Here is a 116,003-nt window from a genome sequence, read left to right as displayed (position 1 = left end):
GCCGCCCTGACGTCACGCGGCCTTCGCGAGCCTCCCACGGGCCGCCGTCAGGCGGGTTATCCTGGGTGTCTTTACTATCCACTGCTACGAGTTTTAGACAGGGGTGTGTGTGTGTGTGTGTGTGCGCGCACATGTTTATGCATGCATGTGTGCACACATGTGACTGTATGTGAGTGTGTGTATGTGTGTGTTTGAGCATGTGTGTCTGTATGTCTGTGCATACGTGTGTAGCTGTATGTCTGTGTGTTTGTGCCTATGTGTAAGCATGTGCACCTGTATGTCTGTGTGTACACACACGCGCATGCACGCTCACTCAAATCCTGCGTGCCCGTGTGAGTCTGCCTGGGCCCGCAGGGCGGGGGGCCCCCACACCTGCACCTTCCCCCATTCTCTCAGGGAGACACGTCAGGCATTCTGCTCTCCTCACAGGGAGAGGAACCTGAGCTAGAATTCTCCTCCAGCTCCTTCCTTGTTAATCTAGGGAAAACAGCTTTTAGTTTCAAACTAAGCTCCTGGTTTCCATTTCTTAAAGGTTCATATGCGAGACAACATCCTTTCCCACCAAATACCACTTCTACAACGAAAAAACCACAAATAGTGAAAAATCCCATTTATACAAGGTGACAGAAAAACAGAGATCGGAGAAAGCAAATATGGGAGTAGGTAAGAGAAGCGGACAAAGCACAGTGAAGGGGCTCTCCCAACCGAGAGGGTCTCACATCTCATCTAAGGGGAAATTCCAATGTCTTTAGCTGGAAATAGAGACCTGATCACTCAAATTCTTCCCAGTCTTTTTTTCTTCATGGACCCAAAGAGAGCTTGAAATAATGGACTTCTCTCAAATTCGAGAAAAGTTAGAAAGATAGGGGTGCTAGGTGGTGTAATGGATAGAGCACCAGCCCTGGAGTCAGGAGGACCTGAGTTCAAATCCAGCCTCAGACACTTAATAATGACCGAGCTGTGTGGCCTTGGGCAACTCACTGAACCCCATTGCCTTGCAAAAAACTAAAGATAAAATCTACAGGTCTTGGCAGTAGATCCACTCTGGGATGTGAGAGGGAATGAGTAGCTGAGGGTGACACCAAGGTTGCCAGCACAATGTTGTAGCATAAATGCTCCTTAATTGATATTTAGGCAGAAGAAGGGAAGGCTCAGCGGTCATCTCCCTGGGTTTGAGGAGCAGAAGGGAATTTGAAACAGGATCCATAGGCACTGTGCTGAGCCTCTGTATCATTTCCACAGTCAACCATCTTTCCAGCCACTTCTTTCAAAGTGAATGGTTGAACCTTAAAGGAATCACCACCATCCAGACTTGGCTTTCAACTATTCCAATTTGGAGTTCATTTCACCACTTTAGCCAGGAAAGAGTCAGGTTCTACAGAGCAGGAATTTTTAACCTGGGCTCCATGAACATGTGTGTTTTTCATTAATTTGATGCCTGCACTTTACCATACTTGATTTTTCTTAAGTCTTATATGTTTTCTTTTGCTCCTTTAAAAACATGATTGTGTGAATGGAACCACAATTATCACTGGACTGCAAAAGGGCACATCACACACAAACAAGCTAAGAAACTCTGTTATCAGGATCGCTATGCCAACACCAATCATTACTTTTCATTCCTTTTTTTCTGAAACTAAAACCCAACAAGCAAATTGTGCCCTGAATTTGGCATAACATCTAAGTCCAGTGGCAAGACAAAAATCAAAATAATTGTCAGTAGCCTGAGAAGCAGTGGATGACCTTTTCCATGTCTGACCAGGCTCTAAGCATTCACAGCTCCTGCTGCAGCCACATCCATGGCCATTGGAACAAAATGTTACTCTGCTGAGGAAGTGTTCACATGCTTGGGTTGAACACTCTTCTAGCTCACTAATGGGTTTGAGGCCTGGGCATTACCCTCAATATACTTTAGCCCATCTTCAAGATGGTTTTACCAAGCTATGGCTACTTACTGATCACACTCTAGCTTCTTGGAGCTACAAATAAGAGTTGAGTGTCAAACAGACACCAAAAGTGGATGAGCATACCAGAGGGGCTAGTCGAGCCAGTCAGTCAGTAGTGTTAAATGCAGCAAATAGGTCAAGGAGCATGAGGTCTGAAAAAAAGAATTCGATTTGGCGATTAAAAAATTAACTTTGGAGAGGGCAGTTTCAGTTGAGGGATAAGAAGTCAGATTTCTAAGGGCTTAGGAACAAGTGTAAGTGGTGAGTGCAGAAATGTTTTCCTTTACAAGAGTCCCCTACCTTCTAAAGTATCACATTCTAGATTTGGATAGTTTTTGGTTAATTTTTTCTCTCTTTATACTCCATCTTAGAAACTTTATCAAAAAAGGAAGGAGGGGGGCTAATAAAACTATCTATATGCTTTGATACAACAATATCACTACTATGTTGTATCCCAAAGACATCATTAAAAAAAATGGAAAACCATATGTACAAAACTATTACCTCTTTTTGTAGTGGTAAAGAATTGGAAAATGCCTATCAATTGGGAAATGGCTGAACAGATTCATGAATGTGATGGAATACTATTTTCTATAAGAAATCTGAGCAGGTGGATTTCAGAAAACCCTTGAAAGACTTACATGAACTGAGGCTGAGTGAAGTGAGCAGAACCAAGAGAATATTGTACACAAGAAAAGAGGATCAACTATAATAGACTTAGATCCTCCCAGCATAATAATGAGCAAAGATAATTCTAAAAGACTTGTGATGGAAAATGCCATTCACATCCAATGGAAAAAAACTATGAATTCTGAATGTAGACCAAAGTATACTATTTTCACTTTTTAAAATTTGTTTTGTTTTTTCTTTCTCATGTTTTTTCCCTTGTGTCTGATCCTTCTTTCACAACCTAATATGGAAAATATGTTAAAAATATAACAAAAAATAAGAGAACCAGAAATAATATTAAAATACCTGGGACTCTTCCCTACAAGACAAACTCAGGATATAGGAACACAATTACAAAACACACAAATAGACCTTGTAAAATTATCAATTGCTCATAAGTAGGATTAGCTACTATAATAAAAATGACAATTCTATCTAAATTAAATTATTCAGTGCCATATCAATCAAATTACCAAAACATTATTTTATAGAGTTGAAAAAAACAAATTTCATTCAATATCAAAGGAATTAATGAAAAAAATTCAAATGAAGGTGGCCTAGCATAATAGATATAAAACTATATTATAAAGCCCCAGTCATCAAAATTACTTAGTATTAGCTAAGAAATAGAGTGGTGGATCAGTGGACTAGATTAAGTACAAAAGAAACAGTAATAAAGGAGTCCTGGATTAAGTACAAAAGAATAAGAAATGAGAGCCTATTTGATAAACCCAAAGACTTCAGCTTGTAGGATAAGAATCCACTATTTGACAAAAACAGCTAGAGAAACTAGAAAATAGTATGGCAGAAACTAGGCATAGATTAACATCCCATAGCCATACCAAGATGAGTACATGATTTAGATATAAAGGCTAATATTAAAAGCCAATTAGAACTTAACCCCATTTGCCTTGCAAAAACTAAAAAAAAAAAAAGCCATTTAGAAGAGCATAGAATAATCAGATCTATGATGATGGGAAGGATATATGACCAAATAAGATATAGAGAACGTTATGAAATGCAAAATGAATAATTTTGAGTACATTAAGTTTTTAAAAAATTGTACAAACAAAAAATACAAAAAATATGAAAAAGGAAAGCAAAAAGCTGGGAAATAATTTTTACTGCCAGTGTTTCTGATAAAGTCCTCATTTCTCAAATGTATGAATTTCTGGGTCAAATTTATAAGAATATAAGTCATTTCCCAATTGATAAATGGTCAAAGTACATGAACAAGCAGTTTTCAGATGAAGAAATTAAAGCAATCTATAGTTATATGGAAAAATACTCTAAATCACTGTTGATTAGAGCAAAGCAAATCAAAACAACTACCACCTCGCCTATCAGATTGGCTATTATGACATAGAAGGAAAAAGATAAATGTTGGATGAGATGTGGGAAAACTGGAATTTGTATGCATTGCTGGTATAATTGTACCAATCTTTCTGGAGAGCGATTTGGAACTATTCTTAAAGGGCAACAAAATGTGCATACCCTTTCATCCAGCAATACCACTACTAGATCCTCAAAGAGATCATAAAAAAAGGGAAAAGGACCTTTATGTATAGCATGTATAGCAGTTCTTTTTTGTAGTGGAAAAGAACTGGAAATTGAGGGGACCCATCAATTAGGGAATGGCTGAAGAAGTTGTGACACATGGATGTAATGGAATACTATTGTGCTATAAGAAATGGTGAGCTGGTGGGTTTCAGGAAAACCTGGAAAGACTTACATGAACTGATGTTGAATGAAGTGAACAGAACCTGAAGAACACGGTTTACAGTCACGGCAACATTGAACAATGATCAGCTATGTTAAACATAGCTGTTCTCTGCAATACAATGATCAAAGACAATTCCAAAAGACTCATGATGGAAAATGCTGTCCTCATCCAGAGAAAGAAACATGGGAGTCTGAATGCAGATTTAAGTATACTATTTTCACCTTTTTAATTTTTTCTTTCTCATGTTTTTTCCCTTTTATTCTGATTCTTCTTTTATAATATGACAAATGTAGAAATGTTTAACATGATTGCACATATATAACATGTATCAACTGCTTGCTGTCTTAAGGAGACAAGATAGGAAAGAGGGAGGAAGAAAAATTTGGAACAAAATCTTATAAAATTGAATGTTGAAAAGCATCTTTTCATGTAATTGGAAAAATAAAATAATATTAAGTGAGGAAGAGGGGGTTAGGGAGGGAAGAAAACAAAATTCAATAATATGTTGTTTACGGGCGGCTAGGTGGTGTAGTGGATAAAGCACTGGCCTTGGAGTTAGGAGTACCTGGGTTCAAATCTGGTCTCAGACACTTAATAATTACCTAGCTGTGTGGCCTTGGGCAAGCCACTTAACCCCATTTGCCTTGCAAAAAACTAAAAAAAAAGTATTCAATAATATGTTGTTTACAAGAAATATACTTGAAACAAAGATACACAGAATTAAAATAAAGGGCTGGAGCAAAATCTATTATGCTTCAGCTGAGCCCCTCCCCCCCAAAAAAGCTGGGTAGCAATCATGATCTCAGACAAAGTAGAAGCAAAAATAGATCCAATTAAAAGAGACAATAAGGAAAAATATATTTTACTAAAAGGTACCATAGACTAGGAAGTAATATCCATACTAAACATAAATGTATAAAACGGCATAGCAATGAAATTCTTAAATGAAAAATTAAATGAACAGGAGGAAATAGTAAACCATACTAGTGGGGAGAATCTAATAACAAAAAACAAGTTAAGAAATAAATAGAATTTTAGAAAAATTAGATATGATAGACTTCTGGAGAAAACTGAATGGGAATAGAAAGAAATATAGCTTTTTCTCAGCCTTTTCACTTTCACAAAAACTGACCATGTTTTTGGGCATAAACCCCTCACAAGCAAATGCAGAAAAGCAGAATTATGAATATTTCTTTCTCAGACCATTAAGCAATACAAATTACATTTCATAAAGTGCCTTGATATAATTAAAAATTAATCAGAAACTAAATAATATAATCATAAAGAATGAATAAGTGAAAGAAAAATCAAAGAAACAATAATTTCATTAAAGAGATCAAGAAGACAACATGCTAAAATTTGTTCAATGCAGCCATACCTAACATCAATAAAAAAGAGAAAGGATAGATCAGTGAATTGGACACATAATTAAAACAACCAGAAAAAAGAACAAATTAAAAATCTCCATTAAACACCAAGATGTAAATTCTTAAAAAATCAAAGAAGGAATTAATAAAACTGGAAGTAAAAATACTGAACTAATAAAATTAGAAGTTCGTTTTCTAGGGGGGCGGAATTAACCATTGGTTAACTGATTAAAAGAAAAAGTCAAGTTTTGGTATGAAGAGATGGTATAGTATAGTAGAGAAAGTTCAGGGTATAGTGATGAATATCAGGAAGAGAAATGGTAAACAAGTGTCAAATATTATAAAGAAGGTATTAGAAAAGAATTCAGCAATCAAAAGGTCATTGGTAACTTTAGAGAGAGTAATTTCAGTTGAGTAACGATGCTGGAAGTCAGACAGAAGAGTTGAGAACTATGAATGACTTAGCTATTTGCATCATTATAACAATCCAAGGCATTTCCAAAAGACTTATGATGAAAAATGCTATCCATATCCAGAGAAAGAAATGTTTTGTTTTTCTTTTGGTCTATTTCTTCTTTCGCTAATGTGGAAATATTTTACATGATTATATTTACATGATTTCACATGTATAACCTACATCAAATTGCTTACCATCCAAGGGAGAAGGGGGAGGTAATAAAGGGAGAGAAAAAATTTGGAACTCAAAAAAAAGGTTAAAAATTATTTTTAAATATAATTGGAAAAAATAAAATACTTTAAAAAGATTGTAAAAGGAAAGGAAATAAAGACATTGAGTGTAAATGGTTTTGTCTAAGAGTTTGGTTGAGAACAGGAGAAATTTCAGATGACAGCTTGAGAGGATAGTGAAATACAGAAAGTTTTTTTTTAAAGGATGCAATAGATAAGAACATTCACAGAAGGAAAGTCTGAAGATTAAGGTATGATGGTGGTAATAATCTGCAGCATTATTATATCTACTAAATTTTCCAAGAGTAAAAAGGATATCTTACTTTCAATACATTCAAGAGTTTTTTCACCAATATCAATTATCAGGCAGGGCACGAGGTAGTTTGAATAGAGAGCTGGTCTCAAAGTCAAGAAGGCATGTGTTCAAGTGCTGCCTCTAGCAAACTTGGTATTTGACTCTAATGGGCAAGTAATCTAACCTCTCTGTTCTAGGTCTCTACTTTGTACGTATCTTAGACACACATTTTCTGCAGGAGGTCTTTCTAATGTCCTACTCTTTCTTCCAATTAATACCTTCCATCTTTTCCATCTCTATAAAGGTAAAGGGAATAGATTGTCCTGTGACAATCACAGGGGTATTTCTCTTTTAGTCATTGCTGTTAAGATTCTTTCCAGAGTCCTTCTCAACAGACTGTCCTTCACCTGGGAGTTAGTCACCTTCCTGAAAGCCAGTGTGGCTTCAGAAAGGGTAGAGGAACAGTCGATATGGTGTTTGCTGCCTGACAATTCCAGGAAAAATGGCAGGCATAGAACAGAGGTCTGTATACATTTGTAGATCTGACCAAGGCCTTTGATATCATCAGTCATGAGGGTTTATGGAAAATTATGTCAAAATTTGGCTACTCGGAAAAATTCATCAGTATTGTATATCAGTTTCATGATGGCATGCATACATGGGTTCTGCATTAGTGGACAATAATTTTGAGATTTCTCAGTCACCAATGGAGTAAAACAAGGATGTGTTCTTGTTCCCAAACATTTTTTAGCATGATTTTATCAGCTTTGTTATAAAACACCTTCAATGAGGTTAAACATGGCCCCAGGGTCAGCTGCCGCACTGATGACAAATTCTTTAACTTGAAAAGGCTACAAGCCAAGACCAAAGTGGAGGGAGTATTGATGCATGATCTTCTGTTGGTAGATAATTGTGCCCTCAATGCAGCCTCTGAAGAAAGTAGAGATTCAATCTCTGCTGCTTGTGTTATTTTGGTCCAACAATTAACACCAAGAAAATATATCAGCCAGCACCACACCATCCATATGTGGAACCATTAATTACAACAAATGGAGAAGTTTTGAGTACTATGGACAAGTTCATTTACTGGCAGTGTCCTTTCCTAGGAGGTTCACATTGACAATGAGGTTGACACATTGTCAGAGCTAGCTCAGTATTTGGAGGCTCCGAAAGAAAGTAGGGGAGAGAAGGGTATTAGACTGACTACCAGACTGAAAGTCTACAGAGTTGTGCTGATCTCATTGCTATACGCCTGTGAAATCTGGGCAATCTACCAGCACTATGTCAGGAAACTGAATCACTTCCATTTAAATTGTCTTAGGAAGATTCTTAAGATCACCTAGCAGGAGAAGATACCAGACACTTTCTCGAGCTAAACTGCCTAGCACTCCAACATTATTACAGAGTGCAACTACTATGGGCTAGACACATTGTTAGAATACCAGACATACATGTGCCCCCCAAAACCCTATTTTTATGGAGAACTCACACAGGGCAAGCATTCACAAGGGGTCAGAAGTGATATTGAAACACCCTGATTTTAGAATTGACTGTGCAGCTTGGGAGACACTGGCACAGGACCCAGCATGGTGTGCTCTTATCAGGCAGCTGCACTGTAAGAGGAAGGCAGAATTGCAGCAGCTCAAAGGAAACGTGACATATGTAAGTTTAGAGTACCACCCCCAGGTGTTCACATGGACTATTTGTGCCCAAATTGCGGTAGAGCATTCCAAGTTTGTTTTGGTCTGTTTAGCCGCAGTCAGACAACACTGTAATTTCTGTCAAACACAGTGATGTCATTTTGGTCTTCAATAACGAAGGTTGATAAGAATCAACCACCCTCCATCTTTGATTACTTTCCATTTACACTGTATATATTTTGTACATATTAACTTCCCTATTAGGGTGTGAGCTCCTTAAGGCAGGCACTAATTTTACCTTTCTTTGTATCTCAGCAGTTACCACAGGGATCTGGCATTAATGATATATTTTATCAAGGGCTTAATAAATTCTGGACTAAATATAGTTTTATACAGTCTCCTTTGGAAAAAATGTGTGTTCCTTGGGGGGGAGGTGTTTTTTCATTTCTTTATATTTAGAACAGCACACAGGAAGGACTTAATGTTTGATGAGGATTAGACAATTTGATTATATATTGAAGAGAAAATGCTAAGCTGAATTAATAGAAGTTTCTTTAACTAGGAATTTCCTATACTAACGAAATCACAAATCTAGTCACTATTCCTATGAATAATCTTGTTGTAGTAACATTCCTAACAAAAGGATCCTCTTCCCTTTAAAGTTTTTTTTAAAATATCATCATTCTTCCCAGTGACTTTCCTATCCCCTCACCCCCCCCCCAAAAAAAAACTTAGAGTGTGGTCAAGAAAAACAAAACACTGATTATATCTGAAAACATTACCCCTCTTTCTAGACCTTTCAGTCAAGAGGTAGGAGGGCATCCTTTACCTTTGGTCTTCTTAAGTCATAAATGGTTACTCTATCAAGAGTTCTAAAGTCTTTCAGTAGATTTGTTTTTCTCTCTTTAATTACTGTGATCATTGTGTAAATTATTCTCCTAATTTTGCTTCTTCATTATGCATCAGTTCATATAAATCTTCCCATACTTCTATAAATTCTTCATTTTGGTGATTTCTTACAGTAAAGTAATGTTTCATTAATTCATATTATCCCCCAATCACTTTGTTTTCAGTTCTTTGCGCTTAGATAAAAGTTCTACTAAAACTATTTTGGTAAAAATGGGATCTTTTTGCCTTTAAATTTTTTTATTCATGTATTTTATTTTTACATCACCCACATTTCCCACTGTATCCCCTTTTCCTTCCCTTTCCAAAAGATTGCTAAGTAATAAATAATAACAAAAGATGAGAGTAATAGTTCATTAAAACCAGCCAATACATTAATAAAGTGTATTGTATATGAACTTTTTTCCTTTATTTCTGATCTACTAATGCAATTACCAAATTAAAAAGTACTCACAGTTAGTGATTTTTTAAAAATAGAATTTCAAATTATTTTCCCAGAATGGTTGGACCATTTCACAGCTCTACAAAATATTTGTTAATGTTCTTGTCTTCCTAAAGCCCCTCAAACATCTGCCATCTTTTGTCATCTTTGTCAATCTTTTAGGTATGAGATGAAATATAATTGTTTTCTTTTGTGTTTCTCTTATTATTAGTGATCTGAAATATTCTTTCATAAGTCTGTTATCTAGTTTGAAAATCTTTTGCAAATTCTTTTTTTACATTCTTTAAACACTATAAAAAGGGAATAGAATTTATTTTTATATATCAATTCCCTATACATCTTTAATAGCAGGTCTTTATCAGAGATAATCATTTATAAGATTTTCTTTACATCCAAAAAGTTTCTATCCAGTATGGATCCTTTTATGCCTTGTAAGGGACATAATTCTCCTAAAAATTTTCCCACATTCATTACATTCAAAAAGTTTTTCTCCAGTGTGTATTCTCTTATGTCCATCAAGGTCTTCACAGTGGTGAAAAGACTTCTCACATTCACTACATTTAAATGATTTGTCTTCAGTATGAAATCTCTTATGTTTAGTAAGGTCTCCACACTGACGAAAAGATTTTCCACATTCACTACATTCAAAGGGCTTCTCTCCACTATGAATTCTCTTATGGCTGCTAAGGTTTCCATATTGTTTAAAGCATTTCCCACATTCATTACATTTAAAAGGTTTTTCTCCAGTATGAATTCTCTTATGTGTAGTAAGAGAGTCACTCCTTCTAAAATATTTCCCACAGTCATCACATTTAAAAGGTTTTTCTCCAGTATGAATTCTCTTATGTTTAGTAAGGGATTCACTTCTTCTAAAATATCTCCCACAGTCTTTACATTTAAAAGGTTTTTCTCCAGTATGTATTCTATTATGTTTTGTAAGGTACTCATTTCTTCTAAAGGATTCTCCACATTCATTACATTTAAAGGGTTTTTCTCCAGTATGAATTCTCTTATGATTATTAAGGGACTCACTCCTCCTAAAAGATTCTCCACATTCATCACATTCAAAGGATTTCTCTCCAGTATGAATTACCTTGTGTCTATTAAGATGTCCACGCCCTCTAAAGGATTTTCCACATTCATTACATTTAAAGGGTTTCTCTCCAGTATGAATCCTGTAATGATGAGTAAGCAGTGTCCTGTAGCTAAAGGATTTTCCACATTCACTACATTTAAAGGGTTTCTCTCCAGTATGAATTCTTTTATGTCTATCAAGGTTTCTACAATGACTAAAGTATTTTCCACAATCAATGCATTCAAAGTTTTTTTCTCTAGTATGGATTTTCTTGTGTCTATGAAGGCTTCTGTAATGACTGAAGAATTTCCCACATTCATTACATTTAAAGGGTTTCTCTCTAATATGAATTCTTTTATGTCTGTCAAGGTTTCTACAATGACTTAAGTATTTTCCATGCTCTGTACATTCAAAGGTTTTTCCGCCAGTGTGAATTTTGATATGTTGGTCAAGGTTTCTGTAATGATGGAAGGATTTTCCACATTCACCACATTTAATGTGTTTCTCTTCAGTATGTAATCTTTTAGATTTACTAAAGGATCCACTCCTTCTACAGGATTTCACACAATCATTACATGCAAAGGATTCTTCTCCAGAATGAATTCTTTGATATAAAATATGACTAGATTTGCAGCTGAATGCTTTCCCACATTCAGTACACTGAAAAAATTTCTCTTTGGCATGAATTGTCAGACAATTTTTAAAGGATAAACTATTGCTGAAAACTTTCCCATGTTCGTATGTTTTTTCTTCAGTATATTTTCTATAATGCTGCATAAGATGTGAATGGTAATGGAATGACTTACTACAATTATTATAGTTACAGAGTTTCTTCTTAGAAAAGATTCTCTCTTGTTTACTTTCATCTGAAAAATTTGTGAAGTTCTTTCCATGTTTATCATGTTTATGTAGACTTTTCCTTTTATGAATCCTTTGTTTTGGATGTGAGTTTGATCCCACATGGAATTCTTTCTTTGCTACTTTACTTTCGTTGGCTTTAGACTTAGATGTTTTCCTGTGGGTGGTTGTCACTTGCTGGTACCGCTTGTCATGGCTGCCCTTTTGTTGCTGTAATCTAACAGCACCCTGATAGACTTCTCCTAATTCAACTCTTTCACTGGATGACTCTCCTACAAAACTGACCGGTTTTGGAATTCCCTTTGTTGTTTCACAGCTAATCTCCAGATTAATGGATTCTAAAAGAAAGGGGGAAAAAGTGTTAATATGCATTATTTTCTGTGCTTGAAGAAAATAAATGGAGTCTTATTCAATTCTGTCTTATCTGTCAAAGAGAGTGATAATAAACTAGAATACTTGAAAGGTAGAAGAGGAATGAACTCATAGGGAAAAAAGTAGAGGCAGGAAAGAATAATATAGTAGATAAAAACAGGGGGAAGGAATCAGAGATGAGGGAAAGAGAAACAGTAGGAACAAGGCTACCTTAAAAAAAGAATAAGATGAAGTAATTGAAAGAACATATTACTGTTTACAGAAAAAAGAAAAATCTTAACTTCAAAGATTATACAGGATAGGTTTAAAAAGGGATAGAAGGAGCAGCAGGATAGCATTATATATTTAAAAGATAATCTCATGAGAGAAAACCCAGGAACTAAAGATCTTAACTTAAGTTTTCGATCAATGTACAGAAAAACAGAAGGAACTAACAGACAAGGATAGTGACGTATGGTGGAGTCCTTGACTGGGAAGGCATGAGCAGTATCAGAGACAGGATTTGTACTTGTGAGGGGCGACGTGCTGACTTTTCAGAAACATAGTCCTAAATTAGTCTAAGCCACAGGCCTCCATTTCTGTTTCTCAAGAATAAGGTGAGCGTGAGAACCCAAATCTCCAGCTAGAAAAATCATGTCACCCTAACCTTATAAGATGTAAACAAAAAACAGACCCTCCTGGGAAAGCTTAGGTACACTCCCCTTCTCTTCAGACCATCAAGTTTGACCAATTGTTGTAAGGGTCCGCAGAAAGGAGGAGGGGGAATGGGTTGTGGTTTTTGTGGTTTTTTAACCCTGCTTCAGCTTCTGTAATTGGCCTAGCTCTCTCTCTCATAGAGAGTTAGGAACTGCCCCACTTCTTGCAAGAACTGAATTAAATTTTAACTCTTTGCTTCCACTTTGAGAGGACTCCGAGTAGTTATTTTGGATTAGGATTTCAATTCCCTGCACACACTATATAAACCTAATGGAGGTAGCTTAAAAAATCACCATTATTTCTTTTTAACTGTGTGTGTAAGAGGTAGCAATATACTATATGCTAAATGGCAGGTTGTGCACTCCTGATTTAGCGACCATTTCATATCAATATTCTTTATACACACACAAACACACACACACACACAGGTTAGTCTTTGCCTAATGCAAAACGATAAATATATAGCAGCTTGAGACAGGAGAGAGAAATGAAAATATAGACTACAGTGTATGCATGGTCTTACCTTTATTTGTAAATGAAGTCCATTTGCCTTTCCTTCTGGACAAAAATCTCTGTGACTTTATTGTGAAGTCCTCCTTGTCTCTTTTTAGTTTTTAAGCCTCAGTCACAATGGTGATGATCACAGGGGATGAAAGCTGTGTTTGTTCATTGTGATTCCAACTGTATGTTTTGAATCTTTTCAAAGCAGAAAATGACCTTTGCAAGATGACTGTTGTAGCAGGTATAGTGAGTACCAGCTGTAGTAACTTTGTGGTCTCAGGAACAGTCTCCAGTGGATCATTCTGTGCCAAAAAGTTGAGAAGCTGTCCAGTAGATTTACATTCTTTTCTCACCATTTGGGAACTATAAAAGATCAGCCTTTAGTCTAATAAAGTCAAAGAATCTAGCATATTTTTATAGGTTCTGTAGTTTGGTCATCAAAATGTTGTGACATCTCATTAAATTTTGTGCAATCAACCCAAAGTCAGCTCACCAAAATGATCAAACCCAGCTTTCAGTTGAACACTGATATTGTCCAGAATGTTGTAAAACATTTGTTTCCTCTCATCTTTGATTGTTTACTTTGGACACTGTGAGGCCAAGTGTGGCGCATTTCTGCTCAAGTTACCCATAAAAACTGTCCAACTCTTATCTCTGGCATTCCACAATTTCAACTGTATGACAGATTTGTGCACAGCAAAATCCAATGTCCATTACTTTATCGTGTAGCACTCTAAAGACTGCATCGGTTTCATTAAAAATGCCTATAGGTAGCTAGGTGGTGCAGTGGATAAAGCATCGGCTCTTGAGTCAGGAGTTCACATGTGACCTCAGACATTTGATAATTACCTAGCTGTGTGACCTTGGGCAAGTCACTCGACTCCATTGTCTTGCAAAACAAACAAACAAAAAATGTCTTCATATGCCAATATGAAGAAGTAGGTTGATGCTTTTGACAGTCAGCAATCATAGCCAGTGACTGCATTAGGGTATCATTATCCCAGCTATCTGGATTTTCACTCATAATACAGAATACAGCACACAGATCAAACTGATACATACTTATAATCTGGAATAGCTTAGAATTTGAGCTCCTCGTGGGTACTGCTCTCAGTAATCGCCGCTTCTCAACCATGTCCAATAAGGGAATTTGCTTAGCTGACTTATTGAAAAGTGACCCTAGACCTTCAATAGTCTTAGAAAAAATAAGTCCTAGACTCAGCCATGCATTTTGCTGAATGCAGGAGCATGAGGTTCAATTTATGTGTGTAACAGTGGGTAAACATTACTTCAGGTACCTTCTCTTTAGTCTGCACCCCATTAAGTTCTGATGCTATCCCAGAAACACCATCATAACTCTGAGCTACCAGCTTTTCCACACACTTGTATTTCTCCAACACTCTCAAAACATACTCTGCTATAGCAGGGGCTTGTCTGTCATCACTCATATCATCCAATCCCAAGAATACCTTCTTCACTTCACAAGTCACTGCACTGTTAGCTATGTAATACAAAAAAGACAGTGATCTTGGTTTTGAGACAACCATTGTCCCATCTATTTCTACAGCAACAAATGGGGCTGCATCAATCTCCTTTTTGATATAATTTCTAATCAAATCACCAACTGCTTCAATTAAATCATTCTGTATTGTTTGACAACGTAGAAAGCGTGTCATTGAATGTCTCGCTAACCTTTCAGCTTTCTCAGGAAAAGCACGTAATAGCTCAATTTAGTTGCCATGATTAGAAGAGCTTGTACTCTCATTGTGGCCATGAAAAACTAACTATTGTTTGGCTAGGAAACAAGTTGCATCGTCTTTTAAAATCTCACAATTTTGCTTTACCATAGCATTGTGGGTGCTATTTAACCTCCCCTGTTCTTTTGAAGCGAACTCTATCCTTGAGGTTTCAAAAGCTTTTAAAGTAATTTGGCTTTGAATGTGAACAACTGATATTTCATGGCTGCTGAGGCTTCTTGGTAGATATTTCAAGTCACAAAATCCTGTTTTAATCCATACATTGTCATAGGCTGAGAACAAAAGGCAGGAAAGCAGTAAACGTGGTTTTTCTCAGCACAGTCACATTTTCGTGCGTACTATTCCATTTGAAAACAGTGAATAATCTTCTGTTTGTTAGAAGGAAACCTTTTAGCTCTGGCATCAGTCTTCTATTATTGATCACTTATTTTGAGTAAAAATTCATTTTTGAGAAATTTTTCAGTTTTGACATATTTTCTTCCATTATCATAGGCAGAGAAATAATAAAAATTACTGGGTTGCTTTAGTGCATTTGTTTAGATAAGTTTAGACTTGCCTCTTGTAGTTTTTCATAGAAAAAGAATAAAAGCAGAGCAAACATGCACATCCTCTTCAGGGAGGCAGATGGACTGACTCCCTCATCCTGTGGTTTTTTGAGAGGTTAGAACTGATCAGCAATACTAAATATTTATCCACATATGAAAGGAAACTGAGCAGATTATAATAAAAGGGTCTCTAAATATTTCAATGATGATATACAGAAAAATAGGAATAGGCAGGCACTTAGTGTACTCACTCAACCCAGATTGTGAGGATTTTGTGCATTCTGAGATGAGGCACAGCTTGCCATTACCTCACCTCAAGTCTTGCCTGGTATTTGAGAATAAAATACTTGAATTCAGCATTTTTTGTATACAAAAATGACTGGAAATTTCACATATAATACAGATGAGTAAACAAGTATTATTTTATCATTATTTATTTTTTTTATTTTTCATGATCTCCTTTGCCTGCATGTCCAGACAAGGAATTGAATCCTGGGCCCTTTTTTAATATTTTGTGCACACAAGTCCTTTTCATCTTTCTTTGGTCTCTTTGGGATAGACTTTCAAGTGATATCATTATGTCAAAGAATATGTGCCATTTAGTGACTTTTTGGATATAGTTCAATGGTTAGACCAATGTGCAGTCCCATCAGTACATCATTGTCCCTATCTTTCTGCAGCTCTTCCAACAATTGTCATTTTTCCTTTTTTCTAATCTGATGGATGTGAAGTGAAACCATAGTTATATCAATTTGCATTTCTCTATTAATAATTTGGAGCATTTTTCTTATGTTTATTAATAGCATGAATTTCTTTCTTTGAGAACTGCCTGTTCAAATTCTTTGATCATTTACTTACTGGGGTATAGCTGTCATTATCATATTTGAACAAGTGCCTTGTATATCTTGGATAACAAACCTTTATCAAAGAAACTTGCTGCAAAGATTTCTTTTTCCAGTTAACTACCTTCTCATTTTAACCTCATTTGTGTATTTTTGTGCAAAACCTTTTCAATTTTGTGGAAGCAAAACTGTTCATTTCACTCTGCGATCCTTTCTATCCCTTATTTGGTTATAAATTCTTTCACTATCTATAGCTACAAAAAATATTTTCTTCCTTATTTCCTTGAAGCAGCTAGGTAGTACAGTGGCTGCAATCAATGCCAGTCCTGGAGTTAGGAAGACCTGAATTGAAATCTAACTTCAGACACTTATTACCTGTGGCTCTCATTATCCTCTTAATGAGGATAAGAGTACCACCTACCTCCACAGTTGGTGTGAGAATCAAATGAAATCAGGAAACTTGTAAAGTGCTTAGCCTGGGACCTGGTCCATAATAAGCATTATAGAAAACAGCAACAACAACTTTTATGTGTTTTTTTGTATCCCTAGGCAATCTATACATCTGGAACTCTTTTTGCTATCTAGGAAGAGAGCTTGGTCTAAACTTCATTTCTGCCAGACTGCTTTTCCATTTTCCCAGTACTTTCCGAATGAACTGGGAATACTCATCTTATTATCTTGGGAATGTGGGTTACTGAACATGATCATGTTCTTTTGCTTCTGCATGTTGTTTATCTAATTTGTTCTGCTGATCAGTTCTATCTTTTAACCAGTACCAAAATTGTTTGTCGACTACTGCTTTGCAGAATTCTTTGAGATCTGTCCTATAGCTCCCTCCCCCTTATTTTCTTTGAGGATTTTGACCTTTTTAGCTCCATTTTTTTCAAATTCTCTAAAAGTAATCCTTTAGGTTATCCTGCTAAGATGGCAGTCAAAACAAGACAACTGTAGTCCATCCAAATCCTAATTATCTATCTGAAAAACCCTGATGTTTACCAGACAGGACAATGATCAAGAAATTCAAGTTGAAATCACGACACCTACCATCCCAGAACACAATAAAGATAGACAGTCATCTGATATGATCAGAGATGGGACATGGATAGCCTGAAAAGTTCTGTGTTTAGGGTTGGCAAGAGCAGAAGAGTTCCCTGAGGAAGCCTTTGGGTTGGGACCTTGGGAGTCCAAGGAAGCTGCATTGAGCAGCAACCTCCATGGTCCTGCAGCATTAAAAGAAGTGTGGACATGATCAAGGGTTCTGAGGTTCCTAAACCTCTGTCCTGAAAAGACCTGAAAAGGCTTTGAAGAACTTACATGCTCAAACTCTTAGTGGAGAATCCTTTCCTCATATTTTCCTGAAAAAAGTTGAGGCCATTTGCTGATAATTCCTTGTTCTCTCCTCCTCTTCTTCTTCATCTCACATCCCCTAGATGACTTCTTTGTCTCACAGACAGAGGCTGCCTCTCTTTTTGTTTTTGCAAGGCAACTTGCCCAAGTCACACAGCTGGGTAATTATTAAGGATCTGAGTTCATATTTGAACTCAGGTCCTCCTGACTCCAGGGCCAGTACTCTATCTGCTGAGCCACCTAGCTGGCCCCCTTAAAAAAATTTTTTTTTATATGTGGGGCTTTCCCCTTTCTTTTCTTTTCTTTTTTTTTGCAAGGCTGCCTCTCTTCTTACCATATACCTTCCTTCATGTATATGTGATTCCATTCTATCCCAACTCTCCCAGCAGACTGTCTCCATCATCACCATCCTCTAACTTATCTACAATCTCTCCTTCTTGAATGCTTCTTTCCCTACTCCCTACAAATATGCCCAAGTTTCTTCCATCTTTTCTGCTCATCCCCACTAGTTATCAATCCATATTTTTTCTCCCTTTTGTGGCTAAATTGCTTGTGAAGGCCATCTGTAATTGATGCCTACATGCTCTATCCTCTAAGGGTCTTAACTTTTTACAGTTTGGCTGATGACCTCATCCTTCAACTAAAAATTGCTTTCTCTTCAAAGTTACAAATGTTCTCTTATTTGTCAAATCTAATGGTCATTTTTAAATCCTCATACTTTTTTACTTTTCTGCAGTCTGAAAACATTGATCACCCTCTCCTCTTTGAAACTCTCTTCTCTCTAAGTTTTCATAAGATTATTCTCTCCTGGTTTTATTCCTATCTATCTGACTACTTTTTCTCAATCTCCTTTTGCTGGGTCTTTATTCAGTTCACATTGGCTAAAGGTAGACATCCTCTGGTCTTCTCTTTTCCTTCAATACTACATAAAGTTACAATTAAGAAACTAAAACTAAGACTAGTGCTAGGCACAAAGCACCATATATCTCTCAAAATAAACTGAGTCTTATATTAATTTTTTGCTCCAAAAGACACATTAGGGCTTATTTTGAGGGGGGTGTCTTATTTTTTTCATGTACAATGATTTACATTTATTCATTTATTCATGTACAAAAATCTACATTTATTTAAATTCAGTCATGTCATCTTCTAGAACATCGCCATAACTCTCCAAACCCTGAATTCTGGCTCCGAGACTTCGTTTCCTAGAGAACCACTGGTCCCAATCTCTTATGTCCAGCAATGGAGCTCTCCTTAAAAAAAAGCACTTCTTGTCCATGAAGACTGATCATAGTGCATTGACAACACAGCTATCAGTGAATTTAACCCATTAATTCTTCACCCAAGGCACAACCTCTTGAAGTTTAGCCTTCACAGAATTTCCACATTGATTTCTCTCCATTCTACTTTCAATGTAGTCTTTGATTTATTTCCATACGCAAATAGTCCTTGAATGACTTATTACAATATCAAGAGTCTGGAGATAAGATTCCTGCAGGAATCACTTGATCTACTCTTTTCTGTGCAAGGAAGTTCTTCATGTCTTTAGCGTAGTGAGTGATGGTTGAATCCCAGCCTAGCAGACTTCTTTGGCCACCTTGCAAAACAAGTGGCAGCATTAAATCGATCTACTTCCTTATAACTGCTTGCACCAGCTTTTTCGATTTCAAGAACATAAATGCCTGAAATACATTCAATCTTATTATTCTTGCCCTTAGTTAAGATTAGAGGTGGGGTTTTCTTTCCATTCAGACAAATTGCCAAAATAAAGGTAACACATGAACTCTTCTGATCAATTGTCTTTTGAGATCTTTGGCCCATAAACACTGCAGTTTTCATCCACAGCAATCATGTTGGAGAGTTGGTATTTGGAAAAGTTAATGCCATCAACAAAGGACTTGAATGCAAGTGCATGTTTAATAATTTCGGTATCGTCCAGCTTGAACAGTGTTGTTGATTTTTTTAGAGACAGTTCATATCGCTGAAGGAAGCCATCCAGCCAGTGTTGTGATGCTTTGAATTCTTCTGGGGAGATTTCTAACTGTGGTGCCATTGCAAGGGCAAATGCTTGAATATCGGCCCTGCGTACAACCAAAGCTTTTGCTCTCCTGTCAGCAATCCATTCACAGATGATGTCTTCCAGCTCAGGAAATAATGGTTGCCTACCAGATCCACACTTGCGCTTCTTAGCATTTCCCTCGTCCACCTGCTGACTGAGGTTATTGTACTCTGCTCGCCATTTTCGAACCATTCTGAGATCCAACTTCTTCTCTCTGCAGAAAGCCGTAAGATTCTTGCCCCGGGAGTCCTCCACGATTCCTTTCTTGTACTCGACGGAATAGCTCTTTCTTTTTGCACTCATCTTGTCTGGGGGTCAAAATATTATTCCCTTTAAATCTACCATTAAATCAAGTGTTAATTGAAGACTTACGAGTCAGGAGTGGCAACAAAAATGATGACAGTTAAGAGTGAGGGTCCACACAAAAGCGACGGAAAAATTGCTGGCACCAAAATTCAGAAAACATTTCTTTATTTCACAAGAGTGCATTAAGTACATTCGTCACAACACACTGACATGTTGAATTATTAAGATTCATATTAGACACAACCACGTTCTTTCATTATTAAGTGCACACGGTATTTGTGGGTTGTGTCTGTACACCAACTGGTCATTTGGCAATAAGTTTCCAGTTCATCTGTTCACATAGGCCTCTTGTCCAAAGGCACCCGCTTGGGTATTTACAAATAATTGTAATTTATATTATCATTTAAGTAGTATTATCAATAATATTATGTATTTAAATTTAATTATATATTATTATTGTCATTTTATAATTCATTGTGTTGCAACAGATGTACTAAATGCCCTTTCTGCCTGATGATCATATGTGGGGCTTATTTTAGGAGTAGGACTTAGGAGCATCCTGAAATTTCATCCTAAGGCTTATTTTCCCATTAGGCCCTAGTTTTGGGAAAGTAAGTAGATATACTTAATGCTTGCTGAAAGCTAGAAAGATGATTAAGCCAAAGAAATCATCAACTATTCTAAAAAATTGCTGCACATCTAACTCCATAACAACTGCAAAGGAAAGCATGGATTTTCCACAAGGATTAAATGAATATCTGGAAGAAATGAAACAAGAGATTTTTAAAAAATGGAATGAAATCTCTGGAGAAAAGAATTAGAAGGGGTATACTAGTTTTAAAAAGCAAGTACTTAAAAAACAAAATCTCTGAAAATAGACCAAGTAGAAATAAATGACTCCATGAGACAGCATGAGACTTGATGAGAAATATTAAAACACAGCTGTAAATGATTTGGCTTTTCTCAGCAATACAGAGAGCTAAGCCAATTCTGAAGGACTTATTATGAAGAATGATATCCATCCTAAGAGAAAGAATAGTCTATGAATTGAAGCATACTTTTTAAACTTTATTTTTCTTGAAGTTTCTTTTTTTGGGGGGGTGTGGGGGATCTTTATTTTCTTTTACAACATGATTTATGGAAATGTTTTGCCTGACTACACATTTATAACCTTTATCAAAATGTTTACTTTCTCAGTGGGAATGGGGATGGGAGGAAGGAGGAGAATTTGGAACTCAAAGTATTAAAAATGAATGCTATGACTAATATAGAAATATGTTAAATATGATTGTACATATATAACCTATATCAGATTACTTGCTATTGTGGAGAGGGGAGAGGGGAGGAAGGAAGGTAGAAAAAGATGACTATTGAAAACTATCTTTGCATGTAATTGGAAGAAATAAAATAACTTTAAATTTAAAAGAATGTTTAAGATTGTTTTTACATGTAACTGGGGAAAAACAAAATAGTAAATAAAAAATAGAAAAAAGATCTATCATAATAAATTCAAAAGACTGAAAAAATAGGAAAAAAAGGTATCTTATATCAAAAAAATAACTCACCTGGAAAACAGATTAAGGAGAGATCACTTAAGAATCATTAGGCTCCTGGAAAAACATGATTAGAAAATGAGCTAAATACTAATTCAAGAAATACATGAAATATGCCCAGATCTATTATTAGAACTAGAGGGCAGGCTCCTGGAAAAACATGATTAGAAAATGAGCTAAATACTAATTCAAGAAATACATGAAATATGCCCAGATCTATTATTAGAACTAGAGGGCAAAGCAAAGACAGAATGTATTATGCTGTACTGAAGAGAAGACCAGAAATATAGACAATGTCTAGACCTCCAACTTCAAAGAAAAAACATTGCAGGTATCCAGAAAGAAGCAATTCAAGTACTACAGAACTACAATCTGAGTTGCATAAAACTTGGCAGTATCTACTAAAAATGAGAGTAGATCTCAGAATACAATATTTCAAAAAGAAATAGAGAGATAGGTTTATAAGTGAGAATGACTTACCCTACGCTATGTATAATCCAACTGCAGGTAAAACAAACCTTTAATGGAATAATAGACTTTCAGGCTTTCTGATGGGAAAAAAAAATGTGAACTAAGTAGGAACATAGAAGTACACCACAAGAGTCCAAAGAAATCTATAAAAGCAAATTCATTTTAGTAACTGGAAAGAACTTTATCATGATATAGTGCAACATTTTAATAGGAGAAGAAACAAGTATCCCCTCAGAATCTTAATGTCTTCTAAAAGTATTGAGAGAGTCAATAAGAAAAATAGAAGTCTTGGAGGTGGATTGGTTCTGTCCTATGGATTTAAAAGGGGAAGAGAAGGGAGTATAGAAAGGAAGAAGGGGATGGATCATGTGATTATTTAAAACTTGGCATGCTTGAGAAGAAGCTCTAAACATAGGAGATACAGTGGAGAGAGCAGGCATGTGAATCTTACTCTTACCTGAAATGGACAATGGAGGGTTGATATCGCAGGTACACAGTTTGGTGGAGAAACCCATCAGATCCAACAGGGTAACAATTGGGGATAGGTAGGAGAAGAATAAGAAAGAGTATAATACCAGGGAGGGAATAGTCTCAATGATCCTGAAGGGAAGAGTAAAGAAGGGAAGGGTTAAAAAGGAACTAGAATGTAGGGGAGTGCCTCAGATTGCTTCTTAAGATAATTGAATGGTCTCTGAAAAAATTTTAATAGGTAGGTGCACTTGGTTCCTGCTCTTTTTCTTGTTCTCTCTTTTCTAAACTGATTAAATTGTGGTATATAATGTAATGGTAAAGACAAAAAGAAAGGATTTCAAAGAATCCTGGGGAGTAGGAATTGAGGCAGAGAGAGGTGAGAAAAACCAGGAAAAGATAACGCCATAAAGGAAAAAAACCTTTGAAAGACATAAGAACTCAGATCAAAGCTATGACCAATCATATCTCCAGAGGCCCTATGATGAAACATATTAACCACTTCCTGACAGAAAAGATATAAGGTACAGAGAGCCATTTTTTGGACATGGCCACCTTTGTGGATTTGTTTGGCTGGCTATGTTTGTTTATTTATTATAAAATTTTTGCTTTTTTCCTCTGCTTCCAGTAAAAACATCATAAAGGAAAAAACTTTGAAACCTAAGACTAACCATGATTCATTAGGACCAAGGATATAGCATACTATCCTATCTCCTTACAAACTGTACAATGGATAATTTTAATTACATAAAATTATAAAGTTTTTGCACAAACAAAACCAATGCAATCAAAATGAAAAGAAAAAGCAGAAAATTGATAAGAAATTTTACGGCAATTTACAGTAATTTTACAGCAATTTACAAAAATTTTACAACTTGATAAAAGCTTCACTTCTGAAATACAGAACCAAATCAAAATTTTAAAAAATATTTTATTTATTTATTTTTCCAACTACAGGCAATAATAGTTTTTGAAAATCATTTTTTGCCAGGTTTTGAGTTTAATATTTTTTTTCTCTCTCCCCTTCCTTTCTCTCTCTCCCTCTGTCAGAAAGAAATCTAATATAGGCTCCACATGTATAATCATGCTAAACATAGATCCATATCAATCATGTTGTGAAAGAATTCAAATCCAAACGGAAGAAAAAAATTAGAGAGAAAAAACATGACATAATACATAAGATAACTTTTAAAAAAATTGAAGATAGTGAACTTTGGTCTTCATTTAAGCTCCACAGTTCCTTTTTCCATCACAAGTCTTTTAGAATTGTCTATGATTAATATACCGCTGAACGAATTAAGTTCCCCATAGCTGATCATCACCAATGTTGCTGTTAGTGTGTATAATGTTCTTCTGGTTCTGCTCATTTCCCTCAGTGTCAGTTCATACAATCTTTCCAGGCTATTTTGAAATCCCGTACTTCATGATTTATAGAACAACAGTGTTCCATGACATACTTATTCCACAATTTGTTCAGCCTTTCTCCAATTGATGGACATCCCCTCAATTTCCAATTTTTTACTACTACTATGAAAGAAGCTGTTATGAATATTTTTGTACATGTGGACTTTTTACCCTTTTTCATGATATCTTCAGGATACAGACTCAGTAGTGATATGTCTAGGTCAAAAGGTATGCACATTTTTATTACTCTTTTGACTTAATTCTAAACTGCTCTCCAGAAAGGCTGGATCAGTTCACATTTCCACCAACAATACATTATTGTCCCAGTTTCCAAATCAAATTTCTAAGACTACAAGTCATTTTTCTGATTGATAAATGGTCAAAGGATATGAACTGATAGTTTTTAGACAAAGAAATCAAAGTTACCTATAGTCATATGAAAAAAATGCTCAAAGTCAGTATTGATTAGAGAAATGGGAATTAAAATAACCCTGAGTTACCGCTTCACCTATAAAATTGGCTAAAATGACAAAAAAGTTAAATGATCAGTGTTGGAGGGGATGTGGGAAAACTGGGAAATGAATACACTATTAATGGAGTTGTGAATTGATCCAGCCATTCTAGAGAGCAAATTGGAACCATGCCAAAGGGCTATAAAACTGTACATATTCTTTGATCCAACAATGTCATTATTAGGTATGTAACCCAAAGAGTTTTTTTTTAAAAAGGGGAAAAAATTCCAATATTAAAAAATTTATAATATCTTTAATAAAAATAAATTTAAAAAAATTTATAGTTCTTTTTGTGGTGGCAAAAATTGGAAATTAAGAGCATGTTCATCATTTGGGGGAAAAACTGAACAAGTTGTGGTATATGGGAATATTTTTAGGCTAAAAGAAATGACAAATAGGATGATTTCAGAAAAACCTGGAAAGACTTACATGAACTAATAGGAAGTAAAGTGAGCAGAACCAGGAGAACATTAGACACAGTAACAGCAATGTGTACTATAAAGATGTAATAATTGTAATAACTGTAAATGACGGCTATTTTCAGCAATACAATGATCCATGACAATCCCAATGGACTCATGATGAAACACATTATCCATCTCCAGAGAAAGAACTGATGTTTTTAGACTGAAGCATACTTCTCTCTCTCTCTGTCTCTGTCTCTCTCATTTGAATCTTAATGACTAATATGGAAATGTTTTACATGACTGCACAAATATAACTTATCTCAGATGGCTTATCATCTCAAGGAGGAGGGAAGGGAGGAAAGGGGAGAGAGAGAAAATTTGGAACTAAATTTATTTTTTTAAAAAGACAGATGTTAAAAAATTATTTTTACATGTAATTGGAGAAAAAATAAAGTCTTTACAGGTTGCCCAAGTGATTTTATATATTTCTATATTTAATCATTCATGAAGTGGTAGTAAACAGTAGTTCCTTCCTTCAAGTGGAGCCATGTCAATTATAAATTTCTGACTCCAGCCCCATCACCGAGTCTGGCAAAGAGAAGGTAATTAATAAATGCTTGCTGCTGCACAGGTCTGCCAAAGGCATGTCACGGTGGTGCTAGGGAATGTCAATGATTTAGATGCCCCATGAAGCTCTCTCCTTTGTCCAGTGTAGAGCTACAAACCATTTCTTCAATTGTCATCCTTTAAAAACAATGGGCTAAGGGGAAATGGAATTCTGGATTTGATTCTCAGCAACAAGGAAAAACTGGTTCCTGAAGGGGGAATAATGGAAACTTTGGTGGAAGTGAACATTTCATCTTAGAATTAATATCAGAGAAGCTGAAAAAGCCTGGCAATAATTGGACATACACCTTAGATTTGGTAAGAGAAGATTTCAAATGGATTGGAAAAAGAACAAGCAGGATCTCATTGACTAACATTCTACAGAGGAAGAAGGCTCACTATGGGTGAGAAAGTCTCAAATCAAATTCTGAAGACATAAAGATGAACAATTCAAATGTAGAGGAAAATATATATTTGACTCAAGAAATTGATGATTCATAGGAAACTCACTAAACTTATTTTTAAAAGTTGTACAGAAAATAGGAGGAAGGGTAATAAATAGAGGATAAATAAAAAACAAAGAGAATCCTATTAGAACTGTGGGAGGCATGCTAGAGCATAAAAGAAATTAAGGGGAGGCAGTGAGAAAAAGAAAGTTATGCACAACAAAAAGGACTTTTTAATTCTATATTAGGGAAAGAGATTAACTTTTTTTTTAGAAAAAAAGGATGGTCAGGTAACATGCAAAATTCAGCTTTTCATTCTATTTTTTTGAACAATGATCTTTATACTTTAAAGATCAGAATGTTTTATAAGTTGTTTTTTTAAATTCTTAAATAAAATGAAGATTTTTAATTACACTTTAGAACAGAAGGAAGGAGCTGCATATGAGATACTAATGTATTTTGCACAGTTTGTTTTTTCTGTTTAAGCACATAATAAATTTAACATGTAACTTTCAAAGCTGCCTTAACTTGTTTGTGAGTCCTTCTTTTTAAGGAACTTATGGCCAAGATAAGTAAGATCACAGTTGAACAACCAGCTGTCTTTTATGAGGGCAGACGAACTATACTCTTGATAACTGAGGAGACTGGCAAATGTGACTACTGATCTAAGGCTGATAATGAATGAAAGATGGTGGACATAGGTACAACACTACCTCTCAGTCATCATGCACAAGTCCCTTAGGTTGGCTGAATCTCAGTTTCCTCTTCCTAAAATGGAGATGCTAATTCCTGAGGGTAAGTTCATCCCAATGTGCTGAAGCTCAAAGGGGATAATATACATAATGTATTCCACAGATTTTAAAACATGATATCAAAATTGGCTACTATTACTATCATCCCAGCATTGGAGAAAGGCAAATATCTTAATCCCAAAAAGAGATAAGAATGAAATCTCAAACATATGTGGCCATGATCTGAATATGAAGTCCTGGAAAATCCTAAAACATATTATAAAAGGATGGTTAGTGAAAAGCTGAAACTAAGATTTTTTTTTTAAAGAGTAAACTAGTAAATCAGACAAATGCTGTAGATCTCATTTGCCTAGGTTTAGTAAAGTTTTTGACAAAGTCTCTCATTCTGTTCTTGTAGGAAATGTGAGATGTTAATTAGGTGATATAACTATGTAGATTTGGAACTGGTTGAATAATAATGTTTGTCCTTCATTCTGGAAGAAGACCATGACATCAGGGAGGTGATGCCATGACAAGCATGTGAATTGGGTTTGAATAGGGAGGGCTGTGCTAAGTCACCAGTCTCACTTTCTCCTCCAGCTCATCTGGGTCCAGTGGCCAGATATGAATTGGGACAACTGGAAATAGCACTGGATGTGAGGCAGAAATAAGTGACTTGCCCAAGGTCACCTAGCTAGTAAGTGTCAGAAGCTAGATTTGAACTCTGGTCCTCTTGATTCCGAGGCCAGTGCTCTATCCACTGCACCATCTAGCTGCCCCAATTAGCTGAATAACTGAACCCAAAGTGTAGACATTAATGATTCTATGCCAACTTGGAAGGTCTCTAATGAAGTGGTCCAAGAATCTGTACTTGGTACTGTGCTTTTTTAATCAGTCATTTAAATAAGGCATATGTGGGAATGCTTATTAAATGTGCCAATGACAAATCAAGGATGGATAGCAAATTCAAAAATCTTGAAAAATCAGAGTTACAGATCTAATTAAATGACAGTTGGTTTGGTTTCCTTTGGCATACACAAATTATTTAATGAATAAGGAAAACTCGAGTTTTCTTTCCTGATTGGCTATGTTCAAGGGGGGGACAAACAAAAACTAAAATTAGGGAGAGAGGCCTTAGGTCTTTATCACCTCATGAGAATTTATGGCCCTTTCTCTTTTGTGTTTCACTCTCACCTGCTTTGAGATAAAGGGAATTGGAGACAGTTATGATTTTGTGAGCTTCAAAAGATTAAGGGCATATGCAACCAGCATTCCCAGAGCTGGAGTCTACTGGAGTCGGACAGCACCCTTGGCATTTTTCAAATGAAGGGCTGCTCCAGGTTTTTCTCTCCCAACTTATACAGATTCAGGTGAATTTGACACAGCCCAGAAGTAGTAGAGATGCAATCTCATCCATCCAGGGACATGTAGTCAAGGGGAAGTGGAGCTTCTCTGACATCATGAAGAGTAAAAAAAATAATAATGACAAAATAAAGCAAATATTAATACTTGTTCACTGATCTGTGTTATATATGTAATTTATGTATGATTCTAGTCTTTTCCTAGACAAAAACAGCTGAATGTGAGTATTTTAGTCTCAAAAATGGGGAAAGATGGAAGATGAGGCAATGGGTAAGCTGTACCTCACCTCAGATTTGCTGCTCAATTCCTCACAAACTGGGTTGAGCATGGACAATCAGCTTATGCCTGCTGCTGTCTTTGAATGCCTGCAGTATAATGTCTGTAGAACCCTTTACAATAAATGCTCATTTTCCATAGTCTAGATGATGCATTTCACAAATGTGTAGTATAGATGATATTTAGTATTGCTACTCTTGCTTTGAACTCCCCAAAAAACCATTGGGTGAGGCAGACAGTCCATTTGCCTAGTTGGAGAGGGGGTGCACATGCTCACACCATCTTTATTACACTGTTTCTGCTGTTAATTCTTTTACTACACAAAGGCAATGGCAAGTCCAAAATTAAGAACTGAGTGCATTGCACAACCCTTGTGATCATCATCATCATCATGGAGACCAAGAGACTCTGAAAACTAAAAAGAGACAGGGAGGATATCTGCAACAAAGTCACAGAGATTTTTGTCCACAAGGATAGACTATGGACTTCATTTACAAATGAAGGCAAGACCATGCATATTCACATATTCATTCATTCTCTCTCTCTCTCTCTCTCTCTCTCTCTCTTGCTCCCACTCTCACTCGCTGGCTCATCTCAAGCTGTTATCTAGTTAACATCCTGCATTAGCCAAAGGCTTACCTGTGTGTATATAAAAAATGCTGATATGAGATACAAAACATTCAGCTGCTAAACTGGCAGTGTGCAACCTGGCAGTTATCATAGCACATATGTAACATAAACTGCTACCATTTACACACAATTAATAGAAATAATAGTGAATTTAAGCTATCTCTATTAGGCACACACAGTACAAATCCTATCTCTGATACTGTTTGTACTTTCCCAGTCATGGACTCCACCGCACATCACTGAATCTATCCACTGGTCATGCTGCATTTGGAAGTAAATTTGATGGATGAATGCTACCTAGAAACTTCATTAAGTCAGAACCTATTCTCCTTAGGGACCCAGAAAGAGAGATTATTCCCAAGTATTAGGGAAAATTTTTCCATTTCCAAAATGAAAATTCCAAAATACTTTCCAAAAATATTTCCATTCTTACTATATCTTCAAAGTAAATAACAGGTAATTGATGCTAATTGGTTAAATGGAACTGGGGCACTAATTTCCGGCAGCTAATCATGGCAGGAAACCCAGAAGAATGGAGATTAGAGCCAAATCTAACCAAAATCTAACCCTAAATTCAGTTATATAAGGACATCATCAACTCCTTAGGGGTTTTCCTAGATCTGATGTAACTGCTCTCACTCTTTTGCTACATACGGGGCTTTGCCTGAAATAAATTTGGGCCCTATACATTTGCAGGGACCCCAGGAAAGTTTCAACACTTGAAACTAATTTTTGGAAACCTACATTTTCAGGATCTACTATAAGAAAGAAAACTGGTACATTTTTTGCTTCTTCTTTGTAGGATGTAATTATCATTATCTATCCCCCCCACTTAAAAGTCAATTCCTTTTGAGATGATTTTTGCATTTGTTGAAGATTTAAGTTCTGATACTTGCTATATTCTGAACACTATAAAGTACTGGTTTTGAGGCTAATTATGAGAAGTATGACCTTTGCCTCACTAAAATGCTGGTGCCTAGTTAAGAAAAAAAGAAAAAGAAAAGAAACCAAAACCTCTCAGAGGGAAAACAGCCTCCACAAATGCAGATTTGTATCTGCTCTGTGACTTATATTCTTAAGAATGAGAGCTACCTGGAGCACTGAGGAGTAAAGTGACTTGGGAATTAAAACAAGGTAGCTAGAGCAGTACTTCATTTGAAGAAGATCTGTAGATTTCCGTGGATTGTGGGCTCCCTGGGGAGATGTGCAGGCAAGGGAGGTGATGACTCTTAGGATATAAAGAAAGACATATAGCTAGAAATATGCAGGTGATCGGACTAAACAGGACACACTGAGGATATTGGGTTTAGTTCTGAGCACTATCTTTTAAGAAGGGCCTTCTTCAGATGGAGAATACATGGATTAGGGCAACAGCCCCAAAGTACCTCAAATTTATGACCTAGCAGGGTTATCTAAATGACCTAGAGACCTGAAGTCTAGAGGGGAAGCTCCCCAGGGACAAAGCTGTTATTTTCAAGCATCTTAAAGGCTAGCATATAGAAGAAGAATTCGTTCTGCACAGTCCTGGAGGCAAATTCAGGAATAATGGGGCAAAGACACAAAGAGGAAAATTTAGGCTTCCTCTAAGGAACAATATCCTAGCTAACATGGCTCTCCAGAAGTAGAATGGTTTGACCTGGGAGACAATGAGTTCTTCCTTTCTTAAGGTTATAATTTTTTTTTTTGCAAGGCAATGGGGTTAAGTGACTTGCTCAAGGTCACACAACTAGGTAATACGTATCTGTGGCTACATTTGAATTCAGGTCTTCCTGAGTCTAGGGCTGGTGCTCTATCCACTGCCCTCTTTCTTGAGGTTTTTAAAAAAAGGCTTGGTGGTTACCTGTTAAGTATGAGATAGAGGGGATTCTTTTATAAGTATAGATTATGCTGGAAAGAATGGCAGATCCTTGAGAAAAGGGAATTTTTCATTTTTGTCTTTCTTTCTAATCTCTACCACAGAGCTAGGCACATGGTAGGCATTTTAATAAATGTTTTCTGATTGAATGTTAACCATTGAGGTCCATGTCCTTCTTGGAATTTTATTACATAATGTGCTTAAATAATATAATCATAGATTTTGAAATGATAAATGAAGAATTCAGAGAACCATAGACCCTCCCCCGCCAAAAGCCAGTGATTAGATATATAGAATGTCCAGGCTATGGAATAGTAGGTGGTCAATGTCCACCAGAATTCAAGACCCAGCAGGTCTGTCTTTGACTGTGTCTATAGGCTTCACTGCATTTTTTATGTGGCCCTTCACATTCCAAGTGGACAACAGTAAAAAATCTGAAGGGTTACTTTTAAAAACCAGAAATACATGGCCTGGAGGTTCAACTCAAATACCTCCACAATCTATCTACATAAAGCCTTTTCATCTCTCTCAACATCCAGTTCTCTGTATCAGGTGATAGGGATCTTTCCCTCCACAAATTATCTCATATTCATCTCTGCAAAAATTTCAGATCAGATAGGAGAACTATCCTTGAATCCTTTGAGCTTAACATCTGATACATGTTTAATAAATATTTATCTGGGTGGGTTGAGAATGAATTTAAAAAATTAAGTATTTATTATTAGCTAAGCACTATTGGGATCCAAACAGAAAAATCACGACAGCCCTTGAAAACCCCTAAAAGAAACTTTAGCTGCAGGGCATATGCAAAGGCCCAGAATTCAGGAGGCAGGTAGTTGGCAAGGCTCAAGGATCCATAAATTACATAGGCAGGTTGGATGATAGTGCCCAGGGGACTGCAAGGTAGAGAGGCAGGGTAGGAAGGCAGGTCTGGAAGACCAATGGCAGGCTAAAGTCATCCAAAGTAATAGCATTGTGGACAAACAGTCAAGCAAGAAAAGGGGAGGGAAGTCTAGGGTATTCCTGAGATTAGTCCCGTTTATTAATCCTGAATGTATTCTGGGATGACCAAGGAAAGAGATGAAAGGGGAAGACAAGGTGGAGAAGGAAACCCTGACAATGACAGATGATTAACACTGTTCTCTGAAACCAGATGGAAGAACGAGCAGAAATATCAAACTTTGAATGCTATGGAAAGAGCACAAAGCTTTTCTGGGAGTCAGAAGACCAAGCAGTTTGTTTTTTTATTGAATGTAAGGTAAGGAAGGATACTGATAAACCAGACAGAGAATCAAGGGGATGACAACTAGAATGGGTCATGATGTTTAATTTCATGAGGACTGGCTCGAGTAAAGGCAGAAGGGAACCTCCCATAGGGAACATCACAGATGTCTTCTATTATCAAAAGGGCTGACATGTAGAAGGGACAGAGCCATCCTGCCTGGCCCCATGGGGTAGAGCTCCAGGCAGAAGGTACAAAGAGCAGGAAACCACATCCCACAATGTACGCTATCTACAAGGGGAATGACTGGGCACCCTTGGAGGTGGTGGGTTCCCCCCAATGAAGGTATAAAAGCAAATGCTAGATACTGGGCAGGTAGGACATGGAATGCAGGTAGGACATAGAATAGATTCTGCTTTTCTGGACGTTTTATAAAAGCAGTTTGCATTAGGTGGCCTCTGAGGTCCCTGAAATCCTTTTTCATTCTGGTCTCAGGGTCTCAGTGGCCTAGTTTATAAAAGCGGACAGTGGAGAGATGACATCTATGATCCTTCCTAAATCTACTATTCATTGATCCTGGGGAAGCTAGCTGGTTGAAGTAAACTGAGAAGACACATGCTCCCTGAGCCCAGGAAACTCTGAGGAGTGGACTTCAGCCAACACTTCAACACTGCCCCTGACTGTTTAGAAGGGACTCCCACCTGCCTAGTTTTCAATCACCCACCTGGTAAAGTGTCTCCTGGGATGGCTTTCTCTGGAATCCATGGTGCTTCTCCTCTCTCCAAATGGAAGATAAGACCTGGTTTGTTAACAGCAAGTCCTGCTCAGGGGAAAGAAACGGGAAAATGCTTTGGATAAAGTCTCTCTGGGTTCCAGTTTCCTCATCTGTAAAATAAGTATCTGAGAGCAGATCATCTCCAGGGTCACCCCTTGCAATTCTAAATTTGAGATCCTATGAACCCCAATATCACACTTATTCTAGCATATCACTGCCGACCAACCCAGCTGATTCCAAGAAAAGAAGCTGAGTTCTAGAGACACCACACAGTCTCCAGGAAGGGAGAATATGAAGCCCCCAAAAGCAAATTTGGAGTCAAAAAAGAAATCTGCTTTTACCCAAGGAGACCAGGTTCCTGTAGTTCTCTAGCATCACATCCTTGAACAAGGTCCTCTGAGCAGGGTCCAGCTGCTTCCACTCCTCCTGGGTGAATTCCACAGCCACATCCTTGAAGGTCACTGATTCCTGAAGCATCAACACATTCCTGCTCACCAAGGGATGCTCTCTCAAACGAACCTTTGGGGTGACCAGAAGTTAGTCACTTGTCTTTCACTATAGTTCAGGGTCTGTGTTTTTCTCATTGCTGCCTTGTAGACTCTCTGCCTTTCTTCAGGATTCAGCCCAAGCAACACTTCCTGTATGAGGCCTATCCTTATCCATTCTGGACCCCTAGTTTCTCAGGTCTATTTTCTGGGAAAATTGCTTTTTCATTATGATGTATATGTCTGTATTTACTTCTCGGGGCTAATGACATCTTCCTACCTTGATCATAGTTCAGCACTTTACGACTAGTTATTAATCACTTTTGTGCCAGTCACTGTGCTGAGCCTCACAGACAGAAATAGAACAAAAGACAGTCCCTTCCCTCAAGGAATTTGCAATCTAGTAGTCTCTGCTCTCTCTATGGCAAGCATTTAAGGAGCTATTCCTTACTTTATGGAAGATTTACATTCTGTTGGGGAGAACAACAGATACACAAATACATAGGTATATAAATTTATTATCTCAACTACATGCAAAAATAGTTTTTTAACAGGCAAATTTAAAAACTTATATATACATAATAAATACAAGATATTTTTTATGAGGAGGCACTAGCAACTGGAAGTAAGGAAGGAGGTGGTTGGAGGTGGTGTTGAAGCTTGAATGCGAAGGAAGACAGGCATTCTAAGAGGTGCTGATAAGGAGGAAGTGCATTCTAGGCAAGGAGGATTCTGTGAAAAGGAATGGAAAGGGGAGATGGAATGTTGTAGATGAGGAACTTGAAGAAGACCAGTTTGATTGAACCAGCAAGTCGATGTGGGTGGTAATACAAAGTTGTCTGGAATAAGGTAGTGAAGGATTTTTGATTTGTTTTGTTTTGTTTTGTTTAACTACATTAAGGCAATGGAGTTAAAGGACTTGTCTAAGGGCACACAGCTTGTAACTATCAAGTGTCTGGAGCCAATGTAGACTCAGGTCTTCCTGACTCCAGGGCCAGTGCCCTAGTCACTGCACCACCTAGCTGCTCCCCAGGAGAACAATTTAACAGTGACATTATTGGAAAGACTACCAGCTCTGAAAGATTTTAGAACTCTCATCCATGCAATGACTAAGTACAGTTCCAGAGGACTGATGATGGAAGAAGTTGTCCATCTCTTGACAGAAATGAATTCAAAATACTATTTGTCCAATGAGGGAATTTGTTTTGCTTGGTTATAAGTGGTTTTGATTCTCTTTCTTTCTCAATGGAGGTGGAGGGGAGGAGTTGGGAGGGAGAAATAGCAGATTTTCATGAATAAAAAATTTTTACATGCAATTTTTAAAAAAGGAATTTTGAACTCTGTAGCACATGGAAAAAGTAGTGCTCTAGCATTTAATGTTCTTTACAACTGCTTTCTGGGAGTCACACACTTTTACTTAGTTTGAAATCTATTTTTCACACTTATACAAAAATAGCCAGACTCTACTCAATTTTGCTATTTTAGAAAGATTAAATTGGGAAGTACTACATTTCTAAAACCACAGGTACCAAAGAGGACACGAAAATCTTTCATAGCAACAGAAATCATAGACAATGAAAGTATCCAGAAGTTACCCAGGGTATGGGGAGAATTGAGTCTGCATAATGGCATATTTATATAGGCTTTTGGAAGCTGATCTGGAAAGACTTCAGGATGACAGGCTAGTTACCTACTTGATAAATGAATGTGTCTTTCAGTGAGGCAATTAGAAGACAAGAGGGATCTCATTTTGCTTTTCCTTATCATAGTTCTTTTTAAAAATTATCGATTTTTGTTTTTATATCACCTTTATTTCCAAATAAATAACTCTTCTCTCCTCAAATCAATGAGCCATTCCTTGTAATTAAGAATAAACAAAAGAAAAAAAAGACAGTTCACCAATACCAACTTAACACATCAGTCAAGTCTGACAATATATGCAATTCCCTATCATTTGTTCAAGGAAAAGGAAACTCAAGGGTGACCTCAGAGGTCTTCTTTCAGATTCTGAAGTGAAGCTTCTTGGACTAATAAAAAGTCTTCCCTGCCTTCACAGATTCCACTATATTACCTGAAGGGAAAACAAAAAGGTAGCCTGATGTTCCATGTTGTAGTAGATAGAACTGACTACAGAACTGATGACACTGCTTGGCTTCTTTTGTCTGTGATGCTGAGAGTTCCTAGAAATTACCAATCTTCTATGCTTTTATTTACTGTCATTACTGTAACTTGTCGACAGCTTTCTTCTCCCCACCATACGAACATATATTTAAGCTACTGGAGAAAGACTTATAACTCCATATCTCAAAGACTCACTTGAAGAATCCAGAACCCATTCTGGAGCAAGACTATTTAGAGGTAAGCTGTAAATATCATCTTTACCCATATACCCATTCCCATTTCCTTCTGCCTGTCTGAATAACTTCAGCTTTTGATTGTCCTCTTATCTTGTGTCCTGCCCTTCCCTGTATCTTTGTTCACTTTGACATTCACATTGTGTCACTAAAAAGTCAATGGAGTCATTGTCATTTATTCATACCATCTTCACAATGAGACATAAGGTAGCATGGCCACAGCCTCCATGTGTGACTCTATCACACGCCACTGTTTCATATGCAAATGTCTCAAACTGGATGGTCCCATTTCTCACCCCAACTTCTTTTCTGATTGGTTCTCTTACTTTACAATGTCCATTCTACCTGTTCTGCATCCTTCCTGATACCTCAATTCCTGTATCAGCACCCACCATTCAAGAAAAACACTACCAGCTTCCTCCTAACTTTACTTCCTCTGTGACCTGGTGGCCTTGGTCAACTACTTTAAATATGCTTCAGGTGTAATGACCACCTTTTTATTTTCAATATATTCCCTTCTTAACCCACTGGTATTAATTTCTGTCCACAGTACTACAGAGAGTTCTTTTTTCTCAACAGATCATGGTTCCTACAACTTGCCCTCTCTCCAGATTTGACATTCCTGCTTCCCATGCCCAGGTAATAATAATACAGTGAAAAAGTGTATTAAGATACACGGAAGTATTATTATCAAAACTAGTTTACTCAGCATCACAGGTAGTAGTTGTCTGGGGCAGAATTCAACTTGAATCTTCCTAACTCCAAGCCTAGCACTATATTCTTGGACCCTCCTGGATGCCTCTCAAAGTTCTTTGAATAGGTAGAAATTGAATACTGTCTGGGTTCTAAAGGCTGCCCACATTTGGGTGGTGAACTTATCTTCTATTCTAAAAGATGCCATAGTATATAACTGTCTCTTCTCCAACTATTTGAAAAACTTTCCATTCTCAATGCCCAACTTAGAGGAGCCATCAATAATCTTTCTAAGATCATCTGAGATCCCAGCAGTATCTTTCTTCTAATTCAGATAGTACTTAAATCTTTTTTTTAGTATTTAGTATTCCAACAGTAGACATTACTGGAAACAATATGAGTAATGAATATTAAAGTCAGTCTTGATCCAGTCTCCATAATGAAACTCAAAGTTCCTAATTTGAAAGAGCTGTCCCCTCTGCTTATTTTGTGTCCCTTTACAGCTTCTAACTTAGCACCAACTATTAACAAGCACATGTGTCTTGACAAATGAATTGAGGGTTGCAGAAAACTAGAAACCAACAACTATCAGGTCAGAATCTGTCTCTTGGTTTACAATACAGGAGAAAGAAATTGGTCTGTGCTCTAAAAAATCAAGGACATGAAGAAACTCCAACTCACCTGAAAGCTGACTGGGGGGCCGACAGGGACCATTTCCTTTTAGAAAACAGCAGAGCTCTCAGAAATCAAATCTGGAAAAGAGAAAGATCAAGCTTGAATAAGGCCAGCATTTTCTTATAACTCCCAGTACTAGGGAGAATTCACAGGACCCTGGATTTTAAACTAGAACTAAACACCGAAGCAACCGGATCACCCTGTTCCACTCCCAATTTACAAGGAACAAGACCGAGACTCAGAGGGGTCTCATGATTTGCCCAGGGCTACACAGGCAAACAGTACATGGAAAGCCCCTTGGACAAAGGAAGCCGAGATGGACCCACCCAGGGCTCTAAAGAGTCAGCACTACCACCCCCTCTTCTTTTTCCTTTCTCACAGGCTGGAAAAGGGGCAGGAAAAGGAGAGGTTCTGACAAGGAGGTGCCCCCAAAGGCCACCTGGGTTCCCTCAAAGCAGACCAGGAAACACTCACCAAGAAGGGGCAGCTTGCCAAGTGCCTAAGGGAGAATGGATGAAAAGAACTGGAAGTCTCCGAGACTCTGCCTTCTGGTCGCTCTCCAAGGTACCAGCTGTGGTTCCTATGTGTCCACAACCTTAGGCCTAGGCAGAAAGAGGCAGAGCTTTTCTTGGACTTGTGGGAAATGCAGTTCTGAGGCCAGGGGAAGCTTCTGCGCATGTCTCCAGCCTATGTGACACTTGGGAAGAACAGTTTTCTCTTTCCTCACCCCCTACCCCAACCTGAGGTCCTAGCAAGGCCCAGGCTCCAAATGCTTTATGGATTGTATTGTTGTTTTACTTTTTAAATTTTGTTGCTTTCCTCCGCTTTCATTTTCCTTCCTTTTTTCCTCATCTCCAATTCCCTCTTCTCCCCACTAGGATACAGAACAAAAGAAGTAACTAAACCCAATCCACAACATCACTCCATTTTGACAGAATGGTCACTGCCCATGTTCACAAGTCCAGGATGTTTGTGTTCCTCCACCTTCCTATGGGCTGAGAACCATCTTCTATTTCCTTATAATTCCTTGGTATTCAATTATCTGAGTACATTTGTGTGCATTACATTTATGTACATATATATATATGACTATATATTTTTAATATACAATGATTAGATATTTAGATTAAGAAAAAAATATTTTTTAAAAAAGCCAGGGAAAAATGTTCTCAAAATTTCTTCATCAAATTAAAAAGACCTTTGAAACCTTCCCCTAGTTTAACAATGGAAAAGGCATGAAAAAATACAAAGCAGCAAAATTAGATCCACCTGGGGAGGAAACACTGTTGAACTGTAGCTTTGAAAACTGCACAGACCTGGAACTGCTGAGTTTCCTCCTGACTTCCCTGTGGATACTAGGAATGCCATTGAGAGAATGAAACTAAATATCAAATTTATTGAAGAAAACATTTTAAGGGGAAAATGACAGAGTTAGCTAAACTATTCTATGGGCAGGGGGAAGGAGAATAAGCAGAATTTCTGCAAAGCACTTTACAAATATTATTTCAGTTCATCCTCATAGTAAACCTGCTGGTAAGAGAGCTGTTATTATACATTTACAGTTGAGTTAACTGAGTCATACAGAGGCTAAGGGAGTGCCCAAGTTCATATAACTTCTTAGTGTCTGGCATAATTTAAACTTGAGTCTTTCTGAATCAGATTTTGAGGCATTGTACCACCTAGAGCCTCCACCATGCAACTGCAAATGGGAAAAAGGATGTTGAAAGAGTATTTGATAAAGTGAGTACTCTGACCTAATTGTCTGTTGGACAAAGTCTGTTATTTCTTCCCCAATAAGTACCCTTGAGAGGTTAAAGGTCTCCATGCTGTTGCCCGATTGCTGCCACCAGCAACGACCGCCCCTCTTCCATTTCAAATTCATGCTACATTTTACAACTAAATGATTCAATGGATAGAGCGAGAGACCTGATATCAGGAAAATCTGAGTGCAGATACTTTGGTGTGACTCTGGGTAAGTCATTCAACCTCTATTTGCCTCGGTTCTTCATCTGTAAAGCAGGGACAGACTGAAGAAGGTAGAAGGTGAGCCACTCCAGTACCTTTGTCATAGAGGTCAGACATGACAGAGTAACTGAACAACAACAAAGTTTTTATAAAGGGATTTTTATTTTAATGATACAGCAAGCAATAAGTGAAAGACCCCTGAGCCCTTTGCTACTGCTGGGCTGGCTTTCAAAGATTGATCTTCAGGGCTTTAAAACTGGCCGACTCTACTGAGTGCCTCATTCCCTTAACCTTTCAACACTCAAAAATCATCCTTCTCTTAGGAATCACGTTCACCTCTAAGGAAAGAACAGAGGCAGAGAACCAAGGCCATGTCAGACTCAGATGAAGGGAAGGGCCAGACTAGAGATGAGTACTGCCCCATCCCCAGTGCCAACTATGAAATCAGAGCTCCTATTTACCTCATTGTCAGCAGGCTGAAACCAATCACAGAATTTTTACATATGTTCCTGATGACAGTGAGACAGAACCTGCAAATGTTCTTATTCGTTGCCTTTGAAGAACATGAAGAAGACAAAAAAATGTGCCTTCCTGATCTGTCAGGAGCAGGAAGGGATGGGGGGAAAGGAGGAAGAAGAGAATGATCAGAACCAGAAATGAGGCAGGCCATAGTAATCATAAATAATGTTTCCTGGGGAGAAGGGTGTCCTGTGGTTACGCAGTGAATAGACATGTGCACCTGTTCTACTGCACTCAAGGGGCTGATGAAGTTGTGGATGGAGAAATGTGTGACAACTACAAATATAAAAATATCCTAAGTGCTGTACCCTAACACATAGGTAGCTAACAAAATCACTGTGTTGAACATAATGGTTTGTGGTTTTCAGTTGCTTCAGTCATGTCCAACTTTTCATGACCCCCCCCCCTTTGGGGGTTTTCTTAGCAAAGATACTGGAAGGATTTGCCATTTCCTTCTCCAGTTTATTTTACAGATGAGGAAACTGAGGCAAATAGGATCAAGTGTCTTGACCAGTCACATACCTTGTGTCTGAGGCCAGATTTGAACTATGGCCTTCCTGACTTCAGGCCTGTAGCTCTAACCACCTGAATACAAAGGCAGATACAGTCCATGTTGGGTCTGCTGGGAGATGAACTCAGACAAACACCAATGTGGTGAATAAGCTGGTTCGTTAATTGTTCACAGGATACTTTCTTTTATACTCTTCATTTACGTAATCACTTACATAAGTGTTTTAGCAAGCACTTTTTCACATGCATACCATACATTTTCCTTGTGTTTGTCTTAAGTAAATATTTTGAGAACAGTGCAGAATGTATTTTCTCAGAACGTACTTCCTTATCTGAGCTCTGGAGTACATCTTGTTTGCTCAGACATGTAGCTACTCCCTTATCTAAGCTCTGGAGTACATCTTGCTTGTTAAGGCATGTAGCTATTTTTGTGTCAATCCTCCATAACCCTTGGCCTGAAGCACATAAGACACCACAAGTCCATTTTTGGATAACCACACTGGTTGATTTCCAACTCTGAAAGACTGCCTAGAACAGGGCTGTCCAACCTTAATTTTAAATTTTTTTTATTGAAACAGACAATATATTTTGATTTATCATTTTAGTGAGAGTACTATAGTTTGGCTTCATTTACTAAAGCATTTCATAAACCCCACAGGTGGGCTGCATGCAGCACAGCATTTTTGATAGCCCTGGCCCAGAAGCTCACCCACAATGAAGTTTGACCATTAGGTTCCAAATCCAAGAAGAGTTAGCAAAGATGTACTTATAAAACTCTAAATGGATCCCCTAATCAACATAAAACTATATATAAAAAAGAAAGGCCCATAGTTGACACCATACCATAAGATACTGCTGTTCACTCTCTTCCATCTCAATAAATTTTCTATTCCTATCACTCTGTTGGGGGCACTAGTATGTCCAGAGATAGCCCTTATTTTATTTTTTTTAATTTTGCAAGGCAATGGGGTTAAGTGACTTGCCTAAGGCCGCATGGCTAGGTAATTATTAAGTGTCTGAGGCCAGATTTAAACTCAGGTCCTCCTGACTCCAGGGCTGGTGCTCTATCCACTGGATCACCTAGATGCCCCTGATAGTCCTTATTTTTTTTTTTATATTCACCTGTATATTTATTAAGTACAATCATTTACATGGCATATAAAAAATAGTTTCCAGCTTACACACAAGTCTTCTGACAATGGGAATGAAAAGAGGCACTAACCGCCCCCCCCCCGAAAGTGAAAAGCCCAAGCCTAGTTGGGCTTCATCTTGAAATACAAACCAATAAGACTGAAGACTAAACACTTCAGGTCCTGGATCAGGTAATAAAATATTTGCAAACCTTCAGGATCCTTGGACTGGTTCACATCAATAAGGGAGCCAATTTTGGATGTGGTAAAAGAAATGTGTTCGTCTCCAATCACAATTTCAAGCTCCTGCTGGCCCACCCTGTCAGGTGGAGGCCACAAAGCATTGTCTTCTTTTGTCATCTCACTGTCGTCAATGATTCTCTTCAGTTCCTCCATCACACTCTTATGGACATAAGCCTCTTTTCTGAGCATGACATCATTTTTGTAATCGCTGTTGTTGGCATATCTCAGTTTTCCTTCCGGTCAAAACTCAAACTCCAGGAACTCTTGGCTGAACTTGCCCTTGTGCCCCACATAGTAGTACAGGTACATGTCGCTGGCCATGGCAGGGCTGGCCAGGCCTGAATCCGGGAAAGTGTGGAGGGATGAGGGACCGCAGCAAGGCCTCCACTCACCTGCCCAGCACCGCCTTTGCCTAGGCTGCCGATAGTCCTTGTTTTAAAAGGAAGCTATACTTCTGGTATGGAGACAACCAGAAATAACACCCCCTTTTTTTCTGGAAGCCCTAAGGATGATGAAACAAGTGGCTGACAGAAGATGGGGTTGCTACTTACATCCTCCACAAACCCTACAGGTCAGTTTTCCTAGGAATACAATTAGTATCGGCCACCCTTAAGAAGGCAGATCTGTTGGATACAAGTCAGTTTTCTGATGCTAACAATGGTTTTAAGTTTATTTTAATTGATATCAATATTCTTTCAAAATATTCCTGAACAATGAATCTGATAGGTAGGACAGGTAGGAAACTACCAAATTCTCAAATCAATGTTTCACATGGGTAGGATGCCACAGAAACTTCAAACTATAGAAAAGAATATTTGAATAGTCCAAAGAAGGAGCTTTCTACTTCCAGGCTAGGGCAGACAATTCCTAGAGAAAGAATGATAGGATAGAATCCAGCACAGTAGAAGGGAGTCAGCTCTTATACCCTGGGATGGGGAAGAGGGAGACGGGGCCAGACAGAACCAGAGAACAGGATATGCCAGTAAGTATACAGTTTCTTTTTATTCAGCCATTTTGTTGTTGTAATTAATTTTATTCTTCCTTTTTGTTTTTACAGACTCATGCCTACTTAACGCTTTAACCTCTTGCAACATTGAAAAACACTTAAGGAAAGTTAATCAACTGGAGACCCATGACAGAAACTAAATTTAGCAATGGAGTAGATGCCACACATCAAAAAAAGTTTCAAATAAATACAAGGGGTTTTGATGAAGGGTCATATCATAAACAAATTTCAACAAGGGAGAAAATATTTTTTACTAGTAACAGAGATTAGACAACAGATCAATCAATAACTTGGAGAAAGACCTAGCACAGACATACTCTCTAAATTTGCAGACAAAAACCTGAAAGTAATAGCTAACCTAGAGGATGGCAGTGTCCAAAAAGGATCTAGAAAGCTTGAGCAAGAGGCTGAGTACAATAAAATTCTTGTAAAATCTTGTTAGGATAAAAACAAACATCAGTAGTATAAGATAGGAGAGGAATGGCTAGAAAGTAGTTGGGAAAAATAATTGGGGGTCTTCCTGGACAGCAAAATTATTAGGATGTGGCAGCCAAAAAAAGGTCCCATGACCTTGGGCTGCATTACGAGGGGCAGAATGTCTGGGAAGGGGGAGGTGAGTCCAGTGCATTCTGCTCTTGTCTAACCTCAACTAGAGAAGCAAATTCAGCTCTTGGCACCAGAAATAAAAAACGCTGATAAGGTGGAGAGTATCCTATGACAGGCAACTAGGGAACAGGGAAGTGGATAAACATTTATGAAACTCTGACCCTGTGCTATCCCCTTCAATCCTCCAGCAAACCTGGGAGGGGGTCACTTGATGGGTGAGGAACAGGCAGGCTTCGGGGGAGTGATATGCCCAAGGTCACCCAAGGAGGAATCTTCCTGACTACAGGCCCAGGGCTCCATTCACTGCTCTGGCAGGATGCATCAACTAGAAGAGCTATGGGTCACATTGAGCTCATGACACAACAATCAAGTGAGAGAGATGGACACAGACAAGAGATGTTCTGGGCAGAACAGAACAGATGGTATCAAGTATTGGAAGGCCCTCAGGCCCGAGGTCAGGAAAAGGCTCTCAATCAATGGAATTACTTGAAGTGGAATGGCCCCAAGAGAAGGGGGTATAATGTCACTGTGGGAGATTTCTTTCATTTATGGATTTGGCCTAGATAGCTGCTGAGTCCTTTCTTACTCTCAAATTTTATGAAACTGTACAGAGGTGATCAATTATAAAAGAGACAACTCTGATTACATAAAATGGAAGTTTTTTCATGGGCAAAATCAATCAGGTAGACTTAGAATAAACAGAGGGCAGGGAGGAAAACTGAAGCAAACTTCTCTGGTAAATGATAGATCTTCAAGATCTAATCCAACCCCCTCATTGTGAAGGTGAGAGAACTGAGGCCCAGGGAGAGCAGGTGACTTATCCAAGGTCACACAGGTTATACATTACAGAGATGAACTTTGAAACCAGGTTCTCTGATTACCAAGGCCATTTCTCTCCATTGTGAATGCTTTCATGTTCAATAACATCTCCAGACATCCCAAAAGATTTCCCTATATTCATCACCAATGGATTCTCTCTTGTATGAATTCCCTTCTGCTCAGAAAGGTGACCATGCTGAGGAATAGCTCTCCTATTCTAGTTACATTCAAATGTTATCTCCAGTAGAAAATCTCTTTAGAAAGTTTGCCCTGCTCTTATAAGATTGCTCACCTTCCTTATTTCCAAAAGATTTCTCTCCAATATGAGTACTCTTATGGTCAGTGAAGAGTTCCATGCTGATCCAAGGCTTTACTGTAATAATTTGATCTAAAGAAACTCTCTTTAGCATGAAATCTCTTCTGCTAAAGAGATTTAGCAGATTTCCCAATACTGAAAGGATTTCTCAAATACATTATATTATAAAGGTTTTTCTCCAATGTGACCTCTCTTATGGGTAGTAAGGTCTCCACTCCACCTAAAAGCTTTCCCACATTCACTACATTCAAAGGGTTTCTCTCCAGTATGAATTCTCTTATGTGCAGTAAGTTTTATACTCCTTCTAAAACATTTACCACATTCGTTACATTCAAAAGGTTTCTCTCCAGTATGAATTCTCTTATGTACAGTAAGATTACCTCTCTGTTGAAAGGATTTCCCACATTCACTACATTGAAAAGGTTTCTCACCTGTATGAATCCGCTTATGTTTAGTTAGGTATCCAGAACACCTAAAGGACTTCCCACATTCATTACATTCAAAAGGTTTTTCACTGGTATGAATCATCTTATGTTTAGTAAGGTATACAGTGCACCTAAAGGATTTCCCACATTCATTACACTCAAAAGGTTTCTCTTCGGTATGAAGTCTCTTATGTCCAGTAAGGTGTCCAGGCTGTTTAAAGGATTTCCCACATTCACTGCATTCAAAGGGTTTCTCTCCAGTGTGAATTCTCATATGTTTAGTCAGGTCTCCACGCCACCCAAAAGATTTCCCACATTCATTACATTCAAAAGGTTTCTCACTTGTTGGACATCTCTTATGTTTAGTCAGGTCTCCACAGCACCCAACAGATTTTCCCCATTCACTATATTCAAAAGATTTTTTCCTACTGTGATTTCTTCTATGTTCACTTAGATCTCCAGACCAGCTAAAAGATTTTTCACATTCTTTATATTGAAAGGGTTTCTGTGCAGCATTAAATATTGGATCACTCATAAAGGATGGGCTACTGCTAAGGACTTTTCCACATCCACATAATTTTTCCTTAGTATTTTTCTTTTGATGCTGAATAAGTTCTGAATGGTAATTCAATGGCTTCCTGCATTTATGATACTCATAAAGCTTTTTCTCGGTTGACATTCCATTCCGTTTACCTTTATCTAAACACTGCTTGAAGTTTTTCCCATGTGTAACATATTTATGCAGACCTTTCCCCATATGAACTTTATCTTGTGGAACCAGGGTGGATTTCAGACCAAAGCCTTTTCCAAAGGCTTTACTTATCTTAGTATTAAACTTGGAAGCTTTCCCATGGATGACTCTTACTTGCTGGGGCTGGTTTTCATGCTTGCCATTCTGCTGCTCTAAGTTAATATCACACTCCCATACCATTGCAAACCTGGAATCCCAGGAATTCTGGAGTGTCTCTGCCACAGAAATGGGGAGATTTGGAGCTGTCGCTGTGGTTGCCCACCTAGTCTTTGAACTAAGGTGTTCTGAAAGAAAGAGTAAAAATAAGAATAGATGCAGTACTTTCTGTGAGGAAAATGCTTTATAATCAGTTCTAGATACTATTTTTTGATCAAAGAAAATTACCAATAATAATAATCAATAAAATAAAGTTGTCTAGTAAAGATATGTGTCTTAGCCTTCAATATGCTCTTTACTAAATCATTTCAAGTATCCTAGCCCAAATGAATATTTCAGAGTATAGAAAAAAATAATTGTATATTACAATACAGACCAACTGTGTTTTTAAAATTTTATTTAAGGCAATGGGGTTAAGTGACTTGACCAAGGTCACACAGATAGGCAATTATTAAGTGTCTGAGGCCGGATTTGAACTCTGGTCCTCCTGACTTCATGGCCGGTGCTCTATCCACTGCACTACCTAGCTGCCTCTAGACCAACTGTTGATAATGTGATCTAGAAAAATGTCTTAATTTGTCCATGTGAAATCATTTTTATACTATGAATTAGAAATTCTTGTTTTTATCCCATAAATTAAAACTAATTTTTTTAAAAAGACAACATTTTCAGAAAAGACAAATATGTGGTAAACTGAATCTTAACCAAAATTGTATAATCTAAAAAAATGGATATTTTCCAGGTAGTTAGAAAAGAAAATAGAACCATTATGAGTATACTAAAAATAAACTTTCCCCCCAAAAGGTCTTTTATCTTAAATTAATACATCTTGATGGTTATTGAATGATGAAGTCAACATTTATCTAAACTTCAGCAAAGCATTTGACAAACTCTCTCAAGATAATTATTTAGACAAATTTAGGGAAATATATACTAGACAAAAGTACAAGCTAATAGTGATTGTTTACGGTAACTTTACACCCAAAAGTCTTGGGAAGGATTGGGGGGAACTATGATGAGTTCTCTAGGGTAATGCTTTAGGACTGTCTCAACATATTTATCAATATACCTACCAGGGTTTTCATGTAGCTTTAGAGAAGCAGATATCCAGTCTCAGAGCCAACATGACCTGGGTTTAAGTCTTGTTTCTGACACTTTACTGGTTATGTGATGCTGGAACTCTGGGGACAGGTAACAATCTCTAAGTGCTGCAGGTAATCACCAACCTACATTGGTAGATGGGCCTTTGCTCATTTAAGACTTCCCTTAACGAATAAAATCATAGACCTTGAGTTTTTTCCCACATGGAAAGCAAGTCAATGAATGTTATAGATGACCCAAAGTTGAGTGGAAGAGCTAATAAAAACAGCTAATAATAATTGCCAGGCCCGGTACTAAATGCTTTACAAAATCTCATTTGATCCTCACAAAATCCCAGGAGGTAGAGGTCATTATTATCTCCATTTTATTGGTAAGGAAACTGAGGCACATTTTTAAATGACTTGCCCAGGTTCAAACAGCAAGTTTCTGAGGCCAGATTTGAGCTCAGGTCTTATTGACTCCAGGTCCAGTGTTGGATTCACTGAACACTTAGTTGCTAATGCAACAAAAGACTGAATTAAGATTTCAAAAAGTCTCTGTTACTAGAAAAATAGACTATTAAAAACAACAACCACTATAAAAATTCACCAAGAATCAACCTGAATTGGTACAAGCTGTGGTTGGATAGAAGGTTCTGTTCATAAGTTTAATTTAAATGAAACTACCTTCATATTCTGTGGCCACTAAAAAGACAACATGTACACATATGAAGAGAGACAGAAAGAGAGGGAAAGAGAGAGAGAGAGAAAGAGAAAGACTATAGGGAAAGATGACAGAGAATGAGAAAGAGAAATACAACTTTCTGTGCTTGTGCAAATATCCCAGAAATCAAAAAAAAAAAATTATTGTCCTGGTTAGACCACAATTAGAGTTTTGTGTTCAGGTCTGGGAATCATATTTTAAGAAAGATAGGAACTGAATACAATGTGTCCAAGGAGATGGTAGTAAAATAAGTGTCTGGAGACCAAAGTAAACATGTTTAACCTATAGAAGCTTGGCAAGGGATAGGAGGGCTATATGATCATACAGAAGAGAATACTTTAATTTTCTGGAGAGCAGTAGAGAACAATACCATGCTTTGGTTCCCATGATTGTGATGACATAGAGCTCTGAAGGTCTCTGTGTAAGGAAAGAACAGTCAAGGACAGGCAGTAAAACCAGGATGGGAAGCATAGAAAAAATGCTACCAGAAAAGCACAGAGATGTATCAGAAAGTGGCATTGGGTGATCCATGTCAGAGTGTTGCTGTGACAGATAATCACAGACTTCAGAGAAGGAAGGGATATGGGCAGTTGTCCGATTCAATAAATATGCAAAGACAAATTCCTGACAAGTGATCATCTGGTCTTTGCTTAAAGTCCTTCAGTAGGAGAAAACTTCTCCCTCCTGAAGTGGGCCATTCTATACTAGGGTAGTTCTTACAGAAGTTTTGTGGGTTGTTATTTTGGCACAAAAATCTAAATTTGTCTTTTGCAGCCTCTGGGTCCCAACAGAATCAGTCTGTCTTTCCTGTACCTTTCAAGACAGTTACACTATGAACACCCAGGCTACACAAATCCAGGAGCTTCAGCTAATCCTTCAATGGCATGTTTTCCAAATTCCTCATCACTCAGACTTCCTTCTCGAGCTTTCAACCAGCTTTGTCATGTCCAGAAGTGAGCATAAGAAAAGAGTGGTTTGAAGAGGGAAGGGCAGTACAAAGACTATTCATGTCTTATGTCCTGAAGTCAGGCCTCTCACTGCTGCCTGAGAACAAGGAAGCACTCAACTTGCAGTCAGTAAGACCCAAGGTCTCATCCCACCCCAGACCCTTAACAGCTGGGTGACTCTGGCCAAGCCACTTCACCTGTTTGCCCCAGTTTCCTCAACTTTAAAATGGGAATAATAATAGCAATTACCTCCTAGGTTATGGCAAAGATCAAATGTGCAAACTTGGTCCTGGGACTCCCCATATCAGCAAACTCCTGTGACTTATACATGCCTCCAGGATAAAATAGGGCATTTAAGGTGTTACACAACCTCACCCCAACTTCCCTTTCCAGTTTCACTGGACATTTCTCCCCCTCACACCATTAGTCACTGATACTAGTTTTTCTTCAATTTTTTGTACATGTAACTTCATCTCTTAATGCTATGTCTTTGCAATGGTCATTCTTTCATGCCTGGAATGCACTCCCTATTTACCTCTGTCTTCCTGAGTTCTTATGTAGAGCCCTACCTACCTACTTATCTATCTCTACAAATAGACAAAGATACACTTAGAGATAGATGTACGTGCATGCATATTTGTATATATATGTAGTAGAAACGAATGTGTACACACACACACACACATATATATATGTATGCTTTAAAATATAGACTCACTGTCATCAGGGATTTTCATTCTTTATTCTTGTATCCCTAGAACCTAACATATAGTAAACATTGAATGAATACTTCTTGATTAACTGACCAAGCTAGAGGAAAAACTGAAAAGAAATGAGAGCTATGGGAGAAAAGAAGTGGAAAAGGACCTAATATCTTGGTATAAAACCCAAGCAAAAGACTCCCTGAAAAATCAGAAATGAACCAAACAAAAGTCAATGATGTCATGAGACTACAAGAAATATTAAAACAAAGTTAGAATACTGAAAAGAAGAGGAAGGAGTAAGGCTGGTTGTAGCAAAAATAACTAACCCAGAAAACAGACTGAGGAGAGATAACTTAAGAATTACTAGACTAGCTGGAAGTTGTAAACAAAAAAGAGCCTAGACATCCTATTTCAAGAAGACTGTCCAGATATTTTAGAACTAGAGAGTAAAGTAGAAATACATTTAAAGAATTCACTGGTCATTTCTTGAAAGAAACAATCCACAGGCACTATGCTAAGTGACGAAGACATTAAAAAAAGAGGCAAGAGACAATCCCTGTCTTCAAGGAGCTACCAATCTAATAGGAAAGACAACAAGCAAATAAATAGGTACAAACAAGCTAAATATGGGATAAAGAGGAAATAATTAAGAAAGTCACTAGAATTAAGAGAAATTGGGAAAGGAGTCTTGTAAAGATGGAATAAGAGTTGGAACTTAAAAGAAACCAGCTGGCAAAGAAAAATACTGATCACACAACATATAGCAATCTCTTTCACAAAATGAAATACAATATTCCAGAAGGCAAAGGATATAGACTTACAACCAAAATTAACCTACCCAGAACATCTGAATAGAAATCCTACAGGGAAAAAAAATTAGCCTTTAATAAAAATAGAGAACTTCCAGGTGATACTTTTGAAAAGATCATAAATAAATAAAAACTATGAAATACAAACACAGGGGTCCGGAAAAACAAAAAGGGGCAAAAAATGATCCACACAACAACCAACTAGAATTCTAAAACCTTCATGATGAAACATATTACCCACCTTGGGACAGATGAATTCGGAATACAGACTGACACATTATTTGGAAAAAGTTAATGTGGGAATTTTTAATGCTTGACTATTCATATCTGTATAAGGATTTTGTTTTTCTTTCTTCTTCAATAGGGAAAGGAGGAGTTTCTTTCACTGAAAAGTTAAAAATTAAGTTTATAAAAATAAAAGTAATTTGAATTGAGCTAAGATTAAGAGGGAAATAGTTAATGGGGGGGAATTTTTGCAGCAAGTTTCTCTGATAAAGGTCTCATAAGAAAGCGATTCCAATATAATAAGAATTAGAGCCAAATATGAACAGAAAAGGAAGAAATTTAAGCTAGGAATAACCATACGAAAAAAATGGTTCAAAACATGAATCTGAGAAATGAAAATTAAAACAACTCTGTGTCTCAAATTCAGTCTTTGGCTTGGCAAAGTTGGCAAAGTCAAAAAGAAAATGAAAAATGTTGGGAGGAAAAGGCACATAGATGCAATGTTGTTAGAGCTGTGATCTGGTTCAGTCATTCTAAAAAGACAATTTGGCACCATACTCAAAAAGTTTTCAAATCGTACATATGCTTTGACACAACCATACAACTTCTAGGTTTTTACCCCAAAGTGAACAAAGGAAAGGGAAAGGACCTGTAATGTGCAAAAATATTTATAGCAACTCCTTTTATAGTTGGCTAAGAACTGAAAATATAGGAGGGTTCACCAACTAGGGCATGGTAATGGAGCATCACTGAGCCATAAGAAATGACAAAATTGATGGCTTCAGAGATACTTGGGAAAATTTGTATGAACTGATGCACAGTTAAGTAAACAGAACCAGAACAATTTATATTATAACAACACATTAAAAAATAAACTTGAAAGATCCAAGAACTCTGACCAATGCAATGACCAATTATGATTCCAGAAAACTGAAAAAGAAGAGTGCTACCCATCTCCTGACAGAGCGGTGAGAAACTCCAGATGTAGAACAAGACATGTATTTTAAAACAGTCAGTGTAGGAAACTATTTTACTTGACTGGACATATTTTTTACAAGGGTTTTGTGATTTTTTTTAAAAAAATTTTTAGTTTTTTTGTAACACAGTGGAGTTAAGTGACTTGTCCAAGGTCACACAGCTAGGTAATTAAGTGTCTTTAGCTGATTTACGTTCTATTCACTGTGCCACCTAGTTGCTCCATGGTTTTGTAATTTTTTTCCAGTGATGAAGGGAGTAAGGTATGGAGAAAAAAAATTATTTGAAAGAAAGGAAAAGACATTTTTAAAAAGAAAAAAGAAATTATGATAGGAAAAGAAGAAAAAAGCTGGCAATGCTTTGACATATCTTCTCCTTTGGGAGGAGTAAAATATAAAGGAGTCAAACAAAAAAAGTAGCTAAGAGACTAGAGATTTCTCTTTGATAAGGAAGTAGGTCCAGTAGGCATGGATATTTTCAAAAGAATTAAGATTCTGAGGACATAAAGAATAATAATCTCAATATAGAAGACAAAGAGAGTTATCTAAAAAGACTAATCATAATGCAAAAGGTAACCAAATTAGATTCTGAAGAACAACTGGAATAGCAGGAAAGGAAACCTGGTACAATTCCATTCAGAAAGTGACAAGAATGTTGACCTAAGGAACTAAGGCTAATAGAAAGGCAAGGAAAGCCATGAACAATAAAAAGTGTTCTTAAAAGTTATATTGAGGAAAACACTGAAGATCAAAAAGAGAAAGGAAAAGTTGCTCAAGACGGAAAATCAGGGATAGCTAGGTGTTGCAATGAATAGAACACTGATTCTGGAGTCAGGAGGACCTGAGTTCAAGTCGGGTCTCAGACATTTAATAATTACCCAGCTGGGTGACCTTGGGCAAGTCACTTAATCCCACTGCTTTGCAAAACAAAAAAAGACAAGTGAAAAGGAAAAAGTAGAATTGTTTTCTTTTTCAAGGCTCTTAGTTTGAAAAGACCAGAATAAAAATCTTAAAATGAATTGATGATAAAGAAAAGGAGACAGTAGGATAGAAACTTCATGAGTCAAATTCATCAACCTCAAAAGAACTAAACTCTCAGTTACTGAAAAAGACAGTAGATATGATTGTGGGTTACCACTGATGTCAAGAAAATGGAGGCCCATGGGCAAAGCATAAATTTTTGACATTTCAGTGTGATCCTGGGCAAGGCACTTGAGTTCTTACCCTCCATTTCTTTAACTCTAAAGTAAGGACAATAATGCTTTTAGCACATAGATCACAAGATTGTGAAGTTTAAAGCCAGAAGGGAAAATATATGTCATATATTATAAAGTACTTTGAAATGCTTCATAAACATCAGGGACTGTTATTATCAGAACACTGGAGAACATCAAATAACAACTGATTTCCAAAAGAAATGAGAAGGGTCTAAAACTTATTAGATAATTAATTTGATTTCTTTCCTGGAGAGTTCGAAAGTATTAGAAAGGGATGAATAGTGGATCCAGAAAAGGAGTAAGTGATCACTAAGGGTCAGTCGATGTTTCATCAAGGTTGGATTTTTATTCAAGCACCATTAAATTGGTAAATCAAGTGAATGCTGTGTGTGTGTGTGTGTGTGTGTGTGATTTGCTGATGTTTTGGCAAAGTTTCTCGTGCTATTCTTACAGAAAAGATGAGATGTGAATTAGATGGAAACATAACTGATTATTTGGAATTTGTTGAATATTTGATCTTAAATATAGGTCCATAGAGACTTGGAAATTCTTCAGTGAAGTGCTAGGAGATCTGCACAGTAATGCACTATTCACTACTTTATCAATGGTTTGAATAGTGACAAATGGAAGACAGACAACAGGTGTCCTGGATACTCATCTGGACTGAACAACAATTTGGAGTGTTAGAATTACTCATCATTTGAACGAAGTGAAATTTAGAGGAATATATTCATGATTTCATTTCTTGTCAAGGAAACTCCTTCAGCAACATAGTTAGGTACCTGCTTTTACACTCTAAGAGAGCTACTTGAGGCCCTGAGTGTCTAAATGACTTGCCCATAGTGACCTAAGCAATAAACAGAAGAAAGGGACTTAAGCCCAAGGTTTCCTATCTACAAAGGCTAGTTTTATCTAGTATCCTATAGGGTCTATAAATGATGAAGCTTCCTAGGGATAACTACAATCTTAGTCCTGATTTTAAAAATTAAACTTTGCATTTATAAGATGACTAAACAGAAGTTCATCCAAAAGATCAAAAATGTATAAAAATGTTTCAGTAGTCTTTTTTCTTGGAACCAATTACTGGAAACAAAGTGGTACCTATCCATTACCAAATTGCTGAACAAATTATGACATAAATGTTCTAACCGGAACTTGCACTAACAAGAGAAAGGGAAAAAGATTCTTTTGTTTTATCTTCCTTATCACCTCCAACTCTAGGAATCCATGACTTCAAGGTTCAGTCCAAGGGTCATCTAGGTATAGGTGTACAACCTTCCCACATTTCTCTACTTTATCTATGGACCAGTTAACAGAACACTCTCATATTTGGCTATCTGCATCAACGATGTATCTCATAGAAGAATATAAGCTACTGTGTGTGCCCAGAGTCTTCATACAGACTTGAGTTGAGTAGAGAAGAAACAACTTATCTGAGTTTGGATAGAAGAATGGGCAAAAATGGCAGAAACTATGTAGCACTGGAAAAAGCACAGGGCTTCTCATAATCAAAAGGCCAAATAAGAATTGTGCTGGGTTCTGGGCTATAAGCAAGGACAATAATAAATTTCCAGAGAAAGATATCAAAGATAGGGGGAAAAAACCATCAATTCCTACTGAATGAAGACTGGCTCAAGGAAGGAATTTCACAATCATGCCAAAGGTATTCTAGTGTTAGAAGGGCAGGAACACTATTATGGAAATGTGTTAAACTCGATTGTATTATATAGCCTATATCAGATTACTCATTATCAAGGGGAGAGGGGAGGGAAAGGAGGGAGGCAGAAAATGTGGAGCTCAAGATGTTACAAAAATCAATGTTGAAAAATATCTATGTAATTGGAAAAAAGATTTTTGTATCTAGAATAAGTAGATAAAATATATCATATGGCATATATTCATTAGCTTGTCAAAGGTATGTATATGCTAATGTGATTAATAAATAATTCATTAAAAAAAACTGTCACAGAGGGATTAGACCTATCCTGCTTAGCCCCAAAGGCAAAACTATGTAGGTGGGAGGTGAAAAGAAACAAATTTACACTTGAGGTCAGGAAAAGCATGACTAATAACTATGAGAGCTTAGCTGCCTCAGGGAGTGATGGCTTCTACTTCACTGAAGAGATTTTTATGCAAAGATTAAACAGCTGACAGTTATGATGTAGACTGAATTTCCCTTTAAATATTCCCTTCAAATTCTGAGATCACATTTTGAATTTCAATTTCCAGGACCTGTTTCCTAATCTATAAAAGATGATGGGTATCATATCAAAGACACTGTCCAGAGTTAACATGCTGTGATCCAAGGTATATTATACCTGAAGAAAAGTAAGCTTTCTCTTTGGGCTTAAGAAAATCTTAGGAGAGCACCTGATTATGAACATATACTCCTGAAAACCCAGAAGATTGTTATTATTCCTTCCACCTGACTGGTTTTCAATCACCCACCTTGAAAGGTGCCTCTTGGGACTGCTCCCTCTTGAATCCATGGTGTTCCACCTCTTTCCAAAAGGAAGATAATACCTGGTTTGTTAACAGCAAGCCCTGCTCATAGGAAAGAAATGGGAAAGTGCTTTGAATAGAGTCTCTGTGGGCTCCAGTTTCCTCATCTATAAAATAAGGGTTCAGGAGTAGATCTCTTGGGTCATCCTTTCTAATGCTAATTTGGGGATTCTATGAGCTCCAATAAGACATGTCTAGAATATTCCTGCTCATCAAGGCAGCTAAGCCTTCAAGTGAGCTAAGCACTGGAGAAACCACAAAAATTCCACTAAACGAGAATGTGAAGGAGGCCTGATAAGCATATTTGGAGTCAAAAAGGAAAACCGTCTTTACCCAGAGAGACCAGGTTCCTATAGTTCTCCAACATCACATTCCTGAACAAGTTCCTTTGAGCAGAGTCCAGTTGCTTCCACTCCTCTGGAGTGAATTCCACAGCCACATCCTTGAAGGTCACTGATTCCTGAAACATCAATACATTACTCTTCACCCAGGTATCCTCAAACATATAGACCTGGGGGGAAGCCAGAAACTACTCACTTGTATAGACAGGATCTTTCTCAGCAGTTCAGGGTCTGGAGTACCTCTCACCTCTACTAGTTTCCTTCAAGGATTAATCTAAGCACCACTTCTGGTAAGAGAACTATTCTGAACCTGTATCCTATTCTTCCCCCCCCCCCCCCCCCGGGGAAATTATCTTTCTTCACCTTTTATGTAATTGATATCTACTATGCTAAGTGTAAACTAACAGCACAGAGACACAATGGACTGATCAACAGGCCTTTATATGTACCCAGATGGTAGGAATATAAAGACAAAAAGGAGTCATTTGCTTTCACTAACAAAGGAGTTTTAAGTGCTATCCTTGGAGGTGGAGATGGACTCTACCTACAAAATCAATGCAGGGAGGCACTAGCAGCTAGATGACTGGAAATGACCACATGGTGGAGGTGGTATTTGAACTTCATTCCAGAGGAGAGGAATTCTATGGAGAGCATTCCAGACACAGGGCATTATAGGAAGAGGTAGAGAAATGGGAGTTGGAGTGCTTTTAGAAACTGAAATAAGGCTAGGACAGAACACACAAGGGAAGAATATGTAAATGTCCAAGAAAAAGGTTGAACAAGGTAGTCAAGGGATTTTAATGTGCATGTGATCCTAGGAGTAATAGAGAGACAACAGTTCTTAGAGCAAGGACATAACACAGTCATATGGAAGTTGGACTGGGGAAGAGAGGGACTTGAGGTAGAAAAACCCATTATTAAATAAATGGTCAGTGAACTAATTGAGTATCAACTAGGGGCTAAACTTCCTATTATACTATGTAGCATGATCAAAGAGCATGAAAAATGCTCATACCTCGCCAAGTACAGCTGTACAATTTGACTAGTTATGCTTAAACTGTTGTTATCTTTCCAAAAACCATAGGCACCAACAGAGAACTCTAGATGCTGTCATAGTAACAAAATTTAAGAAATAATAGTACCTCAAAGCTGTTATTTTTATTCTTTTTGCAAGGCAATGGTGTTAAGTGACTTGCCCAAGGTCACACAGCTAGGTAATTATTAAATCATATGAGACCAAATTTGAACTCAGGTCCTCCTGACTCCAGGACCAAAAGCTATTATTTCAACTCAAGAGTTTAGAAAAAAATTAAAACTATATAATGAAAGTTGGTATACCTCAAAGGGGACTTTAGAAACCTACCTGGAAGGATCTCAGGGAAACAAGTCCAATGATATACTTTTGAAATCACTGTTCATCAATAAGGGCTTTGGATGGCCCAAAGCAGCTCATTTTACCTCAATCTGAGTTCTAAAATAAAACTATTCTTAGTTCCAAATATATTGCTACCTCCTCCCTAGGTAACTCATTCATGAATATGCAAGAAAAAATGCAGCTGAGAAAAATCAATTTGACACAAATCAATGAAATCTAATAATATCTGTAATATTCAAGACCCATTGTTCAAGGAAAAGGAGAGGCAGGTTTAACCAGAGGTCATCTTTCAGATTCTTACACCCATCATTTTCTGGGCTAATAAAAAGTCTTTCTTGCCTCTGTCGCAATAACAATCTCTAATAAAGAAAAACTGAGGCAACAAAGTTTCAAGAACATTTGATTTATTAGCAATTGCCAATAAATGGGCTCAAGGGCTCCTCAGCAGCATAGAATACATCAGGTAAGGCAGCTCTTTTAGAGTGAGCCTATACAATCTTGGGCAACAAAGGTGTGTCTCAATTCTGACTGGTTGGTGCTAAGGTCATTAACCACAAATCACACCTAACTTCATCAGGTGCCCCAACAACTGGACTAACATTCTCAGGGAAAGTCTCGTGGTTGGCACCGTCTAGGGGAGAACAGAATCTTGAGGTCTTGTTGATACTTTCTGAGGGAACACATGATTTATTCCTGCTTGAATTAAAATTTTGTGGGTGGAAAGGACTCTAGAAAGGAGAACTAACACTCAAGGTTGTTTTCTTGGCTACTAAGGAGGTTGTAGGGTATGGGCAAGTTGATTATTCTTGGATTATGAAAGTGTACATGAGGAAAAAAATAACATGATGACTTAGCCAGCGATGCATGATTACTTTGTTGGATGAACGGTGATTTGTGTTAAAAATAGGGAACTTGCAATTTGCAGACTTAAGTTCAAGCAAAGTTCAAGTTCACATACTATGGGAAAGGAAGACAGAACAACTCGATCATTAACATACAGCAAATTGATTAAGTCTTAATAAGTAATACAAAAGATAAAGTGGCATATCAATTGTTCAATTCTGCAATTTCCCACTTTGATCTTTAGGAGACATATCTCTCATGTATGAAAACCAGAAACAAGATCAATATAATTAGACATGATTGGTATCCCTTAGAAATGGGGAGACTGCATAGGTTATACAAAATCAGGCTGAGAGAGGGTATTCACATAAAACATCATCAAACATAGAAAGCAATAATTACAAAAAGGAAATCAACCCTGGGTTAACTTTACCTCAGCAAAGTCAGCCTGTGAGAACACTTGAGTAGTATATACATTTTAGAGAAGGTCAAGGATTAGTTGCCCTCTCCTCCCAGTCAGGAAAACACCCAAGAAATTCAAGAATAAGGGTCATCCCACAAGGAAGTAGCAGCAAGTGAGAACAAGGGGATCCTGGACAGGAATGGGCAGCCATGCCTGGAGGGGGTTTTACGGAGATGATTACATCAGCTCCATGACAGCAACATTCATTACCCAGTTCTCAAGAGAGAGGGCTATAGCAATGGTCTTGAATTGATGGTAGTGGAACACAAATACTTTCAGACTAAAACATACCTAGGCTGATCTACAGCCAAAAGTCTTTCTATCTACTGCAGGCGCATTGACAGAAATATTCAGGGGGCAGTCCCCTTTGGTACAGAGGCAACGGCGTGGGGTGGGGGGTCAGGGGAAGAGAAGCCAGGGTGTTGATGAAGTAGTTCCGCTGGATCACCAGAAATTCTTGATGTAGATGAAAAAGTCCAATGGTCAAGTTGTACTGCAGTCCCCACCCTGGGAGTACTTTCAGCTTGGATGGTGGAGACCACAGATGTTGCTCTGACTTCCAGATCTGCTTCTCAGGTTCCAGGAGCATGCAGGCGGACTTAATACAAACGCAATACAATTTAGCACTATAATAAATAGTTCATATGGTGAAAAACCTGCTCAAGCCATATGGTTCTGATTTTTATTAACAATAGAGTTATAAGAACATCAGATTAAGAACCCTTCCTTCCCTGAAACTTCAGAGAATTTCAGTGGCTGTTTTCTATCTTTACTTAAACCCTACACTTGATCTTACAAAGAGTCCATGAGGGTCTAAATTGGAAAATGAGACCTTTTTCTAAAAACTAAGATAAGTACTTTAAATAGGAAAATAATTACATTCTCTTCGCAATTAGTGACACAATTTATCAACACAAACTTTATATGTTGAACTTTTCAATGCAATTTTGAATCATCTTTGTCATATATATATATATCTATCTCCCATCTCCCTCTCATTCCCTCTTATGATGATATTACTATAGCATAGACATGAATATAACTACATATATCATGGAAGATATTGCATATTTACATAATCTAGATGTTTCTATAGAAATACCTGATTACCTGCCATTAATCTCTAAAATGTGGTTCCACTTTATAAGTTGAAGTGTTTCATTCCAAGTGCTTATTATGGAAATTTGCTATGAAAGGAAAAAGAGGGACATGATTATGATGATACTGAGAAACTATAACAAGAGAATAATACACAGCTCTATTTTGATTTCAGGCCAGAGCAATAGGCAACAATCCAATCATACCCAAGTTCCACACTATCCATAAGGTACTAAAAGGCAGGCTCAAAATTATTCAGGTGGGAAAATTCCCTGTTTAGAAAGGAAGCTCAATTGGAAACCAAGTCAAGAGGATCCCACCTTCACCTTCGCAAGGTTGTCCCCTCAACTTTCTTCCAAAGGCAAACATCCACCTGTAGCAGTCCTCAGACTATAAAACAAGGCAGACCTTTGAATGGTGGATTATTGGGTTTGTGAACTTAACAGCATACCTGAAACCAAAACTCAGAATTATATCAGAGTCCCAGAAGACTTCACCTTAAATAGCAAAACTTCATGAAACATATGTTCAGGCAGGATATAAGTATTTGTGTTTTATGTGCCAATAATCATCAATTACAAATCATACCTCATCCATTGATAAAGTTTCCTAAATTCGTTATAATTTCTAGAGGAAAAAAAATTCACCACAATAAGTGATAGTTTTACTATCTAGTATTCAACTTCCAGTTAGTTAGATATGGACTTCCCCCTAAGAAGGACTGATAAAAATCACCATTCAAATAATAAGTTATTATAATTATCTAGTTGAAAGGAAAACATAATCCACTGAATATTAGCTGTTTTAATAATTTTTACTATTTTTAATAGTCCAATTTATAAGATATAAAATCAATTTATTCAAATGACATCCAATTCTGTCAATTAAAAGTAACCAGTCACTATTTTAAAAATGTACATTAAACTCCTTTGCAGAGTCTACAAGATACCATAACTTTTCCCAAGGACAGCTACAAATTCAGATCACAATTCTTGTCAGGGAGAGGGAACTCACATTTCTAATTATAATAATTCTATATTTTAGAGAAAAAGATACTATAGTACACAATTTTCAAACACTGTTCAACTTTTTAATTACGTTTCTGAAACAACAGTCTCCCAAATTCCATAATACAAGAAAAATCAGAGGCCTGAATGATTTACAGCATGCTATGACCTTCAATGTTATTTAATCTAAAACCCAATAATAATAGATAACATATAGACAGTGCTTACTATACCAAGCATTTTACTATCATTTTATCTTTCCAACAAACATGGGGGCAGGGGTGAAGGTGGCGGATATTTTCATAAAAGAATACTGAGGTGAAATAATTCACCTAAAGTCATAGAATTAAATTCCTGATGCTGGTTTTTAACTCGGATTTACTTGACAAAGGAATTTTTCTGGAGTATTCACTTTAGCAAATGTATTTGGCATTAAGTTCTCTGATAAAACACAATAACAAAATTTCAACCAGATCATATCTAGATTTATAATCCCTAATGATAATTTTTCTCAATTTTTCCAAGAGCCCACTGTTTTCAGAGAGCTTATGTTTTAATTGTACAAAGTTAACTGGTCTAAATATAGCAACACAAATTGAAAAGTGATGGTGAAACTACAATTGCTAAGATTCAATTAATTAAAACAAATAAATGTAAATTAAACAGTACCTTTGATTGATATATGTTGATTGATGTTCAAAAAGCTATTATGACAATTTCACTAATTCTTTGATAGTAAAGCAAATTCTATCTTCTCTGAGTCAATTAAATTTGCCTTACCATAAAATGTTCAACAATGATTCATACTGGAAAAGTTCTTTATTTGCTTTTACAAATTTGATTTCAAGAATTAATCTGAGTCTGATGGAGAACATAATTGTCCCAAAAGCTGAAGATATAATATTTTCTCTATTTCTTTTCAAATCACTCAAAAAGTCAAATCAATTTCTTTTGTTTTTTTCTCAACCTAACCTATCCTTTATCAGAATACTGGAATTTGCTTTATCAATTTATACTTTGGAAAATGAGATTATACTTCCAACTTGCTTTAATTTGTTTTATAATTTAAGTTTCCCAATTTTATTTCAGAAAATATCTATTTGCTTTAGCACTGAAGACAGAGACAAGACACATACTGAAATAATTTACAGATTTTGTTTTGCTTTCTCAAAACTTTAGTATTTTATATTAATATTTAGAAGTTACATACTCCTTTTAATGAGTTTTTTTTGTCATTTGAACACCCTATTAACTCCTGTGTTTAATTCTACCTTCAGTAATTCTAATTCAGAATATTATTTCAGTATCTATCAAGTACAAGTTTCACGGCATTTCAAATTAATAAATTTTGGTTGCATCATTCATGGAAGAGCACCAAATTTTACTTAATTTTCATTTGCTTCCTGATTTTAAAAGCAGCTTTCCTCTCTCCATTGTCAAACTGCAGACTATGAACATTTTGAAATTTACTAGCTGCAGTTCTCTTTTCTCTAATCAGTAAACTGGGCACTCCCCAGAGAAAGTGATAAAATCAAATTGTACAGAAACATTATAACCAGTTTGGAGAATTAAATTACAGGAAAACAACTTTTTGTTTCTCCTTAGCTTATAATACAGAAATTCCTGTAGATAAGAAAAAAGATTCCTGCCTTCTTATTTGTGCCTTCTGGCTGTTTCCTCTCCTCCCTCCCTCACTCCTTAAGTCGACCCACCCCCATATTGGTCAGAGGCGGAGAAGGAAAGGGAGAAGGGGACAGAGAGAGAGAGAGAAAGAGACACTTTCCCTTTGAAAGTTTTTCAAAGTCTGCAGAAAATTTTTACCAGAAATACTGTTTTCTTTTGAGCAGACTAGGAAAAGGGTTAGTTTAATTATCAAGACAAAACCAAACAAGTACTGGCCAGCTTTCCCTCCTTAAGTTTAATCAAAAAGTCAGTATGCAATTTCACTGACTGTAGTCTTCAAGTCTGTAATGAGTGAAATTTCTTCTTTGAACCTTACCAGGGACCCTTTTGATTTTTAATGTATTTTTCGATTCAACCTTTACATAATTTGAGAGATGGTTTTAAATCATTTTGAATTTACCTAACTGTAAAACCAATAATTCATTTGAGTAAGGTTCTCCCATTCACAGCTTTAACTTATTCTCCATCAGTGTGGGGGAAGTTAAGTATATTCCATCAGTGATAGCCACCCAGCAAGACAAATAATTAATCAATAATCCCTTAGATATGGGTGAAATTTTTCAATGGCAAATTCTAATATTTTGTAACATACAATAAGCAAAGTTTCCAGTTTTAGGTAGTGCCGCAGGTGAATTTCTAGAGGAACAGAATCCACGAAGTTAAAAGTGTGCACCTTTTGCCATTTCAAGCTGTACCAATAACCTGCCTTGACCCAACCATTTAAGCAGTTTCTATAAGGAGGTTTTCTTGGGAACACTACTCCCTGCTCCCATCATCACCTGGAAAAGGATATTAGATGGGTATTCTGTCTGCAGCAGTGACCTCCGCCACCAAGAGGGAGTCCATCACCTGAGGAGGATTGATGGACTTTCATGAGGCAGCTCCCACCCATCCTAATAAAGATAAGGAATGTAAGAATTCTTTGAACAGAAATTTGTCTCAAGCCGCTTCACTTTTCCCCTTTGGGAAGGTTTTATTAGTTTTCAATTTTTACAGTCCAATTTATAATTAAATGATTTATCTAACTGTGTAGAGATAAGATTCCTGGGATCACCCTTCAGAAAGAAGAGGGGTTTAATCCGATAGAATCCTTGTCTAGGGGTTATATGTGGTTCAGTCAAGTAGTTTGCCCTTGTTCTTTACAACCCAGTTCTCATGGCCAAGAAGATTCAGTTGCTTTGGGAATCTCAGTCACAAACCTAGTCCTCAATTCATGATTCTATGGTAAGCCCAGAAATGTTTAACAAGGAGTTGTTCATGGCCATTCTAACTGGTAGTCCTTTTTATAAAGGGTCATCTCAGTGCCAGTTTCAAGATAGTCTTGGGGCGGCTATGACCAATCATAGGACCAATATGGGTAGCCAATTGATGCTGAGGTTCCAACAGTGTAAAGGGGAATTGGAAACTGCCTTTATTTGCAACAATTAAATATAAACAGTTCTTGCTTTATATAATTTATATAATTTGCATTATGCAAATCCAACTTTACAAACCATCAGCCAACCACCAGTGATATAGACTAGGTACAGTGGGTGCGGAAGGGATAACACTGTGTATTCAAGTGAATATTTCATCATTAACTTAATCTTTTATTTCATAATTGTTTATCATCGTGGGCCAGAATGTAATGTCAATATTTTAGTACATTTTACGACTTGCATAAGGTATTATTTTATGTATGACTAGGCTAAGGAAAAGTGAGTGGATAGGAGTAAATTCAAATTCTAATCCTGTGACTAACCCCAAAATCATCTCACTTGCATTACGTAAAAATCATCTCCACTTGGGGAAATTGAAAACTATCTGGATGATGAGTTCAAACCCAAAGAATTTTATCAGCTGAAAAGTTATTTCACTATGACCAACTGGAACCAAATAAGAAAGTCATTGATATTACAAATTTTGCTTTTAACTTCACTTAATTTCAAAACTAGAATCTTTATTCAAAGCTATTTCATACAATTTTCTGCAAAGAAATCATTTCAGCACCAGATTTGCTGCCAATTTAATTCTATTTGTATAATAACTGTCTAGGTGTCCCAGAGTCCTTCCAAGGTAAAGAAGAAACTGTTCTATCTGCAAGAGAGATTCCTTTGCTTTCTGGAGAAGTAAATCTTCTTCCCCTTCATGCAGGAGAGACTGTTCTACCTGCAACAGCGATTGTTCTACTTGCACCAAAGATTGTTCTATGTAAAACAAAAACTGTCCATTCTGTTGATAAGGATCTTCCATTTAGGAGCTTACCTTGGCTAGGAAGATTTTGGGTTAGGCCCGAGGGGGAGTCCGTCCTCCGGGGCAGTCTTTTGAGAAGGGTTCTTCTGAGAAGCAGTCCCGGGGGCTGGAGGCCCTCACTCGGGTCCCATCTGGGCCGCCAACTGTCGTTACAACAATCTGTGATAAAGAGAAACTGAGGCAATAAAGTTCTGACCACATTCGATTTTTTAGCAATTGCCAATAAATTGGACCCAGGGCCCTCAGAGCCAAGGATGCATTTGATAGTCAAGGCAGCTCTTTTAGGGTCAGTGCAGAGAAACTGAGCAGCTTTTACAATCTTGAGCAACACAGCTGTCCCTCATTTCTGACTGGTTGGCGCTAAGGTCACTAACCACAAATTACACCCAACAGTCACCACGTGGCCTAACAAATGAACCAACAGGAATCTGGTGGTCTGGTTGATGCTTTCTTAAGGGGCATACTATTTATGACTGATTTGAAACTTGTGGGTAGAAAGTTACCAGAAAGGGGAACTAACACTCAGGGCTGTTTTTCTTGGTTACTGGGAAGACTGAAGGACAGGGTCGAGTTGATTGCTCTTCTGTTTAAAGCACACAAGAAGAAACAATAACAGGATAGTAATACAAAATAATGGTTGCTTTGTTGAGAGGAAATGTTACAAAAAGGGAGCCTGGGGCAGCTAGGTGGCTGGAATCAGGAGGACCTGAGTTCAAATCTGATCTCAGACACCTAATAATTGCCTTGCTGTGTGACCTTGGGCAAGTCATTTAACCCTACTGCCTTAAATAAGTAAACTTTTAAAAAAACCAACCAGCAGCTGTAAACTTAACTTCAGAGAGAGTTCAAATTCACATACTAAGGGAGAGAAACTAATACACAGCAACTTGATCATCAATATAAAGTAAACTGATTAAGCCTTAATAAAACAAAACAAAATAAAGTGGAGTATCAATTTTCAATTCCACACCTCCCAAAAGAACAAAAGTCCATCGAAATTCACCAAGGTCCCTTTACAATCCATGTAATTCAGGACAAACAGTCCTGTAACTATCTGCAGATAGCAATATCTGGGGATAGAAGTCCTCTGAAGAAATTCTCTATCACAAGGACTTGTTGCTTAACTCCAACAATAGGAGCCAATGACAGCATGGAAGATTAATGGCAAGCCACACCATTCCATGGATAGTCAGTAGTCTAGAAAACTATCAACTTTATCCCCAGTCTTGAGACAGTCATGAGATAGTTTAGGATGCTCCTACTGTAAATATACATTCTTGAGTAGTCTGATCTCACATTGGAAACATAAGATAATGATTAATAAAGAAGAAATGGGGGGGATATAGGAAACCAGAAACAAATCAGAGGCTGAGATGAATGCTATCTGGGATTCAGATGTTGAGGGAATATTTGGGTCTACTGGTTTAAACTAAATAAGAATAATAAAAGAATTCTGTCAGTTAAAGAAATTGAGAAAAATGTTCTCTCCTGAGGTTTTACTAGGGAAAGAAGTGATAGCAGAATCTTTTCAAACTGCATCACCAAGATGCCCAAATGGAGGTTATTGTTGGAGGAGAAACTGATACTAAAATATGATGAAAGGGATACCCCCCAAAATAAAGGAGGGTATTATAGAAGTCTAGGCTCTTCGATCTCCTGGTATCAGTCACTCTGTGCCTCTTCATTCTAGGCTACTCTGGCTCTATTATACTTACCACTCTTCATCTCTCTTCATCTTCCTCCAGCCCTTGCCACAATATGTTTAAGGCTGTGCTCTATCCTAAACTCTATTTTTCTTACTCTGGTTAACCTGATTGAAGCTGTGTCTTCAAGTTGAACTGCTAAGACTTTTGCTCAGATACATACACACACACACACACACATAGAAATATAATAAGATGCACAAGATTATACAATTAGGGTGGCCTAATGTCTTCTACTGCAGCTAGAAGATGGGGTCGTAGCACTGACTACAGTGAGAAGGTTTTGTTTCTTCCCTCTCTCCATGCCACTGAGGGTGTCTGGAAATGACCAATTTCTCATCCATTTCTTGACAGGATTATCCTATTTTACTATTTACCCCTCCAACTTACTAACACATATTTTAAGGGCGCTGCAGAGACTAAGGTGAGAATTCTAAATCCTTCCCTCTATCCAAAGGTATAGTCACTTGAGAAACGTGATATCTATATTTTGGGTATAATTCCTCAGGAGTTACACTAGAAATGGCATCATCTTTGCCACTGCCTACCCATTCCCAAGAGGTACCCTTGCCTTCCTTCTTAGGTAATTTCAGTACCCAAGTCTTATTTATTTTGCAATACTAGCTGACTTCAACATTCACAAGTTAGCACTAAAAAAGATCAAATGGGTCATTAACATTCCTATCAATCACCTTGCAATCTACAACCAACAATCACCATGTGACCTCATCACCTGTGCCTCTTCATATTATAGATCTCAAACTTGGCAGCGCATTTCTCACTCCGATGTCTTTACTGTTTAGATCTTCCTATGCATCAGTAACTTTCATTTAACTCCTAGTATATGCCACACTTTGGCTGCTCTTTCTTCCTCAAAGGACTAACCCAGACATTCTCCTGATGACCAACATATTTTTCTTCTCTAAACATTCCCTTCTAGGATTACTGAAATTTCCTTTCTGTACCGAATACTCAAAGAATCTTGTCTTTTTTTCAACACAATACAGATTCTAAAACTTGCCCTCGAATACTTTTTTTTTCCAATTAGAAATTTTTGCTTCATGGAGGCAGCTAGGTGGGCAGTGGATAGAGCACCTGAGTTCATATCCCCGCCCTTTCAGACACTTATTACCTAGATATATGACCTTAGGTAAGTCACTTAACGTCACTGCCTTGCCAAAAATAAAGAAAGAAATTTTTTGTTGTTGTTTTAGGTTTTTGCAAGGCAGTGGGGTTAAGCGGCTTGCCCAAGACCACACTGGCCGCATTTGAACTCAGGTCCTGGGCTCTATCCGCTGCAGCACCTAGCTGCCCCCAAGAAAGAAGAGGCTGCTTCTAAAGTCAAAGCAAACTCATCGTCTTGGGCGTCCCTCATGGACAAACAATTTGAAATCCTACGAACTGATGGCCTCCCATTTCCTAACACCTATTCACACGACTTCCTCGAGATGACGCTTTAATATCCACCTTCCAATTAGCCCTAAGCCCAAGTCGAGGAAACCTTCGAGAATCTTCCTTTCGTTCTGGGCCTCTACTACTGCCTTGCTCTACACGGACAAGGCCCGCTCCTCTCCGCGCTTCACACGCAATCCCGGGGGGCGGCCGGCCCAGGCCGTGGCGGCCCCGGTCAAGGGGCGCCTCCCGTATCGGGCTGATGCGGGGTCCGCAAGGAGGGCAAGCGGGCGGCGCCGGGGCTGGGCGGCTCCTCCGACTCACCTGAAGGCTGGCCGGCGGGACGACGGGGACCATTCCTTTTCCCTGGTGGAAAACAACAGACTTCTCAGGGGGCAGATCTGCGAGGGAGAGATGGAGGTCAGGGGGCAAAGGTCAGGAGGCTCGAGGGACCCGGCGGGAGGGGAGGGGGGGGCGTCAGCCCAGCGCCGGAGCGGAATGGCGAGGCGGGGAGGGGGGGCGGGGGCGGGACCCCGAGCCCTTCCAGGAAATACTCACCTGGAGGAGGTAGAGCCGAGCCCCTACGCGCCTCAGCGAGGAGCAAGTAAGGCCGCGGAAGTCTCGCTGGCACGCTTCCGGTCCCGGCAGGCTCCGGGCGCCTCGCCTGTCCCTAAGGCCTCCTGGGGATCGTAGTTCTGGCATTTATTGCAGGCGTCTTCCGTGAATGCGCAGGCGCAGCGCGAGGACCCGCGGAAGGGCTCCCCCTGCTGGCCGGCTTAGCTTGCAGTAGATCGCGCCATATAGCTCCGGGACTTTCTAGCTCCACTATCACGGATTCACGTATATAAAAATAATGGCGATAATCATTATAACTAGTTTGTGTTGTTCCTGCTTTCCTCATCCTCAACGCTTTGTTTTTCCTTTTCCCTATTGGCTTGTCCAGCTGTCATTTCTTTTTACCCCCGCCCCCGCCCCGCCCCCACATGCCACGAGAACAAAGGCTCGTGGCCCCGGTTCGGTTTAACTGTGCGTGGTCACGTGCTCTGCGCCTCCCACCGGAGCGAACCGGGGCCTCACACACGCGAGGCATGCGCGGTACGACGAACACGTGACACTGGCTGTGCGACCTTGGACAAGTCACTTAACCCTGATTGCCGCCCAGGGCCCTCTCCAGTCCTCCTCATTCCTATCTGGTCACTGGACCCACATGACTTCAGAGAAGAAAGTGAGGCCCCCCCACACTCTCAAGTCCAGTTCACTGCTTGTCGTCGTATCACCTTCCTGATGTCTTGGCCTTGTTCAAAATGAAGGACAAACATCCTCCTCCTCCTCCTCCTCCTCCTCCTCCTCCTCCTCCTCCTCCTCATCATCATCATCATCATCATCACCTCCTCTGGGTTCGTGGGGAAACTTCATTTAGGAGCTGGCAGTTATCACTTTCAAAACAAGAAATGATTCAGTATTTGATTCCTTGGCCTGGGATAAAGGCCAATATTATCTGGGGACCAATCTGGTGAAGACTCTGGCCAACTGCATCAGTTTGGGGAAGAAAAATATACTTTAAAGTTGGCACAGAGGATAGAGCACCGGCCCTGGAGTCGGGGGACCTGAGTTCAAATCCAGCCTCAGATTCTTCATAATGACCTAGCTGTGTGGCCTTGGGCAAGTCACTTTAACCCCATTGCCTTGCAAAAAAAAAAAAAAGGATCATTTTCACCTTGCGGGTCCTTGTCCTTCGTTGAAGAAGACAAAGTGGCAGAGATGAGTTACAGTGTATCCCACTGCGGCTGATCAGACCAATAGGAGCTCAGAATGCTCAACCACAGATTGGACACCACTAATCCACCTTGTTCTGTGCTACATTATAAACGTTTAAATTGTAAGAACCTTAAAACACAGAGCTAAAATAATACAACAACAAAAATGGATTAGACATGAAGTTTTATTCTCTGGCATTTACCATTACTCTTAGGTGGAGATCATTCTACCCATGACCACACCAAGCTGAGGGAGATCAGAAAATTTTTAGAGCAACAAGGGGAGGGGAACAGAAAACACATAACAAGAGTGGATAAAATCTTAAATTTGCCTGGAGACCATTCTATTATTTGATATCAAAGAGAATCTTCCTTCTACAATGCTATTTTGAGTGAGGGAGGCAACTTTTTTGACTTTAAGACCAAGAGGGCAAACTCTACAAATTATAAAGGACACAATTCTTTTCTGTACTACGGAGGGCAGGACAAGTCTTCCTTTCAAAGTCTAAGGAGGACACATTCACAGTAGTTAAGAAATATCTCAATAGTTGTGAAACATTATAGTAATTATTATGCTTTGATATTTTCTACCATTTTGGTCAAAGATAACATCATTTATGTCAGCTGGAGATCAACTAAAGAAAAAAAAAGAGAGGGCTATATCGAAAGGGGAAATAGCGTTTCAAGGAGACCTAGGACTGCTAAAAGAATGGTCAGGCAACAAACACAAGGTCTGTCTACTTGGGGGAGCGTGAAGATAAATGTCACAGGTCACAAAGAGCAAAAGGGGGCAGTTCCCTTTGATTGAATTACCTGTACAATAAAGAAGTGCAAGAGGAAGAAAGTAAATACAAATACAAACTTCTGGCCCATTTCTTTTTTCTTCTGGATCCATCTAATATCTTTTGTGTCTCCAGGAGTGTCAGTGAACATGCTTTTTCCAAGTACATTCAGGTTACTTGTATGTATCTTCCTTTTTGAAAAAAAGAAATGCCTCAATACAAATTTTAGGTCAAAATCTATGATTTTGGAACCTCTTTGATTTACCAGTAGTCACAGAGAGACCTTGGTTTATAAACAGAAAATTTTTGAAAAAATTAATTTTATATGCAAATTCAGTTTTAAGACTCATTTTTAAAATACTTGGCATTACTTTATTTCTCCCATTTGGGAGATGCTGTTCCACTAAAAAAGCAACTTCCATAAGAATAATTACTTTTGGAACAGTGTTTATTTAGAAGGTGGTTTATAAATTAGTTTTAACTTTTTTGCCCATGTTTAAAAGAATCAGATGAAGAGAGAAAAAAGTGTATTCCTCTTGAAATTTTTTTAAAAAATAGATCACAGGGGGCTGCTAGGTGGCGCAGTGGATAGAGCATTGGCATCAGAGTCAGGAGTACCTGAGTTCAAATTCAGCCTCAGACACTTAATAATTACCTAGCCGTGTGGCCTTGGGCAAGCCGCTTAACCCCATTACCTTGCAAAAACTAAAAAAAAAAATAGATCACAGGTCATCCATCTTTGGATGTATTTTTTCTTTTAAACTGATCACATGATAACAGGGATTTACCACAAGGCCCAAAGGACATAAGGATAACTATCCTTTTTCATTCCTATATCAGTTTCCAGGAAAGGCTAGGTGGATGACCAAATGCCTTGAGCCAGATTTCAAATCAGCCAGGTAAGACATTTCCAAATGGCAAATTTGAGAAATGAGTTAGGAAAGTCCAATCTCAGAACTTCTTGAATAACCACTTCCCCAATGTTTCTCAATGACACTGTCACCCACAGATATCTAGGATCCCCATAATGTTGCTGGTCTCATAGTTATCAGTCCAACCTAAATCTCCTTTATATTTGGGATTTCAGACTCAGAAGACCAGTTCAGTCTCATGAACTCCTCAATAGCAATTTCCTATAATCAGACAGAGATTTAGGTCTAAACTTTAAAGGATCAGAATATGCCATGTTGTCAGGCGGGGCTCTTCCCTTGGTGGAACATCAGGGACTGCTGAAGAAAGACAACTCACACAGGCGATCAGGGGGCAAGTCCAATTTATTTCTGCATATGTAAGCTTATATACTATATTCTATATGCAGAAGCAGGGTATGGAAGGATCTCCTGAGGCCTATATCAGATTGGCCTGAGCCTCTTGCATTGCCTTTGTCGACTGTCTCTATGCGGAAATTTGTCAAGCGAGGGACGGGTGAAATAGGGAAGTAGATGGGTAGATATGGGGGGTAGATATGGGGGCGCCTCCCAGTTTCCTTGTGGCCAAGGATTTGAGGCAACCAAGGTTTGCCTTGGCCTATATCCTGGAGTTTGCTCTATGTGACTTCACCTCATGTCCTGCAAGGCCAGTAGGTATGCTGTGGGGTGGCCTCCTACATATCCCCCTTCCTTTTTTAAAGAGGCCGAGAGGATCTCAGCGTGGAGGGCAACTTGTTGGGTCTGTCGACTGAGGCATTTGCAGAGAGTGCAGGACAACCAGAGACCTCCAGTAACTAGGAGTGCTACAGCAAGGAGGGTCATGCTGGGAAGGGAGAACCAGGAAGTGACCTCTCGAATGAGAGAATCAAGAAAAGGAGAAGGAATGAGGAGACTGGCCGTGGTATTGTTAAGGAGGACTATACTATGGGACATGTTTGCAAGTTGCTCAGTAAAGAGGAAGTTCCAGGGACCAGCTAGTTGGGTGCTGAGGGTGGCGTGAGCGTGGGAGAGGTTGCGTACAGGAAAGGGGTTGACACAGATATCATGGTATCTAGCGTCGCAGAGGACTCTGATTTTTTTTCCACGAAATCAATGCGTTTGTTGGTGAATTGTACTTGTTGGTTCAGGTTCATAATCACGCCTTGTATGAGGTTATTGGCTTCCTGTTGTTGATCAAAGAGTGAAGCAGTCTGGGAGACTATGGAATTCACAGTGGATGCCGGGGCTGTCTGAGTAAGGGTTACAGCAATAGCAGTGGCTGAGGAGGCCAAAAAGGTGACTAAGGAGGCTATAAAGAGAGCTAGGAGTCCAATGGCCTGCTTTGGACGGTCAAGGAGGAGGGAAAGGTGACGGGCATGGCCATGTGACTCCACGGGAATCCACAGATACCTGGGGAGCCTGAGTACTACATGGAGTGTGGAGGAATTGTCCCAGCAATTTGAAAGGGTACATGAGGTGGAGGAGCAATTGAGGATGTTTGTGAAGGGGGTGGCGTTTGAATGCAGAAGGAAGAAGGGAGGGAGGACACAAGGGGGGTCGAAGATGGAAGTGAGAGAGGAATAGTCAAGGGAAGCATGGCTGTAAGTCTCGTTGTACCATTTGAACCCTGAAGCCATCGCTATAGGGCAAAGATCAGTGCAAGAGTGAGGGCCACAAAGGAGGAAAGATCCTAGTATAGTAGTGGCAATAGTTCCTCCCTGTCTAGGCCAAGATCCGAAATGGCCACTTGGAAGGGACAGTTGGGGAGTCTGCCAGAGGGAAAGAGAGGGAGTCATGGCATATGGTTGGTAATCGATGCAGGGTTGCCAGGGAGGAATGGGGTGCCAGGAAAACAGGGAACGTCTAGAGGTAGGGAGAGGGGGACAGACAGGTAGGGATTTGAAGGTGTGGGGGGAGGGCCTAATGTGGGCAGTAACAGGACACAGGGAGGATCTCTACCCCCTCATCCAGCTGGAGTTGTCAGTTTTGTACGGGATCAATTCAGTTTGTTGTCCGAGAAGGGGCTGTCAGCGATCAATTGGTCAGCCGGCGACCCACTGTAAAAGGCAAGGGTGGAGGATATGTTAAAGGTACCATTAATGGGCTGGGGGTGTACATGTGGCTGTTCTTGCATGGGGAGATCCGTTGAGGGGGTAGAGGAGAGGAATACGGGGAAGGCGGCGTCGGCGCTAACCGGTAGAAGTACAGGGGGGTTGGGAACAAGGGTCCAGAGATGCTCAGCTCAGACGGAGTTAGAGGTAATGATGGCACATATCATGAGAAAAAGGGATACGGGGGAGGGGGAGGAGTGACCCTGGCAGCGTAATGTCTCTTCAGCCTGGGATTGTAAGGCTTTTAAATCCCCCCAAGTCTTTGGCACGGTGTAGGCGGCGTCCTTTGGTTGAGGATGAGAGGAATTAGGGGATGAGTCACATTCCATCACGGAGAGCTGCTCCATCTGATGTTGAAGGTCTTGATCCATATTTGGAGGAGATCGGGCGGATTAGGCGTGAAGGAACCCAAACGGGATGAGCTGTCTGTAGGAAAAACACAAGCAAAACCTCTGCCCTGGGTTAGTAATGGTGTGGGAGGTTGCCATTTCCCAGACAGTGGGCCCTTCCATGATACTAAGGGGAGGGGGGGTGGAAGAGGGAAAAAGGGAGGCCCAATGTTTGTAGGCAGGTGGGAGACCTTTGTCATCAGATTGTAAGAAGTTCATGGTGAATATTGCCTGGAGAAGGCATAATTTGGGTGTCTTATCGGAGTTCACCGCTTGCTTTTCTAGGAGAGATTTAAGAGTGCGGTGAGCTCTCTCAATCAGAGCCCGTCCTTGGGGGTTATATGGAATACTGTGTTTAAGGGAGATAGTCCACTCAGAGCAGAAGGTGCGAAAAGTAGCAGATGTGAATAAGGGACCATTGTCTGTTTTAAGTGTGTGGGGTACACCCAGTACACAGATTGCTGAGAGAAGGCCTTGAATGGCAGCTCAAGCAGTTTCACTGGAGAATGGCTCGGCCCAGAAAAATCCAGAAAAGGTATCAATGGCTGTGAAAACATATTTTTGGTGGCCAAAAGAGGGGACGTGAGTGAAATCAGCTTGCCAAAAGGAATTGGGGAGGAGGCCTCTCGGATTTACCCCTAAATGGGAAAGAGGTCCTAGGGGTAGAAAAGGGGCACATCGAGAGCATGCCCTAGCTAGGTATTTACAAGTGGCAAGGGTGAGAGAGGTGTATAGTGAGTGCAGAGAGCCAGGAGATAAATGGAAGCGAGTGTGTAATTCCTTTGCTGCTTGTATTGGGGAAAGGGTATGAGCAGTTAATGCAAGGGCAGAGTCAATGGAAGCATTGCCAGAGGCCAACAGACCTGGGAGGTCAGAGTGAGAGCATATGTGAGAAACAAACCAGGGTTGGTTTCTGATGTGGAGAACTTGCTGGAGACGAGTCATAAGAGCTGAGATAGGGGACCCATCATGGAATAGAAAGGCCAGGGGTAGAGAGGAGACACTCTGTACAAGCATAAGAGCTGATAGAAAAAATGTTAAAAGGGATGGAAGGAAAATGGAGAAATACAAGAAGGATGGCATACAGTTCTGCCCATTGGACAGACTGGGTGTGCAGGACTGTGTGTGTGGTTGGGGTTATAGCAGCATCCGTGGTAAAGTAACCACAGCGGGCGCGATTGGCATCCATGAAGAATGTAGAGGCTTCAGGGAGAGGGTGTTTCTAAGGAAAGGCACATGTGACTACTGTGAGAGGAAGGGAGGGGAGGGATTTGAGGAGAGGGTGTTTAGGGTAGTGACATGAGAGATGGCAGGGAAGCCAGCCAGGGAGAGAGCTATAAGATCCCCGGAAGCAAAAGAGATAGTTAAAGAGTGAAGAGGAAAAAGGAAGATTATGGAGTCCGGTTCTTTTCCGAAAATGAGGAGAGAGGCTAGTCTAGAGTGATGAATAAAATCAGAAATTACATGGTTAAGTGAGCCTATGTGAGGAAGGTGAGAGAGAGCCATGTGGATCCAATATAGTGGTCGATCTTGCCACAGGACGGAGAGGTGTCGGTAGATGAGAGCAGAAATAGGAGATGAGGGGTCGTAACGTTTAAGGCCTGCGTTAGGGAGGGCTTTGTTGACGAGGTCTAGGGAGTTAAATGCTCCAGGGGTGAGTTTATGAGAACTAGCCAGGCGGGGTCACCTTTCAAGCAGTCAAATAAAGGTCTAAGGGCATCTGTTGGGAGGTTGAGAAAAGGTCTGACCCAATTTATATTTCCACAAATTTCTTGGAGGGACGTGAGATTGAGTGGCTGTTTTAGATCTAGTTTTGGTTTTCCTACAAGGACTGTGTCAGATTTGAGGGTGAATCCTAGATATGTGTAAGGGGGTATGTGCTGAACTTTCTCAGGGGTTATAGTCAAGTTGGAGGCTTTGAGAGAGCCAAGAATCCACTCATAGACTGTTGTAAGGATAGAGGGATCTGGATGGGATATGAGGATGTCGTCCATGTAATGGATGAGGATGAGGTTAGGAATAACTCAGATCAGTGCGAGAGAATGATTGACATAGAGCTGACACAAGGTGGGGCTGTTGACCATGCCTTGTGGAAGCATGACCCAATGGTAGATAAGGGCTCACTAAACCTTCCTCCCTAGCAACTTTCCTCATTTTCTCCATAAGTTTGGAATCAGTGGGGTACCACCTGGCAGGACATTGTGGCATTGGGTTGGTGTTAACTGGGAAAGCTGAGACTTGGGGGAGTTGTGGAGCCTCAGGGTGTGGCAGTATGGGAGGAAACAAAGGACTTTGAAAGTCCTTCCCAGTTGGTGGCCACTGACCCATGTGGCATCTCTCTACACAAGTCCTCTGCCCAAGTGGGGGCGGGGAGTATGGGTGCAGTGGGGAAAGGGGGGGATCCCCACCTCTAGGGTGCTTATGTCTGCTTTTTCCTTTTTTTGGTATGTCTGGGCTGGTTCCTGTTACTGACCTCTGGGTGCAGCAGCTGGGGCTGCAGCAGTTGGGGCCACATCCTATTGCTGTCTGTGTTGCCTGTTCTTCATTCCATGGGAGAGGCGAATAGCGGGGGAGGGAAGGGTATAGGGAGGGTGGTACAGATTCCCCTTCCTCAGCCTCACTATTGTCTCCCTCTTGTTCTTGTCCTCCCTCATCGAGTTTAGGGGCTTTATCTTTATCCTCCACTTGGGTAGTCTCCCCTGACTGTCTTGGGTTATTCTCAGTCATACTGGCTATGGCAGGGTCCTCTGAATCAGTGTCTTCAGAGTCACTGTCACCCAAGTCACGGGCAGTGCCTTGTAATATTGTGGGAGGGGAAGGGTCTTGTCCCGAAAGGCAGGAGTGTACAACTGTTACTATGGGATAGAAGCAAAGGGGGGGCTTGAAGTCCCCAAAGGCTTCCCTCCTCTGGGCCAGTGCAAGAACGCGGCTCCAAATGTCAGGATCCATGACATGTGATGCTTCTACCCAAGGAGCTATTGTTTTTACCAGAGATAGGGTAGCTATGTGTTCCTTAAGGGAGCATTTTATTCTTCAAGATTTGAGAAGTGATTGAACCACCTGGGCTTGGGCCGTACTGGACCCAGAAGGATAGTTGCCCATCTTTGGCTATCTCGTTTTCTTTTCAGGAAACAGTATGAGATAAAAAACAAAAGGAAGAAAAAAAGACAGGAAAGTGAAAGCATGATAAGAAGGGTATAACCAGTTATGGGGCCTGCAGGGGTGGGGGAAAAGAGCGGTTACGTTACTCATGGTTGGGGAGGGCATCCAGAGATTGCCTGCAATTTCGGACTGGTTCCCGGGTTTCTGCACCATTTGTTGTCGGGCGGGGCTCTTCCCTCTGCTGACCATCAGGGACTGCTGAAGAAAGACAACTCACACAGGCGATCAGGGGGCAAGTCCAATTTATTTCTGCATATGTAAGCTTATATACTATATTCTATATGCAGAAGCAGGGTATGGGATGATCTCCTGAGGCCTCTATCAGATTGGCCTGAGCCTCTTGCATTGCCTTTGTCGACTGTCTCTATGCGGAAATTTGTCAAGCAAGGGACCGGTGAAATAGGGAAGTAGATGGGTAGATATGGGGGTAGATATGGGAGCGCCTCCCAGTTTCCTTGTGGCCAAGGATTTGAGGCGACCCAAGGTTTGCCTTGGCCTATATCCCGGAGTTTGCTCTATGGGACTTCATCTCATGTCCTGCAAGGCCAGTAGGTATGCTATGGGGTAGCCTCCTACAATGCTACATGGTGACTATAATCTTTTTTTTTTTTTTTTGCAAGGCAAATGGGGTTAAGTGGCTTGCCCAAGGCCACAAAGCTAGGTAATTATTAAGTGTCTGAGGTCGGATTTGAACTCAGGTCCTCCTGACTCCAGGGCCGGTGCTTTATCCACTGTGCCACCTAGCCACCCGACTATACTCTTTCAATGGCAACAATAATATATGATTACAGAAGAACCTCAAAACTCAATTTTATTGCACAAAAGGACTATGGTTTAAAAAAGTGAAATGAATTTCCAATAAAATATCAATAATCCCAAGCTTCTTTATTAAAAAATACTTTTATAGAAGAATGTTTAAGAATAGACAAATATAAATCATTGCTTTTAGAATCCTTTTAAGCAATTAGAACATTTTAGGTGAGTTTAAAAAATTTCAACAGGTTTTACTATTTTCAAGCAAAACAGCCATATGAACAATCAGATTTCCAAGTAAGGTGATATGAATTATTGTATTTCACTAAGCATGTTTTCATGTTCAAATCTTATTTCCTCAGACAAGAAAGCATAGATATTTTCTTGATTTTAACCTTATGACTTTACATATTTTGTTTTATAAATTTACCTCTGCCCAAATATGCTCACCAATCTCAAAAGAAAAGAAGATTCTTCATGAATTTAATCTTATGCATATGATAATTTCAAAATTATCAGTATAAATTTTTCTTAGGCAATGGAATGGCAACAAATTTAGATTAAAAACAGCAAAACCATGAAACTATAGAAGGTTCCCTTTCCCTGATTTCATTAATCAAAGTTGGACATAGCTGTTATCATCAATATCAGATTAATATAACAATGAATTACCTTACTGATGAAAATTTTGGGGAAATTTGACAAGGGAATTTGACAAATTTTTGTCACAATGTTAAATAAGCCTACATAGATGATTCATTTGAATAGCCCTGATTGATTTGTATATCTTCACCTTAATTTATATATAAGTGAAACAAACTTGACAATTATAATTACACAATCCATGTTGTGCAACCATTTGGCCAGAATTTTACAGCACAGATACTCTTACACCAGGGTTAGATTTTCCATTACATTGACCATTTAAAACACTCAAAGTAACCCCAAATACTCAGTTCAGGGGTGAGGTAATTAAGGACATAGATGAGGGGCAAAAGTTAAAAGGATCTAATCTTTTCAAGCTAGCACAGGGTTCCATTGTTTTATTGAAAGGGCTTACCTCATGCTGGAGAAATCCTTATCAGAGAGGTACTTTTCAAAAAGTTTATTGATCTCATCTCAAGAACTTGAAAATTGGAATATTGCTTTGAGCACTGTAAGCCACACAGTCAATGCAGAGGGAACAATTTAATGAAATATAAAACCAATCTCCCCGTCCAAAATGTTTCACCAACTACATAATTCAATAATTCAAATGAACAAATCCACAATTTTCATACCAGACAAATAACCTTAAATAGAATTCCTTCACTCAGTCCCTAGTTTTTGCTGTTTTTTTTTAAACCCAAGGGGATTCTCCTTTCAAAGAGTCCCAGGTCCCTCATTCCCCATTAGCAATAATTACCAAAGATTGTAGGAGGAATGCAGTGGCTCCTGTAGAAACTTTCAAGTGGTGGGGTCTCTGGCCACCCTGAGGAAACCAGACTGTTTTAAATTCCTTTCAGAACAAGTCAATTAAAACTTGTCAAGGGGGAGCAGAACCAAGATGACAGGGTGGAGGCAGGAATTCCCAGAAGCTCTTCCCCAGATCATTCCAAATGTCTTAAAATTATGACTAACCAAATTCTAGAGTAGCAGAGCCCACAGAAAGATGGACTGAAACAATTTTCTGGCCCAAGATATCTTGGAAGATGTGAGGGAAGGGTCTATTCCACCAGGGTTGGTAAAGGTCACAGCACAGCCTGGGCTGCACTGGAGCAAATGAGCTCCAGCCTTCCAGGAACAGTCCACGGGGTGCCTGGGTCCCTGGGGGTACTTGAATCCAGGACAGCAAGGGCAGTTCCCAGACCTCTCAGCTTGGGGATTCCCATAGACAATTTGGAAGGTCAGTGGGAAACTTCTGCCACACCAGAATGATCTTGGAGCCCAGGCCAGTGCAGGTCTCAATGTAGCCCCACCTCAGGAATCTGCAGAACCCCGCCCCCCCCCCCCAGCAGCTGCTTCTAGAGTGTTCAGTCCACAGATGGTAAGGGGGTCCGGGGAGATTGCAGAAGTCTCTGTTATCACTGGAACAGGACTCTGTTACTTTGCCCATACTCAGATCCAGTTTGCAAGCTGGGGCAATTTCAAGGCAGAGGGGAGTGCTTGTGGTCATCCACAGGCTACTAGAGCAGTCAAAGCTTCTCATAAGACCTTGAAGGAATTGAGGTGGGGGTGGGGTCCTCAAAACCCTCAAAAGTTTGGGAAAGTGCATCCTCCACCCTAAAAGTAGAGCTCTACCTTAACAAAGAGTTAAAACCAGATCATAGGCTGGGGAAATGAGCAAACAACAGAATTACTTTTGGTTCCATGGAGGATCAAAATACACACTCAGAAGATAACAAAGTCAAAACTTCTGTATCCAAAGCCTCTAAGAAAACTAGAAATTGGTCTCAGGCTATGGAAGAACTTAAAGATGATTTTGAAAATCAAGAAAGGGAGGTAGAGGAAAAATTGGGAAGAGAAATGAGAGCAAGCAGGAAAATCATGAAAACCAAGTCAGCAGCTTGGTGAAAGAAATCCTAAAAAATATTAAAGAAAATAACATGTTAAACACCAGTTTAGGTTGAATAGAAATGCAGTTCGAAAGATCAATGAAGAGAAGAATACTTTATTTTTTTTTCATACCAGAACAAAACATCACTTGTTTATTTAAGATGTAACAGCAATGTCATGTTAAAATTGACAGGTGTAATCCTTAACTGCACCAAGTAAACTCAGCCACTTAAGTTTTTTTAAAAAGTTATTCCCTCCTCAAAAATGAGGGAGCTTTTCTTTCCCACTGCCCCACAGTAGTTTTCTGGCATTTCTTTGTATGGACAACATATTCTTTATTGTTTCAACTGGTGACCAAGCTGCTGGGAAAAATTTTTAACTTTTCCCACAGAGAAGCACTATCTGAATGAATGTTATTTGCATAGATTCTTTGCATGCTCTTCCCCCTGGAAACGAGAAGAATACTTTAAAAACAGAATTGGTCAGATGGAAAAGTAGACACAAAAGTTCTCTGAAGAAAATAATTTCTTCAAATATAGAATGGAGCTAAGGGAAGCTGAAGATTTCATGAGGAATCAAGAAACAATAAAATAAAAGCAAAAAAATGAAAAAGTAGAAGAAAATGAGAAATATCTCAATTGAAAAACAACTGACCTAGAAAACAGATCCAGAAGAAACAATTTAAAAATTATTGGGCTACCTGAAAGTCATGACCAGGAAAAGAACCTAGACTTCATTTTTTTAAAATACTTTTTGTTTTCCAATTATATACAATAGTAGTTTCTACCAGTCATTTTCTGCAAGGTTTTGCATTTACAGTTTTCCCCCCCTCTCTCCCTACTCTCCCCCCTCTCCCCAACAGAACGCAGTATGATACTCTTTACATTTGTTTCCATTATATGCATATATATCATAATTGAATATACTGAGAGAACAAAACATTTAAGGAAGAAAGAAAATGTTATAGATAGCAAAATTATATAATACATAAGACAATTTTTTTAAAAAATTGAAGATAATCTTTGGTCTTTGTTTAAACTCCACAGTTCCTTCTCTGGATACAGATGGTATTCTCCATTACAGATCCCCTAAATTTTTCCCTGATTATTGCACTGACAGAATGAGCAAGTCCATCAAGGTTGATCACCCTCCATGTTGTGGTTAAGATTTAAATGTTCTGATTCCATCCATCTCAGTCAGCATTAATTCAGGCAAGTTAAACTTCATTTTTAAAGAAATTCTGTAGGAAAATTGCCCTGATGTCTAGAAGCAGAGGGTTAAATAGAAAGTGAGGGACTCCATCTATCACCTCCTGAAATAAAACTCAAAATACAAACTTCCAGGATTATTATAGCCAAAAACTAGAACTCCCAAGCCAAACAGAAAATATTACAAGCACCCAGAAAGAAACAATTCAAATATTGTGGTACTGCAGTCAGTTTTACACAGGATATAATACCATCTACAATAAGGGCTCTTAGGGTTTAGAATATGATATTCCAGAAGGCAAGAGAGCTTGGATTACAACTGAAAATCAACTATTCAGCAAAACATCGTGTTTCAGAGAAAAAAAAGATGAACATTTAATGAAACAGTGGACTTTCAAACTTTTCTGTTTAAATGACCAGAGCCAAACAGAACAATTGATCTTCAAGTATAGGTCTCACATAAAGCACAGAGAGGGTGTATAGGAAGGGCTAATTATGAGGGAAATAATGATTCTGAACACTTGTATTCCTGCATGGGAAGATGATTATTAATAGTTCATATGAGTCTTCTTTATTAGGGAAATTAGAAGGAAAATATATATATATATATATATATATATATATATATATATATATATATATATAGACAAGGCACAGGAGGGAATTGAATTTGAAGGTATGATATATTAAAAAGGTAGAGTCAGTGGGCAATAAAGGAATGTACTGGAAGAAAGGGAAAGGAGAAATAGAATAAGCTAAGATATTTCACATGTAAGAATGAAGAAAAAGGGGGAAGGTGAGGGGGGATGAGTGAGCTTTCATTCTCATTGGAAGTGGCTCAAAGAGGAATACTCTATACTCAATAGGGTATAGAAATCTATCTTACCCTAGAGGATAAAGGAGAGGAAAGGGATGGGAGAAAGGGGACAGGGGGAGAGGAGTTGGGAGATGGGTGATAAAAGAGAGGGAAGATCGTGAAAGAGGGTAGTCAGATACAAGACACTTTTGAAGAGGGATAGGGTAAAAGGAGAGAATAAAATAAATGGGGATGGGGAGGAATAGTGTGGGTACACAGGCTATTCTAACAGCCATGACACAAATCATTTCCAAGTAAACTGCCACCTGGACAATCTCAGGAGCTGGCATGCCACCCTAAGAGATAAGGTGCACCAGAGTCCTTGGGAGCTGGACATTCCGCCCCACAGACCAAGGGCACTAGACACAGCTGTGTTTTATCACCTCCTCCCTAACGTACCCCCTTATCCTGTAATGCAAGATGCTGAACATACCCCCTTGTACATACCCCCAATTACCTCATTATTCTTTGTTCTACCCTGGAAGAACTAACAGTATATATGTAATAGCTAAGCAGTAATAAAATTGAGCTGGAGGCATAAGGCAGTACTGGCTTGACTCCTTATTCTCAGCTCCCCTCCGGGAGGGAGGTCACTGCTGTGGGCCCCAAGGTGAAGCAAGCCACAACAGAATAAGATGGAGGGAAATACAGTTAACAAGAGCAACTATGGGGGAAAATATTGAAGCAACTTCTCTGATGGACTTATGACAAAGAATGGCATCCATCCCAGAGACAGAGCTGATGGTATCTGAACACAGTTCATTTTTTTCTCTCATTTTATTTTTCTTGTGGTTTCTCTATCTTTATGTGGTGAGAGGGAATTATGTTTACTTTTACATCAAGACTATTGTAGTAATGTGAAAATAAATAAATATAAAAAAATAAATAAAATAAAACTTGCCTAGGGTCAAACAGCCAGACCTAGCTGTCAGTCAAAGTGTAATTGAACCCAATTCTTCTTAACTTCAAGCCTGACTCTCTATTTACTATAAATTCAGAGCACAGTAAAAAAAATGTCTTGGATCACTGTATTGCTGAGAAGAGCTAGGTCTATCACAACTGATAATCACACAATGTTGTTAATGTGTACAATGTTCTCCTGGTTTTGCTCAATTCACTTAGCATCAGTTTATGTAAACCTTTCCAGATTTTTTAAAAAAAATCTGCCTGCTCATCATTTCTCATAGAACAAAAATATTCCATTATTTCAATATTCCACAACTTGTTCAGTCATTCCCCAATTGATGGATATTGCCTCAATTTCCAGTTCTTTGCCATAACAACAAAAAAAAGCTGCTTAGATATTTTTGTACATATGGACCTTTTTTTAAAAAATCTCTTTGCAATACAGATCTAGTAATGGCATTGCTAAATCACTTTTTATTGCTCTTTGGGCATAGTTCCAAATTGTTCTTCAGAATCATTGGATCAGTTAACAACTCCATAAAGGCTCAATCTTTCATTCCTTCCTCCTAAAAGAAAAAAGGGAAGAAACTTCTGTCCTCCTCTCTTGGAGCAGCATCCACATCATCTCTTTAGCATTCACCTCTACTCCTTCCTCCAGTTTTGCTTGGATCTCTCACAAATACATACCTACAATAATTTCATTTAGATTTTGGGGACAGGGGTAGGAAAGAGTGGGGAGAAGAAAAATTCCAGATCTACATTAAATTCTGCTTTGGGGGATATTTATAAAATTACATATCCTTTCATGAATTTTATGTTGTTGATGGTGTTCAGTTGCATTTGACTCTTTGTGACCCTGTTTGGGGTTTTATTTCCCAAAGATAACTGTAGTGGTTTGCCATTTCATTCTCCAATTTATTTGACAGATGAGTAAACCAAAGCAAAAAAAGGGTTGTGACTTGTCCCGCTATTAAGTATCTGTGGTCACATTTGAACAGTCTTCCTGACTACAGGCTCATTGCTCTACTATCTACTGCACTATTTCTCTACTCTCATCAGTATATCTTCATAATATAAAATGCCTCATTGCTAGACTCCCATTCCCTTTTTTCTTGATTCTTTTCTATTTACAAGCATTTCTATTCATCCCTACTATCTCTGCCTCCACTCAAAGGAATTATGACTAATACCTCCTCAAATCTGCCCTTTTTCCTTCTGTTCACTCCTTGCTTTCCTTTTGAATTAAATGTATTAACACCCTATACACTGTATGTATTCTTACTTTCTTTGACTCAAAATGAAAATGGGGTCAGAGTGATGATGATTGCTTCCCTATTCCTTCCTCAACTAGTCTATTTGTACGTCCCAATTATGTAGCATGTTTCCATATCCTTCTTTCACTTTTTTCCCTTAATTGTAAACATTTCTAAACTTTTTTTATTCATGGTACCTTTAGTGCCTCAATAATTTTTTTCACCATCACCTTAGACCAAATAATACTAAACTATTTATTAAATATTTATTAAATTTATTAAACTATTTATTAAATAGTTAGGGCTAAACAACTTAATGAGTATTTATGGCCTGGCCACTTAGTTGTTTTAGAAAATATATGCAAATTGAAAAATATGTTTCACCACAATTATTTCTTAAAGAGATGTGTATGTCTTTTGGGTATCACATTACTTCTCAAAACCTGGAAGCAGATTGGCACTGCCATGATCATCCTGTTCCACACCAATTTTCACTTTTGAACTCAGGTCCTCCTGACTTTAGGGCTGGCACTCTAACCACTGTGCCATCTAGTTGCTCCAAACACTTACCAGCTGTGTGACCTTAGGCAAATCTTTTAACTCTGATCACTTCACATTCAGGATTGTCTCCCAGTCATCTTGATTCACATCTGGTCACTGGACCCAGATGGCTCCAGGGAAGAAAGTGAGATTTGTAACTTAGCACAGTCCCCTTCTCACTCAAATCTAATTCACATGCATGTCATAGCATCACCCCCCTGATGTCATGGTCTTCTTTGAGTATGAAGGAGAAAAACTACCATTATCACCACTACTTGTCACATTTTTTTTTTGGTTTTTTTTTTTTGCAAGGCAATCAGGGTTAAGTGGCTTGCCCAAGGCCACACAGGTAATTATTAAGTTTCTGAGGTCAAATTTGAACTCAGGTACTCCTGACTCCAGGGCAAGTACTCTAACCACTGCACCACCTAGCTGCCCCTTGTCACATGTTTTTTATTACAACCAACACCAAATCTTCAATTTCACAAAGATGACATCTCAAATGAAAAAGTTTGAGAAGTTACTGCTATAGGTGAAAGCAAAAATAAATAAAAACATATCTCAAATCACGATTAAATAAAAACATCTCTTACATTCAAGAATGTCACTGAAAGCCATAAAACATGCTCTAATGGTGGTACTGTGAATTTTGTTTGGTTTTTGACACATGTTAAGAGTCTTTGTGTTTCTCTCAAAAATTTAAAATAGGCTAATGCTGTTCGTGGTTTGGGAATTGTGGGTCTAGTATCCTTTATTTTTCCCTTATTTTATTTTCTACTTTAAAAATAATAAAACATAAAAACTGTTCACAGACTGTCTAATTTGAATCCTTCTGTGACTTTAAGGTGAATTTAATGGTGACATTAAGGTTCTAAAGAGACACTTGTATTTTTCCTAACTTTTTCCTTTGAATTACTTCATTTTGTCACAAATTTACCAACAATGAAATTTTTCCACATTCCCTCCAGTATTTGCCATTTTTCTTTTCCATTATGTTAGTTAATCTGATAGAGGACTCCTACGAATGCATGGGGTAGCACACAGAAAGTCCTTTGCATTCTCCTCCCCAAGATGATCCCATTCAAACCCAGACAAGCCCAGTGCCCCCATTCCTCCTTTCCCTGGGCAAAGTTTCCAGCGATAACAGTAGAGATGGAGGTGGGGCTCATTCCTACTTGGTGTTCACAGGGTGGAGGGAGAAGAAGGGGTAAGGAAGATCATTTAATTAACCAATTACCATATATTAAGTGGCAAGCACCCAGCTAACTAATGAGGATACATTAGAAGGCAAAGGACAGTCTCTTCACTCAAGGCTTCAAGGAGTTGACAATCTTTTTTTTTAAGTGAAATTTTTTTTCATTTATATATAACAATTTTTAACATTTGAAAAACTTTTGTTTCAAATTTTTCCTTCCCCTTCCCCCTTCCTTGAGAAGGTAAGCAATTAGATATTTATTATACTTGTGCAGTCATACAAAATAGATTTCCATATTAGCTGTGTTGTAAAAAAAATAAGAAAAAAGATGCTATAATCTGCATTCAGACTCATCAGTTCTTTCTCTGGAGGTAGATGGCATTTTGCAACACAAGCCCTTCAGAACTGCTTTGGATTATTAAATTGATGAGAACTGATAAATCATTCACAGTTGATCATCATAAAATATTGTTATTACTGTGTGCAATGTTTTCCTGGTTCTGCTGTCTTCACATTGCATTAGTTCAGGTCAATCTTCCCAGGTTTTTCTGAAACCATGCTGCTTGTCATTTCTTAGAATGCAATAGTATTCCATCACAATCATATATCAAAACTTGTTCAGTCATTTCCCAATTGACAGGCATCTCTTCAATTTCTATTTCTTTGCCATGATAAAATAAACTGCTATTACTCTTTTTGTACATATATGTCCTGGTCTTTTTTTTAAAATTTCTTTGAAATACATACCTAAGAGTGGTATTGCTGGGTCAATGGATAGACACAGTTTTATGACCCTTTGGGCCTAGTTCCAAATTGCTAAGGAGCTCACAGTCTAATGGGGAGGGGGTGGGAGGGGAGGGACAACAAGCCATCAAATACATACAAAGGAAGCTGTGTACAGGATAATAGGAAATAAATAACAGAGAAAAGGCACAAGAAATAAAAGGGATTGGGAAAAGCTTCCTGGGAGAAGGGTTAAAAGGGGAAATGGAGGAGGAAAGGATGAGAAAAGGAAGAGGAGGTGAAGAAAAGGGAAGCCTGGGGAAGAAAAGAGGAGACAGGTGGAGGAGGAAGGGGAGCAGGGGAAGGAGGAACAGGAGGCTAGGGCCTAGCAGGAGGGCAGGGCCTAGCAAGAGGAGAGGTGCTGCTGGGGGAGAGGGCAGAGGAAGGAAACCCAAGTCTCCAGGGCTAGGGGGGCCTGTTCCGGTCACTCTCTAAGGTGCCTGACAAAGGTCCTCTAGTCACCTTTGGGCTGGAACCCAAGACATCGTTACTAAGCCTACATGCATGCTCCAAGGGCCCCTCTTCTGGGTTGTAGGGGATGCCCCATCGAAGTCTATAGAGCTGTCCAACTCCCTTCAGTTGTCATTTCCCTTTTACCATCACCCTCCATCCACCACCACCACCCCAACTCACTAAGGTTGGGTGTTTCATGTTTCATTTAAACTCCTGTCTTCAATTACCTCTCAGTTGCCATGTATATCAGTGATCGGGTATACAGTCTGAAACTGAATCCCCATGTCTTCCCAGCAAATATAGTGAGGAGAAAGTCACCTGGCTAGTACAAGGGTCTGTCAAAAGCAAGCCCTTGTCTGGTTTCCCTCAGCACCTCCCCAGCTCTCTCTTCTTACTTTTTTAAGTTGTGGGCAAGAAGACAGGATAATAGGAAATAAATAACAGAGAAAAGGCTTCCTGTCCTAAGTACAAGGCCAGCCAGAAAAGCCCCTTTTGTATATAGGGGCAAAGTAAAGGGTTTTAGCAGAGTCCCATGGAATTGCTAGCACCCCTTGTTCCACTTCAGCTATGTCATTATTGATTCTAACTGCTTCTCTCCCAGCACCCAAAATGACTTGGATTCCAACTTCCCCCTTTCTCCTCATCTACCTACACAGGCACAGAATAACAAGCTTCCCTGCAGACCAGGGGGCAGAGATTCCAGGCTGAGACAGAACTTGAACTGTTGCAAAGTTGCAAGGAGGCTGGGATACCCTGCTGGAAGTCCTGCCTGTTCCTTCTCCCCCCACTCTTGAAATGACACCATTTTTTTTGCTTCACTCACAAGGTAGTGGGACCTGCTGCCTCCCTCATCCCACTACCAAAAAGAACATAGGTAGTAGTGGCTAACTTTTTCCTCATCTCTGAATAAGATCAGACACAGAAGCCCAGTAAAAATGGGATATTTACTACTTTTACCCCAAAACATCAAAACAAATAGGAAGTCAAAAAATATACTTAAATTTACAAAGAACTTCACTGAAAAGGACAGGTTCCAGAAACCAAAGTCAATGTGATGTTGGATGGGATAGAAAGAATGCCATTAAAAATTTAAATGGGGGTGCGGCTAGGTGACGTAATGGATAGAGCACCAGCCCTGGAGTCAGGAGTACCTGGGTTCAAATCCGACCTCAGACACTTAATAATTACCTAGTTGTGTGGCCTTGGGCAAGCCACTTAACCCCATTTGCCTTGAAAAAACCTAACCCCCCCCCCCAAATAAAACCAAACAAAAAAATTTAAATGGGACAACAACCTTATTGAAGTAAACACTTCAAATGCAAAATAGTATAGTCAATCAAAAATGAAGATTTTAGTCTAAAATATATTTTACAACTTCAAATGAGAAAAAAAAGAGCAAGGGAGCCACTAATAGTAGCTTTGTTTCTTTTTTTTTAAAGTTTTTTCTTTGCAATGCAATGGGGTTAAGTGACTTGCTCAAAGTTACACAGCTAGTTAATTATTAAGTGTCTGAGGTCAGATAATAGTAGTTTAATAATGCAATAAAAGTTAGAAAATATTGAGAGAGAAACTAGGATAAAAATGATGGTTAAAACAAAAATAAGTAACAAATGTCTAATAATTCCCAATTTGTATCTATCAACAATTCAGAAAAAAGAAATAGAAATACAAAAGGAAACATTAAGATAGTTGGGAAGCCTTAACTCACTACTACTAAAATGTAACTATTAAAAAAATTAAGGCAAAATCACAGATTCACAATAATTATTAAATAAATTGAAATGAATAGATGGGGAAAATAAATGGGAGCAGGGGAAAAAATACAATTCATGTACTTATGTAACATTCAAACTATGTTACAAAATAGTAAACATTAAATTACTATTTGGCAATTGCTACCAAAAAAGAAAAATAAATCAATGGAATAAATTATGTAATTAAGATTCAGGAACAATCAAACAGCCACAAGTGTTGCTTCAAACCAAGGGAAACCATTATTAGAGAAAACAGAATCTTTTTCAACTGCAGAAAGTGGAAAGCTATCTGATAGATATGATATTTTTGACCAATACTTCATACCATATGCCATAATAAGCTTCAAAGAAATCCATGGCCTGTCTATAAAAGTTCTGCTATTATTTATTAATTGGAACAAGAAAGGTGACCCCTTTAACAACTTGGGACAAGAATTCTAAACTAAAACGGTGATCAATCAATGCTGTAAATAAAAGTATGGCTGTCACACTCATCAGATGTGCAGACAATACAAAGCTGGGAGGCATAGCTAAGACAGAAGATGGTAACAGAATCAGAAAGCTTACCAGGGTAGAAAATTGGGCTAAATCCAAGATTAAATTCAGTTAGTAGGATTATAAAATCTTTCACTTGGGTACCTTGTACTTAGGTACCAAGATAGAGGAAGCATGGGTAGACAGCAAGCTGTTTTGAAAAAGGTCTGAGAGTTTTAGTAGAATGCAAGCTTAATAGCAGAATGAGGTGAGGGTCAAAAAAGCTAATGAAATATTAAGACTAAAGAGCAGCATGCTGAGAATCTCTGTACTTTGGCCTTGTCAGACCACATCTAGACTCTTGTTCATTTTTGGGAATTAGGATTTAAAGATACTGTTAAACTGGGAGGACATGATATGAGTATTTTAAAGGCTCTCATTGAACCAAAGAGGCTTCATGGAAAAGAGATATTTTTATTTAGCCCTGGAAAAGCAAAATCAGTTGCAGAGAGATCAATTTGGGTTTGCTGTCAAGAAAAACATTTTAATAATCAGATCTAATCAAAAGTGGAATATCCTAATTCAAGAGGGTCTCAAGAGGTAATCAAGATCAATTAGAAAATAGCTTGTTAGAAATGCAATATGAATGTCTTTTGTGTGTGGTTTAGAGTATATGGCTCCTGAAGCCTCAGATCTCAAATTCTCTGTTTCTGGATAGAGATGATCATAAAAAACAAAATGGATGATTTTGATTATATAATACTGTTTTTAAAAAAAGTCTATGAAGTTAGAATTAGAAAGGAAATAATTGGGAAAAAAATCTTTGCAGCAAATTTCTCTGATAAAGATTAGATATCTAAGATTTAGCCCAACTCCCTCATTTGCTCATATTCATTACATTCAAAAAGGTTTCTCACTATTACAAATTTGCTTATATTTACCAAGGTATCCAGGGCACCTAAAAGATTCCCCACATTCATGACATTCAAACAGTTTCTCCCCAGTATGAACCCTCCTATGTTTGTTAAGGTCTCTATGCCACTTACAAGATTTTTTTTTTTTGCAAGGCAATGGGGTTAAGTGGCTTGCCCAAGGCCACACAGCTGGGTAATTATTAAGTATCTGAGACCTGATTTGAACTCAGGTACTCCTGACACCAGGGCCGGTGCTCTATCCACTGTGCCACCTAGTCGCCCCTTAAGAACAGTTATTTGTCCATTGACCAGAGATCTGTTATGGTGATAGGTTCAGTTTATATGCTCTTGGAAGAGCTGGTGTTCCTTGATGTGGTAATCACTCTGATTAACAGTTAATGAGAAAATGAATATTACAGTGAGGGTCTTAGAGTACTGTTACAAGTTACGAAACTTACTAATTTCCATATCACCAGTCTGAAAAACTGGAGGATCTACATTTCCCCAGACCTTTTTGATTAGACACAATTCACAGAAATTCTTTAATGCTCAAACATAGTATTTCTTACTTTTTATTTTCCAAAACAGATCTGGGTCTGGTAAATCTCTAAGAATTCCCACACAATTGATTTGTGGATGAGAAAGTAGAAAAGGGGGGAAACCATGATCCTAAGAGAACGATTAGTTATTACTACCAGAGCGAAATAATCATTCCTCATAATCGATGTCCATTTTACGTTCTTCGCAGCATCTGGCTTGGTGCTGAGTGCTTGGTAGGCATGGAAAGAGAAGTTAGGCCAAGTTTTCCCTCCTGAAGGCATCACCATCAGAGATGCTTCAGGCTCCCAGGTTCGAGGATATAGGGCAGTGGGATAGAGCAAGTGGCAAACACGGGACCACTCAAGTCCATAGAAATCCAATTCATCCGAAAGCCAGCTCTGGGACCAGGGGCATTATTCCCTTTCCCTTTTAGAAGACAAGAGATCTCTGAGGGTAAATCTGAGCAGGAGAAAGATGCAGCCTGAGCAGGGCCGGAGGCAATGGTCTGGAAGCTGGGGGGAGGGGCGCGGGAAGGGAGGAGGGGGAGAGGAAGGGAAGGAGGAGGAAGAGGAGGGAAGAAGGAGAGGGGGAGGGGAGGCCCAGCGGGAGGCCTAGCACGGGTTGGGAGACGGGGCGCAGGAAACGCTCGGCAAGCAGCGGCAGAAAACACAGGAAACGGAAGTCTCTGTGGTCAGCGCTTCCTGCTCCGGTCGCTCTCCAAGGTACCCGGCGGAGCTCCTGCCGCGACCTCTCAGATCCGGGGCCTTGCACCCAAAAGGTCGAAGCTTAGCTTTGACTTCTGGGAAATGGAGTTCTGAGCCCAGGGGCGCCTTGTGCGCATGCTTCGAAGGCTCCTGCTCTGGCCTGGTGGGTAGGTGTTCCTATAAGGGATGAGGAGCTGTCCAGTCCTTGCTGCCTCGTATATCTTTATTGTTGTCATTTTAAAACGTTTTATTTCCCCTTTTTGTTTTAACTCAGCTGTTATTTTTCCTTTACCACCACCCTGCCAGGCCCCTCCCTCCCAGGTAACCAAAAGGGCTGGCAAGACAACATGATCACAGTCTGTATGCACAAGTCCACACCCATAGTCCACCACCTTTCTACTAGTTGTGGTGTTTCGTTATCTCATTAAAATTCCTGTCTTCAGATGCCTTTTAGTGCTAGTAACACTAAAAGTTCAGTGTTTTGTAGCACTTTTAATGTTAGTTTTTGATATTTTTAGAGTCGGTTTGTTTATAGGTATGCATTCTTAATATATAATGATTGTTTTCAATCAAGAAGGGTAAGCAGTAAGGAACAAACAAAAATCCCCTTGTCATCATAAACACCATCAGATCTTCTCTTCATCTCACCGGTATTAGTGAGGGAAAGTTCAGGAAAAGAAATACAAAGAAGCAAAGTTGAATCACTTGAAGAAAAGTAAAGAGCTACATGGATGGATGGAGTCTACATTTTGTGCATTTTTCCCTCAGAATTTTTGCCCACACTTCCCCATCTCCAGTTCTCCCTCCCCCCCCTTATCCCACCACATTGTCCCCAGCTCTTCAGCTTCAAAGGTTCTACTTCCTAGAAGACAATGCCAGCCAAAGGAGCCCCATGAATCTGGATTTCCAGAGGCCCAGATCCTCCCCACTTCCAAACTAGGGCCACTAGAGTCCCAAACCTCTGAGAACCATCCGCCCTCCTAGAGCAGCAACTTCTGAGCAGAGGGGAGAGTGGAACTTAGCTTGACCTTCTATCCAACTAAGACTCAATACATTCCTAGTACCTTTTGAACAACTTCAACTGAGGCTAAAAAATAGAAAATGAACAGTGAAATCAGTCAGATAAACAAGACCCAGGACCAATCAAGCAGAGTGGCATAGGATTTAATAAAATCAAGATGACAAATTGCTGGGAAAGCTAGAAAAGCTATCTGGCAGGAGTTAAATTTAAGTGACTAAGTTAAACTAAGTGAGAAGAGATCAAAAAAAGTTTAATTTTGGAGAGCAAAGGGGACATCAAGATATAAGGAGCAAAAATGGATATGGTTATGCAATGTTTTAATGACTAATTTGCCAAATAAACAAGGACCTACTATGTACCAGATTCTACTCTAAGGACAGAAGATGTGAAAAAGGGTAAAGGATAAACCTGCCCTCAGGGAGCTCACAGTTTAACAGGAGAGACAACATGCAAACAACTATGTACAAACAGAACCAATTGAAGATAACAGAGGGAAAGCTCTGAGTGATTAAATTAAGGGACTTTAATAAAAGGCTCCATGAAGAAGGGGCTTGAAGGGAAGCAGGAAATCTAGAATGGAGAGATGGAGGGAGTCAGGTATAAGAATAGGAAGGTATGAGGGACTGGACTATGTAGGGCCTGGGTATCCAGGAAATTCTCCAAGCCAGGGTGCTTGATTGCAGGGGAGGCTTGGCTTCTCTGAACTGGCATTTGGCCTAGGAGAGAAGCTGAGTCTGGGTTTCCACCCCTGTGGTTCAGAGTGTGAGCAATGAGTCCAATCATAGAGAAGAGCCTCCCACAGGAGGATGAGATTTGGAATGCATTAACAGATAAGGATGGTAATGTGATGCTGGTAGATTGGAAGTCTTCAGGTACCAGAACTTTGCATTTGCTCATCTTGAAGGTCTCTGAAAAAGGGATAAATGACAATTTGATTCTTGATAACTTAGATGATGAAGACTTGAGGGAACAACTGGATATGTATTCAATTATATAGTCTCCTGCAGCAATGATGAACCACTTTACACAGCTGATCAAGTTACTGAAGAATTAGAAGAAATGATGCCAGGAATCACCGGATCCAGAGGATGATAAAATCCCAACACAGTCAGACTATCTCTCCATGCTTCCCCAGGAAATTCAAACTCTAAAGGAAAGGGCAAAAAGGCTCTCAGTGAGGGAATTAAATGAATTAATAGAAGAAATTGAGACTGCCATCAAGGATTATTTTGAAGAGTTGGTTCAGCAGTTGGTTCTTCGAGATGAACTAGAGTTTGAAAAAGAAGTGAAAAATAGCTTTATTTTTGTCCTTATTGAAATTCAAAAGAAACAGAAAGAATATAAAGAAACAGCAAAAAAAAAGAAAAAAATTAAAAATTAGTAGTCTACGGAAAGGCAAGACTGAAACAAATCATAGGCCTGGAACATATTTGACAATATCATTTCTTATGAGGGAAAAAAAATAGACAACTTTCTGAAGAAGACCTTCTAATATTAACAAAAATCCTTCATGAAATGAAGGAAAACTTTGTTAGAAAAGTTCTGAGCTCTACATGGAGGAGCAGTAGTTCACTTTCTTAAACAACAGGTTAAATCACTGTTAGCATGATCCCAAAAGCTTGTCTGTATTTACCTCCTAGCGATGGGAACTGCTGCACACAAGTACATGATGACGAGTGTCAGTATTAATAGGCAGTGGCTAGGGGGTAGTTAGGTGGCATAGTGTATGGAATACCAACTCTGGAGTCAGGAGGACCGAATTCAAATCCACTAGCTGTGTGAAGTCACTTAACCCCATTGCCTTGTAAAGAAAACCCCAACAACTCCTCCCCCCAAGTAGGCAGTGGCTCCATTGATATCTTGTTTTGAGAGAAATTTTGAATTATGAGCATTATTTTTCTTTTTGCTAATCTATTAACAATTATAAACTATCCCCTTGCCTTGAGGAAGGCAGGATAATATTAATTGTGCAGTTCATCTTTTAATTGATTTACATTAAGACTAAATTTTTATTTGTTTTTTGGACCTTAAATACATCGAAAAATTGATATTCTCAACAATACAGGGAAATGGCAGTTGGAGAGGCAATACTGGAGATCAACAGGGAGGTTAGGGCTAAAAAAAAAGTAGATTTGGGAATCATCCGTATAAAAGTGATAGTTAAATCCACATGAGCTGCTGAGATCACCCAGAAAAACAGTATAGAGGGAAAGGAGAGGATGACCCAGGACAGAGTGTTGAAGGAGATCTCAGTTTGTTTGTTGTGGCTTGCTTCCTTGGGGCCCACAGCAGCGACCTCCCTCCAGGAGGGGAGCTGAGAATGAGGAGTCAAGCCACTACTGCCTTATGCCTCCAGCTCAATTTTATTATTGCTTAGCTATTACATATATACTGTTAGGTCTTCTGGGGTAGAACAAAGAATAATGAGGTAATTGGGGGGAATACAAGTGGGGCGTACATGCAGCATCTTGCATTACAGGATGGGAGGTATGTTAGGGAGGAGATGATAAGGCACAGCTGTGTCTAGTGTCCTTGGTCAGTGGGGCGGAATGTCCAGCTCCCAAGGACTCTGGCTCCCAAGGACTCCAGCACACCTTATCTCTCAGGGCGGCAAGCCAGCTCCTGAGACTGTCCAGGTGGTGGTTTACTTGGAGATGATTTGTGTCATGGCTGTTAGAATAGCCTGTGTACCCACATTTGTTGACCTGACCTGGATGACAATTCAGCAAAGAAGACTGAACAGGAATGTTGAGATAGGTAGGAGAACCAGGAGGGAGTAGTGCCCCAAAAACCTATAAGGAAAGTATCAAGGAGGAAGAGGGTGATAGTGTCACAGGTTTCCAGAAAGATTAAGGATGAGAATTGGAAAAAAGGCCATTTGATATGGCAATTAAGGGATCATTTGTAACTTTGAAATTTGGGTTGAATGATCACATCAGAAATCAGATCATGGAGTTAAGAAGAGCACTTCAGCCTTCTCAATGAGTTTAGCCACAAAAAAGACAACAAATATGAAACTGATGGAAATGTATGGATAAAGTGAGGGCAGTGAGGTGGTGGTGTGGAGAGAGCACTGGCCCTGGAGTCTTCCTAATTTGAATTCCTAACTTGAATTACTAGCTGTGTGATCATGGTCAAGTCACTCCAACCTGTTTGCCTCAGTTTCCTCATCTGGTAAAACCACTTCAATATCTTTGCAAAGAAAATCCCATGGACTTGAAATGACTGAATTAAAAACAATGGATAAAATGAAGATTTTATTAGGATGAGGGAAAGATGAGCTTGTTTGTAGCGAGCAGGGAAACATCCAGTTGAAGAAAAGTAAAAGAGTGAGGATGATAGATGAGACAGTCTGCTGGAGAAGAAAGAATAGATCACTTGAGCAGGTATAGGGATTTGCTTCAACAAGAAAAAAGGCCACCCCATCATGTGAAACGAATAAAGGAAGATGTGATAGAGGGCATCTGAGTAATGTAAATTGAGGAGAGAAAACAAGGAAGCTCACAGTTGACTTCAATTTCTTCAGTAAAACACGAGGCAAGGTTCTCAGTTGAGAGGGTGGGGACTGGGTAAACCATGAGAGCTTTGAGGAAGGATGAAAAGCCCACCCTGGTGAGAAAGATAATGAGTTAAGGTTAATAAGATTAACTTGTATCAGTGAGGGTTTGGTAAATTTTTTGTTTGCTTTTGCAAGGCATTGGAGTTAAGTGACTTGTGCAAGGTCACACAGCTAGGTAATTATTAAGTATCTGAGACCAGATTGTGGAAGCCATCTAAGGATTAAGTTTGGCAAGAAAAAATTGGCAATACAATCAATGGATAAGGTACTTAAGAGAAGTAGAATGCATCACCTGATTTTTGTTCTTCATTCTCAAAGAAGACCATGGCATTAAGAGAGGTGATGTCATGATAAATACATGAATTGGATCTGAGTAAGTGTGGGCTGTGCTAAGTCACCATCCTCTCTTTTGCCTCCAGAGTAATCTGGGTCCAGTGGTCAGCTATTGTTGTGTCATATGTATTCCAGTCTAAGAGCTATGAAGGGTTAACACAGAAATAGTTATATGCTTTAACCAGCAAAATGTGCTTCAGAGATTAGAAAAGGGAGTAGCTGCATGTCTGAGCTAACGAGGTATATTCCCAGGCTCAGATAGATAGCGCATTCTGAGATAATTACCTTCTGCACTCTGTTTATCAAATCACTGTTTGGTTCTCAAAACAATCACCTACGACATACACAAGGTATGCATGTGAAAAAAATGCTTGCTAAAACGCTTATGTAATTGGTTACGTAAATGTAGAGTATAAAAGTATGTATCCTGTGATCAATAAACGAACCAGATTATGCATCATATTGATGTCGGCCTGGGTTCCCTCCTCCGGACTCGACAAGCTATGAATCAGGATGACTGGAGATGACCTTGGATGTGATGCAATCAGGGTTAAGTGACTTGCCCAAGGTCACACAGCTAGTAAATATTAAGTATAAAAGGTAGATTTGAACTCCTGCCCTCCTGACTCCAAGGGCAGTGAGCTTACCCTCTGTGTCAGCAGAATTGGATTGGTTCACCAAGTGATCAAGATGGAGATGTGAGGGGTTGAGGAATTAGAGATTATGTGAAGATGAAGACTAGGCTTGTGTTTGCAAGGCAAAAAGAGAGGTATAATGACAAAAGGTCGTGACCAGATAAAGGATTATCAAAGTTCATGAACATGGAATTAATACTTTTGTGGATAATATCCACATCATATACTGTACATACCCTTTGATCCAGCAATACCATTAAGAGGTATGTATCCCAAAGAGATCACAAAAGGGGAAAGGGTTCTGCTTATACAAAAATATTTAGAGCAGCTCTTTTTGTGGTGGCTAAGAATTGGAAATTGAGGGGATGCCTGTTAATTCAGGAATGACTAAGTTTCTATACATACATATATATATGTATACTGAAGTCCCCCATTATAAGAAACTGTGGAGAGAAAGACTGAGGTACTGAAAGGTTGCTCTGGTACTAAACTAATTGGGTAATTTAATGATTAATTGACTAATAGAATCTTCAGAAACAAGATCATAAAGTACATAGATGTCTGAGTAGAAATTATTTTGTAGAGAGATTGGGACCATCTACTGCTAGAGTGCCAGTTTTGATGTCAAGAGGATCTGAGTTCAAATTCAACTTCAGACACATAATTTGTGTGATCTCAGCCAAGTTACTTAACCTATATTGCCTTGAATTCAGGGTCATCTTTGGTCATCCTGATCCATATCTAGCCACTGGACCCAGATAACTCTAGAAGAGAAAGTGAGGCTGATGACTTAGCATAGTCCCACTCTGTGCTCAAATCCAATTCACACATATGTCATGGTATCACCTCTCTGATGTCATGATCTTCTTTGAGGACAGCTAAACAACATCAACATCACCATCATAACCATCATCATCATAATCATCATCATCAGTTAACCTTATTGTATATGCGTGTCCTCACATTGTTTAGAGTTCTTGCAACATTCACCCAGATGCCTGTGACCTGAGAAAGAACCAAGGCATTGAGGAATTAGATCATATTTAGAAAGCAGATCGGAAAACCTCCTCAGACAATTGATTTGATTGTCTTAATTATAGTCCTGTTACAGCTGGTGCTAGTTGCATCAGTGACTACAGAATTTTGACATTGCTTTGTCTTTCTCTATGCTACTAAGGGCTTCTGAAAAGTCATCAGGATCCTGTTTCTTTCCTACACTTATCTTTTACCTTATTTGGGACTTATGCCCAAGTCTCAGTGATCTGAAAAGGAGAGGAGAAGAGTCATTAAATATATCAAGAACTGTTGGACACAAACAGCCAGATTAGTTTCATACCAGTGGATTCCAATGGGTCCATCAAAGGACTCAGAGAACAGGCCACCAAGGAAATGGACCTTTTTTAAGGTAGAGGTTGATATATGATTCCATCTGGGTTACAATTTTGGAAGTTAGTCAGGATGAGCACACTGTGGGAATGTATATCATACCTTGAGCACTGGTATCTCTTTGAGCACTTAAGATAATCTTGGAGCTGGTTAATAAGGGTAGGGCCAAATATGACCAGAAAAGACAAAATGATCAATGTTGGAAGGGTTATGGGAAATCTGGGACACTATTACATTGTTGGTGGAGCTGTGAACTCATCCAACCTTTCTAGAGAAGTAAAAATGTGCATACCCTTTGATCCAGCAATAGCACTACTGGGTCTATATCCTGAAGAGATCATGAAAAGGGGTAAAAACATCACTTGCACAAAACTATTCATGGCAGCCCTATTTGTGTAGAAAAGAACTGGAAACCAAGGGGATGTCCATCAATTGGGGAATGACTGAACAAATTGTGGTATATGCATGTTATGGAACACTATTGTTCTATTAGAAACCAGGAGAGATGGGAATTCAGAGAAGCCTGGAAGGATTTGCATGAATTGTAGAAGAGCGAGGTGAGCAGGACCAGAAGAACATTGTATACCCTAACAGCAACCTTAATGGACTTGCTCATTCACCAGTGCAATAATCAAGGACAATTTTAGGGTATCTGTGATGGAGAATACCATCTGTATCCAAGGAAAGAACTGTGGAGTTTAAACAAAGACCACAGGGCAGCTAGGTGACACAGTGGATAGAGCACTGGCCCTGGAGTCAGGAGTACCTGAGTTCAAATGTGGCCTCAGACACCCCATTGCCTTGCAATAAATAAATAAATAACTAAAAATAAAACAAAAATAAAAATAAACAAAGACCAAAGATGATTACCTTCAATTTAAAAAAAAGTTGTCTTATGTACTATGATGTACTATCTCTTGTATTTTATGTTTTCCTCAAGGATATATTTTTTCTCAACACATTCAATTTTGATCAATGTATAGCATGGAAACAATGTAAAGACTATCAGACTGACTTCTGTGGGGGGCAGAGGGTGGGAAGGGAGGTTGGGGGGAAAATTGTAAAATTCAAAACATTACAAAAAATGAGAGGTAGAAACTACTATTGTATATAATTGGAAAACAAATAAAATATTTATAATTAAAAAAATAAGGGCAAGGCCAAATGGATAACTTTAGTGTTGCCTATTTCATTCATTGGAGTTAAAACTAAATAATACTAGCTCCCAAGAAGAATGAAATCTATTTCCTCCATAGTGGTAGAACTGAAGACCAATGTATTTTTTTTTTTGCAGGGCAAATGGGGTTAAGTCTCTTGCCCAAGGTCACACAGCTAGGTAATTATCAAGTGTCTGAGACTGGATTTGAACCCAGGTACTCCTGACTCCAAGGCCGGTGCTTTAACCACTGTGCCACCTAGACGCCCATGACCAATGTATTTTGATACCCTGACTCTTCTACCAATAACCCTGATAAGGAAGGCAGCTGGCTTACAGTAGATGTAGGGGATTGTTTACGTAGAGGCCTGAGGGTTGTAAAAAGGTTATGGACAATGAGGCCCAGAACAGTCTGAGAAACCAGATGTTCTGATGAGAAACCTCTCACCCTCATGACTTCCCCCTGCACGTTTCCAAATTCCTTGTTTGCTTGGTACACTATCTTGTGGTTTTGAGTGATAAAAGACAGAGGCTGGAGAGGAGAGAAGGACTGCTCTGTTGAGAGTCTCAGAAGACTGTAACCTGGAAAGGAGAGAGACTTCTTTGTGGAGAGTCTCGGAAGCATGTAACCAGTCCTGAATAAACTTTCTGCTTTGCTGAGATCCTGCCTTGACTCCTGTTCTTTAGAAAGTGCTGATTGCCTTCTGTTTTAGACAAAAGACCCGTTGGGGTAAGTAATCTGACTGCCTGGTCAGGGACAGAGCCTGACAAGTAAACTATAACTTAACATTTTTATCATGCTGATTGCTGAGATCATTCTTGACATCATCAATAGAGTAGACCAGATAACAACCTAAGTAAGTGGCACAGAATTTGTCTTCACTTTGGCCTTTTTTTTTTGTGATTCCTATGGAAGAAACTAATTAGGCACAGTTTGCCTTCACCCAAAGGAAGACCTTCACTACCCTTCTCCAAAGTTGCCTGGACTCTCCCTCCTACTGTCACAGTGTGGAAGGCAGATTTGAATGCATTCTATGGGTTCAATAAACAAACTATCTTTGTTTTACTTTTAGAAAGATTTTATTTATTTTGAATTTTACAATTTTCCCCCAATCTTGCTTCCCTTCCCCCACCCCCACAGAAGGCAGTCTGTTAGTCTTTACAAAAACAATTTCTTGGTCCTGAGGTCTACCATTACACAAGATGTTGACAGGTAGTTTGAAGCCCATAGTGGAAGAAGTCCTAGATTAGAATAGTTCACATGAGGAAAATAAAAGGATTTTGATGGGGGAACAAGTCTAAGGAAGTCCAGAATCCAACCTGCTCAGTCAAGTTTGGGGGAATACAGTGAATGGTAGGAGCCCAAGCAAGTTTGGGTATAGATCAGAGCAAGTTAGTGATGCTTGCTTCAGTATAGTCTAAAAGGGAAGTTCAGACGATTATTGAACTCTGGATTTTAGAAATTCCACATTTCTCACTTTGGTTTTTCTGATGGCTCCCATTTTCTAAAGTCTCCCACAAGTGGATTTCTTTCAAGTGGAGCCTAGAGCAGGTTTCAGCCCTAAAACCTAAAGTAGGTCATCCAGAAGTCTGTCTGTCTGTCTGTCTGTCTGTCTGTCTGTCTGTCTGTCTGTCTCTCTCTCTCTCTCACACACACACACACACACACACACACACCTTAAAATCCTCTGGGGCTCATAATTTTGGAGGTCTCTGTAAATAAATATTAGATTACCTTTAGGTTTCTGGAATCTCTGAGGCAATCACTCCCTATATCACTTGAAAACATGAAATAGTAGCTTGCCTGTTACTGGGTGTTAGTTGCTATTAAATGGATGATAAAGGTTCATACTATTACCCTTCATTTTAAGTTCAGGCTGCAATATGGTCCCACTAAAAAAATGAGTGAGATGTAGGAGGCCTCTATAATTAAATGGAAATGCTGTACCTAAGATCATGCTTGCCTAGGTCCCTCAGGTTTGTGTCCTTCACAAACAGGTTATGACTCTGCCAGAAGTTTGGGGTTCTAGTTATAGCCCTGGCATCCTGCCTCCTTTGCTAGTCCAGTGGGCTATGAGGACCTACCTTCTAAGATTCACATACATGATTTATCCCTGAATATTATGAGAAATGCTGGTACAACTGTACCTCAATGAATTTTTGTTCTGCTTTGTTTTTTGTTTTTGTCCTTCATTCTCGAAGAAGACCATGACATCAGGGAAGTTATGCCATGACAAGCACATGAATTAGATTTGAATGAGGGGCTGTGCTAAGTCACCAGCCTCATTTTCTCTTCCAGAGTCATTAGTATCTAGTGATCATATATGAATCAGTACAACTGGACATGGCCTTGGATTTGAGGTAATCAGGGTTAAGTGACTTAATCATACAACCAGAAAAGACCTGAGAGGTCAGATTCAAACTCCTGTCCTCCTGACTCCAAGGCCAGTGCTCTCTCCACTGGGCACCCACCTGCCCCTGAAATATAATATTAATACTTCTGTAACCTCTGTGTTAAGGGTGTCCTTGACACTTCTGGGCCCTAAGAAGTTTCTCAGTTTGGCTAATGTCCCTATGTCTGGGAATATCCTGACAGGGCTCAAACAGTTGACCCTGACAGTCACGAGATATACCATACATTTTATTTGAGTTTCACCTAATATTCTTTTGCTCTTCCTGCAATATTCCTGCTCCCTCCTAAAACTGCCTCTCCCTCCCCAGGTGCAGCTGGAGCTGTGAGATAGTAAACTTCACCCAATCTAAGTTTCCCTGATAAATGACTGTCCTGTAACTACAGGACACATGTTAGTCCTAAGGCAGACCCTGACCCCCTTCCGTCTTTTATTAACCTCCAATCTATACTATGTCACATATATGCAATAGTCTGACAAGGAAATGCTATTTCTGTTTCTGTACCCTGCTTGCTCATGATACTCCTGCCCCTAAAAATACTATAAAAATCTTGCTCATCCTATTCTTGGGGTTGTTAGATTTGGGTTTTACCCCTAACCCCTCCCAGGTAAATATACACTCCATTTCAAATTCAATCGGTCTCCATTTATCACGTCTGATTTGGGGTACAACACCCCTAGGTGATTTAGCCCCCCCCAATACCTTCCTGATGTCATGGTCTTCTTTGAGAATGAAGGACAAACTTCATGATATATATATATATATATATATATATATATATATATATATATATATATAAATGCCTATCCATCTAGTAAGATGGACTACACTAAGGCAGGGGTGGGTAATATCTGAGTCTTGGTCCTTATATTTGGTCTGGTGATCAAAATTCAATAAATCTAGGAGTTTTTAAGGGGTGAATGAATTAAATGTTTCACAAAATAAAGCAGGATAATTTTTAAGTTGATAATTTTGAAGGCCCTCAATTGACACTTGGCAGAAAAAAAGGTTTCCCTACCCCTGCCCTAATGGATGGGTGTCCTAAAAGGCTTTTGAACTGTGAGCCTATGGCTGACATGTCAGAAATCCATCTTTTCTCCTTCCTATTCTCATCCCCAGTTTAAAAAGAAAGAAAAACAAGTTATTGTAACAAATATGCATACTCAAACAAAATCAATTCCTGCCTTTGTCTGAGTCCCTTCTCAGTTCTCACCTTCTTCTGACATATCCTCTTCCCTGAGTTTTTGTGAGTCTGTTCTCCCCTAGCTCTAGCTCTCTTTCTGGCTGAGTAAGGTACATGTATAAGATAGTGCCTAGGTTGGTAAGTGAATTGGAAAATATTAAGATCTGTTAAAGCTATTGGCAAAATGTGAAAAGGTGGGATTCATTTTGAGACTTTTTTTTAGCTTGGTCTGAGAAAGCAAAATCAAGAGCAATGGTTGCAAATTGTAGAAAGACAGAAAAAAAATTGATGTAAGAAAAGGCTTTCTGTCAAATATGGTTATGGCAGGGTATTTTTCAAATGGTGATTTCTCTTCTAAGGAGAGACCTGACCATAATAACAAAATGATGAGTGAAAGCAACATAACTGGTCAGGTCTGGCTTCAGCCTGAAGACCTCAGATTCTTTGAAACAGATTCTATAAATATTTTTTTGTTGACTAAGGTGGAAATTATATAGGAAGACTTAACCCGTCACTTTGTTCTAAGAGTTTCTCTTTGGCATAAACTTTACAGTGTTAAGAAAAAAGCTGGGGGTGGCTAGGTGGCGCAGTAGATAAAGCACCGGCCCTGTAGTCAGGAGTACCTGGGTTCAATTCAGGTCTCAGATACTTAATAATTACCTAGCTGTGTGGCCTTGGGCAAGCCACTTAACCCCATTGCCTAGCAAAAACCTAAAAGAAAAAAAAAGAAAAAAGAAAAAAGCTGTCACTAATCCTGGAGCAATAGCCTGAATAGCTCCTAAGGCCCAGAACTTAGGTGCTTGATTACCAGAAGCACAATGATGGGTCACATTGATAAAATCCCTAAAGAACCAGTGGCAAACAGAAACACCATACAATATGCCCACCCATTAGGAGACAAGATTTTATGCCTCTTAATGGAAAACTATAGATATAGTGAGGATTCTTGGATTCTTCTAAGGAGGCAATTTTACACAGGATGGAAGAATATACCTGAGCATGTAACTCAAAACTTGGACCTCTCTGTGTGTGGCAAGATAAAATTCTCCCTAGTTAGTTTGGACATTGGACAATTAAGGACTAAGGAGCTCAGGGCAGGGGGTATATCTATGCCCCATTTCTGATAAGAAAGCCAGGAGTTAAAAGAAACACTATCCTGAAATGTAGAAATTTAAACAGAAAAGGGTAATTGAGCAATGCAGTATCTGTTTTAACACAGAGAAGTTCTGTACAAACTATAAAATGTCATTTCAAGGTCATTCACCCAAACAGTAAACTGCTGTTCTCTACAAAGGCTTTCTTCCACCTATACTCTTCTGTTTACTAAGTCATCAGTGCTTTCTAAAGAACTTTTCATACTCAACATATTAAATGTTTCTTTCATGTTTTCTTTCAATCAAGTCCCGATGCTACAAAGAATTGGCCATATTCTCAGATCATAGATTGTAGTGCTTAGAAGGGATTTTAGAGCTCAACTAAATCAACATCCTCAATTTAAAAGTACTGAAATGGAGCCCCAGAAGGTCTGAATAACCCTACCCCACATCACATATAAGGGAGAGAGAGCAGGGATTTTTAATTCTGGTTCTCCCTCTAAATCCAAATTCAGTGTTCCTTCTATACTTGGGAGATCTACTTCCAACTTCATTGAAAAGATCCATCTCCAATATGAATTCTCTTATGTACAGTGAGCTTTTTCTTCCAGCTAAAGAATTTTCCATATTCACTACATTCAAAGGGTTTCTTTCTAGTATGGATTTTCTTATGTCTAGTAAGTCTCCGCATGAATTAAAGATTTTCCACATTCACTACATTCAAAGGGTTTCTCTCCAGTATGAATTCTCTTATATCTAACAAGTTTCACACTGATTAAAGATTTTCCACATTCACTACATTCAAAGGGTTTCTCTCCAGTATGAATTCTCTTATATCTAACAAGTTTCACACTGATTAAAGATTTTCCACATTCACTGCATTCAAAGGGTTTCTCTCCAATTTGGATTCTCTTATGTCTAGTAAGTTTCCATGTTGATTAAAGATTTTCCACCTTGACTACAGTCAAAGGGTCTTTCTCTAACATGAATCCTCTTGTGTGGTGAGTTGTTCTCTCCTGCTGAAAGACCTCCCACCTTCATGATATTCAAATGGTTTCTTTCCAGTAATGGCTATCTCTAATGGCTATCAAAGCATCCACCAAGATGAAAGGATTTCCCACATTCATAACATTCAAGTAAATGCATGAATGGGAATAAGTTGGAATGGTAAATAGTATATTGGAAAGCATAGATTATGAATGAGAGAAGCCAAAGCATTACAGAAGTCAGAAAGGTCAAAGGTTTATTAGGCTGCAGAGAAAGGAAAGAATCAGTATGTGTTGGGCAGAGTGAGCTATGAATAATGACCAAAAAGTGAAATCAATACTATTTTAAGAGATAGGAAAAAGCTTGTTACTGATGTGAAAGATACCACTGAATCAGCTACCTCTAAGCAATCAGCACACTGACTTACTAAGCAAAGATCAAAATTACTATAATGCTGAAAGAAAGAATTGGGGGGGTGGGAATGGGCTATACCACCAAAACATCTTAAACCTGAGCTATTAAAATGAGTTATTTATAATGGAAAAGAGATGGAAAGGATATTCTAACCAATCAAATCAGAAGTTTGATTGAAATAAATTAGCTGCTCTAGCAAGGTGAACAAAAGAGTCTAAAAAGAACCCTAATCAGCAGACACAACTGACTTCTAAAACAGAGATAGGAAGACAAGAAAACCCAGATTTAGAATTTAACATTGTTTTGTAGAATTTTATAAAGAATTAGAGAAATGTATATTTATAGAACATATGGTAAGAAAATTAACAAAGCCTGGCCATCTAGAAAGAATTTAAGGATGAAAATGGAAATAGGGAAACAAACAGAAGAAAACTGCTAAACATCTGAAAATGTTTATTATAATAAACTGTTTTTTCAATTAAATATGATGAAACATTTGGACTCCAAAATTGCATTGTTTGATGAGAAGGAAAAAAGCAGAAACACAGAGAACAGAGACAGAAAAAATCATATAGACTAACCAAGTGGCTAACATGGTCCCTCCCATCCATACATCAAAATTATTAAAAAGTCTTTTAAAGTGGGATAGATAGATGACACAGTGGATAGAGCACCAGTCCTGGAGTCAGAAGGAACTGAGTTCAAATCTGTCTTCAGATTCTTAATAATTGCCTAACTGTATGACCTTGGGCAAGTCACTTAATTCCATTGCCTTGCAAAAACCAAAAAAATGAGAATCTTTTAAAGCTTTAACATAATAGATAACTTTATTCAATGACATTCTCTTCATAATCATTGAATAAGGCCTAAAATAAAGAACCATATAATCTTTTTTTTTTAGTTTTTGCAAGGCAAACAGGGTTAAGTGGCTTGCCCAAAGCCAAACAGTTAGGTCATTATTAAGTGTCTGAGACCAGAATTGAACCCACGTATTCCTGACTCCAGGGCCGGTGCTTTATCCACTACGCCACCTAGCCGCCCCTAGAACCATATAATCTTGAAAGAAGTTGACCACCGTAATGGAGAAGATCCAGTTCAGAGCTGAAGTTGAAGAGGAGATTAATAATGGAGTAACACAGTGATGGGGGTATTAATTCATTAATTCATAAGGTATTTGAAGAAGGGAAAGTTTGAATAAGCAAGGACAAAATCTTAGAATTTTATTAACACCATAAAAAACCCCAAGAGAACACTCATAACCTCTCTATAGAATTACTTTTCTATCTGTATAAAATCTTAATGAGAATTATCTACACTCTCATCAAAGGCATCTGCAAGAAGTGTTCACAGGTAAAAAGCAGTTTTTTGAAAATGCTGTACTACAACAGACTACATCTTTATCACCACATCACAGAATGATAAAGAGAAGACACGATCTCAGTTTGTTTTTGTTTATTATGAAGAAGCACTGGATTTAGAGCAAGATACTTCCTTGGAGTTTGTCTTCCAACAGTGTCTCTCTATCTGGTAGATCAAAAGTATTCATGATTCCTTGAAAGCTATAATAGAGACAGCCTTGCTCTATGACACTCTGGCCCGAAATACCAGGAGAGGTTTAAAACAGGGAGAGAGACTTATGCTCACTAAAGGTATTTACCCCAGGGTGAAGGAGTCCAAGCTTAATAACAATAATAGCAATATTTACAAAGTCTGTTAAAATTTACAAACACTCTGAATATATAATCTTATTTAATCCTCTCAATGAGTGATTTTTCACAGCATAGGTCAAATCATGTCACCTCCAGTGGCTTCTATTGTCCCCAAGAACAAGTACAAAATGCTGCTTGGCATTCCAAGCCTTCCTCACCTAGTCCCCTCCCACCTCTCCTGTCTCCTTTTACCTTTCTCCCTTCATGTATTCTATCTAAGACCTCTTGTGGAAGGCAGTGTTTTGGTTTAAGTAGTGATAAATAAGAACATTCCAACTGGAATTTGTTAAAGAGAAAACTGAGCATAATTTCTTGCCTTGAGTTCCTTTGGGGGAGAGAGTGACCACAGAACCTGCAGGAACAGCCATCGCATGCTAGATAGGTGCCCACCTGTGGAGAAATAGATACTGAATTATGGTATTAGTCTCTCAAGAGAGAGAAAAGGAAGATTGTGACAGAAGCATCCTTAACTGTGTGTGCCTCCTCCTTTTAAGTTTTTTCTCCTCTATCACTAGTTCAATTAGTCAATCAACAAACAAATAGGGCCAAGCATTGGAGATTCAAAGTCAGTCAATTAAAAAAAGACAAAACACCACCCCTACCTTCAAGGAGCTTACAGTCTAATTGGGAAGACAAGGTGCAAACAAGGATGTAGCAACAAATAAAATCTCAGAGAAAAGGAAGGCACAAATATTAAGGGGGACCCAGAAGGATCTCATAACAACCCAGGAGCAATGATAAGAGCATTGAATTTGGAGTTATGGGACCTGTGTTTAAAACACACGTCTGCATCCACTGTCTGTCACTTTGGGAAAATCTCTTAACTTCTCTTGAATTGTTTCTCCATCTATAAAATGAGGTCAAACTAGATGATCTCTAAGATCCCTTCAGAGCTAGTCATATGATTCTATGGTGTGTGAATTTTTTTTAACAAAGACTGTCAAATCAATTCTAGAATTCTCTAACTGTTCTACTCATTATTAGAAAGATATGTAGGCAGATCAAAGGTACAGTGGGTACAGCCCTGGCCCTGAAGTCAAGAAGACGTAGTTCAAATAGAGCCTCATAAACTAACTGTGTGATATTGGTCAAGTCACTCAACCCTGACTGCCTCGCATCCAAGGCCACTTCCAGTTGTCCTGTTTCATATCTGACCACTGAACCCAGATGACTTGGAAGGAGAAAGCGAGGCTTAATCAAATCCAATTCACATGCTTGTCATGGCATCCCCTTCCCTGATATTATGGTCTTCTTCGAAAACAAATGACAAACATCAGAAAGATGCGTTTGTCTAAGACTTGTCATTTCAATAAAGAAACTCCAAGCTGGCAGTCTGGATCATAGTACCCAATAGAGTCTTCAGAGGGCAGTTGAGGAGGAGAAAGAAAACATAAGCAGGACTAGTATCTCCTTACAATTTCTGAAGATTCTGAGGCTTCTTTTTTAAAAATAAAATTATTGGTTTTTTTCCAATTATATATAAAGATAGTGTTCAACCTTCATTTATTTTTATAAGGTTTTCTCTCTCCCTTCTATCCTTCCTTACTCCCCCCCCCCAAGACAGTAAACAATTTGATATAGGTTATATTTGCACAATTATGTCACACACATTGCCATATTAGTCATTCAGTGAAAGAAGAATCAGAACAAAAAGGGGATTTTTTTGCAAGGCAAATAGGGTTAAGTGGCTTGCCCAAGGCCACACAGCTAGGTAATTATTAAGTGTCTGAGGTCGGATTTGAACTCTGGACTATTGTTTTCATAGTTGTTTAATGGGAGCTCCTTGTCCATTGATTGGCCAGTTGTCTAGGTACATCACCCTTGGGGAATTTTAAAATGAATAGATGCTAATTATTTAATTTCTGTTTTTACATTTATAACTATGTAGATTTATATTGATCATGTTGTTAGAGAGAAGAATCAGATCCATATGGAAGAAAGAAAACATTAGAGAGAGAAAAATGACAATACAAGAGACAACTTTTAAAAATTGAAAATACTAAGCTTTAGTCTTCATTTAAACTCCACAGTTCCTTCTCTAGATATGGATTGTATTTTCCATCACAAGTCTATTAGAATTCTCTTTGGTTATTTTGCTGCTAAAATAAACAAGTCCATCATGGTTGATCATCTCCCCATGTTGCTGGTATGTAGGATATTCTCCTGGTCCTGCTTACTTCACCCCTCATCAATTCATGCACCTCCTTCCAGGCTTTTCTGAATTTCTGTCCCTAGTGATTTCTTATAGAATAATAGTATTCCATCACATACATATACCATAACTTGTTCAGCTATTCCCCAATGGATGGGCATCCCCTCAATTTCCAATTCTTTGCAACCAAAAACAGAGGCTACAAATACTTTTGTACATGTGGGGTTTTTACCCTTTTTCTTGATCTCTTCAGCATAAAGGTCCAGTTTGGTATTGCTGGATCAAAGAGGATGCACGTTTTTATTGCCTTTTGAGCATAATTCCAAATTGTTCTTCAGAAAGATTGGATTGGTTCACATCAATTCCACCAAAAATGCATCGGTGTCCCAGTTTTCCCACATTCCCTCCAACATTGACCATTAACATTTTTATTTGTATTTGCCAATCTGAAAGGTGTGAGTTGATACCTCAGAAATGCTTTAATTTGCATTTCTCTAATCATTAATGATTTAAAAGACCATGAATTGGATTTTGAGTGGGGGGGGGGGGCTAAGTCACCAACCTCACCTTCTCCTTCAGAGCCATCTGGGTCCAGTGGCCAGATATGAGGGCCCTGGATGTGAGGCAGTTAGAATTAAGTGACTTGCCCAAGGTCACACAGCTAGTAGAAGTCAAATGTCTGAGGTTGGATTTGAACTCCTGTTATCCTGACTCCAAGGCTAGTGCTCTATCCACCATGCTACATAGCTAGCACGGTGGATAGAAAAGTGACCTTGGAATCACGAGGATGCGAGTTTGAATTCAACTTCTGACATTTATTAGTTGTGTGACTTTGGGCAAGTCACTTAACCCTGATTGCCTTGCAACCAGTCATCCTGATTTATATCTGACCACTGGACCCAGAGGGCTCTGGAGGAGAAAGTGAGGCTGGTGACTCAGCACAGAGCCACCCCTCTCCACTCAAATCCAATTCACATGCTTGTTGTGACATCACCTCCCTGTGTTGTGGTATTCTTCAAGAATGAAGGACAAGGAGGTAGCTATGTGGCTAGTGAATAGAGCACCGGCCTTGGAGTCAGGAGGACCTAATTTCAAATGCAGCCTCAGATGCTTAATTACCTAGCTGTGTGACCTTGGGCAAGTTACTTAACCCCATTGCCTTGCAAAAACTAAAAAAGCAAAAGAATGAAGGACAAACATTATTAATGATTTAGAGCAATTTTTTCATATAACTCTAGATAAGGCTGATATTTTAATATTTCAACACTAATGATATTATTATTATTACTAATAATTGCTAATTATTACTATTAATACTCTATATTGTTGTCAGTTATTTGACAGGAACTCCTTGACTCCTGATCGGCCAGTTGTCTCAGTACATTGGTCTGAGAACTGTTCTGTGGATGGTCTTCACAACAGTCCACATGTGGAGGGGAGACCTGGATCTGTTATGAGGCCGCCTTTCTTCCTGTACCCGCCCTTCCAAGGTGACTTCCACAGCTCCCACTAGGATCTGTAAGCCAGATCCCAGAGGGTAATGGCCACATCTTTTTCAAAGCTCTTCTTGTTGCCCTTGAACTCCCTCCAAAGTGTGTTCCCCATTGATTACCAATCTTCCAGACTTTTTCACTTTTGGACAGTCCTAATTAAAATAAAATAAAAATTTACTTTTTTTAACTAGTAGGTGTCACGATGGAGTCTAGCAAGATTTTATTTTGGCGAAATATTTAAAAAATTTTTACAATTATGTGTCAAGATAATTCTCAACATTCATTTTTGTAGTTTCTTCTTCCTCCTCCTTCCTCCATCAGTTCTAAGATAGAAAGTCATCTGATATGTTATATGTGTACAATCATGTTATAGGTATATGTCCATTTTAGTCAAGCTGTGAGAGAAGAATCAGGACAAAACAGGAAAAACTACAAGAGGGAAAAAACAAAATAAATTTAAAAATGTGAAATGGTATGCTTCCATCTTCATTCAGATTTCCATCAAAGGTCTTAGATTGTCTTGGATTGCTCTAGTACTGAGAAGAGCTAAGTCTATTTCAGTTTATCTTCATCATATAATGTTGTTAAAGTATATGATATTTTGGTTCTGCTCAGTTCCCTCAGCATCAGTCCATATAAGCCTTTCCAGGTTTTTCTGAAACCCACCTGCTCATAATTTATTATAGAACATTAATATTCCATTATTGGAGAAAGTAGAGAAACTTTTCTTTCTCCTCCCATGAATCTCCTTGCAGCACCTATAGCATCTCTTTGGCAGCCACCCCTATTCCCTTCTGGGCCTTCCACATTCAAACACACCTACCAGGGGTATAACAAATTCATGAAGATTTGGGGACAGGGGTAGGAAAGAGGGGGAAGAAAAATCCTAGGTCCTGTTTAAATTGTGCTTTTTGAGATTTTTTATAAAATTATATATATCCTTTCATGAATTTTGTTATTGCTCAGCTGCATTTCACTCTTCCCCAAATTCACTGGAGTGGCACCATTTCTTTCTCTAACTCATTTTACAGATGAGGAAACTGAAGCAAACGGGTTAAGTGACTTGCCCAGGGTCACATAGCTGTCATGTATTTGTGGTCACATTTGAATTCAGGTCTTCCTGACTGAAGGTCCAATGTTCTATTCATTGCACTGCCTCTCTGCTCTCAATAATGTATCTTCTTAACATAAAATTATACTGCTAGATTTCCATTCCTTTTTTCTTTTTTTTTTTTGTCTCATATTCTATTTTTTTAAATTACATGCAAAGGTAGTATTCAATATTTGTTCACTTACAAGTTTATGAATCCCACATTTTTCTACCACCCTCCTTTCCCTTCTCCTTCCTTTGGCAGTGAACAATTTGGTAAAAGTTGCGTGTGTAAAAATGTGTTTAGCATATTTCCATATTAGTCATGCTATGAAAGAGGAATTATAACTAAGGGGAAAATACATGAGAAAGAACGGAATTAAAAGAAGTTTTTTAAAGTGAATATAGTATGCTTTTATTCTGCATTCAAACTCTGTATTTTTTGTTTTGTTTTGTTTTTGGATTTTTATTATTTTTCTGGATGTGTATGTTCCATAACAGGTTCCTCAGGGATGTCTTTATCACTGAACCTTTGAGGGGAACTGCAGCCATCATGGTTGATTCATCTCACAATTTGATGTTATTGTGTACAATCCCTTTTTTCTTGATTAATTTATTCAATTATCAAGCATTTCTATTTCATCCCTACTACCTCTTCCTCCATTCAGAGGAATTATGACAAATACCTCCTCAAATCTACCCTCCTTTTTCTCTTCTCTGTACACTCCTGTTTCCCTTTTGAATTAAATGCACTAATACATTGAACACTGTGTGTGTATCTTTCCTCCTTTGACCCAAATGAAAATGGGGTCCAAGTGATGATTGCTTCCCCACATCATCCTTGTATTTTTTAATCTACTTGTGCATACCAATTGTGTAATATAAGTTCCCCCTAGTGTAAACATTCCTAAACCTTTTCTGCATTTTTTTCACCAATCCCCTAGGCAAAGAATACTTAGCTGTTTATGAAATACTTAGGTCTAAACAACTTAATGAGTATTTATGCTCTGGCAACCTATTAGCCATTTGAGAAAGTAACGCATGTAAATTGAAAGAAAAAAATTTCATTTCATTCTTAAATAACGACAATTACTTCTTTATGAGATTTTGTATGCCTTCTGGACATTGCACAAGTCCTCAAAACTTGGAACCAGATTGGATACTGCCACATTTATCATCTTCCACATTGGTTTTCATGCTTTATGTTTTTTATTTCAACCACCACCAAATCCCTAACTTCTCAAATGAGGTTTGAAAAGTTATTACCATAGCCAAAGGTATAAGTAAATAAAAATATTTCAAATATTCAAAAATATCACTAAAAGAAATATAGAATTATCTAATGGTAGAACTGTGAATTTGTGTGGCATCTTGATGCACATTAAGAATCTATGTGTTGGGGGTGGCTAGGTGGCGTAGTGGATAAAGCACTGGCCCTGGAGTCAGGAGGACCTGGGTTCAAATCTGGTCTCAGACACTTAATAATTACCTAGCTGTGTGGCCTTGGGCAAGCCACTTAACCCCATTTGCCTTGAAAAAACCTAAAAAAAAAGAATCTATGTGTTGGGGGGGGGTGGAGCCAAGATGGTGGTGTGAAGGCAACATTTCCTGGGAACTCTTTGCCCCCAAAACTCCAAAAGCCACGAAATTATGATTCTAGCCAAAATTTAGAGGGGCAGAACCAGAAAGACTGAGTGATATATTACCCAGTCCAAGATAATTTAGAAACTCTGTGGAAAAGGTATGTTTCATCAGGACCTAGAGTTGGAAAAAAGTCTAGGCCGCAGCACAGCCCAGCCCAGCCCAGCTCAGGGATCACCCAGAACAGCTTGAAGAGGCAGTAAGAGAACTCTGCTATATCAGGATGAGTGAGGAGTGAGGAGTACTGGTTGCAGAACCTGCAGTGAGAATCAGGAGAAACCAATCTTCACCTCCAGAGTACAGCCCACAGACAGTAAGGGGGTCAGAGGAGACTGCAGAAATCTCTCTGCTCTCCCTGGGGCAGGACTCTGCTGTTTGCTCAGACTCAGTTCCAAGTTGCAGTTTGACCTTCTATACTAAGATTGCCAAGCAGGGCCCCTCCTCACAGCTCCAGGGCAGAGGTGAGTTCCTGTGGTCATCTACATATCAAAGCAAGAGAGCACAAAAAACTTGGAGAAACAAAGGTCCCAGTAGGGTGTCCCCAAAACCCCCCAACCCCCCAAAACCTTGGAAGTGCTGCAAATTAGTCTTGGGCTGAAGAAATGAGTAAACAACAGAAAAAGAATTATAGAAAATTACTTTAGTCCCATGGAAGATCAAAACACATACTCAGATGATGACAAAAATCAAAGCTTCCATATCCAAAAGCTTCAAGAGAAATAAAAAAATGGGCTCAGACTATGGATGAGCTCAAAAAAGACTTTGAAAAGCAATTAAGGGAGGTGGAAGAAAACTTGGGGGGAGAAATGAGAGAGATGCAGAAAAATCATGAAAACCAAATGTAGGAGGCCGCCCCACAGCATACCTACTGGCCTTGCAGGACATGAGATGAAGTCCTGTTAGAGCAAACTCCGGGATATAGGCCAAGGCAAACCTTGGTCGCCTCAAATCCTCAGCCACAAGGAAACTGGGAGGTGTTCCCATATCTACCCATCTACTTCCCTATTTCACCGGTCCCTCACTTGACAAATTTCCGCATAGAGACAATAGACAAAAGCAATGCAAGAGGCTCAGGCCAATCTGATATAGGCCTCAGGAGATCCTCCCATACCCTGCTTCCACATATAGAATATAGTATATAAGCTTGCATATGCAGCAATAAATTGGACTTGCCCCCTGATCGCTTGTGTGAGTTGTCTTTCTTCGGCAGTCCTCCCGATGGTCTGCAGATGGAAGAGCCCCGCCCAACAACAACCAAATCAGCAGCTTGGTGAAAGAAATACAAAAGATACTAAAGAAAATAATGTTAAAAACCCATTTAGGCCAAATGGAAAAAGCAACACAAAAGGCAAATGAGGAAAAGAATGCCTTAAAAAGGAGAACTGGCCAGTTGGAAAAGTGTTGGGAACTGTTGTGTATGAGAATATTGTGAATTATCTTCACCTGGTGTCCTTGAACACCAGAGTTTTATCTTGCTAAGTGCCACGGGAGTGCGAGTGTATTAGAAACTGGAAAGGTATTGATGTACTGGTGTTTTGCTGAATAAATGGAGCACTTGTAGATCATGATGGAGTATTTGTCTTCTTTGTAATCCTTGTCTCCCCTCCCTGCAACACTGGCCTGAGGAAGATTGAAAGAGTTCAGAAGTGGGACTCAACATAGGAGTTCGCAAAAGGGACTTGTCCAACAGGGACTAAACATATGGCACAAAGGCATGTTATCTGAGTAAAGTCCGGAAGAAGGACATAGCAGATACAAGCAAGAGAACCAGGCGATATCCCAAAGCAGAGGACTCTGGAAAAAGTAACAGGTTGATTTGTTACTTAGGGGGCTGATTTTAAGCCAAGGGAACCAGTGAAAGTGATAAAACAATTAAGTATTTAACATTAAGGAGTCAGTGGGAAGTAGTCTCCTAGGCAGTGCCCTAGGGGATGAAGCTTCTTGCTCAGCAGGACACCCTACCAGCACCATGAACAGGAGGACTTGCTTGTTGTTCTTTTTGGCCATGGTTGCCTGCCTGACCATGATCCAGGCCCTGGAGCTGCGATCGGCTGCAGAAACCTCTCTTTGCTGATGCAGACCCTGACAGCTATAATGAATACAGGGCGTTTCACCTTTCAGCCTACAAGCCCCCAGCTTCAAGATGGAGATCCTTGTTCTGGCAGCAGAGGGCTGTGAATCGCACTTCCCTGTGTTGACAGTGAAAGTGCCACATGCTGTTGGACAGTTTGTTTTGGTGATGGCTACTGTTCACAAGGTGTGGCAACTCCAAGGTTAACTGATGTTAACCCCTTAGGTGATTTCAAATGCTTTCTCTCATTCGCTGCCTTTCCCACCCTCTGTAGTGGGAGGGGGGGAAGGAGAAGGGAAATCCTCCTTTTTGAAACTTCAAAACTCAAGCTTATGTCTCAGATGAAATGTAGGTTTAGCTACAAGGCCAAGACCCCTCCAAAAGCTTATTTTAGAAATCAAGGGACTCCCATGCCTTCTTCCTGGCATGGGCAATGGCTATGTTTTTCCTTATTGATTGGGAAGCTTCATGGTTCAATTAGTTAAGAAAAAAGGGGAAGAATTTTTTCCTGGGACTGGGAAAAATTGGATTTTGTCTTTCAAATGAATTTTGTGCCCATGGCTTATATTTCTGTTGAACGGTCTCAATTGGGTATGTAGGTATGTGTGCATTTGAACATCTATAGGAAATTTTACATCTCTCTACTGGCCTGGAGAGGTGGGAGAATGTTTCTATATTCTGAGATCCAGTACTGGCCAAGGGTATCAATCTCAGCTTGGTAAACATTTGATATAAGAGAATTGTTTTCTGTGTTTCTATTAATGTCTAAACTCGGTGTGTGTGTGTGTGTGTGTGTGTGTGTGTGTGTGTGTGTGTGTGTGTGTGTGTGTAATTCAGCTCTAAACAGTTAGGTAAAGTTAAATGTTATTCTTAATTTGGATTTTGAATTTTATTTTTTTTGAAAGGTTTTTTGTTGGCAAATGAAAACCTTTGTAATCTTTGTAAGTTGGGGATAAAATGTATTTCAA

General features: G+C 38.8%; 1 protein-coding gene and 2 pseudogenes across 4 annotated transcripts; 1 reads left to right on the top strand and 2 right to left on the bottom strand.

Moving 5' to 3' along the window:
• Nucleotides 1-9,283: 9,283 nt before the first annotated feature.
• Nucleotides 9,284-67,644, bottom strand: LOC141509771 (uncharacterized). 4 transcript variants are annotated; one of them, XM_074219559.1, is made up of 8 exons: nt 67,281-67,644; nt 67,047-67,088; nt 54,919-55,045; nt 54,532-54,627; nt 44,293-45,532; nt 20,528-20,543; nt 18,562-18,566; nt 9,289-10,943 (listed from the first exon to the last, which is right to left on the bottom strand). In XM_074219559.1, the coding sequence occupies exons 1-8, from the start codon at nt 67,422-67,424 to the stop codon at nt 10,079-10,081; spliced, it is 2,535 nt and encodes an 844-aa protein (XP_074075660.1). In that variant the 5' UTR covers nt 67,425-67,644; the 3' UTR covers nt 9,289-10,078. The 4 variants fall into 4 exon arrangements, 3 of the variants coding, with proteins under 3 accessions (XP_074075658.1, XP_074075659.1, XP_074075660.1); XM_074219557.1 differs by lacking the exons at nt 18,562-18,566; nt 20,528-20,543; nt 44,293-45,532; ... (2 more) ...; nt 67,047-67,088; nt 67,281-67,644 and adding exons at nt 32,701-32,796; nt 33,093-33,270; nt 36,965-37,035; nt 37,433-38,075 and having other exon boundaries at nt 9,284-11,946; XM_074219558.1 differs by lacking the exons at nt 18,562-18,566; nt 20,528-20,543; nt 44,293-45,532; ... (2 more) ...; nt 67,047-67,088; nt 67,281-67,644 and adding exons at nt 32,701-32,796; nt 33,093-33,219; nt 36,965-37,035; nt 37,433-38,075 and having other exon boundaries at nt 9,284-11,946.
• Nucleotides 38,181-44,233, bottom strand: LOC141509793 (protein mago nashi homolog pseudogene; annotated as a pseudogene).
• A 21,160-nt stretch (nt 67,645-88,804) lies between the features above and the next one.
• On the top strand, nt 88,805-93,301 carry LOC141508992 (fasciculation and elongation protein zeta-2 pseudogene; annotated as a pseudogene).
• Nucleotides 93,302-116,003: the final 22,702 nt, after the last annotated feature.

The sequence above is a fragment of the Macrotis lagotis genome, chromosome 1 (genome assembly GCF_037893015.1).
Source record: "Macrotis lagotis isolate mMagLag1 chromosome 1, bilby.v1.9.chrom.fasta, whole genome shotgun sequence".
NCBI lineage: Eukaryota > Metazoa > Chordata > Mammalia > Peramelemorphia > Peramelidae > Macrotis > Macrotis lagotis.
The sequence above is the reverse complement of the archived record's forward strand: the minus strand, read 5'-3'. Positions and strand labels throughout refer to the sequence as shown.

What these genes read in the sequence shown, in the direction of transcription:
- LOC141509771 (XM_074219559.1), bottom strand. Translation starts at nt 67,424, where the DNA reads ATGCCAGAACTACGATCCCCAGGAGGCCTTAGGGACAGGCGAGGCGCC. An exon ending in TCCCGCCGGCCAGCCTTCAG is followed by an intron (nt 55,046 to 67,046) that starts GTGAGTCGGAGG and finishes TTGATGTTTCAG; the next exon opens with GAATCAGTGACCTTCAAGGA. An exon ending in TAGGAACCTGGTCTCTCTGG is followed by an intron (nt 54,628 to 54,918) that starts GTAAAGACGGTT and finishes TCCTATGAGCAG; the next exon opens with GGCTTGCTGTTAACAAACCA.